The 144,179-nt window shown below is 37.7% G+C and overlaps 2 protein-coding genes and 1 pseudogene across 2 annotated transcripts; 2 read left to right on the plus strand and 1 right to left on the minus strand.

The window, feature by feature from the left end:
- Positions 1 to 60,865: 60,865 nt before the first annotated feature.
- Positions 60,866 to 87,610, minus strand: LOC149154976 (alpha-dioxygenase PIOX-like; annotated as a pseudogene).
- Positions 87,611 to 87,642: 32 nt separating this feature from the next.
- On the plus strand, positions 87,643 to 113,923 carry LOC149154977 (putative proline transporter 2). Its single transcript, XM_089444274.1, has 5 exons — positions 87,643 to 87,913; positions 88,046 to 88,140; positions 88,262 to 88,454; positions 88,595 to 88,725; positions 113,897 to 113,923. The coding sequence occupies exons 1-5, from the start codon at positions 87,643 to 87,645 to the stop codon at positions 113,921 to 113,923; spliced, it is 717 nt and encodes a 238-aa protein (XP_089300400.1).
- A 78-nt stretch (positions 113,924 to 114,001) lies between these two features.
- On the plus strand, positions 114,002 to 117,301 carry LOC149154978 (alpha-dioxygenase 1-like). The gene is made up of 8 exons (XM_089444276.1): positions 114,002 to 114,187; positions 115,019 to 115,144; positions 115,230 to 115,379; positions 115,748 to 115,881; positions 116,000 to 116,213; positions 116,415 to 116,560; positions 116,612 to 116,920; positions 117,031 to 117,301. The coding sequence occupies exons 1-8, from the start codon at positions 114,002 to 114,004 to the stop codon at positions 117,299 to 117,301; spliced, it is 1,536 nt and encodes a 511-aa protein (XP_089300402.1).
- Positions 117,302 to 144,179: the final 26,878 nt, after the last annotated feature.

The following is a 144,179-nucleotide window of genomic DNA, read 5'->3' on the forward strand; positions in this document are numbered from 1 at the left end:
CTTATGATTTACTTTATCTTTCAGATGTTGATTATTAATCTGTGTATCTGAGTGAAATAAATAGTAACCAAACCAGTAAAACAGAACAAAAGACAGTCACACACACAAGAACACAAGATATAAGGTGGAAACCCAATGTGGGTGAAAACCACCTGCTGCAATTCGTCTCTATCTTTCTTTAATTAGAAACTTCCTTTTACAATGTACTAGTGCAGTCTTTTACCAGTACGCAGGCTACAACCTGCAGAGAGCTACAACCCTATCTCGTTTTCCAGCTTCTCCTAGAAGGGACCTACAACCCCCTTAGCTCTTGTACTAGCCAAGATACTAGTACGTAGGTGTTGGCCTACTGAAGGCTACAACCTTATCTTTCTTCCAGGGACCACGTTTCATAAATTTTCAGACTGGATCCATGAACATCAGTCAATCATCAAGTTTTCTGCTTCAACCAATCTCCTTTCCACCAAACAAAACTAATTCACAATAAACACTTCTCTGACAGCTGTACCCTGACCACAGTAACAGTAACCATATACCAAATTCTGAACCCAGAACACTGCAGCAACAAACAGAGGCAGCTATATTTAAACAACCTGAAACATGCATGCATACGCTCCTATGTGTGGAGCAACCTGCGTATACGCAGTTTTACTTTACTGAACCTGTGTATACGCGTCTTCGCTTCACTGAACCTGCATACAGATCTATAAAGGAGAATTTACTCTTTCAAACAGTCAAATGCTAAATAACCTAGATTATCAGATTTATAGATCAAGCATGCACCACATATAATAGATCAAAATCATGTAAAGATATTATCATTCAAGCCAAAAGATTATGACCCATCAATATAACTTATCCTTCTTTGCGCTAAGGTTCCTCCTTCATTCAGATCCAGATCTGCACCATAACCCCAATCACCAATATTTCAGATCTCACACTTATTAGATATTCAATTAATTCATATGTCTTGCCAAATGATCTCCTTCATCTTTTATAGTCTTAGGCCTTTCACAATACCACTGTCCAAAACCATAATAACATAATACCATGGACCCAATACTTGGTATCAACACTTCTGACAAGATACCATGGTCCAAAACCATAGGTTCAAGTACCAAGGACTTACTACCACGGACCAAAGGTAAGTTTTCCAACATATACGTGCTTTTCCTTGCGTGAAAGTGCGTGTATACGCATACGCGCCTTTGTAACGTCTAACCCATGTGTATAAGCATCTTCGTCTAGATGAACCTGTGTATATGTCTTTTCTTTCATTCTGAAAGCCTGAACTGAGATCTGTTATCAAAGAGAGTTACCATCAAGGACAACACCTGTGCCATAGCTCCAAACCTATGCCATAATGCCAACATTCCCTGCAATCATGAACTATCCCTTGTTCCACTTGTATGTGAAACTAGCTTCCTACACCTGCAAGTCCCTGCTTCCACTTTCATCAACTTTCAAGCTTCTTCAACCCTAAATCAGCGTCAATACCATCGTCACGAGCAACCCTACTCTGATACCAACTGTCATGCCCCCAGGCCTACGGTAGTCTTCCATCCATACTTGGCAAGGTGCGGCACCACTGAACACTTTCTTTTCACCAATACTTATGTTCATGGACTACGCCTAACCATTAGTCTACTTAATTTTTGTTTCGCAACCAAGTATTATTATGTTTCCTTTATACCAATGAACACCCATATACATTCATTAACATCAGCAATTATACAAGAGAACACAATTGCACAGTATAAGGGAGGGGAAACTCCCTGAACAATGAATCTACCTGAATACAATATATTATAATGTTTACAATGCTTTTATGAGTATACTTGGAAACACCAAGTTTCATACTTCGCCAATTTTACATCAAGGTCACACCTTCGTGTGCCAACCAAGTTCCTTGCTCAAGTTGGGCAGGTGCGCCCACACACCAGACCGCCAACCGCACTCCTCAACCGAACTTTGTTCACCTTGCATGACGGGCGGGCGACCCACCTGAGTCACCCTTCGTTTACTTCTACACGGCGGGCGAGGGACCTCACCCGAGTCCCCATTCACCACCTCCGCATTTAGTCTTGCATGACGAGTAGGCGACTCACCCAAATCACCACCCACGCCTTCACCCGAACACCGGGCAGCTTCACCTGTCCCCTCAACCGAATGTTGGGCGCCTTCACCCGCGCCTTCGCCTTCCAACCAAGTCTTATGTGTTAACTTTGTGCGGTGCTGCCCAAGGTTGGGTGCATTAGAATTGTGGCTTCCCTTGTTGTGGCTAACACCTTCCTCCTTCGCACTTCCTTGTCTATGAAAGACTTGCTCGCATTGTTGACTTGCCAAATGAACCATCAACGTGTCTCATATATACGCTTCAACACATGGTTAACCATCTCTCGGCCGACTTGCGTTATGTTTCCAACCGACGCCCTTCTTTCTTATTTCGTTCAGTTGGCCCATCGGCCGACGCCCTCAACCAACAACCTTTGCCATCAGGTCACCAAGGATGAACGCCCTCGCTCGTTCATCGTATAACTATGTAACTCGCTCCTCCTCTATGCGCATTTTTACTTATCACCTCGTGCATTTGGTCCAAGCTCGCACTTTGCTTATGTTTTCCAACTCGCTTCTTTGCCAAACAAGTTGCACCTTATGCCGGAGGTCGTGGTAAGAACCACAGGTCCTTACACATGGGATCCCAAAGTATGCCTAGATGGGTGATGTCCCCTGCTAGTACCATAGGAATACAGTGGGGGTGTCAGATCGGATCCGCCGACTGTTGACTCGTGTAGTCCGAGTAGTTACATGCTATCATGAGCATCATGTTGTTTAGTGCATAGGTCTAGCATTCCACATTTTTTAGGCCTGTGAGCCACAGATGTATAAGGCCTACAAGCCACCGATGTATTTTGAACACACATATTATTTTTTGGGGTTTTTATGTATGGCAAACATTACCGGCACAGATGTATATATATGTTGTACTTCCTTGCTCACTATGGTACAAATGTTTTTTTTTTTTTTTTAGTTTTTACATGTTTCGCAAATGTCTATCCAACACATAATTAGCTAATGCATCTATTAATGTATTCATGTGTCTAGGAATATGATGATATGTATTGTAATAAAAATTTCTCTCTAGTAGATGAATACGTAGATACATTCTCAATATCTGAGGGTTTCTGATGGAATATTTCCTGTTGAGTTGAAGGACGACAAGCTGTGAATCAAGGTTGACAACAATTGCTGGATGCCAAGAGTGATAGCTTCTAACAATAATTCGATAACTTCGCTATACTCAGCGATGTTATTCGTTGTTCAACCTACAAAAATACCTTGAAGATCAATCAACTCATCATGGGGGTCATAAATGGCCCATGCCACGAATGATAAATTTCGGGTACTATGGAAGCACCATTAGCGAAACCGGTGTGAGGAGACACTAGCATCTGCAAAGCGAGAAAAACATAATAAGCAGGAAATCTACTTGCAAATTAACACACCAAACCACACTGTACAAAAATTAATAACACACTATTGTACAAAAGTAACCATGCAAGACAACCTAAGCATAGTACTTTTTGAGAGAGTCCATGCTTGGACTTGGGGAATCAATCAACATAGATGAAAACTGGAGTTTTACCATTAACATGACGAGTAAGCATTAACTCAGCCAAATAATGGAGTAGAACTCATATAAGGATGTGCCCCCATGCCTCCTAGGCGAGGGAGGGTTGTGGGTCAAAAGATGACAACCCCATTGCAATAATGGGAAATCAGTAAAAAATCAGGGAGGGGGGAAACCTGAATCCATGAAGAGATAAAGGTGCCCTCAGTTGCAAGATCTTGACAAAATCAGGAGAAATTGGCATGTCAATAGGTAGCAGAGAAGAGAACCTCTCAAGACATATAGACATGACTGTCGAGCCAGAACTAAGCCACGGGGAATGAGAAGACACGTCAAGAGATGAACTTGAAACAGGATGATCAGAGGATACCAAAGGAGGGAGAGGCAAAGAAGGACAGCTAGTTGACTGTGACTATCTTCCCTTGATGGGGAAAATGAATCATTCAGAAAAGGGAGGAGGCTACAGCATGCTTGTCATGGGTCTAGCTCCGTCCGAGTAGAAGATTGTAGTTGAGATTACCGTCAACGATCTCTACTTCGACATGTACCATATTTCCCTCAAATGTAATGGAAAGGTTGAGAAGGACATCGAATGGTCGCGAATCGTGCCCGTCAAAAGCTTCCAAAGTGTTAGGGGACTGGTTTAGAGTAGGAGAAACAATTGCCTTCCAACAAGCGACAGACATGACGCGGGTAGAAGCACTTTCATCGATGATGGTCCTATGAATTGTTTTCTCATTTATGATTACCTGAATGAGAAAGACAATCTGATGTGGTAAACGTTGAACGTGGTTTTCCAGGTCAAAGCAATTGAGATTAGAGGCAGCTGGATCAATACCCCCAACAGCCGTTGACAGTAACCATGGAAAATTTTAGGGAGGAATTTTCGCCCTTGGGCTAAATTAAGGGGTTTTATATTTTTATTGGGCGAATATTTTGTATCATAGTACATTTTTCGCCTCAAATTTATTTTATAAAAAAATTAGGTATGGAGGTTAGAGCACCTTGTTTTAAGGGAGAGGGTAAAAAAAGTAAATTTAGCCCTTGAAATTAGGAGTTACAATCTTCCTTTCACCCTATTTTCAAGAAAATGTATTTATGATAGTTATAAATAAAAATATAAATATAGTGGAGGTATGGTAAATAAATAAAAGCTCTTTTTATACTTACTCCAAAAGTATCGTAAATAAATAAAAATACAAATAAACTAGAGGTATGGTAAATAAATAAAACCTCTTTTTATATTTAGTCCATAACCCTCTTTCTATTTAAGAAGGCTCAAAAAAGAGGTTTCATTTAAGTGAATCCTATGGGCCAAATACCATATTTATAAAAGAGGTATGGTAAATTAATAAAAATATAAATAAACCAAAAGTATGGTAAATAAATAAAACATTTTTTTTATATTTACTCCATATGTCACCTTATATTTATGAACAGGGAAAAGTGTAAATAAATAAAAATATAAATAAAGTGGAGGTATGGTAAATAAATAAAACCTCTTATTATATTTAGTCCATAACCCTCTTTCTATTTAAGAAGGATAAAAAAAGAGGTTTAATTTAATTGAATCCTATGTGTAACGACCTGCAGTTCTGGGTGCGTGGGTGGACAGTGCGTGCGCGCGGGTAGGCTTGAACGAACGACGATTGGAGTTAAATGAGCAAGTACGACTGTGGTTTGGAAGAGTTCGAGCTCAGACTTGGTTATGCGAGTGTTGTGCGCATAATAAAAGGAGGGCAAGAGTGTATATATGCGTTGTGGCATGGTGGTAGACGTATGGAGGCCGACCTACATTGGATGAGGGGCCAACATGATGTTTGGAGACTTTGCAATGATGTGTGGAGTGTTGGGCGAGTTGGCTGGTCAGCCAGACTTCGCCCTACATTTGGTATAAGTTGCAAGTGCGTGGGAGCCATTTGACAAGGGTTCAACCATCGCTCAACAAAGTAACTCACTCATGAGGAACGCGCAAATCTAGTGCGTGGGTGCAGCAAGGAGTAAAGGCATAGAAGTTGGAGATTTGCCCGTTCTTGGGCAGGGCCACACGAAGATAGCGTGGTGTTGGGTGAAGGCGCGGGCAAGGTCGCCCGCCGGTTGGAGTGAGCCGTGCACGGGTGTGTGGCGCCCGGTTTGTGCAATGACTTGGCGCAGGTGTCTTGGCGACTCGGGTGAGCGCCCGCCCGGTGTGCAAGTGTGCATGGTGACTTGGTGAAGTGTTGAGATTGTGAACAGAGGTGTGTCTCGGACAGAGGCGCCTGTGTGTGGCGACTTGGAGGCGCGCCCAAGTTGGGCAAACAACATGATCGTGCGACAAGGTGAATGAAGCGTTGGTGAGTCGTGCGGCGACCGTGCAGAGGTGCCAACGAGCTGGGCAATCGAGTTTTGCCTTGGATTGTAAATTTGGCTAAGTATGAAACTTGGGGTTTCCAAGTATACTTGTAAAGCTTTGTAAACTGTTGTATAATATATTGATTCGGGCAGACTCATTGTTCAGGGAGTTGCCCCTCCCTTTATACTGTGCAATTGTGTTCATCATTTATAATTGTTGTTGATAATGAATGTGTATGGGTGTTCATTGGTATAAAGGATAACACAATAATACTTGGTTGCGAAACACAAACTAAGTAGGAATAAGTGGTTAGGCATAGTCCACGAACATAAGTATTGGTGAAAAGAAAGTGTTCGGTGGTGCCGCACCTCGCTAAGAGCGGTTGAAAGACTACCGCCGGCTTGGGGGCGTGACACTATGGGCCAAATACCATATTTATAAAAAATGTATGGTAAATTAATAAAAATATAAATAAATGAGAGGTATGGTAGATAAATAAAACATTTTTTATATTTACTCCATAAGCCACCTTATATTTACGTACACTCAAAAAATGTGTTATATTTAGGTGAAGCCTATGGGCCAAATACCATGGGCCAAATTATTATTAATATCATGCAAAGAAACATTATTAACCATAATATTAGTATTAATAAAAATAAAGATGGCACATGGTATTGACCCATGGTATTCACATGGAATGCAGCCTATTTAAAGGGGACAATTAAATTAGCATAGATCCATCTTTACTCTAGATCAAATATCGTGATATGCAAACTAACATAGAGTGAAAAAATATTTGATCCCTCTTGGGGCTTGGTAGATCAAGAGTAAAAATGGATCTTGTAATTTAATGTCACTTAAACATTTTAACTTGGTTAAAATAAAATTTAAAAAAAAAAAAAAAAAATCAATTATTAATTTTATTAATTTTTATAAATTACTAAAGTAGTTTTAAGCTCCAGGTTTATGATAACCCATGGTAATACCATGGTATTCATGTGAGCATAGACTATTTAAAGGGGAAACAAGGGGGGAATTAAACTAGCATAGATCCATCTTTACTCTGGATCAAATATCGATATGCAAACTAACATAGAGTGAAAAAAATATTTGATCCCTCTGGGGGCTTGGTAGATCAAGAGTAAAAATGGATCTTGTAATTTAATGTCACTTAAACATTTTAACTTGGTTAAAATAAAAAAATAAAATAAAAATCAATTATTAATTTTATTAATTTTTATAAATTACTAATAGTAGTTTTTAAGCTCCAAGTTTATGATAACCCATGGTAATAACATAGTATTCATGTGAGCATAGACTATTTAAAGGGGAAATTATATTAGCTTAGATCCAACTTAATTCCAGGTCTACCAAGTGCTGAGAGGGATAAATAGATTTCATCCCTCTAAGAGTGGTAGATGTGGAGTTAAGATGGATATAGGTTGGTTTTTATGATAATGAAGATATTAAATAGACTTAGGAAATTATATTGTAAAAAAAATCTTAATGTGAATGGTTAAAGCTACATTTAGTCACTTCACAAAATTTAGTAAAAAATACCGATATCTCCATTAATATTGGTTTTTCTATTTTAACCAAAAACAAAAATTCAAAACAATGAAATCTTAACTCTTTCCACATCACCCTAGCAAAAGAGAGATTGTCGTTGCCCAGATTTCCCACCATTTTTCAAACATTCTCAATATGATATCTTCATGAAAAAGTTAAGGTATTGATCTTGGATTAGTTGTTTGAAAAATATGTTGGTTTGTACAACCTTTCATCTTCTCTGCTATTCTTATTTTGTCATAATGATTTGTAGGGGTTGGGTCATTGCACCATATTGTCATAAAAGGTGGAGATTGTGCACCAAAAAGGAAATTAATCCACATGAGTTTGTCGTAATGATCTGTAGGGATTGGGTCACCGCACCATATTGTCCTAAAAGGTTGATATTGTGCACCAAAAAGGAAATTAATCCACCTGTTACAACGCTCTTAAAAATGGTATGAAGGTAGTGAATTATGCTAATAATAAATTTAGATTGGGAGAGACGTACTTAAATTTTATTTTTTAATTGAATATTTCCAATTAAAATAATAATAAATCTACATTTATATATTTATATATTGATTGGAAGGTTTCTGACAACAGTCACTTCTTTCCATTATATCCCCTTCAGGCCTTTGGGATACCTACTACTTCATTATATTATATAGTTGGGGCTTGGTACTTGTTCGCGTGTTGGGGTAAACAAACTTGATGTGTTTTTTTTTTATCTCACAATTGGAGTCTATGGAATAAGAAAGAAAGTTGATAGCTTGGCAAAAGTGGTAGCTTGACAAAAGTGGTAGAGAAAACATTAATCTCTCCTACCATGACAAACATGGTCACTAAAACTTGCAACATTGTTTGTAGGAAGTGGAAATTATGTTTTTTTTTCCAAACATGTATGTTAGTATATTACATTTTAATGAATTTGTTTTATTATTATCATATATGGTTTCATCCTTTAACAAAACATTCGCCAAGACTTCACAATGTTTTATTATTCAGTGAAAGATTTTCCAAGATCTTACAAGATTTTATAATTTAGTCAAATATTCGCCATGACTTTACAAGATAATATAATCTCGTGAGAGTTTCACCAAAAAAATATATATATACATATTATATTAGTGATAAAATCACCTCCCATTTTTCCTATGTATCATGGGGATTCACCCATTTATTATACATATAAATTCAGGGTGGTTCTTAAAATTTTCCCTGACAATAACGATTTCCGTTGAGAAGGACAACTTTGAAGGACCTCGAGAGAAAACATAGATGATGGTGATTGAGCCAAATCTAAAACAATGTTATAATGTTGACCACTCGAGCGTTGGGATTGTATGAGGACTTTCGAAGCACACCTCGAGAAGGTGGTCAAATGGCGGAATCAGGATTAGGTCACTCTATATGGAGAGGACCAGAACTGGACAGAGCAGAAGAAGAAGGGGTACCTACTTTCTCTTTCCCCACCGACGAGTAGGAGTTTGATAATATTTTGACCTGGTAGCCATGTTGATCAGGGTACTCATCATGAAAACTTGTGAACCTGAGGAAGTGGATGGCTAAGGTTGGTCTATCATTTGAGTTTGTTGGGATGGAAAGGGCTCTTTCAGGACAACTGGGGTTCCTTTGAGAAAACAACTAACTTCAAACCATCTCGGACAATCCTTAGTATAGTGATCCTCCTCATAGATGAGGCATGGATACTTGGGTTTCCGTTGGGAAACATCACCAGCAGATGATTTAGGAGGACCTTATTTTGGGGCATCAGGCTTCACCCTTGCCTTTGCCTTTCTTCTTACCTTTAGAGGATTAATCTGTTACAATAGACTGGACAACGTGAACCTCCAAGGTTTTACCAAGGCCGTGTGCATTGCGAGAGGAATCATTGGGAGTAGTGGTGGAGACCAACTTTTGTTTGGAAGAAGATTTTGCAGGGGTTTGAGTCACTAAACCAATTAATCCATCAACAGGAGGGGTATCCGAAGGGTTAGATGTCATCAGATCAGATGATGGTCTGGGTGCATCGGGTAGCACATCATATAACATGTCGGACTGTGAATAGACAAGGTCTAGATACTGGGCATGTGTGATGGATTGTTCCTCAGTGATGCATCCACCCATAGCAATGTCCTCAACAAATTTTTTGACAAATGACTTGGTGAACCACTCAGTAAACAACTAATTAGCAATTTCAAAGTTAATCAAACGGTGCTCGCATCTCCATTCATGGATGTGATCGGAGATGTGAGTTGCAATGTCTTGCTTGAGTGACCTTTTCAATGGGTGCCAGTTTCATAGCGAACTGGCAGTTGGAAATGTGTGAGAAATGTGATGGCAAGAGTGTTAAAGTCATGATAGGTATTCTGAGGTAGCTCGATATACCATTTGGTTGCAGCCCCTATAAGAGTTCGTTGGAAAAGGCAAAGGCAAATAGAATCATCAACGTAGGAATTCGAGGAGCACCAAAGGTGATATGTCATCACGTGGGCTAGAGGATCCTCTTTCGCTTTTCCTTCAAACTTCGAACAATCGCTTGGAATCTTGGACGGAACTGGAGGCTGGTATGGCGAATGAAGAATCAGGTCATTCGTGAATCTAGACACATCTGGTAATTCTAGCGTAGACAACAATGGCAATTGAGTAGTGAAAGGCATTTGAGGTCGATAAGGGGGCCCAACTAGCAGGGCCCATCCTTGTTTGTAAGGATTTTGTCCATAAGGCATTTAATTTTGTCCCCACTATAGGTTACATTACCTGTAGGGAGGATTCTAACCTTGAAAGCCTTGAAATTGTCCGGCCAGAGGCTGTTGATAAGCAACATACTGGCTAAAAGGTTGTTGAGCCTACTGACCTTAGACATATGGATTTTGCACATGATGTATATGAGCATAAGGGTTTTGGACCTACTTCCCCTGGACGAACAAGTTTTGGACCTGTTGCCCTTGGACGTAAGGATTATGCACTTGTTGTCCTTGTACATAAGGATTTTGGACATGCTATCCTTGGACAAAAGGAGGCTGAACTTGTTGCCCTTGGACATAAGGATTTTGCACCTGCTGCTGCAGGACTTGACCTTAGCCTTGCCCTTGCAAGGGTTGACCCTGTTGATATGAGTATAAGGGTTGCTGCTACCCGGGTTGACCTTGTGGCTGTAAGGGTTGAACTTGTGGCTGTAAAGGCTATCCTTGCGGCTGCAGAGGTTGACCTTACAAAGGCATAGGCTAGGAGGATTTCAGTGCATACTACATTTGCGGCTACATGGTTTGCTGCAACTGTTGCGAGGGTTTCCCCTACGGTTGTTGCAATTGTCCTTGCTGCAACATGATCTAGCCTTGTTGCTGCATGGATGGCCCTTGCTTCAACGAAGGTTTCCCTTACTGCTATAGGAGTTGTCCTTGCTGGTGGAAAGGTACTTGAACAATTCTCAGAATGACAACTTGAAAGTACTCGAACTATATCTAGCCATACCCACTGGGCGCGACGGATGGACCAGGCTGAGGGATGTATGATGGATTACCAATCCCTTTTGAACCATATTGAACATAATGAAGTTGGTACTGACCTTGAGCCATATTGGGCTGCTAGTACTGGATATGACTTGATCTAGACAGACCAACATTGGGTTGTTGGTACTCGACATGACTTAACCCAGACGGACCAACATTGGGATGTTGGTACTAGACATTACTTGATCTAGCAAGACCAACATGATTTGAAATGGAACCCGAAGATGGTTGGTTCATCCCAACCATGTGAGGTTGTGAGCCACTCACATTGGTTATGCCAGACATCATAAAAACATTTGAACTCTGCCCCCCAAGCAATGGAATAGCCTATCCACTTACTGGAGGGATCGAAGAACTGACAATGATATGACTCGAGATCACCGGTTGAACTAAACGGGTTACATGGATTGATGAAACAAGACGATTGGGAATGGTGGGTTGCACCGGTACTAAAGTAACTACATAAATCACTGTCTGTTGGGAGGTCAGGTTCTGAATGAATGGACCTGTGGTAGGCATAGTGCCAGATGCCCAAATAGGGTTGTGATACAATGATGAGGTAGTAAGCATGCCTGAAACCAACTAAGCTAAAGTCACGTAATTACACGGTAACTCAGGATGAACACTAGTCGGAATGCTTCTCGTGTAAGGGAAACCTTTAGGAGGGAAGGGATATTCTTTCTCCTCGACTGTGCATGGAGTGAAAACTCCGAGTGACCCGGAGAGGAGACTGGGATGTCACCTTCTGATTCCATGGGTGAAAACAAATGACGACGAAGGACTGAAGATGTTCAAGGGGATAATTCCAAAGGAATACACGGCTGATTGTACGGACTATATGGACACTGTGGTGATATCACAACAGGATCAAACAAAGGATTCAGAGGATAAACAATGAGTCCAAGCTAACCTTCAGAAGTTGGCAGACTCTCGGGAGTCTGGATAGGGTTATCCGGAGATTCCAGGCAAATGTCAAAAAGTGACCCAATAGCTGAAGGGGGAGGATGAGATGACAAAGGTTGAATACTCAGAACAATTCCAAGCTCAACACCTTGGTCCTCAAGCGAATGTGGCAATTTAGGAAAAGGCTCCTCAGACAATCTTTCAGACAGAGGAGAGGAAGAGGAACTAGGTGAACCAGTTGGTTTAGCCACAATGATTTTGTCTCAAATAACCAAAAGAGAGATTGATTTCAAGGGCTTTAAAATGTATTTAAATGTATACTCACGATGTGGTCTAAAAACTACTAACAAGGATGTTATAAGATCGTGGGCAAAAAAATTTAAGATGAAAAAACAAATTGGTGCTTTTTCATGTTTTAAGAGTTGAGAAAGAATCAATGGTGACTCTATCACTTTCGGTTTGAAACGAGCTCGAAAGAAAAAGCACATAGGTGATCTTTTATATTTAGGGCATCAAAAATATCAAAATGACTACTTAGGATGATCTAGGTAAAAGGAATTACCAGGTAATCGTGAACTATAGAATTCCTCCAGGCGAACCGAGAAGTACATGCAGGGAATCTCCATGAATGCTATGTTCAATGTATCACGTTTACAAGGTGGCAGACTCGGCTTCCTATGGATAAATGATTGCAGTCTAATGGGGTCTTCCTTTATGTACTCGACAGTACGAGGAGCACAAGTCCGTACTAGCATTTTTTAGTGCTGAAGCGAACAACAACTGTTAGGTTTTAAGATGCCAGAACACGTCTCTAGCCTAGACCTTCTAAGATGTGATCGTTAGATTTCAAATGCGCATTAGGTTAATTGAGTACATTTTAGAGTTTATTTTGAAATTATGTCTCGGTTTTTAGGCCTTATCAATGTGACTCAAAAACACCTATATGTAGCTAAATGAGACAAGACGCTTTCAATTCGATGAATTGTCTACACTAATGAGAGTAGAAAACACACTCAAATGCAACAAAAAAGGCAATTGAAAGCACAATGGCTTTTTCACTATTTCGTCTTTTGAAAACAAAATGATGGGAAAAAAAAAAACTCTTTCCAATTCCTAACTTTCCTATCAAATGCACTTCAAGTAGCCCTTTCACTAGTAAAGAGAATTCATTTCTTTTCCAATGCAAGTGACGATGCAACTCTAGCCTTCAATGATGCTAACTAATGTAACATATTGATTCAACAAACTATAATTATGTATTCTTCAATGAAATGACAGAATGAATCTTTCACAAAGACTTCAATGAAATATTCCCAATACAATCAATCACAAGCAAACACAAAGCACGAAAGAGAATTCCTTTCAAAACTAATGAAGCAAAGATTGAACCAAAAACAAGATGGGCAATGTGATCTATGCCCGAAAAGAGATGCTCAAACACTAACCGAAACTTTTCAAACTTGTTAAATGGAAATCAAAGCAACAAAAGGACTAATCAAACAAAATACAAGGAGCAAATGTGACTATCAACTTGACTTTCTAAGCAGGAAAACAAGTGAATGGGTGATGACCAAGATGCCCTAGAGTTATGCACCATCCAATAACTCAAGAAACCAATCGAGGAAAATGCAAATCAACCAATCATACAAACTAAGCTAAAAGATATTTCTAGCCAGGGAGAACATAGTCAAAACAAGCTGAGAGATAGAAATCAGAAGGGAAAGACACACTGGGTATGATTTACGGTAAACCCTGATCTTCACCTACAGTAATCAACGTAATGGACTAACTAACAACACGTGCAAAAAGGGGGTCGGCGTGACTTTTTTTGAGAAACTCACACTGATCGGTGCCATTGTCAGAAAAATAAACGCACTGACCGAGGATTGAAGGAAAAAAATATAAATTTTCAAAGGCTAAGACTAGACTTTCCATTGTAAATTTCAGGCTTAGAGAAGTAAACCAAGAAAATCAGAGAACACTAAAGGGAAATGGTGATACTATAAAATTTCACACAAAACCATAAAATGACAATCCATCAAAGAGAAGGATTGGCTCCTCTATATGGTCACTAATTTGTGGTGCAGGTAAATTCTAAGTGCGGACACAAACAATTCCTCTAGCCCGAGAGAGCGGGTCTAGCCACAAATAAACAATCTATGGAAAATATCCTTAAGCTAGAATCAATTAAGAGGGCCTACCTCTTAGAACACTATTCCGCTTGGTGATGATCCTGCTTCCTCACTCCAGCTATCTTTCGTTTCCTTCGTTCGAATACCTGAAATAAGAAAACAACAACAACAATAAACGTGATAGCATACAATATTGTATTCATCCTACTTAATAGGTCAAGTAACATTAAGCCATAAAGATGTAAAATGACACTTCATGTAGTAAATCAATCAATAGTTTCATTTATATAAATCAGAAAGAGATTACAATCGGTGTTGTGACTTTGCTGGTCTCCTCCGACGTATCCAGGTTCCCACACTTTTGCTAGCACTTCATGGATAACCCCAAAAATGAAATTTTTAAGGCCTATTTCCCTCTAGTCTCAAACAAAACCAAAATAACACTATTCTCCCTCAAACATACACTAGAAAGATACAAGCTATAGATGACTTGTTGGTTATTCAAACTTGCTCCAAAAATCCAACTAGCTTTTGCTTGGGAAAAACAAAGGTTTATATAGCTTGGATGGGTGGGAGATGGTTCATGTCATCATGGGAGAAGGTCTTATCTCTAAAGGTTGTTCCATCCTAATAGGGGAAAGGAGCTCAAACTGATTTCCGCAGCTCTATCCTGCCCAACAATCTACCAGATTTTTGTTACTAAGATTCTAGACATGGAAGCTTTGTCTCCTTATTTAAAAAACCTTCCAAAAGAGGTTCGATGTGATTGGAAAAGGGCTCAATCACTCTGATCAACATGAGGGCTAGTTTTAACCTCTATAAATCGGTGCGAGGAGAAAACTGGTTAGTAGCACCCATCTTGTAAACTAGGATAGAAGAAGGATTCTTATGAAATGGTGCAAAGGGGAATTATCCTGCTCATGAAGAGGGACATACTGGGGTTTTCATCACGATGGGAAAGCATGTCGGGTACACTATAGTGGTCCTCTAGGATCGTAGACAGGGAATACATGGAAAGTGACAAAATGATGTGTAACACTTTCTAGTTGCCTTCTTTCTCGAACTGATCTTATCACAGCTGGAGTTTGTAGTTCTTCATCTTCTGATTCCTCATCTGTTGTAGAGTCTAATTCTTCCTCCTTTAGCTCAAAATCTATCTTCTCAGGTTCCTTTGGTAGGACTTCATGTTTAATAACATTTTTCACCTCTCTAAACACAACATCTCGGTTTTACACAACCTTCCTTGTTTCTGGGCTCCAAATATTATAACCTTTTAAAACATCCTTATACCCAATAAAGATGCACCTTTTAGATTTACTATCCAACTTGGTTCTTTTCTCGCTTGGAACATGTACTACATATGCATCACAACCAAATACCCTCAAATGTGAAAGAGAGGGTTTCTTACCAATCCATAACTCATGTGAACTTTTATCCTCCAACATTGATGAAGGTGATATGTTGACCAGGTAGCATGTAGTCTCCATCACCTCTGCCAAGAATTATTGTCCTAACTAGACACCACTGAGCATGCTTCTTACCCTTTCCATCAACGTCATGTTCATTCTTTCTACAATTACATTTTGATGAGGTGTATATGGAGTAGCCTTCTACTATGATATACCACACTTATTACAAAAATCTTCAAATTCCTTCTTGTAGAACTCTCCACCGTTATCTATCCTTAACACCTTTATCTTCTTCTCTTTCTGGTTTTCCACCAGAGCCTTAAATTATTTAAACTTGTCAAAGACTTCAGATTTCTTCCTTAGGAAATATTTCCATGTATTCCTTGAGAAGTCATATATAAATGATACATAGTACACAGACTTACCCAATGATGGAACCGACACAGGTCCAAACACATCACTATGCATAACCTCTAATATCCCTTTCGCCCTCTTAGCAGCAGAGGGGAAACTCACCCGATTCTTTTCCCATATACACAATGTTCACATAAATTGAAATCCATAGAGAAATTAGACATACCTTATACCATACCATTACCATGAAATATTTGAAGGCCCTTTTCTCCAATATGTCCAAGACATTGATGTCATAGGATGGTATTTTCTCTAGAGCCCACTAGATTCTCTACTCCACTTTCAGGATCCACAAAATTGTTACACCCATTAATAACAGTGCTACCCAAAATATTTTACGGAGTTTCAATATGAACTCCCCGCATCAATACCAGTGCTCCCAAACCATCTTGCAAGTATCTTTCCCGAACATTATTTTTACACCTACGTCATCCATATTGCTTACATAAATCATATACTTGCCCAATGTAGGAAAATGTAGAACACCCATAAGTGTTGTAATCCTTCCACCTTGCAACTTTAGCTTCACTTTTCAGCATGTAATGATTCTTGCCTTCCTGTAATCCCCTAAGAAGACATCACCAACATCATATTTCTCAATTTCACAGAACCACTCCTTATGGGGAATGAACTGAAAGGATGCACCCGAGTCAGTCAACCATGCCTCATGATCTACATGTGTGCTTGAATAAGAATCCAAGTACACATCCCCACCTTCATCTGAGATGGTTTTCACCTCTGTAGAAGGAGCATCATCAGATCCTTTCATTTCTGAGGAGTTTTAGATCTACAGTCCTTTTTGAAGTGCCCTTCCTTTCCACATTTCCACCACACCTTTACAAGTTTTCCTAGAGATTTATATCTCCCTCTAGATTTTTATCTCCCACTCAAGGACTTATTTTTGTTTCTTTTCTGGGACCATCCTCATATAGACAAGGCATCACTATTCTCGCCCTCCATATTTTTCTATCTTATCTCCTCTAACAACAAGCATGAGACTATTTCATCAAACTGCAAGGTAGTTGTATTTCTACCTATTACAACAACCAAACTATCCCAAGAATCTAATAGAGAATACAACAAACTCATGCACTTATCTTCATCTGAAATTTTAATATCAACAGATAACAATTGGCTTACGACAGTATTAAAGGTATTCAAATGCTTTGTCACTGAGTCTCCATCCTTCATCCTCAAGTTATACAAATTTTTCCTCATGAACAATTTATTCACCGGAGACTTAGATTGGTACAAAGTCCCTAACTTTTCCCACAAAGCCTTTGCTGAAGCTTTCCCTGATACATTCAACAATACTCAATCTGACATACATAATCATATTATTCTCTTTGCTTTCTAAACCAAGTTCTTCAAGTCTTTATCGAACATTGTCGTTGGTTTAGTACCCAGATCTACCATGATCCACTGATCTTTATCAACCAACAGATCCTCCATATTGAGATTCCACAACTCAAAACTTTGACCATTAAATTTCTCAATCTCTATCTTTCATTTTCTCGCCATATTCTCTCATTGCAAGAATCAATCCCGCATATCTCTCACTGAACAAGGTCTACCACAGGCCCGAGAAAAAACCCCTCAACAGCAAAGACATCCCCTTGAAGCTGAAACCTAGCTCTGATACCAAATGTAGGTTTTAACCCTGTATAGAAATTACTTGCAAACGAATTCTTAAAAAACAAAAAATATACAATGGCAAGAAGCAAAAAACAAATACACAAAGATTTTCACCTAGATCTCAAAACTGGGACTACTAGATTGATTTTTCATTATATTCCTTTCAATGTTACAATACATATATACATGTCATAGCATCCATATACCCCAATTCATTAACCCGAGATTAGAACATAATCCTAGTTTCCTTGACCGGATCTACAAAATACCATTGGTAGAAAACCATCATGCCCAAAACCATGTCTGAAATCAATGCACAAAACAATAGGTAGGTCTGCCCACCTAATATAGGGTCCAAAACAAAATTCCCGGAGCGCTGCCCCATAACCCGTGCAGGGGGGCTACTGCCCCCCAGCTTCGCTCGTGGGGTTAGTGATGGAAAGAATATAACACACACCCAACAAGGTTTTTGTTGAGTCCATTGAGCAGATTTTTTATTGCTAAGATAGAGTTTTATGTGCTATTGTTGTTGAGTGGGTTTGATGAGCATATTTGTTTATGAGAGAATAGATTGATTGTGTGTTGCAAAAAGAGATTTGATTCAATGGTTTTTGTATTTAGGTTGAGTAGAGGATTAAGTTGGTCGAGCCTAAAAATTGGATGAAACATGCCCTACAATGTTTAAGAAAAGATAGTGGACCCTAGTTTGAAAATGTATGAATGTGGTGCACAAGAGCTTGAAGGTTGGGGCCTTCTGTGGGCAAGTGATGGTTTTTGGATTGAAAGAGTGGTGGCTTCCTTTGGGTTGTGGCCTGAGAAATTGGGAGAAATGGTTCCCATCTAATAGTGCTCGAAGAAACTATTGGAGGCAGGAGCCTACAGCAGGTAGTGCCCTGCATAGTTGAGGAAGTGGTGGTTTTCGTCAAGGAGTGGCATGGAGTGAGTGGTTGCTCATGTGCATCACAAATTAGAGGTTGCACATTGGTGGTGGCTAGTACATTATGTAATAAGAATATTTCTTAATAAAATAAGAAGAAGTAAATAAAGGACGATGATTTGTCTCCCAAAAAGGTTTTCACTTAATATCAAGTGTCTTCATGTGACGATGATGATTTATGTGTTGTTCTTATGTTTATGTGACTTCATGTTATATATGTTGCTCATAACATCTAGTTCATGCATATGTTATGTGTTGGCTAATTAATTGAATTATCAGTTATTTATAAAAAAGAATACAAAAAATATTAATTGTTGATTTATCGATACAACATGATTCATATCCCTATCCATGTTGAGTAAAATAAATTTATATAAACTTTAAAGAGAACTAAAATGATTAAAAGTAAAAATATCATAAAAATATGTACAATTCTTATACTTCTCATATATATATATATATATATATATATATATATATATATATATATATATATAACCCCAAGGGTTATCTCAACCGGTCAAATTAGTGCCTCGAGGATCGGGAGGTCACCGGGTCAATTCTCCCTGAAGCCCTTGGTGTTAGGCCTAGTTATTGGTCGCGGGGCTCGATTCCCTTCGGGGTTGATCAGCTTAGATATTTTCGTGGACATAGCGGCCACCCAATGACCAGGGTGTACGTGAATCACACCAATATATATATATATATATATATATATATAGATATAGATATAGATATAGATATAGATATAGATATAGATATAGATATAGATATATATATATATATATATATATATATATATATATATATATATATATATATATTTCTATATCTATATCTATATCTATATATATATAAACTATTTGAAAATCCATGTTAATTAATATATTTCAATATCAACTTCATTTATATATCTATAAAATATTAATAACAATAAAATATTTTAATATGGACACAGATAAAATATTTCAATGTGCATGTTTATTAAAATATTTCAATGTCAAATATGTATATATTTTCTTAATTAATATTTTTTATCGGATGGCCTAAATTGAAAGATTCCAGTATTTTCTCGTAGTCGTCATTAAATCAAAGAATGAAATTCACAACAGTAACTTTCTTGCATATCTAAATCATGTGATTAAACCATGTTTAAATTAAAAATTTACAAACCTTCATTAAAAATTTACCATACTATTTGTTAATCGCCACCTATTATGATTAAGATGAAGTGGAAAAATCAAAAAATGGTTGTGAAATGTACGAATTTCCATCACCATCAGTTTCAATTACGTTAGGAACACCAACAATTTCAATTCTCCTATACGAAACATGGCCAGAGGGATGTAAGACATTGATTTAGCGTGGCAATCACTAACAGTTTCAATATCATATAGCCATCACTTACTGTTTCAATTGGCCTCCTCCATGCAGATGTTTCAATTGGCCACCTTTATGCAAATAACCACACATTAGATGGAGCGACACATTAGATGAAGCTTCGCTCGAGGGATGTAACATAGTGTATGTGCCGAAAATGTAAGATAGTGTATGTCGGGAACTATGTCGGGAACTATTCTTTTGGAGGAGAAAATTTGGCAGAGGGATGGCATGGACACGAAGGAGCAACCTGCGAGATTGAAACACCTCAAGTCTCAAGTCACGGTAACTCATATCGTTCAATATTTTTACATTTTACGTTGTATATGTCTATACCAACTTCGATAAATAATAATATTGAGATTATTGCAAATCCATGGTACCAAGTCGACCTCGTTATGATAACATCACTCAACAGTGCATATGCATTGGGGTATTCAGGGATTGTCATGGTTCCCTTGGGATTGATAGCGACAGCCTTCATATCACTCTATGCAAACACCCTCCTAGTGCGTCTGCACGAAACTGGAGGCATCCAACATAGTCTATATAGAGACCTAGCTAGTCACATTTATGGTAAATTTCTTTTACACTCACCCATCCCATTTCTTGTAACTTTCATCAAATTAACATCTTCATACTTGCACATAATCACTTCTTCCTTTCATATCGATTGTGATTGTGAATTTTCCTGAGTAGGAAAATGTATTGCTTGACATGGACTCTACAATATATCAATAAATTCATGATCACCACTGGATTTATCATTCTGGCTAGACAAGCTTTGCAGGTAGCTCCCTACTCTTGTACTTAATTACCTCCTATCCCCAAGCCATGCTCCCCTACTTTTACATGCAACGATTCCTTATTAATTATCTATTTTTCATCTCTTTTGATTGACTATTGTGCAGGCAATATATACTTTACACAAGAATGAAGCTACCTTATTGCATTGCAATTACAGGAATCATTTGTAGCATTTTTCATTTGGAATTCCCCACTTATCGTCTCTGAGGTTATGGCTCGGTGTTTCAACATTCTTAAGATGCATCTATATCATTGCTTCTATTGGATTGTCTATACGTGATGGTATCTCTCTTTTCTTTTAACCAGGATACATCTTACTTGTGATTCTTACATATCTTCTGGTTCATGGTTCTTTTCAAGTTCGGTATTAAAACAATCGCTTGGAGCAAAATCTTAATTTTCTGCTTACTTTGGATATGTAGGTCTCAATAGCCCAGCAAGAGATTATGAGATTTCAAGTTCAGGTTCAAGTAAAAGAAGAATGTTTGGAACAATTGGTGTTGCAGCAAATCTCATTTTTGTATTTAATTCAAGTATGCTTCCAGAAATACAGGTATAACAAAAGTTTCACTTAATGACATGACTAGCGCGTAGAAAAAAGAAGGTTTTGGTCTTTTTTTTAAACGCTCTCCCAAAATTTATTCCTTCTCTGCCATTTATGTTGGGTCCCTATAATACTAGTGATTACCCCATTACTATTGTAGTTTTACCCCTTATTAATATTGTTGTGCCCCTATTATCCCCATATTGTTATTATTGTGCCCCATAGAATCCCTCTATTGTTATTTTTGTGGCTTTACATTATTATTGTTAGGTCGGCTGGGTTATATTGTGACTCCTTATACTCCTATATATAGAAAGGAGGTTTTGTCACTTGAATCATCCAAGAATTGTTCATTTATGTAATGTAAAGGAGGTTGCCCCCTCGAAGAGGCTGAATTCTAAGGCGTTGATCTATCTTTTCTATCTTTTTCTTTAGCTGGTTTCATAACATTTGGTATCAGAGCTTTGGATTCTAGGGTTTCACTGCTCCAAACAGGTCATCGTATCATTTTCACTAGAACTTTTTTCTACGATGTTTTAGAAGCTAAAAACAAAACCCATTTTAAAAGACATCGCGTTGAATCTCAAGTCTGAATTTCAGAGCTTTTCACGCTATATTTGCAGAGATATGATCTGAGGAAGTTGGTCTTTTTGCAGACTCTTGAATTACATTCCAAACAGGTGACCTGGGGAAAGTCGTCATAACTTTCTCTCTGAGCATTAGATTGAAATTTCGTAAGAAGCTACAGAAATAGGATGGACTTTAGTTTCTTGCATATCTTTTTTAGAGCCAAAGGTTGAAACAGGGACACGTGGCACGTCGTACAAGTTCGCTCTACTGAACTAGTCTATAATCAGGTCACTGTGGGAGATTTGAAATAGCTCTTCTTTGGAGAATCCAACTGGGATGAGACTGGTGGGATTGGAAAGAGGACACAGAGGGATACTACAAGTCACAATTTCAAAACTGGATGATTAGAAATTACAAAGATACATCAGAGGCAATATGGAGCTCCTACAAAGTGAAAAAAGGTGTGTAGTTTTTTTTTAATTTTGCTTAAGCTTGGTTTGAAAAATTATTTTGAAGGAATTCAAAGGGCATAGTAGAGAATTATTATCGGTAACTGATGCCCAGAGGAAAGAAAATTCAAACACCTAGTAAGCAACCTGAAAGCAATAGCATGACTCATGAAGAAGAGGAAGAAATGCTACATGATATATCAAAATTACAAGACCAAGTGCAACAAATTTCAGTCTCGCAAAAGCTAACATAAGCTAAGATAAATGGCATGGAATCTAAGATAAAGGGCGTGGAAGCTAAGATGAATGGCATGGAAGCTAAGATGGATGATTGAAAGACAGATTTGAAGACAGACATGGAAGAATTGAAGATAAATATGAATAAGTTGCTATAAGAAATGGTCCCTAATGGTGAAAGGGTAGTAAAGGAAACTCATGATGAGAACAAAAGGAATGTTAATCATGATTCCATAGACCCTAATGTTGGATCGAAGACCCACCATATTCCAAAAATCGATATGAGGAAGTTTGATGGCAAGTATCCCGCAACATGGATATTACAGATGGAGCAATTTTTTGATCTCAATAATGTGCAAAACACACAAAAGGTACGTATTGCAACTTTATATTTGGAACCAAATCATTTTGTATGGTATCAATGGCTTTGATCTCGTAAAAAAATTATCACTTGGGCAATTTTTATGGAAGAATTGACAACACATTATGAGAATACAAAAAGCAACACTTTTTTTAGCCAATTGATAAGTCTCAAACAAAAGGGTTCAATAATGGAGCACATTGAGGAGTTTCAAAAATTGAACATAAGGGTAAAAAATATTCCAAAGGAGCATAGGATTGATGTGTTCATAGGGACTTTAAAGGATAATATCCAACATGATGTTCGCCTTTGGGAACCTGATTCATCAAAGAAGGCATTCAGGTTAGCAAGAAAAATGGAAAGCAAAATTATGGCAACCAGGAAGCACACCACTCACAACTATAAAGATGGAAGTGTTGTTGCCCCTAGTTTTCCACAACCTATAAGGTTGACACCACAAAAATTGGAAGAAAAAAGAGCAAAAGGGCTTTGTTACAGCTGTGATAGCAAATACACTAAAGGTCATAAGTGTGCTAAGAAGAAATTATTCTACATAGATTGTGAAGAGGAAGAAGAAAAGGAGCAAGAAAGGTCAAAAGAAGAGGATATACTCCAGGAACAAAGCCTAGATAAAGAAGAAATGAATCCGACCATATCTTGTAATGCATTGGCAGGAATTACCACTCCTCAAACCATCAAGATAGAAGGACAAATCAAGAAGAAAAAGGTAATAGTGTTGATTGATTCAGGAAGTACCCACAATTTTATTCATTGTAAGGTAGCAAAAGAATTGAATTGCTTCTTATATCCAGCACTAGAGTGTCAAGTGATGGCTGCAAATGAAGGAACAATAAATTGCTCGGGAAAGTGCCATAATATCAAGCTATGCATGGGAGAATATGTATTGACTAGCCCAATGCTTTCCATTCCAATGGGAGGTGCTGATGTTGTACTAGGAGTCCAATGGCTACAATCCTTGGGTACAATATCTTTTAATTTTCAAGAACTTTTCATGAAATTTTCTATGGAAGGAAAGGAAGTTGAATTAAGGGGTATTGCAGGGAAACCGGAAAGATAATCAGCTCTAACGATATGACAAAGCTTCTAAAAAAGGAACAAAGAGGTGTAATTGCACAATTATGTTCGCTAGATGTTTCCACATTGGAATCATCTATTTCTCCAGATCTACAAAAAGTCTTAGACAATCATTCCAAGGTATTTGAGGCTCCCAAAGGTCTCCCACCTATTTGTGATCATGATCATGCTATTCATCTGATTCCAGGAAGTGTTCCTCCAAACATCAGGTCGTACAGATATCCCTATGCCCAAAAGAGTGAAATTGAACATATGGTTGCAGAAATGCTAGAGGCTGGTATAATTCAACCGAGTCAAAGTTCTTTCTTTGCTCCAGTAGTATTGGTGCACAAGAAGGATGGATCATGGTGCATGTGTCCGGATTATAGGGAGCTCAACAAGCTCACTATTAAATACAAGTTTCCCATTCCTGTCATTGATGAATTACTAGATGAATTACATGGATCAATTTACTTCACCAAGTTGGATCTTCCTTCAGGATATCATCAAATCAGAATGAAGACTGAAGACATTCCAAAAAAAACATTTAGAACTCATGAGGGTCATTATGAATTTTTGGTCATGCCTTTTGGCCTTACCAATGCACCTTCAACATTTCAAGGTTCGATGAATTCAATTTTCAAACCATTCCTTAGAAAATTTGTGTTAGTATTTTTTGATGATATACTAATCTACAACAAGTCTTGGAAGGATCATGTTGAACATGTTGACAGGGTGCTACAACTATTGGAGGAGAAACAATTATATGCAAAAAGATCCAAATGTTTCTTTGGAGTACAAGAGGTGGAATATCTGGGTCATATTGTATCTCATGAAGGAGTTAAGGTAGACCCTAGCAAAATTAAAGCCATTAAGGAATGGAAAATTCCCACATCCATAAAGCATCTGCGAGGATTTCTCTGGTTGACAGGGTATTATCGCAAGTTTGTTAAGAATTATGGGAGAATAGCAGCACCTCTAACAACATTATTGAAGAAAGATGCTTTTTCATGGACTCTAGAAGCAACAAAGGCATTCGAACATCTTAAAGAGGAAATGTGCCAAGCACCGATCTTAGCTACACCGGACTTCACAAAAACCTTTATTGTGGAATGTGATACTTCAGGAAATGGAATTGGTGTTGTTTTAATGCAAGATGAAAGACCCATTGCTTTTGAAAGTCGTCCAATCAAGGGAAAGTTTTTACACAAAGCTATTTATGAGAAGGAAATGTTGGCAATACTCCATGCACTTAAGAAATGGCAACCCTACCTAATGGGAAGACACTTCAAGGTAAAAACGGATCATGATAGCCTTAAATACTTTTTAGAACAAAGATTATCCTCTGAAGAGCAAAAAAAGTGGGTCACAAAGATGTTGGGTTATGACTTTGAAATCATCTACAAAAAAGGGAAGAAAAATGTGGTGGCAGATGCACTCTCAGGAAAGGATGAGGATGTGGAAGCATTGTTGTGCGCCATTTCTATTATCCAACCAGATTGGATAAACAAAGCAAGGGAGGAATGGAAGACTGACGAAGAAGTGTGGGCACTTATTCAAAAGCTACAACAAGATTCCAGTATGTCTAATACATTTAGCTGGTAAAATGATTCGTTATGGTACAAATATCGCTTATACCTCTATAAGAATTCCCAGCTAAAACAAAAGATTCTTATGGAATTGCACACTCCTCCCTTAGGAGGGCACTCAGGATTTTTAAAAACTTACCACAAGGTTAAGAAGGAATTTTTTTGGGATGGCCTTAAATCAGATATTCAAAATTTTGTGGCGGAATGTTTGGTTTTCCAACAAAATAAAGTTGAAACAATTAAGACACCGGGTCTATTACAACCTTTATCCATTCCAAGCCAACGTTTGGAGGAGGTTTCAATGGATTTTATCACAGGTTTACCAAAGTCTGAGGGAAAGAGTGTCATCATGGTGGTAGTTGACAGACTTACCAAGTATGCACACTTTTGTGCATTATCACATCCATTTAAAGCCAGTACAGTTTCTACTGCATTTATGGAAATAATTCAAAAGCTACATGGAAACCCAAAGATTATTATAAGTGACAGAGATCCCATTTTCACTGGAAATTTTTGGACTTAATTATTTTCTTGTCTTGGTACTCAGTTAGCTCATAGCTCATCTTATCATCCTCAATCTGATGGGAAAAATGAGATAGTAAACAAATGTTTGGACTGATATCTTCGTTGCTTTGTATCTGATAAACAGACACAATGGGTCAAATGGTTGCCTCTGGCTGAATGGTGGTCTAACACTTCCTTCCGTACAACAACAAAAATGATCCCATTTATGGCACTTTATGGGTATCAACCACCATCCATCACATCATATTTAAGAGAAAATTCTAAGGTTCAAGCAGTGGAACATCACATCGAACATCAACAACAAGTCCTCCAACTCTTAAAGGATAACCTCGTGTTGGCACATAATAGAATGAAAAAACAGGCAGATCAACATCGTACCGAAAGAAGTTTTGATGTAGGTGATTGGGTATTCCTACGGCTACAACCATATAAGCAAATGTCCCTCAAGCAAGCTAAGAAGGATAATAAATTATCACCAAAATATTATGGTCCATACAAGGTGTTACAAAAGATTGGTACTATGGCATACAAATTGGAGCTTCCTGCAACTTCTCAATTGCACCCAGTTTTCTATGTTTCATGTTTAAAGAAGGTTATAGGCGACAAGCTCCCAGTTCAAACAATATTGCCAGAACTTGACGAGGAAGGAAAAATTATATTGGAACCGAAAGCAGACACAGAAACAAGAACTCCACAGCTACGAAATCGATCAATTTCGGAGTATCTTATCAAGTGGAAGAACTTATCCGCTGAAGATTCCACATGGGAGGATGAGAATTTTATACAGAAGCATCCATAACTTCTCAAGCGTTGAGGACAACATGTTTTTGAAGGATAGGGGCATGTTGGGTCCCTATAATACTAGTGATTACCCCATTACTATTGTAGTTGTACCCCTTATTAATATTGTTGTGCCCCTATTATCCCCATATTGTTATTACTGTGCCCCATAGAATCCCTCTAATGTTATTTTTGTGGCTTTATATTATTATTGTTAGGTCGGCTGGGTTATATTGTGACTCCTTATACTCCTATATATAGAAAGGAGGTGTTGTCATTTGAATCATCCAAGAATTTTTCATTTATGTAATTGTTGTGGCTAGCAACAACCCCCCCCCCCCCCTTTTTCATTTAAGTGTTGTCCAAAATACTAAATGAATGGGGACCCTTAGTTAAAATTTAGGAAAAGAAAGAGTTTCCTTTCTTCAAAATAAGGTTACCATCGTAAACTTAGGAAGATCTTTTGAATATTTTAAAACCTAAGTCTATGATAAGGGAAAAATCTTTAAAGCCGCGTTGCAAAAAAAAGGATAGGAAGTGCCTCAATTTCGCTATAATATCGGTATGTACAAGACCCTCATGATAAGCAATATATCGCATCGCAATAAAGTAACACTCATAACGGAAAAACTTCAAGATTTACCGATCTGCGATAACGCCGATCGCAAGATCGCATATCGCAGTAAATGAGCTGACAAGATTTGGCAAGCATAAAACTTCTGCGATCTGCGATGTTGCGATCGCTGCGATGTTATATTCACAGTGTTTGCGCGATCTGCGATGGTGCGATTTGCGATGGCGCGATCTGCGATGTTACGTAAGCAAATCGTGAAATCACTTCATTACGAATCCTTCGGGCATGCTATTCAGGAAAAGCCACTTACCATAATCTGACTCAAGATCATGCGCTTTTAATGATAGTAAAGGGATTAGTTGTCAGCTATTAAATGAAATGTAGACGCGTGATTTTGTAAAGAATTACTTCACGTAAGGTGGCATATTTGATATATCTGCTGCATTTAAAACTCTCCCATCACCTTTCTTGATCAGTCATTTCCATTTCACTTGTGAGCTGCAGGAACGGAGAGCAAAAGACGATAAACAACCATACGTAGTAAGAAATGGGAAAGAAAAATAGAGCTCAAGGCTCTGAGGCGAAGGAAAAGACGAAGGAAATGGCACCTTTGTATACAGACATGGCCTGTAACAAAGACGCATGGATATCGACGTGGGAAAGCATGTACTGACTGCTTGAAGAGGAGAATCCCAGAATAATGAAGGTTACTGCTGTCGTGGGCTCACAACGCTCTTCTGAAGCGTCCTTAGAAGAGCTAGCATGCTCATTTCTTCATCGGATAGCAGCAAGGCCCAAAATTCTACCATATACGGATATGATCAAGTGGATACTTGACAATGCAGACATGAACGACAGACAATTCAAGATTCAAGGACAAGGGCTCATCGGATCATTCGTTGCACAAGATTTAAAGCTTATGTATCATCTTCCTAAACCGCAGGCGACTTACAATGCACAATTCGTTAAGAAATTTGTGGCGGAGAACCCAGACCTATCAGAGACCACCAAAGATTGGTCTAGAAAAGAGGAACCGCTCAAGAAAGACAAAAACGGTATGTACAGCACTAGTTCCCTCACCTCTCCGTATTGTTTTGCTCCGGCCATGCTTTGTAGATTATTTGGGATGCCAGATATCAATAAGTTTTCGTCTGAATGGTTACCATTAATAGATGCTGCCACAAATGCCGATATTATGGATTGGGCCAAGATCTTTTCTGATAATCTATACACGGCTATTATCAATTACCGGTCTAAGAGATCCTTGTCTTAAAGGATCTATCCTCCTTTTTATCTATCCGCATATGTTATGGATTCTATTTGTTATGTGTCTAAATTTCCCATTATGGGTTGGAAATGGACTACCCAAGACCCATTACCTGTCCATGTTTATCATAAGATACTGTGGGATTCTTAGTTCATCCCACATTTCTACCAAATTTGTCACGGGCTTATCTTACCCTTGTATAGAATGATGTATGATGAAGACCCCCCGAGGTGCTCACCTGAGGCACAGATAGATATCATCCCCATCACAAGATGGTTCGGGGAAGAATGGTTCACCTATATTAGAGTATTTGGAAGCACCGTCCCTCCTCATGTCCTGCCCTTGTATATTCCTGACAAACTGCTGGCTCGAGAAATTGCTTATCAAACCTGTTCAGAAGGCGGCCTAACTAAGGACCTAAAAGACAAAAAGAAGGCCATATGGCCTCAGTTTCCTATAGCTTGTGGGGCCTTTTCATTGTTCGATGTAGGTCACGCGTTCACCGAAGTGGAGAATGTGACGTGTCTACAATTATTTAAATTCCCAGCAAGGCCATTTGACCCTAATGAAGTTGCTCAAGATTTCACAACGAATGTCAAAATAAAGGTATTTGTTGGAAAGGAGGATTTATTTGATGATTTATTTCAGAATAAACGCTCACTCCAGGAAATTTTGCGGGAAGCTCAGTCAAAATTGTCTCCAGATGACCTCCAAAAATTCATGGTATACAGGGAAAGAAGATTGGCCAATGTTCCTTTAGAAAAGCTGCGACTGCCTGCCAGAGAACCGACTCCAAGCGTTAGCCTAAGTGGGAACTCAAGCATTTCCAGATCTAAATCTAACACTGCGCAAGGAGTACCTGAACATTCTAAAGGGTCTAGAAGCGACCAAGGCAAGAACGAAGAAACAACTAAGGACATGACTCAGTCAAGTGCAATGTCGCAACAGCATGTTATCGCCTCTCCGCCAAGAGATGTCCCCCCTCTCGTCATGGAAACGCCACCCGTCACGACAGAATTAGACAAAGAATGGGAAACCTTCAATGAGCTGATCAATCTTGAAGGGCAAGCCCCAAGAACGCCTGTGAGCAATACGCAGGTAGCATAGGAAGTGGTTTTGACCATAGTCAGCAGTGTCACGAAAAAGGAGCACATTCCTATCGCTCCACCTTCTGAGATTCTACTTAATGTAGAAGAAATTCCCCCACTGGACGTATTCTATAGTCCCCAACATAAAGGAGTTGTAAGAAGACAAAGAAAGAAAAGAAAACTAGAAAATACACTGTCACAAGATGCTGAACAATTGGACGTCTTATGGAAAGACCCCAACAATAACCCAACTGAAAATCTCACTAAGTTGTCTCAGATCGCAGGAGCATATGCTTCTGCAAATATTGACAAGGCATCAGAAGTTCAGCAACTATTGAAAGAACAAGAAGATCAAATACAGCTACTACAACGACAATTGCAACAAGCCAATGCTGATATTGAAGCTAACAAACAGCTCGAGAAGTTGCAGGAAGACTTTCAGCAGATGCAGATAGGCTATCAAAGAAGTCTAGACGAGAAAGGAAAACAATTACAAATTTTCCAAGAAATGCATAAAGATGAGCCTAAGCTTACAGAATTTATTTCAGAATCTATTGGCTTAAATGAACAACTACTACAGCGACAGGAAGAGTTGGGACGTAAGATATCACGGTGGAGTCATTATTGCGAACTGAGCGATAAAATCACCAATCAAGTGGTAGACTTGCGGAGTGACTATGATCAGAGTGACAAACGAGTGACGGAGTACTTGGCTTGGCAGGATGAAGATGAAGGGAAAAGAGCAAGTGCACCCAAAATAAACGAGAATCATAAAGAATTGCTCTTTGATAAATGGGACGATCAAATCAGGCAGGCGAAACAAGCAGCGGAGACAGCGGCCACGCAAGAAAGCATTCTAATCGACTGTGTAAATGAGAATTTGCACAGGGCCAATTTAATCGAAGAGACCACCCCGGGGTATTTACCAAATAAACTACGACTGGAAGCAGAATGGAAGCAGAAGGCGCGGGAAGAGGGAAAAGCGATCCAAGCATTAAACAGGTTAAATTGGGAGTGTTACTGGGCATACTTGGTCAAGCCGCATAGTCAATGGATGACTGTGAAATGCATCATAAACGCGGCTGAAAAAGTAGTGCCAGCTCTCATAGATTCCATTTTCGCAGCCCAGCTCAGAGCAGAAATCAGCCAGCCGACTCTCCTCAAGCCCATGATGAACACTTGCAGCTTTAAAGATCAGATTCAGAAATAGCCTTATTTAGAATGTTTTTTTTTTCTTTAAAATTAGATTAGAAAAAGGACGGTCATTTGAAAACCGCATCCTAAATTTTGTAAATAAACTATTATTAGAATTAGGAAGTAGTATTTTAACCCTTCTCATTGCATTTGGAGAGGGGTCCAGAAATTTGTCAAAAACTTGTCCTCAGAACATGCACTTCTGCACCCTCAGAGGAGGTTTTGATGAATGGATGGATCGAGGTTTATTAATGTTTGCATTTGATGTCTGCTACTGATGTTGCACTTTTGTACTCTTAGTAGATGTTAGAACAAGTAGAGATAAATCATTTTTGCTTGAAGCTTATAAGTAGGATCAGTCATAAATGGTACTTTTATCTCTTGGCCATTTCTGCTTATATTCTGAAAGTGATATACAGTTTTAGTTGTTTATATGTTGTTGCATGAATGTCTGAGTTACCATTTGGCACTTTTGTACGATGGAGTCATTTATTTATGTTTGATATATGAATAACTTATTATGCGATATGTTGTTCACAACTGTTTTGCCTAACTTTTTATGCAAAGTGGTTCATCTTAAATTGATTTCCATTCTTATGATAGATGAATGATCTTTATTACCAGTTATTGTTTGAAATCTCTTTGGATCGCATAATAGAAGAAATACAACCTGAATTAGCATAGATTAGATGTGTTGTTTTTCATTAGATTACAATAGCATAGATTTAGTTTAAAAGTTTGAATTAGATTAGCTTTAAGTATTCTTAGATCAGCAACATCCAACTCTGCACACCAACAGACACCCTTAGATTGGGAAACTGGTCCCATTATCCCCAGTCGGACCCGCTATACCAAATGGATAAGGAGCTGCCAACCAAGGTCCGGACCGGGTGGGTATCCGCCTTGTTGTCGACCCGATTTTCGGGGCTTCAACAGTAATGTAAATGAGGTTGCCCCCTCAAAGAGGTTGAATTCTAAGGCGTTGATCTATCTTTTCTATCTTTTTCTTGAGCTGGTTTCATAATAGTTTATCTTCTCCTGAAAGATCCAATGGTTCACGGTAGATTTCGGGTTGACAAGGCACACAGGGGTTAACCGCCCGATAAAGCAGTTTCCCCACACTCCTCTGCTGCTACGTGTCCTCTGGTTTGTGGAATCGGAGCCAAAACTCTCGATACCACTTACCACTACTTTGTCGCCTGAAATACCACTCCATGTTATAAACCCTAATGGAATGGTTGTAGATATGTGGAAGCCCCATGTACGAGTTTTTGGATGCAAAGTTCGGAAGGAGCAATGAAAGTGTGTATTCTGTTCGCAATTGGATAGTGAGGGTGCTAGCTTGAGAGACATATCTGACAGTGACCACACTTGTTGGGGCTCTGCTTCCATTTGTGGGTGATTTTATGAATATTACTGGCACAGTGAACGTGATACCATTAACATTTGTGTTGGCAAACCATATGTATATTAAAGTGAAGGGAAAGGATTTGAGTTCATTAAGGAAGACGTGGCATTGGACGAATGTATGTTTTTTCGCCTTGTTATCCGTGATAACAACTGTGGCAATGTTACGTTTCATGGTTAATGACTCCAGAGCATACCATGTCTTCATTGATCTGTGATCATACGTGTAACTATATAATTGTAGTTGCTATATTCATGCGTGCAGGATATTCATTCAATTCCAAATCTCACTGGAGGTATTCAACTAATTGCTGGTAACAATCATAAGAATCATTAAGTTTCTCACTAACTACTTGTTTCAGTGCAACAATCTCACATACTTTCATAAAATCCTTAAATAGAGTTTCATTAAGCATATAAAATCCCCCCAACTCAAATAAATATGACATAAATAGAATAAAATTCCCAAAAATCCACCATATACTTATGACATAAGTAGAACAAAAAGGCCAAAAATCCAAAATATAATCTTATAAATATAAAATGCTCACATACTTTCATAAAATCTTTAAATAGAATTTCATTAAGCATATAAAAACCCCACAACTCAAATAAACATGACATAAAATAGAATTAAAAGCCTAAAAAAGTAATATCTAATCTCATAAATATGAAATTCATGAAATAAGTGCCCGCAAATATGTGTTAAGAAAAAAAAATAGTAAAATCACTTGCAAGATAGAGATTTTTGTGATCGAAAGTCTATGGTATAGCATATCTCACCACCATGCATTCATAGTCTTGTAAATACTCTATACAACGAGACCTAAACTTTATGTAGAAGCTAAATTAATAAAAGTTGCTAATCAAACATGAATGCCAAGAAAACACTATGATTTTGTAGTGATAAAAATATTCGTCTCCACATTAAAAAATATAGTTTGATTCTAATACTCTATACAACAAGACCTAAACTTTATGTAGAAGCTAAATTAATAAAAGTTGCTAATCAAACATGAATGCGAAGAAAACACTATAATTTTGTAGTGATAAAAATATCCGTCTCCACATTAAAAAATATAGTTTGATTAGTAGAAACATTTCCAAGATTGTGAAGAACACAAATAACCAATATATACATGTATTAATCCATTTATGTATGACCTTTGGTTTCTAATTTTAACCAGATCCAATTTGTATTTCTTGATCAATATATATATATATGTATGTATGTATGTATGTATATGACCTAGGTACAAAAAATTAATAATATATACCATGTTTAAAATTAATTTAGATTCAATTTATATTTGTTGATAATAAATTTTTTAAAAGAAAAAAATGACATATTAAAATTTTCACACTTATTAATTTTCGCAAAATTTAACAATAATATTTACATTTTTTCCATAAGATTTTCATTTTAATTATATATGGCTTCATTACTTCACGCATGAATGTCTTCATATATAACTATTGTTGCAATTGGTATAAAGCTTATTATTTCAAAGATATTTTATCAATACTTATTTTCAAAAAACTTATATGGATTTTTCAATTAATGCATATAAATCTATATCATTCATGGTCAACCATGGTCCAATGTTGCATTGTGACAAAGATTGTCTCTATATGAAAATCAACTGTGGTCCAATGTTGCATTGTGACAAGGATTGTCTCTATATGAAAATCAACCATGGTCCTACGTCGCATTGTGACAAATATTGTCCCAATATGAAAATCAATCATGGCCAACCATGGTCCAACGTCGCATTGTGACAAAGATTATGGGAATATGAAAATCAACCATGGTCAACGATGGACAACCATGTTTATTTTAGGGTTTATAATATTTATTCAAATGTCACATCGTCACATAGATTGTATATAAAAATCAATCATGGTCAATTACACTCAACCATGGTTAATCATGGTCAACCATGGTTAATATGAAAATCAACCATCGTCAATCATGGTTAGCCATGGTCCAACATCACATTGTGACAGAATTGTCTCAACATGAAAATCAACCATGGTTGACCATTGTTGACCATGGTCAACCATGTTTCAACGTCGCATTTTGATGAAGATTGTCTCAATGTGAAAATCAACCATGGTCAATCATTGTCAACTATGGTCAACCATGGTCAATAATCATGTTCACATTGTGATGAAGATTGTCTCTTTGTCCAACGTCACATTGTGATAAAGATTGTCTCAATATGATAATCAACCATGCTCAATCATCGTCAACCATGGCCATTCATGGTCAAACATGGTCCAACATCACATTATAAGAATTATTGTCTCAATATGAAAATCAGTCATGTCAACCATCTTCAATCATGGTCTACCATGGTCAAATGCCACATTGTGACAAATATTGTCTCAAATGAAAATCAATCATGGTCAATCGTGGTCAACCATGGCGAATATGAAAATCAACCATGATCCAATGTCCCATTGTCACAAAGATGTATCAATGTGAAAATCAACCATTCTTAATCATGGTCAACCATGGTCAATAAGCATGGTCACATTGTGACGAAGATGGTCTCTTGGTCCAATGTCACGTTATTAAAACCATGGTCAAACATGGTACAATGTCACATTGGGACAAAGATTGTCTCAATATGAAAATCAACCATGGTCATCTATGGTCCAACATCACATTGAGACAAATATTTTCTCAATATGAAAATCAATCATGTTTAATCATGGTCCAACATCGCATTGACAAAGATTGTTTCAATATGAAAATCAACCGTTGTCAACGATAGTCGACCATGTTTATTTTAGGGTTTTTAATATTTATCTTACAGTTTATATACCTTGGGTTTAATATTATTCCCTTGGGTTATAATCCCTTTGGTTTTTAGTATTAATCCATTGTATTTATTAGTCCCTTAGGTTTTATAATATTAATCCTAAGGTTTTATATTATTAATCCGAAGGTTTATAATATTAATCTTAGGGTTTATATTCCTAGGGTTTAATATTAATTGTTGGGTCTAATGTTATTCCCTTCAGTTTATAATCCCTCAGGTTTTTAATATTAGTCCAATGCTTTTAGTAATCCCTTTGGTTTATAATATTGATCGTAGTGGTTTTAATATTAATCATAGGGTTTGTATTCCTAGAGTTTAATATTAGAACCTATGGTTTATAACATTAATCTTATGGTTTAATATTAATCTCTTTAGTTTATAATCCCCTTCGTTTATAATATTAATCCCTTAGGTTTATTAATATTAGGGTTTATGTTCCTAGGATTTAATATTAATCATAAGGTTTAATGTTATTCCCTTGGGTTTTTCATATTAATCGCTTGGGTTTATTAATCAGATAGGTCTCTTTGTCCAACGTCACATTGTGACAAAGATTGTATCAATATGAAAATAAACAATTTTCAACCATCATCAACCATGGCAATTCATATCTGTGGTCCAACATCACAAGATTTGAGAAATATTGTCTCAATATGAAAATCAACCATCGTCAACCATTTTAAACCACATTTAACAATGGTTGTATATGCAGTTTTGCTAATGGTCTACCATGGTCCAACATCTGATGCAAGGTTACCCCTGCTTTACCCACAGTATGCATGTAGACCTATGCATAAACTATTTTCCCAAGAATAGATATGACCTACCGGGTCAAAACTTCATTAACGGTAATGGTTAAGGCCCTTTCCATTATCTCTCATGTGGAAACATATTAATAGACTAACCCAAAGTCTAAATCCTCATTATCGGGACTTTAATCACCCCTTAAACTTCATTCCCTTTAATATTGGGACTCATACAACCCCTATAAGCCATTATTAAATCCTTATTTTGCACCATATACAAAACCCTCTTTTAAATTTCGGTTATAATTGTGCTTAACCTTAAAACCCTTCCATCGCGCTTCAATCCATTATAAACCCTTTATAATTGATAACACATAAAACCACATACATCATACCTTTTTCCGCCAATCCTCAGTCTCAGCACAATTCCCAAGAATCACCTTTATCGCAGTCTCTCATCGCTAGTTACCGTGGTCATACCACATACATACCTTTATCCCCCTCTGACTCTGATATGCGACTATCGGAACATTTGAATAACACTTTTGCATAAAAGCCCTCGGCACAACACTTTATAGAAATACAAAGGAAATACATTAAATTTCTGCTCTGAACCATATAAGCAGATCTCAAAATTTATACATCCGCATTTATAAATATCATCGGGTCCACTCATCGGCCTTTGCATTATCCTCCGCCGTTGATCTCCTCCCGCAGATCCAACGCTTTACATTGGTTTTGGGTTGCCAACATGCATGGGGTTTAACCGCCCGATAAAGCAGTTTCCCCACTCCGCTCACTGCTACGTGTCAAACACTAAGTGGAATCAGGTGCTCGCCCTCCAATACCACTTACCATTCTTCCTCCACCCGATAATCCCTTACACTGTTTAAAAGCCACTCTGACATGTATTACGGACCCGATGGGGTTCTAGGGTTCATTTGATAAGTTTTCGGTTCCGCTACATATCGCATGTCGTAATCGCTTCCTTCTTTTTCAAAGATTGCGACGCGATCCCGATGTTCCACTTTCTATGATTTAATTCCGACCATTGATCTGTGAGATCTGACAGTTGCTATTCAAAGATAACTTACTCCTCCACTACTCTTTTTACTTATGTTTTACGTTATTTCTTCAGCGTATCTGTGGTTTTGGGGTTTCTTCAGGTTTTGGTCCTTTGGCTAATTACTGCGCACTCGGCGTGCATCTATGATATGTAGAATACACTACTCGCTCATAATTCGCCATATATGCTTAACAACACACTTATATATTAATATTAATATTGATTAGTATGAATACCAACATTAATATTACATTTAATATTATATATTTATAAATGTTAATTTTAATATTAGTTATTAATATTTATAATTACTAATTATTAATATCCATAACATTTAATTAAAATTATTAAAATTATGATCAACCATGGTCAATCATGGTCAACCATGGTCAATATGAAAATCAACCATCGTCAATCACGGTCGGCCATGGTCCAACATCACATTGTGAAAGAACTGTCTCAATATGAAAATCAACCATGGTGAACCATGTTTCAATGTCAAATTTTGACGAAGATTGTCTCAATGTGAAAATCAACCATGGTCAATCATTGTCAGCTATGGTCAACCATGGTCAATAATCATGTTCACATTGTGACGAAGATTGTCTCTTTGTCCACTGCCAGGGTGCTCGGCAGAGCACGTAGGCTTCCTTTCACCTGCGCTGGGCGAGAATGAGCGAAATTCACATAGGGTTTGGGGAATATTCTTATCTTTTGGAGTCATATAGAAGGTTCCCTCACTTATCAACTCCTATGAGCTCGAAAATGGATGAGGAATAAGTTAGGGTGCATCCTATCCTCTCATCCCTTCCTCCATGGAACTAAATCTAAGTATGGAAGTCCATTCAATGCCACCATTTATGACAAAATCTCCTTCATCTTCCTATAAATTGACCACTAATATAAGTGATCAGGGGATGGATTATGTTGAATTGTAAGGAGATAATTCTGCTATGAGATTTGGCTTTGGAGCAAGTATTGTAATGCTACAAGTTTGTCATGATTTTGATGTGATGTGGATGGGATCCAAGCTGAAGGAATGGCTTTGAATCAGACACCAATGGTTGTAATTCCTTCTTCTATCTAATAAAGTGTTTGAACCTTTCTCCCATATGTTTGTATTTTTTCATAATGCTTATATGTGTGAATTGTATTTGATTCCTTTCACTTATATTCAATAGATCATGTGCTTTGATCGATTCTTTGTTTTCTGTTGCGTTTACAGGTACATCTCAAGTGTATTAAGCATGGGAAGGAGTGATAGATTGATACAAGGGAGACGAGAGGAAAGCAGAACTACAAGTAGGTCTTCTCATCTTCTCATCTTATCTATTGCTTATAGGAAAAGTCTAAAACACTTTAAATTGTTGTTCTAGATACAACTACTTATCTAGGGAATTAGTATTTATCCATAGATACCAAATTCTCCAAAACAAATTGGTGACTTCGCTAGGGAAAGATCACCTTTTCTATTAGCTTATCCACCTCCTAGGACACTCTTGTAGGCCCTACTTGTGTTCATTGATTGTATTTCAGCCCTTTTTCATTGAATTTTGGTCAAAATTTGAGGTTAGATGACTCTTGAGTGGCCTCTCAGGAATCAGCGCAGGCTTGGTCAGGGGACAGTGCTCTACAGAGCACCCTTGAGTGAGAGACAATGCTCTGCAGCACAATTAGGCCCTCTTTGAGCTGCGGTGATCCACCTTAGGTCAAATTCCCACCTTTGGATTGAGTTTTTGCCAAATTTCTTTTGTTTTATTTCTTGCTAATTAATCAATGAATGTCATGTCTCAGAGAACAAGTTTCTATCTCCTTGTCTAGCCCTACTTTGACTTGATTGATTAATGTTTCTTAAATGTTTTCTTTGTCATTATCATTCTATAGTCAAAGTTAGAATATCGTTTATTAATCTTTGTTCAAAAGAAAGTGTCGTAAAGTCTTCTTTTTCTTCAAAACAAAACTGTCGTAAAAGCCTTTGTTCTTATGCAAGATTGATCGATTGTATATGCATTAGTTTCCTTTTTGTTCATCAAAACATTAAGGGATTCGAAAAGAAAAACTTGCATCGTTCATATTGTAGTTTGTGAATGGTTGAAAGGAATAGCTAGGGAAATTGCATTAGATGTGCTCTTTTCTCTTTGTCAAAAATCTGATTGCTCTATCCCTACTAGCTAAGGATTTTCATTGTTAAAATGATTGAGAATAATGCTTATCATATTAGTTGCATTTTAGGAATTGCAAACGTACATCACGTGGTGAACCTTGAAAGGCAAATTCTAAAGAATATCAACTTAAAATTTATTTGAATTTACCTAATGGAGCATTGTCACTTAACGAAAAACATTTAGAGGTCTAGGCTAGAGACATGTTCCGGCATCGTAAAACAAAGCCGTTGTCACTAACTTGTCTGCAATACATCCCAAGTGTGATACCTCATTCCACGTATGTGAGTATATTGTAGCTCATCCAAGTACCTTCAGGTATATAGGGTGGTGTTACAATATGTAAAGTATATGGGAATGCTCTCATTATGCGGTTTTGCATTAGATAATGCTTATATGGATTGGGCCTCCATGTACTTTTGGGAATATATGGGAGGAAAAAAATAGGTTTCTATCCATCCATAGGTAATCGAGTCGGCCACCTTGTACACTGTGATACACCGAACATAGCTTTCGCATAGATTTCCTACCCGTACTTCTCGGTTCGCTGGGAGGTATTCTGCAGTTCACAATTGCTTGGCAAAACTTTTGCCTAGATTATCCCTCATTTTTTTGTTTTACTTTGATTAAAATTAATTTAATTGACCGTGGATAACATCCTCCACACTCGATCCTTAGATGATATTAGGTTGAAACATATGGTGACAAATCCGGAGTCCACCGATCAAGGAATTCCTTTGGATGGGAATGCAAGTCCTTTTCCTCCTTTTGGAAATATTGGCGCTCCATATATGGCTACATTGTCCCTTCCGGGATTTACCATTGGCTTGCCAGTATGGTTGTTTTCAACCTCCTTGGTTCAAAATGTCATGATTTCTCCGCAATCGAGTACTCCTCCAACTGGACAAAATCAACCTCCAGTTGATCCTGAAGTTGACCCTTTGCCCTTTTCCTCAGTTGTTTCTTCCTCCCCTTCTTCCTCTTCGCCTGGTTAAAGTATTGGTACTAGTAACCAAGTGGCTAAGAAGAAGAAGAAGAAGCAAATTCAGCAGAGGGGCAACGAGGCAACCATTGATTTCAATGCAACATTGATGAAAAATCGTTCTTCAAGCCTCACAAAGATATCCATGCAAACTTTGTACGAGAGATCATCTTCTTAGAAATTGCCCTGATATTCCTCAAATCTTAGAAGAATGGTCTTCTCATTCACATCATCCCGTGTCATCAATTTCTAGAGATCATGTTGGTGACACACCATCAACTAGTGGTAGTAAAGTTCATGGAAACAAGGGTAAAGTTAAGTTTCCCTGTAGGTTATGTGAAGGGAATCACCCCATTCACCTTTGTCCCTATCTGGATGAAGCCAAAAAAGTGTTGGATAACCATCCTGCTTCTCCGCAGCGACTTCCATCTAGTCACAGGAGACTCTCCCTTCGGTGTCCTTCTCAACCATTCCATTACATTGGATGGAAATATGGTACATGTCAAAGTAGAGATCATTGATGGTAATCTCAACTACAATCTTCTACTCGAATGAAGCCGGACCCATGACAAGCATGTCATAGCCTCCTCCCTTTTTCGTGTGATTTATTTTCCCCATCAAGTGAAGATAGTCATAGTCAACCAACTGTACTTCTTTGCCTCTCCCTCCTCGGATGGTAATGTTTTGTATGTCAAGCACACCAGTGCCCCTTATGAGAGTGTGCATGCAGGAATTTTCAAAGATCCTACCTTGATGGGCATATTTCCGCTCCCACCTCCTCATGTTGCCCCCGTCAACATGATTTCGGTTAAGTCTGATCCTTGGGTCATTCCTTCACCGGAACTTGTTGATAGATGGGGTGAGGTTATGCCGTTAATTCCTGCCAAAATTGATTATGTGGAAATTTTTTCGGCTTCACCTTCGGTATCCTCTAATCATCCTGTTTTTATTTCATCTCTCAACGTGTCTTCTCATTCCCCGTGGCTTAGCTCTGGCCTGGCAGTCATGTCTATGTGTCTTGAGAGGTTCTCTTCTCCATTGCCTATTGACATGCTAATTTCTCCTGATTTTTTCAAGATCTTACAACTGAGGGCACCTTTATCTCCTCATGGATTCAGGTTTTTCCCCCTCCCTGACTTTTTACCAATTGCCCATTATTGCAATGGGGTTCTCATCTTCTGACCCGCAACCCTCCCTGGCCCAGGAGGCATGGGGGCACATCCTTATATGAGTTCTACTCTATTATTTGGCTGATTCAATGCTTACTCATCATGTTAATGGTAAAACTCCAGTTTTGATCTTTGTTGATTGATTCCCCGAGTCCAAGCATGGACTCTCTCAAAAGGTACTATGCTTAGGTCATCTTGCATGGTTACTTTTGTACAATAGTGTGTTATTCATTTTTGTACAGTGTGGTTTGGTGTGTTATTTTTCAAGTAGCTTTCCTTCTTATTATGTTTTTCCTACTTTGCAGATGTTAGTGTCTCCTCACATCGGTTTCACTGATGGTGCTTCCATAGTACTCGAAATCTATCATTCGTGGCATGGGCCATTTATGACCCCCATGATGAGTTGATTGATCTTGAAGGTATTTTTCTAGGTCGAACAACGAATAACATTGCTGTGTGTAGTGCAGTTATTGAATTATTGTTAGAAGCTATCACTCTTAGCATCTGGCAATTGTTTTCAACCTTGATTCACAGCTTGTCGTCCTTCAAATCAACGGGAAATATTCCATCAGAAACCCTCAGATATTGAGAATGTATCTATGTATTCCTCTACTAGAGAGAAATTTTGATTACATTACATATCATCATATTCCTAGACACATGAATACATTAACAGATGCATTACCTAATTATGTGCTAGATCGACATTTGCAAAACATGTAAAAACTCAAAAAAAAAAAAAAAAAACATTTGTACCATAGTAAGCAAGGAAGTACAACATATATATACATCTGTGCCGGTAATGTTTGTCATACATCAAAATCCCAAAAAATAATATGTGTGTTCAAAATACATCAGTGGCTCATAGGCCTTATACATTTGTGCCTCGCAGGCCTAAAAAATGTGGAATGCTAGACCTATGCACTAAACAACATGATGCTCATGATAGCATGTAACTGCTCAGACTACGCGAGTCAGCAGTCAGCAGAACCGATCTGACACCCCCACCGTATGCCTTTAGTGCTGATGTGGGACATCACCCATCCAGGCATACTCTGGGATCCCATGAGTCAAACCCTCGAGATTTCACGCAATTGCCTCCTCATTGTCGCTTCCCTCGTGATAAGGAGAGACATAAAACTTCCAAGAGACGTGCCTAGAGATCAAGGACATCCAGGTAGGGCATTCTGGTCCAACATCTGCATTCATAAAATCAAAATGTCATGAAAACATATATCTCAAAAACAATGAAAAACATCAAAAAATAAAAAAAAAATTGTTTTTTACTTCCATCATAATAATCCTCCCCCTCTGGGAGAGGCATATCTGGATATTTGTGGAAGTCGGTACCACTGTAAGCCCAATGCTCCACTACAATCAACTGTCATCGTAGCGATGAGACAAAGGCAGGCTTATAGGACATATGTTGGCCCCCGGTAACCCTGGACATCAACTCACTCCAATGGACCATACATGGGTCTCGTGGCATCGGAGGTTCCACCTCAGTCAGCTGGTATTAGAACAGCGGAACCCTCTCCAGGAATAAGATCACTAGCATAGAGCTGAAGCAAAACTGCTTCAGGTTTCCTACCTTAGCTTTTGATAGCTGGCACTTCATGTTGACTTTCATATCTTTCAGCCAGTTAAAGATAATGGGCATCATGCAGTCGATAGCATACTGAAACTTTGACTTGTTGGCCTTCTACGGTGCTTGGGACCCAACCACTCTGTTGATGGTCAATAGTAACACTCTCAACACAAGATCTCGAATAGTCATAATCTCAATCTTGCCACTTTTTTATTTGAGAGCTTCTGGGCAATGTTCGGAAAGTATCATCGTCACAATTGCCCCAATCGGCCTTGACCCATATAGATTGACCAGTTCCCCTCTCCGAGACAGTCCTGTGATGAAATAAATGTCTGAAGTTTCCAATTCCATCTCTTGATCACCAATGATGAAAATTTCCTAATTCACGTCCCAGAGAATGATCAAGTACCCTAGCGACTCGGGTTGAACTCGTAGACCTGGTGTAAGAAATAATTTGAGGAGCCCATAGTTCCTCAAATCATCCAAGAAATTTTGGTCAGCTATTGCTTGAGTGTCAATATCCTCATGCTCGCGTTCCTTCCAATCCACCATTTTTCACGATTTTTTCATTGCAAAAACCATATAATCAAGTCAATGATCATCTTTGGCCAGAAAAATTTGGATTCAAACGGTCGAACTGAGCAAAAACATGAAAATTATTTTCTCACAATGTTGGTGCGAGTGTTTTAAAAATAGTGGCGCTCATGACACGGTTGGAAGTCTTAGCAACCTCCTATCAGTGTGATTCTGCGCCGGGAAATCTTGCCGACTAAGGGCGAAAAAGTTTTGCCAAAACCTCCTCTTGAAATCCAAAAAGTGGATAAAAAAAGGTGAAATAAATATGAAAATGGAGCATAAGGTCTTGCCTCTTACCTACAACTAGCAGCTTGGCGTATGACCTCCTAGATCTCTCGCAATCTGCTCTGGAAAAATTAGCGTGCAAGTGGGTAAAAAATAATTACTTTTGCCTCATTTTATTCATTTTTTCATGAAATATTACGGTTTTTGAGTATTTTTTTACCTATTTTACCTCATAACTTGATAATGCATTTACCTTTTTTGTGCAGCGACAGGTGACAGATTGTTGATGATGGTACTGGAGTCATGTTTCATCTCTTTTCTCAACTCATAAAACTCAAATGAAAATATCGCCAAGTATTTTTCCCTTTTTGACTCGTAAAAGAGAATAAAATGGGGGCTCTGCTTTCAAGCTCTTTTCCGACTCTTTAAACACGAAAAGATTGTCGAGCTCTTGTGGTTTTGAACTCATTAAAGGCTACGAAACATCATTCACCTAGTATACGTTTACCCCTTTTTGGGGATGGGATGCACTATTTACGAAAAAGGTACTCTTTGACTTAAATGGTCAAGTGATTCTCTCAAGTACCGTCTTCTACCTCTTTGGGCTCGAGAGACACAAATGTACGAAAATGGACCATGTGGAGTTTTATTTTCCCTGTCTTTTTCAAACTCTCTAAACATGAAAAATATAATGAATTACCCCTTTGTCGAACTCGTTAAAACATTAAATGACATTGGATTCGTCGCCATTATGAACATGAGCTTCTCCTTCCTAGGGCTCATTAAAATTACTAGGTCGGACTCGTATGAAGGATGAACTTACAAGTGCAAGCAAATTATATTCCCTTCAAGCATGCGATAAAAAATAATTGGGGTACCTACCAGAAATGGTGGGGGGAAATTAGAAATATTATTAGTCGTGTCAGCAGCTCACTCTTGAACATGACACTTTTTGCTTTGTGTCGGGTTGGGATATCCTCCTTTTCATCATTGACCTTCTTGGGTTGGGCCATTTCATTTTTTCCTTCCATTTGATCTCTGCCATGTCATCATGACCACAAATCCTATGGATCCAAAAACTGCCAAACTTCGGAGTTGTGTCACTGATATGTTTAAGAGTTAGTCCTTTTGCAGTTACACTTACTCCTGATTCTCTGTATCATCTAAAATCATTTGCATCCATTTTCCTTGTGTCGATGATGCAGGATACATCATGGCCGTCCTTTGACATTGTTGCTTCTTTTTGACTTCAACTCATTATCCAGGAAGTTGGTCGAGAGACTCCCTTCCAGCACCTTAAAGCTTGCATGCCCTAATGGAAAGTTATTCACACTTGACGCAAGTTCCATCATTGCTTTCGATCGGGTGATTTCACGGGTGTTCGACATCAGTTCCTTTATTCAAATTCCATGAACTGTGTTGCGAGTACCTTGAGAACCATTGTCATTATTGGTGGTTTCTCTAGCACTTGTTAACAGTTCACATCATTGACCGGTAATTAAGCGACTTCCTAGCATGTTCGATTTCAACACATTCATTCACATGTTAGGATTTGTACTTTGATCAGGTATTTTGGAGCGCAAGACCCTGGGATAAGATTACACAAGTTGAGGTTGTGAGGTGATGTGACATGGTCATGTTGATATACATGTCTCTTTCAGATGGATGGCTGAGACCATACCATGAGTTGTTATATGTGATCCTTCTCATTATTGGATGGTTGTGACCATACCTTGGTTCCATTATGATCCTTTCTATTGGATGGATGCCCCCATGCCTTGGATCCATTCACAGGATCATTCTCTCGACGGCTGTATCCATACCATGATTCATGTATCATTACTCAGAGTTTTCAGTGATGTATATGTATTTATGCTTGCTTGCAGATTTTCTGATGATGGAATTCAATTCCCCACGTCCACTTGTAAAGCATTTCACCCCTCACTCTAGTTCGGCCTTCACACTTTAAGGGGCATTTGTTACACAACATTTTGTCACTATCCTTGTACTCCCTGTCTACGATTCTGGAGGACCTCTACAGTATACCCAACATGCTTTACCATCATGAATAAACTCCCAACATGTCCCTCTTCATGAGCAGAATAATTCCCCTTTGCACCATTTCCCAAGAATCTTTCTTATATCCTAGTTTACAAGACCAAGGCTACTGACCAGTTCTCTCCTCGTGCCAATTTACAGAGGTTAAAACTAGCCCTCGCGCCGATTAGAATGACTGAGCCCTTTTCCAATCCTGTCGATCCTCTTTTGGAAGGTTTTTTAAATAAAGAGTTGAAGCTTCCATGTCTAGAAGCTTCGTAACGAAAGTTTGGTAGATGGTTGGGCTGGATAGAGCCGAGGAAATCAGTTTGCGCTCCTTTACCCTATTAGGATGGAACAACCTTAAGAGATAAGACGTTTTCCCATGATGAGAGGAACCATATCCCACCCATCCAAGCTATATAAACCTCTGTTTTTCCCAAGCAAAAGCTAGTTGGATTTTTGGAGCAAGTTTGAATAACCAACAAGTCATCTATAGCTTATAACTTTATAGTGTATGTTTGAGGGAGAATAGTGTGATTTTGGTTTGGCTTGAGACTAGAGGGAAAGAGGCCTTAAAACTTCCATTGTTGCGGCTATCCATGAAGTGCTAGCAAAAGTGTGGGAACCCGGATACGTCGAAGGAGACCAACAACGTTAAGGCACTAGTTGTAATCTCTTTCTGATTCATATAAATGAAACTATTGATTGATTTCCTACATGAAGTGTCATTTTAGGCTCAATGTTCCTTGACCTATTAAGTAGGTCGAATACAATATTGTATGCTGTCACATTTGTTGTTGTTGTTGTTTGATTGTTTCAGGCATTCGAAGGAAGGAAATAGAAGATAGTTGGAGTGAGGAAGCAGGATCATCACCAAGTGAAATAGCATTTTAAGAGGTATTCCCTCTTAACTGATTCTAGCTTAAGGATATTTTCCATAGATTGTTTGTTTGTGGCTAGACCCACTCTCTTGGGCTAAAGGAATTATATGTGTCCACACTGATAATTTACCTGCACCACAGAAAGGTATAATCCATCTACTTTCTGTTTAAATTTTTCTTTATCTATTACTGATGATGATCCCAAAATTGTCAGGGAGGCAGTAGATTTAGAGGATGGTAAGCTCTGGAAAGAAGCCATGGTTTATGAAATGGCACCTTAAAACAAAAATGAGGCTTGGGATCTGGTGGAGTTGTCGGTTGGAAGGAAACCCTTTGGAAGCAAATGGCAGTTTAAGAAGAAGATGAATGCAGAAGGCAAGGTGGAGAAATATACAGCTCAGATGGTAGCAAAAGGTTATTCCTAGGTGTTGGGAATTGATTTTGGTGATATTTTTTCTCTTGTTGCTAAGATAGCTTCTATTAGATTATTTTTATCTGTTCTATCTGCTTTTGATTTTGAGGTAGAACAGATGGATGTGAAGACAACATTTATTCACAGGGATCTGGAAGAAGAGATATACATGAAGTAACCTGAAGGCTATACAGTGAACGGAAAGAAATAAATGGTATACAGGTTAAAAAAGTATTTGTATGGATTAAAACAGTCACCGAGGATGTGGTATCATAAATTTAAAACATTTATATGGGGAATTGGCTTCACCAAAAGCAAAGCAGATCACTATGTGTATTTTACTAGGTGATGATTACAAGAAAGCCAAATGGCCACAATAAATAACACCTCTAGAAAATTGTGTTGTTGCTCCGAAATTACACTGCTTCCTGACTTCGCCCCCTGATTTTACCACTCTATATTGCCCAAAAAACTATAGGAATTTTGGATTGTGATCCTTGCCTAAATCCCAGAAAAACCCAGAAATAGTTTCCCTTGGTTCCCACCTTCAAAAATTGACCCTTCATAGCTTAGCCCTCCTCCAAATACAAATTTTGTTGTTGTGACTAATCCTGTCAACCTCTGCAATTGCAACTCTAGAAATCCTCCTCAAATTGCCCTACAAATGATCTCCCATCTCCCTAGCTCCAAAATCCTCGGGATAATGTTGCCCCAACAAATCTCACTCCAATCACTGTGTAGTGGTGGCTCCTGAGTTGTGTGTTATGCTCCAGAAATGTGTATGACCTACAAATGATCCTTCTTTCGGTCTTGGTGGTGAAGGAAGTCCTTCCTTAGGTGGCACTATAATTCCACTAAAAAAAGGGTGAGCTTCTCACCCTGGGATGCTCTTGTGCTAAACAACACAATGCTAGCTCAACTGAACAGTTAAGGTAATTTCGATTTTCAAATAGACAAAAGACCCCGCTTGCTCCCTCATTCCTTCCTTTTATAAGTGATGTCCATGCATTCCTTGTGGGTCCCTCCACAATTTCGATTTTGCCTTAAGGAATTTGAATTCCCTTCCTCCTAAGTGTGTATTTTGAGTGGGCCCCATATTCCACTAGCATGAAAATAAAGCATTCCTCCTATTTTCTCCACCAAAATTTGCCTTGAGCTAGTATTAACCAAAATTATCAAAATTAATTTTCCTAACATTAGGAAAATTTAGGAAGGAACATTACAAATCTATATTTCCACATTGAGAACTTTGGTAACATCATCAAATAACACTTAAAAATAGGTTTCTTATGCATAGATCTAGGATAGTGATTTATTTAAGTCAATGACATTTCTCTTGTATCTTGAGTGGGTGAATGAGTTTTACAAGATATTTCATTTCTGTCCTCCACACTTTTGCAATGAACTAACTCTCAAAAAATAACTTCTTTACTAATTCCTCTTTTCATTTTCATATGTGTCAAAGCGAGGGTCCATGGAATCCTTGTTTATGTAGATTGTCATGAGTAAAGATTTTGTTGTGAGCAATAATCCAAATGGATATATTGATATGTGGTGGTCAATATCTCCCTTCAACTAATCTCTAGATGAGGTAATGGGGTGATAGGTTTTTGTTAGTTAAATATTTCAAATATTCAATGCTCATAAATAGATTCCCCCTTGGAGGGGGGGGTTTGTGGTTGCATCCTCTTCAATATTTGGCTCATTTATTGAAGGGAGATGCACCCTTTAGTTGAGATAGATTCTAGTTCATCTTACAACATAACTCGTTAGGAGGATTTAAATACTTGCATCTAGTCCATTTCGAACCTGAAATTAATTAGAGTTGTCCCATTATTTATTTATTTTTTTGTGTGGTTCACGAACACTGGATATTGGTGGTCGTTACATCCACATAAAATGTTCAGGCATATCCACGTGAATGGATCACTTCCAAACAACTCAGTAGCAAAGCCTAACCCCAAGAACATCGAGGATAACCGATGATGTGACGTTCCATTACCGAGGTGCTTTAATGACGAGAACTCGAACAATTGAGCTAATCCTTGGGGCTATTAGAGTTTTCCAATTCAGAAAGATCAATGAGAAATTTGATACCCTGATTTAATATCTATACTCTTATATATTGAAGGAAAATCCCTAAAGAAAGGATGGAAACCCATTATATTTCCTTCCCATTCTTTGGTTTGTTTCATGATACCTAGAATCCATGTGAGATTCTTTTGGATGGAGGGATGAATGCTTTCTAGAGATACTAACTATGGAATCCAAAGATCATTCCACTTAATCATCCAATATGCTAATATGTTTTTCTCTAAATTATCTACGCTAGAGAGCTTCTTCCCACTATTTATATTTTACTTCTTGCATATCCCCATAAAGAGCTTGGCTCCCTTTGCTTGATTAGACAATATATGATCTCTTATTTCCAAATAACATCTATTTAAGGGACCATGAACTATTTTATAGTTGACTAGATGGAATTTGTTTTTCTTTTCTTTCTTTCGACATGACTATTTTAATCTCTAAATTCGTAAAGATCATGTGAACCGTATTGGGGCTAAAGCAATTGAATTGAGAAAAATGACTAGACTGGACATGATGATAAATTTTACAAGGATAATCCAATCAACTAGATTGTGCCACTAAGTTCCCAAATTGATCATCTTAATATTAAAATTTTAAAGCATGGGGGACTAATATGAGATTCTTGGATGGGTAAGCACTATAGGGATGCCCAAATATGAATGTCTTCCAATGAACTTGAACTAGGAATACCATCTCTCTTACAATATTATGGAGGGTAAACGTGGAGCTATTCCAACTGGATATGTTGCTTTTTTTGTTATTTATTTTCTTTGTCGGGGCCTATAATTATAATCTGATGCTAGTTTGAATCTTTTTTATATTTTCACTAAGGATTCATCAAGGAGGAGAATATCATGTATGAGTTGAGAGTGGTTTATAACTTTTGTTCCTGTAACGATTTCCACTCTAGGGAGAATTTCCATTTCTCTTTCTTCTTCAATCCTTCTACCAACCAATTTTTCCATTAATATGTACAAGAATGATTAAATAGGAAAACCTTCTTTTGGGAAGGTATGCAAACTAATATATAGGATTACGTAGCATCTTGTGATGCTTTCTAGAGAAGTAAGGGAGAGATGACGAAGATAATAGGGGAATTTCAACCTCAATCAATCCTAACATAGATCTAGATAGACATTTCAATGGATTTTATCACAGGACTATCCAAAGTGAGCAATAAATCAACACAATCAAGATTGATCATCCAAGTAGAGGAAGTTATAGTAACGTATTTAGATATACTTATTAGTCCTTCTAAGAGTTTCTTGACCACAGATACTCGCTTTATAGTAAGCGTCCAATAGGAACAATCAAATTTGACACACTACAAAGTAATAACATTCTTAAAAGCCTTGAACCATGAATTGAATATGAATTTGTGCTCACTGATCATCGACTTCCAATAGTATGGTATTATTTGTAGGTAACATAGTGCCTTCCTTAGAGAGCTTGTCCACTATTTGGTACCATTCCCTAAAGATACATAAAAATTCTATTTGAAGAAATAATCCAACAATATAATGAACATGGTTTGCAAATGGCCTTAAGTTGATATTGTGTTGTTGGACATTGCTAGATACATGGCTCATGGCAAGTCCAAAATCTCCATATACTCTAAGAGTACCAAATCATGGAAGAAGTGATAATTTTAAAACTAGGAAGAGAGAAATAAAATCATTGAAATTATTAGTACCCCTCCCTACATCTACTTTGAGTAGAAATAATTGGTAATCAGATAAATATAAAACTTTTATTTATATCAAGAATAGTTTGCCTAGATTCTTGCCCCCTACCAGTTGGTCAAGAGGATGAAGAACCAATGTCATTCAATCCATGAAATTAATAGGTCGAAAAATCCCACATACACCATATAACCCTATTTTAAAAAAAATTAGAAAAAGAAAAGACACCATAAGTCGATAAAACATAATTTAACATCTTCTCATTTCCTATCTGCATAAAGCAAAAAAAGCTTAAAGGCCCTACACATTTTTTATCTCTTAAATAAATTAATATTATTGTTAAAATAATATTATAATAATGATAAAATATCAATAATATTTTTTTTATATCGTATAATAATAATGCTAATATGATAATGAATTTAATCATTATCATATTATGATACATAGGATAACAAGAAATCTATTATTCAAAGGCTGAGCGAGGGTCATCACTGATTTCCAGGGTAGTACAATACTCTTCAAGTGAAGAGAGGAATCCATGAGCTCATTCTACTTCTATTAGGATACCTCAATGGTTCAATCAAACATTGATGGATTCTCATGAGCATGTTGAGAGTCCTAATAGCGGTTTTAGAGAGAACAATCCTTTAAAGAAGTTTCCAAACTATATGACATTGATGAGAAGCATTCTATATTCCAATTGTTCTAGTTTTCAAGAGGCAATAGAACAATATGTATGGCAACATGCCATGTGGAGGAGCACAGCTCCATCATGAAGAATGATTTTTGGGACGTAATACCAAGACCAAAAGGGAAGACAACTCTAAGTTCTTGGTGGCTCTACAAGATCGAGCATGTTGTATATGGTAGCATTGAGAAGTTCAAGATGAGGTTTGTGGTGAGAGGGTTCTTCAAGAGAAAGGGAGTCAACTGTTGGAAGAAATTTGCTCTAGTTGCCAAGTACACTGTCAGGCCAGGGTAACTCCAAAATAAGCAGAAGAAAAACTGATATATTATTTCATTAGAGAACTATTGTTTATATACAAGAAGGAGACGGAACAGTTCATCTTCTTGATGACTGTTCACGTTCCAGTTCACCCATCCGTTGAGGATTAGGTGTCAACGTTCCCCCCCTTAATCTAAAGGGATGTTGGTGAGTCCAAGCATCGTTCTGAATCTTTCAAGCTTTTCTCTTCCAAGCGCTTTGGTGAATATGTCTGCAATTTGCTCGTTTGTGGAACAATGACAGATATGGATTATTTTGGCCTCAACATGATGTCGGATCAGATGATATTTAGTATTGATGTGCTTAGTACGATCATGGAACTTTGGGTTCTTGGCCAACTTTATTGCAGAGGTGTTATCAATCATGAGTGGAGTTGATTGTATTTGTTTTACCTGCAAATCTTCAAGAATTTTCCTGAGCCACACAATTTCTTTCGTTGCTTCAGCTGCTGTCACGTATTCTGCTTCTGTTGAGGAATCTGCTGGTACTGATTGTTTGCGTGATCTCCAGGAGACAGCTCCTGATCCAAGACTCATAGCATATCCTGAAGTAGATACCCCAGTTTCTTTGTCTCCATCGAAGTCTGAATCAGAGTATCCAATCAAGTTGAAGTCGTCCACCTGTGTATACTTGATTCCAAGGTCTTGAGTTCCCTTCAAGTACCTTAGAACTCTTTTTGCAGCAGACCAATGTCCCTCACAAGGCTTTTGCATAAACCTGGAGAGGATTCCAACAACAAATGAAATGTCTGGTCTGGTAGTAGTGAGGTAGATGAGACTTCCTACAAGCTGTCTATACTTTGTTGCATCCTCAAATTCCTTTCCTTCAATAGATGTGAGCTTCAAGTTTTGTTCCATTGGAGTAGAAAGAGGATTGCACTCTGTCATGCCAAATCTGTTTAACAAATCTCCAATGTATTTCTTTTGAGAAAGAAATATGGATTTTGGATGTTGGGTTACTTCAATGCCAAGATAGTAATGAACATAGCCCAGATCAGTCATTTCAAAACTTTTTCCTAATTCTTTCTTTATGGATACAATATAGCTTTCATTGTTCCCTGTCATTAAAAGATCATCTACATATACCACAAGATATACAACTGTTTTGCCAACTTTCTTGACAAATAAAGTTGCATCATCAAGATCAAAATGTTTGAAGTTGAGTTTCAGAAGATGCTCAGTTAGTTTTTCATACCAGGCTCGTGGTGCTTGTTTGAGGCCATACAAGGACTTCACAAGTTTGCATACTTTGTGTTCATGTCCTTTCACAGCAAATCCTTCAGGCTGGGACATAAAAACATTCTCTTTTAGATCTCCATTCAAGAATGCAGTTTTCACATCCATTTGATGGACTTTCCAACCGTTCTGAGCAGCTAGTGCAAAGAGTGTTCGGATGGTGGCGCATTTTGCTGTGGGGGAAAAAGTTTCCTCATAATCGACCCCTTCCTTCTGTGCAAAACCTTTTGCCACAAGCCTAGCTTTGTGCTTGTCAAGTGAGCCATAAGCTTTGTACTTGTTCTTGTAGACCCACTTGCAGCCAATTGGTTTGGTTCCAAATGGAGGATCAACCAGCTTCCAAGTGCCATTCTTTATGAGGGCATCATACTCCTTCTGCATCGCTTCTTTCCATTCATCATGAGAAGTAGCTTCTTTGAAGGAAGTTGGTTCAAAATCCGTAGACAAGTTCAATTCACAATCATAAGTAACATCCATATCAACAGGTGAATTAGAGTTATCTACATCACCTCCATCTTGTCGGTTTGTATTTCTAGTTCCTGTTTTTCCAATTTCATCAGGATGAACACTTTCAAGTGTCTTTGTCAGCCACTTTGGGGGACCTTTCTGAGATGGTCCAGGCTGTTCTGTTGATTGAGTTGGGACTGAATCAAGATTGAGTCTCCCAATTCTATCAATTACATCACTTAAAGCATCATCCATTGTTGGAGTTTCATGCAGGGGAGATTGTTCTTCAGAAGAAGATTCCACATGTTGTTCTAGTATAGGAATCCCCCCTTCAAGATGTGGAATCTGATTATCAAATTCTTGAAATGATTTCGTTTTTGCGAATCTATCCAAGCGATCAAGTTGTCACTCAACAACACTGTCAGATTTGGATGATTCAAGAAAAATGACATCTCTAGATACAACAAACTTTGTATTTACTTCATCATAGAGACGGTATGATTTAGAGGTGTTTGAATACCCCAGGAAGATACACTTACGACTTCTAGCACCAAGTTTGTTTCTATGTACCTTTGGTATTAAAGCATAACAGGTGGAACCAAAAATCCTGAGATGTTTTACCGAAGGAACATGTCCATACCACAATTCATAAGGAGTCTTGTTTCTTATAGCACTAGATGGACATCTATTCTTTATATATGCAGCACATAGAACAGCATCAGCCCAAAACATTATCTTTACATTTTTGAAGAAAAGCATGGATCGTACCATATTCAAGATTGTTCTATTCATTCTTTCTGCTACACCATTCTGTTGGGGATTATAAGGTACAGTTGTTTGATGTTTGATCCCATGTTGGCGAAGAGAGTTTTCAAATTCATTTGATGTATATTCTTTTCCATTATCAGTGCGAATAGACCCAATATGAGATTGTGCATCATTTTCAATCCACTTATGAAAATTCTTGAATGTTTGAAAAGCATCAGATTTGTTCTTCAATAAATAAACCCAACACATTTTGGTGTAATCATCAATAAATGTCATGATATATTTATTTCCATTTGCAGAAGGAACAGGCATTGGACCACATAAATCTGAATGAATGAGTTCAAGCTTCCTATGTGCTCTTGAATGTGAATCATGAAAAGACTGTTTGCTATGCTTTCCTAGAATGCAAGCATCACATTGCTTATGTTTTCTAGGAATGGTAGGCAAACCAGCAACACCATTTTTCTTCAACAAGCGGAGACTATCATAGTTTAAATGTCCAAATCTAGCATGCCATAATAAACTTGACGGAAGTGTACCTTCTTCATGATGAGAAATATATGAGAAATGTTGTGCATGAGCAGAGGTTCCTTGCAGTTTAAGAAGTCTTTCTTCTTCTATACCCCTCATGACAAGTGAGTGGTCAGATGCCTTTCTTACCTCAAGCTTGCCATCAAACATATGAATGGAGTGACCTTGCTGGCGGATGTGGACCAGGGACAGCAAGTTTCTTTTGAGCTGTGGGAGATATAGAACATGATCCAGAAGAAAGTTTGGAAGACCAGGCAGTTTAAGCCTGATTGTGCCAAGCCCTGATGGCTTGATTTTTTACTGATCTGCAAAGTATACTGCTCCATCAACATTGTCAGTGAAATCTTCAAAAAAATCTTTCCTATGAGTCATATGACAGGTTGCTCCTGAATCAAGCAACCAATCATTTTTCGAAGAAGCAAGTGAAGCATTAAACAAATCTTCATTTACTCCAATGTTACATTGTGCCTCGATATAGTGAGCGGATTCAGGTGCTTTACCTTTGTCTGTGTCATCAGTTTTACCTTTTTGTTGGTTTCTTCTCTGCTCAATTTTGTCCCATGGTAGCTTGCATGTAGAAGCATCATGTGATCCATTTCGTTTGCAGCGAATGCAATGCAGATCTGCCTTTTCTCCTTGAGAATGTCTGCCCCCCCTGCCTCTAAAGTATCTTCCTCTTCCTCTTCGTCCACCTCTTCCTCTTGTAGAATCTTGAGCAGGATGCTTTTCTTTATGAGCAAGGAAAACAGTCTCTTCAGAAGATTCAGGGACTGTCTTCTTTCCAAAGGCTTTCTCTCTTTCAACAAACTTTTTCACAAGAGAGTCAAAGGTTATATCTTTAAGATTTCCATTTGCTTGTAATGACTCAAGATAATTGGAGTAGGTAGGATAGAGTGCTTTGAGAAAGGCAATAAGAGAGATATCCAGCTCAACCTTAGTGGATTTAATATCATGCATTATAGAATTTATTTCAGATGCAAGAGCAAGAGGATCATTATATTTCAGTTCAAGAGTGAAGAGTTTAATCATGAGCTGAACAACTTCAAGTGCAGAATGTGTATCATAGAGTTCTTTCAACTTTTGTAAAGCTTCAAAGGCAGTGGAATAGGATGAAATATGACGACTTACTTCTTCATTTACAGATGCTGCGATTAATGCATAGGCTTTGCTGTTCTTGTTTTCCCAAATGACAAGTTCTTTATCTGATGTAGGCTGCACATGGTCTTTGTCTTCTTCTCCGACACACACTCCTTTCCACAACTCATTGTAGATGAGGGTGTGTTTTACCATCCGAGACCATTCATAATAGTTCTCCTTGCCAGTGAGAACTATTCCGACCATAGAGATGATTGAATGCATTCTGTAAAAAAAATGTCTCTGCTGATAAAAAAAAACTTCTGTTGATAAAAAAACTTCTGCTGATATACAGTGAAGTAGTATTCAAAAAGGCAACAGATTTCAAATACTTTTATATCCTGTTTCTTCAAATCCCTCCGAGGATACTGTATCCACTATATTTCATATCTACAAACTCAGTTTATAACTCATTCAAATGAAGACCATAATATATATATATACTGGTTAATATAACCACAGCGCACATATATATATATATATATATATATATATATATATATATATATATATATATATATATATATATATATATATATATAGATATATATATATATATATATATATATATATATATATATATATACAGGATTCAACAGTGAAATAATTTTTTTTTTTTACTGCTAAACTCGATACCTCAATGATTAGCCAAGAGAAGTGAACTGCCTCAGCATGACGTTAATATTAACAGAAAACAATGGCTCTCGTATGTCGGAAAGGAAAAAATCCCCCCTCGATATGCTGATAGCTCAATGAATACGGCAAAGCCACAGAAACGCTAGTCAAATAAACCAACACAGAGCACCATTTGAGAAAGCATAAGAGACTTGGCAAAGAGGAGCACGGTTCATCAGCAAAGAGGAGCACGGTTTATCAGCAAAAAAACAGCGCATCAAAATCACATTATCTTAGCAAAGAGGAGCACGTTTTAAACTTTCACTGTTTCAGCACATTGCGTCTCATGCAAGATGCATTGGTATGAGATCATTTCATAACCAAGTCGCAAATCTCATAACAATCCTTTTGATAGAAGGGCTATACTGATTGCAAACATACGCTTCAGATGTAATATTAGATTGGAAAAAGGGTCTTTGCTTGTAACAAGTGCTACATCAAAAATTGTTTCCCAATGTCTGTGCTGCGCACTTGTCTTCTTGCTCTACACCGTAAAACAACTACCGCCACGCAGCATGGAACCTTCAGATTGTTTAATCGATCTCATGAAGACATCATTTATGTAATAATGCCAGAGCAAAATCAATGCTGTAAATTGTAAGTACCACAATTCCTGATCATGATGATGATGATGATGATGATGATGGTTAACGTCCACTCAGACCAAATTGGTCTATCGGACTTACAATTTTCTTAATTTTTACTTGTCTGGCTCCTCGTCTTTCTTGGCGAGATTGGTGTTGTAGCTTTCTTTCTTTTCTCTACGGTCTTCCAACTTCCTTTGTCTTGCATCTCCTTCATTTCTTCTGGTTCTTGGGACATTGGTGTCTTAGCTTCGCGATCTATTGTGTTCGTTCTTTTGAAAATAGTTGGAGAAGAAGTTTGGTTTAGGAGATCTGCTTTGCTGTTAAATGAAGATTTATTTTCTGCGGTATTCAAATCCTCATAACTGTTTATTTGTTGGAGCAGGCTTTCTCCTTGCTTGTTTTGAGAGTTGTTTCCTTCTTCCTTGATTTCTTGTGACTCATTTTCTCTAGAATATTCTTCTTCTTTGATAAACCCGAATTCAGAACGTAACTACAAGGATTCAAACTTAAATGAGGTTTTGATGCTCCCTTTAATCAGAAACGAAACCAAAGTCAGCCTCAAAGACAATATTTGTGTAAAATACTTAAGCCAGAGAGCAGTCGAAACGATTGCAGGGACAATGGATTGGAGATGAGATATCTAGTATAGTGTTTCAATACCTCCTGCTGCGTCTTCCATAGCAGCCGAAGCTCAACAGGTACACTTCTTGCGTTACATCGAAAAGCAGCTCGTAAAGCTCCAGCATCTGCTCGGGGCTTCCGTATTCAGTGCTTCCGTATTCAGGGTGAAATTCCAGAGAGCAGATTATGTCAGGACAGAGGCAGCGCTGGTGCGCCAGAGAGCGTTATGTCAGGACAGACAAACGTTCAGGCAGAGGCGCCAGGCAAACGTTCAGGCAGAGACGTTATGGCCAGAGGAGTTACAAGGAATCTGGGACCTGCGCTCTGATACCATGTCAGGCCAGGGTAACTCCAGAATAAGCAGAAGAAAAACTGATATATTATTTCATTAGAGAACTATTGTTTATATACAAGAAGGAGACGGAACAGTTCATCTTCTTGATGACTGTTCACGTTCCAGTTCACCCATCCATTGAGGATTAGGTGTCAACATACACTTCTATTAATAGTTGTTGCATCCTTGGTTTCATTTATGGTATGGAAAATACATTAGTTGGATGTGATGAAAACTTTCCTTAATGGGATCATTGGGTAAGAAGTGTACATAGAGCAACCTCAAGGCTTTGAGATAAATGGGATGGATGCCCATGTGTGTAGGCTAAATAATTCCTTATATGGACTCGAGTGGGCATCAAAAGCATGGTATTCTAGGATTGATGCATATTTACACATTATGGCTTCACCAAAAGTGAAACAGATTCTTAACTTATACTACATATTTGTTCATATCGAAATATTTACTTTAGTGTTGTATGTAGATGACTTTTTTTTTATAGGTGTAGAGAAGCTTATTACATGGTGCGAAACCAATGTGGTATCTGAATTTGAGATGAATGATACTAGGATGATGCATTAGTTCTTGGGGTTGGTGGTCTGGTAGAGACTATGGGAGGTCTTCCTTAGGTGGGATAACGATGCAATTCAAATTCTAAATATGTTTTAGATGGAGGATTGAAAACCAATGGCCACACCCATGATCACTAATTTGAAGAAAATGAAAAATTTAGATTCGGAGTTGGTGGATCCCATGATGTGCACATAACTATTAAGTTCCTTGATTTATTTGGTCAATGCTAGGCCAACATATGCTTTGTACTAGACACCTTGAGTTAGTTTGTGGTGGAGGTAAGACAAGAGCATCATGTAGCAACAAAATATGTGCTTAGATATTTGAGGAGCACATTGGAGTATGGTCTTAGATATCTTGGAGATGTTTAAGTGAAGTTGCATGGTTATTTCTCAGATTGGGCAGGCATTGTTGTAGAGAGGAAGAGCACCTTAGGGTGTTGCTTTAACATGGGATCAATTATGGTATTGTGGTTCAATAGGAAGCATACTTCATGAGATTTTCCACTATTTGGTTTTTCTCCCTAAAGATTACACCTTTCCTTAATGGGATCATTGGGGAAGAAGTGTCCATAGAGAAATCTGAGGGATTTGAGGTAAATGGGAGGGATTCCAATGCGTGTAGGCTTAATCACTCCTTATATGGACTCTAGTGGGCATTAAAAACATATTATTCTATGATTGATGCACGTTTACACATTATGGGCTTCACCAAAAGTGAAACAAACTCTTGACTTATATTACATATTTGTTCATACCTATTTATTTACCTTGGTGTTGTGTGTATATGAATTTCTTTTAATAGGTGTAGAGTAGCCCAACATGGCAATTGAATTCAAGATGAATGATACTAGGATGATGCATTAGTTCTTAGGGTTGGTGGTTTAGTAGAGACCATGGGAGTTTTTCTTAGGTGGGATAAGTATGCGAAGAGGTTTTAGATGGAGGGTTGAAAACCAATGGCCACACCCATGATTACTAATTTGAAGAAAATGACAAATTTAGATTCAGAGTTTGTGGATCCCACGATGTACACATAACTAGTTCTTTCATTTATCTAGTCAACACTAGGTGAATAGATGTTTTGCACTGAACACATTGAGTTGAGTTAGTTCGTGGTGGAGCTAAGCCAACTGCATAGGGTAACCACAAAATATGTGCAGACAACCACATAGGGTAACCACAAAATATGTGCTTAGATATTTGAGGAGCACACTAAAGTATAGTCTTAAATATCCTAGAGATGGTAAAGTGCAGTTGCATGGTTATTTCTGAGATTGGGTAGGCATAGAAAACCTTAAAAGGCTGCTTTAACATGGGATTAATTATGATATTGTGGTTCAAAAGGAAGTATACTTAGAGAACTTTTCCACTATTTGGTTTCTTTCCTTAAAAACATGTGAAAATTGTATTCTAACCAATAATCTAAATAATATAATGAATATGGTTTTCCAATGACCTTAAATTCATAATGTGTTGCCACACAGTATTGTTGGAAGTTGCGAGATACATGATAAAAGTGTCCAATCCTGGTAAAAGTAATAATTTTAAAGCTAAAAAAAGAGCCATAAAACTCTTCAAATTATTAATACCCCTGGCTAAATTTGCTTTGAGTGGAACTTTTAGTTATATCAAGCAATTACACATATCAGTTACTTTTCTCACCTGGGGAAACCACCCTAAAAATAATAAAAAACTGATAGTAAGTCCAAGAATCGTTGGAACTTAGCCGACATACACCATCCGACCGTATTATAAATAGTTTTACAAAAAAAAAAGTGCACTATAATTATGGAAAACATAAACCGTGCCCATATTGCAACACAATGTAAATATGTAACGTAGACAATATCAATGACGCGATGTAAATATGTAACGTCAACAATACCAATGATACGTAACGGACATAACATGCTGTTAGATGGAGAGAGTATTTTGTTGGTAACCAATATAAGTTTATTGCTCCGATTACACTCACCGAAACTTTTGCAATGTCTCCAAGAAAGGGGAGTACACTGCATTTCTTTATTCAAACACAGCACTTGCAACAAAAATGCAACACTAACACATCGCCTCTGGTAATTGGCGCTTAGGTAAAACACACACAATGAAAGAAAGAAAGAAAGAAAGAAACAGGGAATAAAGAGGTCTCATGCCCTCAGGAACCACGTCTCAGTAATATCACGCAGAGGTCTCATGCCCTCAGGAACCACGTCCCAGTAATATCACGCAGAGACACACAGTAACACCTAGAGAGAGACGAAGATAGAGGGGCGTGTTGTTCTTGGGTTCCGGGGACGCATTCCACACAGAAAATGCACTCGATGAATTCATCCATTTCTCTACCATCTCTGGATGGTGACGTTTCAGCACGTCTTTGAGGCCCTCTGTGTTGTTTATCCATGCCATCCCCTCCTCCGTATACACTTCTTTCTTGAAATCACTGGTGAAAAAGCGATCTGCCTCCAATCGACTGCAATCGACATATATTCACAAAACACATCTTACTAAATGAATGATAAATTTTGCGCTTTTCATTGAAGAATGGAATATTATAAAATGAGAAATGATTTATTTACCCACCGTGATGCCATGAGCAAAAAGATAAAGAAGGCCGTCTCGCTGATGGCAAAACCTTTAATCTTCTTCTCTGCCATGAGGCCGACCTGTAGATCTAGAAGTTCAACGTCGTTATCATAGACCTCTTTCAACATTTGGATGGCCTCCTTATCGTCTGTGAGGTCTTCCCATTTTGAGATGGGAATCATCAGCATATTCCGCCGGAATTCATTGTATCTTGCTATGCTCCTCTCCCTATCACGATAAACTGAAAAGGTACACTCTATCAAATCTGCTACTTCACATTTTAATTTAACAAATTTAAAATAGGATGAAATTAAAATAAAAAAAATTGCAACCAGTAACTAAAGTAATAAATTTCTTACTCTCCAGTGCGGGCATGTCTACAGGAAATGGTCTCTCATTTCCATCGGGGTCCTGAGCGACAATGTCTCTCATCCATAGAGGGTAGTTCCACAGATTAAGGGCCCCACAGGATTGATGCCCCATTGATACAATGTGACATTCCTTACCAATATCTCATAACGTTTCTTCTCCTGGAATTCCTATTAGTTCCTTCATGTCTATCCTGTGAGTCACATGAATGGATGACACCGGATATTTAACTACTATTTGCTTTTATCATAGTCTAAAGTTCAAAGTTCAAACTACTTCCAAAATAACCCGAATGTGAACAGAGTTCCAATCTAAGTGATGCTGTAAACTCAACTCACTCTTTGAGAATTGGAGGGGTTTTGTTGTCCACTGGAGTTCCATGAATGTCTCTGACGAGGATGCTGTCTGGCAACAGACTGTGCATTCGATAGACACCCACAAATTCCTCAGTGAGAGAGTATGGGACCCCATGATTCTGAGGCTTGGGCATTCCTATATAGCCGCTCAGAATAGAACTCCCAGTGTGACCAAAGATTTTCTTCACCTTCTTACCCAATAACCCATACCTGCACATAGTGAAAGCTTCGTTCATTAATAAGAAGAAAGCCCGTATTTAAACATTTTATAAAAAATACGAATTCCTTTATGTTTTAGGTCTGATATTTTAGCCCTTTGCCTTAAATTTCAAGATTGCAACCTATTTAAAACAATATGTAATTATATGTACCAATTGGCGTTCATTCCAGCAAGGAGGGTGTCCGTTTTGATGAGCTCCACCGTCCAGTCAATGGTGTGGATCTTGGCTATCACGGCTGAAGTCACTAATCTTGCATGGCGATACAAATCCTCGTCGCTCATACCAATATAGTGAAGCTGCATTTATAAATTAGTTGACCAAATTATATTAGTCTGCAATGAGATTGATCTTAGTGCTGAAATATTCTCTAGCATGAGGGTCCGGATGTGAATTTCAATGAAAAACTTTCATAATCAATGGTCATAGTCAAGTAACATCCATAGTATTCTATAAGTTAGATTGGATTACTGAGAGTTTCTGCAATAAAATATAATTAACTTCAACATGTCGCAAACGGAATTATGTTCTTGGATAAAGAGAGCCTGCATAACTGACACCCCTGCCCACGAATTACGATCATCTCCAGAGAGGGCAATTCCGTCGCTGTCGTGAAGAAGAAGGCCATCGTCCCCCAACTTCAACTTACCATCTGTGAATGTTCTTAGCTTTTTTGATTCACTCGCGTTGTTTCCATACACTACACTCCCATCCCTGTTTATTTATGTATGGCATGACAAGAGTATATACATTTATATATATATTGTGAGACACCTTCACAATTCAGAGGATTTATAGAGAGATAGAGCGTTTAGTCCAGGCAGGTTTTCTTACCACCAGGCGGTCCTCCTATTTCGTGATCCTGTTTTGATGTCACAGCTGCCAGTAGGCACTGCTTTGCCTTCCAAGAATTTGAATGCCTTTAGCGGACATTGCCGTGCAACGTTGGGTGGGGCGCTTAACTTTGCCTAAAAAATCATGAATTAAGGTTAATGTTATATAATTTCTCGTAAAATATATGGTGTTTTCTATTTGTCAGATGGGAAAAAACTGTGATCAAATCTGTTTAAACTAATGTTTTTTTAACTATATATAATTCCGGCACCCTGAAAAGCTTCAGAACAGTAAGATTGTAAAAAATGCACTCTTCAAATTTATGATTCTAATAGAATCACTACAAAATTCTAGGCAAATTATACCAGAAAATATACTGAAAGAAATTTAACAGAGAGCATACGCTCTAAATATATATTGAATAAGGTAAAGTTAATGTTATATAATTTCTGATATTTGCATTGAAAATTGTGATAATGTGATTGAAAACGTTGCGCTTACATATACTGTGTCTTCAACGTGATCGACCCAGTCATGAATCATGAACTGGATCCACGTGGCAGCAAGCATGTTAAATTGTTTGCCTGTATCGACCATTTTCCTCCGAGAGAGCAGCTTGGTAGCAACTACCATGGGATGTGGCTTTAGCAACTGTTTAGTAAATGCACATGTAATTTAGTTATCAGATTAATGACATGTGAAAAAGAAACAATGTTGGGTGGGATGGTTTAATGACCTTATCATGCTGGGGAGAAGGCAGCATGTTTCGCCCAAAGAATGCCCCTTGGCATCCTGTTTCGGGATAGAACGGGTCATCGTAACTTCCATCAGGTGTTCTATCCACTGCGTTATATCTTCCTCCCTGCACTGCCGTAGTTCCCACGTAGATAAGATTATAACGCTGGTGCAATGACCGCCTGATCTCCAGATATAGGAGTCCTAGGCAGACAGACAATCTATGCCACGCGTAGAATCGATCCACCAAATGTATAATCTGCACATTACGTAAAAAAGAGAAACATCAAAGTTCATAACCCCTCATTCATTCACTATTCTACATTTACAACATTTCATTTCATGGTGATACTTACTAGGAAGAGGAGCCTGTCTATGAAACTCAATCTTGAATATTGGGAGACGAGGTTCCGGTCAAGCAAACCCATGATCTCAAACAGAATACCACTGCAATTAATACGCAACATCGAAGAGGAGGGGAATGCTCTCTGCGCTGGAAGAAAGAACACTGGAGGCCTTTATATAGAGGGCTGAGACCAGAGTAGTCGAAACCTAGAACGGAGTCGTTCACAATTCACTTTTTTCTGTTAGGTAGCATGGAGTGACTTTATTTTCTCTGCTAACCACATATATCCACATTATAAATTTTATGTAGTGTGCAGGATCTTTATTTCACAGACAGTCTCCAAAATATTTTAAAATATTTTTTCTGCCATTAACCACGTAGTTATACACAGTACTATCCCTGCCATGTTCATAAATGAAAATAAAGCTCAGAGTAATCATGGTTCAACTCTTTTTCTTAAACGGTAAGTTGTATTAAACTAGTAATGTTATGTAACATACAATAAGCCAATTATATATTGAATATCATTTTATAATCGATTTATTACCTGCATTATGCATTATTCTTATATTTAAGATACAAAGCCACCTCCCACATGCATAAACTTACAAATGTGATCGTCAGCTCCTTCGCCCAATGTGAATTCCGCCAGCGACGCAGGCGGCTCCGCGTCGTTGCCATTGCACAGGAGCGAACCCCCCGGCATAAACTTACAAATGTGATCGTCAGCCTCATATCGTCACCTCCTTCGCCCAATGTGAATTCCGCCAGCGTCGCAGGGGGATCCGCGTTGTTGGCATTGCACAGGAGCGACCCCCCGCAGTCGCCGGTGACGCATTTCCATCTTCCGTCCTCATCGAATGTGCACAACGTGCCTCTCCACACGCGGCCCGACCATCCACTAGGAGCTTCAACTGTCATACTCTGCCCGCGCCAGCCTGGAATCCCGGCCATACCGTGTACTCGCAACTGTTTATTAGCGTAAACGACGACGCCCACGCCCCTGCCACATTCAATAACTACTTCACCTCAAAATTACGTTACTCATATTTCTAATCAACAACATAAGTTACTAGAGAAACATGCTTACAAACATTTAAGAAGGTAGTTTAGTTTAATTGGTTGTTTGATGTAAATAAACAAATAATCTACTGTCGGTCCCCAATAAATCCAAAAACAGAAAACGCAATATTGTAGTTTAGTTTGCCTGTTGTCCCAGAATAAGGTTTTCCTCTTTAATCATCCTGGTACATACTAACAATTGCTCCAAAAGGTGCAAAGATACATCTAAGTTTGGGAAGATCATCTTGTCAAAAATAGAACATTGATGCATGTTCATAACAAAATTTTAGAATTAGAAATCAGCTAAATAATATCAAAAATCCTCTTAATAACACACATACTCATAAATTTTTATTTCTAAAATACAAATAACTCAATACATTTAGTTACATTCAACTTAATGATAATGATGACAATATTCATTTTTAACACACAAAATTTGTAATAAAAAAACCTTTCCCTGTTTAATTATAAATATAGAACTTAAAAATAATAATCAAGCTTTTCATAATTTTACATACCAACATTTCCCCAAAATAACCATTTGCAATCCCTTACAAGCCTTCATTTTTATCATAAAGCTTAAACCATAAATTATTCATTCTAGTTTGATCTGGGAAACAAATATAGGTTGAACCTTATCTCTAATTTGATTTTACAACTCAACAAAAGAGACACATTGGAGTAAAAAATAGAGAAAGAATAATTGAATTTTATATTGAATGTAAAAAATTTTAAAAATTATATTTATATAAATTAATTAATTAATTTACTTATATAATTATCAAATTTATTAACAATTTCATAAAAATATAATACATACCTTTTATATAATTAAACTTCATTCATATGGGTACTCGGAGAGAGATCCATCTCAGGCCATTTTTCCTGATCTGGTATTATAATTAACGTATAATTTCACACACTGTTTCTTGAGCTATAAATTCCTACTCAACCAATTAGATCAAAGTCTTAACAAAGTAACAGAACATGAAGTATTACAGAAGAGACACTACATAACAACCCTGCTATTGACTACCAGCTTATAGATAAATACATATATTTATGCAGTTACACTATAATTTCTTTCTGATTTAGTACATCTCAATTTAATGAGATAATGTAGCTAGTATTAGAAGATGATATAAATGCATAAACCATTTATGACATATTTTATTAAACCACATTCTCATTTAGTGCAATTATGTTACAGAGTTTGCATGTAAAAAATACAAATCACTAGACTGTAATGATACCTACTTGGTTTCACCAAAATGATACTACCTGGTTTCACCAACCAGTTTTAGAACACTAAGTACAAAACACCTCATCATCATCTTTGCTAGTTGATCCCATGCCATTGCCAGTCACCCAAATCTTTCCACGAGATTTCTAATAAAAATCTTGCAATGCATGAGTTAGGCCGAGTTAGATTCTTGACTATTCTTAATGGAAACAATTAGCACTCATATATTATACTGCAAGTGCACAACAATTTCCAACCAGAAACAAATTTGGAAGTCTAAAACAAATACAGAGTTTTTTAATATCACACCGGCAATGCAGTTCACACAATATTTACGAATTTAGAGATTAAAATATTCACTTGGCAAGGAAGAAAAGAAAAATAAATTCCATCTAGTCAACTATAAAATAGTTCATGGTCCCTTAAATAGATGTTATTTGGAAATAATAGATCCTATATTGTCTAATCAAGCAAAGGGAGGCAAGCTCTTTATGGAGATATGTGACAAGTAAAATATAAATAATGGGAAGATGTTCATGGTCCATTAAATAGATGTTCTTTGGAAATAATAGATCCTATATTATCTAATTAAGCAAAGGGAGCCAAGTTCTTTATGGAGATATGTGACAAGTAAAATATAAATAGTGGGAAGAAGTTCTCTAGTGTAGATACCTTAGAGAAAAACATATTAGAACCTTGGATGATCAAGTGCCAATGATCTTTGGATTCCCTCTTTAGTATCTCCATAAAGCATTCATACCTGCACCCAAAAGCATTTCACGTGGATTCTAGGTATCATGAAACAAGCTAAAGTATGGGAAGACAATATAATGGGTTTCCATCCCTTTATTTAGGGATTTTCCTTCAACATATAAGAGTATAGATATTAAATAAAGGTATCAAATTTCTCTTTGTTCTTTCTGAATGGGAAAACTCTAATAGCCCCAAGGGTTAGCTCAATTGGTCGAGTTCTCATCATCAAAGCACCTCAGTAATGGAATGCCATGTGGTCAATTATCCTCAATGTTCTTGGGGTTAGGCTATGCTAATGAGTTGGTGGAAAGTGATCCCTTCGAGTGGATATAACTAGATAGTTTCTGTGGATGTAACAACCACATATCTCCAGTGCCTGTGAACCACACATAAAAATATATAAATAATGGGACAACTATAATGAATTTCAAGTTGGAAATGGATTAGATGCAAGTATTTAAATCCTCCTAATGAGTTACGCAATAAGATGAACTAGAATTTATCTCAACTAAAGTGTGCATCTCCCTTAAATATGCCTGGACAGTTTCTGTGGACATAATTACCACCGATCTCCAATGTTCGTGAACCACACATAAAAATAAATAAATAATGGGACAACTCTAATTAATTTCAGGTTCGAAATGGACCAGATGCAAGTATTTAAATCCTCCTAACGAGTTATGCAATAAGATAAACTAGCATTTATCTCAACTAAAGGGTGCATCTCCCTTGAATAAATGAGCCAAATATTGAAGAGGATGCACCCACCCCCCCCCAAGGGGGAATCTATTTATGAGCATCGAATATTTGAAATATTTAACTAACGAAAACCTATCACCCCATTACCTCATCTAGAAATTAGTTGAAGGGAGATATTAACTACCACATATCCATATATCCATTTGGATTCTTGCTCACAACAAAATCTTTACTCATGACAATCTACATAAACAAGGATTCCATGGACCCTTGCTTTGACACATATGAAAATGAAAAGAGGAATTAGTAAAGAAGTTATTTTTTGAGAGTTACTTCATTGCAAAAGTGTGGAGCACAGAAATGAAATATCTTGTAAAACTCATTCACCCACTCAAGATACAAGAGAAATGTTACCAAATTTTTCAATGTGGAAATATAGATATTGTAATGTTCCTTCCTAAATTTTCCTAATGTTAGGAAAATTAATTTTGACAATTTTGGTTAATACTAGCTCAAGGCAAATTTTGGTGGAGAAAATAGGAGGAATGCTTTATTTGCATGCTAGTGGAATATGGGGCCCACTCGAAATACAAACTTGGGAGGAAGGGAATTCAAATTCCTTAAGGCAAAATCGAAATTGTGGAGGGACCCACAAGGAATGCATGGACATCACTTATAAAAGGAAGGAATGAGGGAGCAAGAGGGGTCTTTTGTCTATTTGAAAATCGAAATTACCTTAACTGTTTAGCTGAGCCAACATTGTGTTGTTTAGCACAAGAGCTTCCCAGGGTGAGAAGCTCACCCTTTTTTCAGTTGACTTGTAGTGCCACCTAAGGATGTATTTCCTTCACCACCAAGACTGAAAGAAGGATTAGTTGCAAGTCATACACATTTCTGGAGCATAACACACAACTCAGGAGCCACCACTACATAGTGATTGGAGTGAGATTTGTTGGGGCAACATTATCCCAGGGATTTTGGAGCTGGGGAGATGGGAGATCATTTGGAGGGCCATTTGAGGAGGATTGCTAGAGTTGGGAGTGCAGAGATTGACAGGATTAGTCACAACAACAAAATTTGTATTTGGAGGAGGGCTAAGCTATGAAGTGTCAATTTTTGAAGGTGGGAACCAAGGGAAACTCTTTCTGGGTTTTTATAGGATTTGGCAAGGATCACAATCCCAAATTCCTATAGTTTTTTGGGCAATCTAGAGTGGGAAAATTAGGAGGCGAAGTCAAGAAGTAGTGCAATTTTGTAGCAACAACACAATTTTCTGGAGGTGTTGATTATTGCAACCATTTGGATTTATTGTAATCATCACCTGGTAAAATACACATAGTGATCTGCTTTGCTTCTGGTGAAGCCAAGTCCCCATATAAATGTTTTAAATTTCTGATACCACATCCTTAGTGATTGTTTTATTCCATACAAATACTTTTTTAACCTGCATACTAGTTATTTCTTTCCCTTCACTGCAAAGTCTTCAAGTTACTTCATGTATATCTCTTCTTCCAGATCCCTGTGAAGAAATGTTGTCTTCACATCCATCTGTTCTACCTCAAAATCAAAAGCAGCTAGAACAAATAAAAGTAATCCGATAGAAGCTACCTTAGCAACAAGAGAAAAAATATCACCAAAATCAATTCCCGACACCTCGGAATAACCTTTTGCTACAAACCGAGCTTTATATTTCTCCACCTTGCCTTTTGCATTCATCTTCTTCTTAAACCCCCATTTGGTTCCAAATAGTTTCCTTCCAACCGACAACTACACCAAATCCCAAGCCTCATTTTTGTTTTAAGGTGCCATTTCATCAACCATGGCCTCTTTCCAGAGCTTACCATCCTTTAAATATACTGCCTCCCTGACAATTTTGGGATCATCATCAGTAATAGATAAAGAAAAATTTAAACAGAAAGTAGATGGACTATACCTTTCTATGGTGCAAGTAAATTCTCAGTGCGGACACAAACAATTCCTCTAGCCCGAGAGAGTAGGTCTAGCCACAAACAAACAATCTATGGAAAATATCCTTAAGCTAGAATCAATTAAGAGGGAATACCTCTTAAAATTTTATTTCGCTTGGTGATGATCCTACTTCCCCACTTCAGCTATATTCTGTTTCCTTCCTTCGAATGCCTGAAACAAGAAAACAACAATAATAACAAATTTGATAGCATACAATATTATATTCGGCCTACTTAATAGGTCAAGGAACATTAAGCCATAAAGATGTAAAATGACACTTCATGTAGGAAATCAATCAATAGTTTCATTTATATGAATCAGAAAGAGATTACAACCGGTGCCTTGACGTTGTTGGTCTCCTCCGACATATCTGGGTTCCCACACTTCTGCTAGCACTTCATGGATAGCCCCAACAATGGAAGTCTTAAGGCCTCTTTCCCTCTAGTCTCAAACCAAACCAAAATAACACTATTATCCCTCAAACATACACTAGAAAGTTATAATTTATAGATGACTTGTTGGTTATTCAAACTTGCTCCAAAAATCCAACTAGCTTTTGCTTGGGAAAAACAGAGGTTTGTATAGCTTGGATGGGTAGGAGATGGTTCCTCTCATCATGGGAAAAGGTCTTATCTCTTAAGGTTGTTCCATCCTAATAGGGTAAAGGAGCCCAAATTGATTTCCTTGGCTCTATCTAGGCCAATCAACTACTAGACTTCCACTACGAAGCTTCTAGACATGGAAGCTTCAACTCCTTATTTAAAAAACCTTCCAAAATAGGACCGACATGATTGGAAAAGGGCTCATGTGCTCTGATCAGTGCGAGGGCTAGTTTTAACCTTTGTAAATCAGCGTGAGGAGAAAACTAGTCAGTATCCCTAGTCTTGTAAACTAGGATAGAAGAAAGATTCTTGGGAAATGGTGCAAAGGGGAATTATTCTGCTCATGAAGAGGGACATATTAGGAGTTTCTTCATGATGGGAAAGCATGTTGGGTACACTGTAGAGGTCCTCCAGAATTATAGACAGGGAGTACAGGGACAGTGAAAAAATGTTGTGTAACAGATGCCCCCTAAAGTGTGAAGGTTGAACTAGAGTGAGGGGTGAAATGCTTTACAAGTGGACGCGAGGAACCAAATTCCATCATCAGAAAATCTGCAAGCAAGCATAGATACATATACATCACTGAAAACTCTAAATAATGATACATTAATCGTGGTATGGACGCAACCATCCATAGAATGATCATGTGAATGGATCCAAGCCATGGGTGCATCCATCAAATAGAAAGGATCATAACGAAATAAAGGTATGGTCGCAACCATCCAATAATGAGAAGGATCACATATAACAACTCATGGTATGGTCTCAGCCATCCATCTGAAAGAGCCATGTATATCAACATGACCATGTCACATCGCCTCACAACCTCGACTTGTGTAATCTTAGCTCAAGGTCTTCCGGTCCAAACAAGTTGATCAAAGTACAAATCCTAACACGTGAATGAATGTGTTGAAGTTGAACATGCTAGGAAGTCACTTAATTACCAGTCAATGATGTGAACCATTAACAAGTGCTAGATAAACCACCAATAATGACAATGGCTCTCAAGGTACTCGCAACACAGTTCACGAAATGTGAATAAAGGAACTAATGTCAAACACCCATGAAATCACCCGAGCAAAAGCCAATGATGGAACTTATGTCAAGTGCGAAGAACTTTCCATTAGGGCATGCAAGCTCTAAGGTGATAGAAGGGAGTCTCTCAGCTAGCTTCCTGGATAATGAGTTGAAGTCGACAAGAAGCAACCATGTCAAAGGAGGCCCATGATGTATCTCGCATCATCGACACAAGACAAATGGATGCAAATGATTTCAGATGATACAAAGAATCAAGAGTAAGTGTAACTGCAGAAGGAATAACTCTTAAACATATCGGCGACACGACTCCGGAGTTTGGTAGTTTTTGAATCCATAGGATTGGTGGTCATGATGACATAACAGAGATCAAATGGAAGGAAAAAATGAAACGGCCCAACCCAGGAAGGTCATTGATGAAAAGGAGGATATCCCAACCCAACACAAAGCAAAAAGTGTCATGTTCAAGAGTGAGCTACTAACATGACTGATAATATTTCTAATTTCCCCCCACCATTTCTGGCAGGTACCCCAATTATTTTTTATCGCAAGCTTGAAGGGGATAGAATTTGCTTGCACCTATAAGTTCATCCTTCATACGAGTCCGACCTAGTAAGTTTAATTAGCCCTAGGAAGGAGAATCTCACGTCCATCATGGCGATGAATCCAATGTCATTTAATGTTTTAATGAGTCTGACAAAGGGGTAACTCAATATATTTTTTATGTTTAGAGAGTTTGAGAAAGACATGGAAAATGAAACTCCACATGGTCCATTTTCATACATTTGTGTCTCTTGAGCCCGAAAAGGTAAAAAACGATACTTGAGAGAACCGCTTGACCATTTAAGTCAAGGAGTACCTTTTTCGAAAATAGTGCATCCCATCCCGAAAAGGGATAAACGTATATTGGGTGAACTACATTTCGTAGCCTTTAATGAGTTCAAAACCACAAGAGCTCGGTAATATTTTCGTGTTTAAAGAGTCAGAAAATAGCTTGAAAGCAGACCCCCCATTTTATTCTCTTTTACGAGTCAAAAAAGGAAAAATACTCGGTGACCTTTTCATTTGAGTTTTACGAGTTGAGAAAAGAGATGAAACGCAACTCCAGTACCATCATCGGAAATCTGTCACCTGTCGCTACACAAAAAAGGTAAATGCCTTATCCAATTCTGAGGTTAAATAGGTTAAAAAATACTCAAAAACCCTAATATTTCATGAAAAAATGAATAAAATGAGGCAAAAGTAATTATTTTTTACCATTTACCATTTTACCTTTATGTGAAGATCTTTTTACCCACTTGTGCCCTAATTTTTCCAGAGCAGATTGCGGGAGATCTGGGAGGTCATTCACCAAGCCGCCAGTTGCAAGTAAGAGGCAAGACCTTAAGCTCCATTTTCATACTTATTTCACCTATTTTTATCCACTTTTTGGATTTCATGAGGAGGTTTTGGCAAAACATTTTCACCCTCGGTCGGCAAGATTTCCAGGCACGGAATCACGCCGATCGGGGGTTGCTAAGACTGCCAACCGCATCGTCGGCGCCACTATTTTTAAAACAGCCACACTAACACTATGAGAAAATATTTTTCATGTTTTTTCTCAGTTCGACCATTTGAATCCAAATTTTTCTGGCCAAATATGATTATTGACTTGATTATATGGTTTTTGCAGGGAAAAAATCGTGAAAAATGGTGGATTGGAAGGAATGCGAGCATGAGGATATTGACACTCAAGCAATAGCTGACCCAAATTGCTTGGATGCTTTGAGGAACTGTGGGCTCCTAAAATTATTTCTTACACTAGGTCTACGGGCTCAACCCGAGTTGCTAGGGTACCTAATCAGTCTCTGGGACATGAATTAGGAAATTTTCATCATTGGTATTCAAGAGATGGAATTGCAAACTTCAAACATTTATTTCATCACAGGACTGTCTCGTAGAGGGGAACTAGTCAATCTATATGGGTCAAGGCTGATTGGGACAAGTGTGACCATGCTACTTGCTGAACATTGCCCAAAAGCTCTCAAATAAAAAAGTGGCAAGATCGAGATTATGACTATTCGAGATCTTGTGTTGAGAGTGTTATTGTTGACTATCAACAGGAGTGGTTGGGCCCCAAGCACTGCATGAGACCAACAAGTCAAAGTTTCAGTATGTTATCGACTGCACGACGCCCATTACCTTTAACTGGCCGAAATCTATGAAAGTCAACATGAAGTGCCAACTATCAAAATCTAAGGCAGGAAACCTAAAGCAGTTTTGTTTCGGCTCTATGCTAGTGATCTTATTCCTGGAGAGGGTTCCACTGTTCTAATACCAGCTGACTGAGGTGGAACCGCCTGTGCCACGAGACCCACGTATGGTCCATTGGAGTGAGTTGAAGTCCAGGGTTACCGAGGGCCAACAGATGTCCTATAAGCCTGCCTTTTTCTCGTCGCTATGATGACAGTTGATCGTAGTGGAGGATTGGCCTTACAACGGTACCGACTTCCACAAAGATCCAAATATGCCTCTCCTAGAGGGGGAGGATTATGATGATGGAGGTAAAAAACAAACAATTTTTAATTTTTTGATGTTTTTTATTGTTTTTGAGATATATGTGTTCATGACATTTTGATTTTATGAATGCAGATGTTGGACCAGAATGCCCTACTAGGATGTCCTTGATCTCTAGGCACATCTCTTGGAAGTTTGATGTCTCTCCTTATCATGAGGGAAGCGACAACGAGGAGGCAATTGCGCAAAAGCTCGAGGGTTTGACCCATGGGATCCCAGAGTATGCCTGGATGGGTGATGTCCCACGCCAGTACCAGAGGCATACAGTGGGGGTGTCAGATCGGATCCAGCCGACTGCTGACTCACATAGTCCGAGCAGTTACATGCTATCATGAGCATCATGTTGTTTAGTGCATAGGTCTAGAATTCCACATTTTTTAGGCCTGCGAGCCATAGATGTATAAGGCCTACGAGCCACCGATGTATTTTGAACACACATATTATTTTTTGGGGTTTTGATGTATGACAAACATTACCGGCACAGATGTATATATATGTTGTACTTCCTTGCTTACTATGGTACAAATGTTTTTTTTTTGAGTTTTTACATGTTTCGCAAATGTCTATCCAACACATAATTAGCTAATGCATCTGTTAATGTATTCATGTGTCTAGGAATATGATGATATGTAATGTAATCAAAATTTATCTCTAGTAGATGAATACGTAGATACATTCTCAATATCTGAGGGTTTCAGACAGAATATTTCTTGTTGAGTTGAAGGACAACAAGCTGTGAATCAATGTTGACAACAATTGCCGGATGCTAAGAGTGATAGCTTCTAACAATAATTCAATAACTGTGCTATACTTAGGGATTTTATTCGTTGTTCGACCTAGAGAAATACCTTGAAGATCAATCAACTCATAATGGGGGTCATAAATGGCCCACGCCACGAATGATAGATTCCGAGTACTACGGAAGCACCATCAGTGAAACCGATGTGAGGAGACACTGACATCTGCAAAGCAGGCAAAACATAATAAGCAGGAAAGATACTTGAAAAATAACACACCAAACCACATTGTACAAAAATGAATAACACACTATTGTACAAAAGTAACCATGCAAGATGACCTAAGCATAGCACTTTTTGAGAGAGTCCATGCTTGGACTTGGGGAATTAATCAACACAGATGAAAACTGGAGTTTTACCATTAACATGACAAGTAAGCATCGACTCAGCCAAATAATGGAGTAGAACTCATATAAGGATGTGCCCCCATGCCTCTTGGGCCAGGGAGGGTTGCGGGTCAGAAGATGACAACCCCATTGCAATAATGGGCAATTGGTAAAAACTCGGGGAGGGGGGAAAACCTGAATGCATGAAGAGATAAAGGTGCCCTCAGTTGCAAGATCTTGACAAAATCAGGAGAAACTAGCATGTCAATAGGCAGCGGAGAAGAGTACCTCTCAAGACACATAGACATGACCGTCGGGCCAGAACTAAGCCATGGGGAATGAGAAGACATGTCGAGAGATGAACTCGAAACAAGATGATCAGAGGATACCGAAGGTGAAGTCAAATTTTTTTTCACATAATCAATTTTGGCGGCAATTAACTGCATAACCTCACCCCATGTATCAACAAGATCCGGCAAAGGAATGACCCAAGGATCAGACTTAACCGAAATCATGTTGACAGGGGCAACATGAGGAGATGCGAGTGGAAATACGCCCATCAAGGTAGGGTCTTTGAAAATTCCTACATGCACACTCTTATAATGGGCACCAGTGTGCTTGACATATGGAACATTGCCATTCGAGGAGGGAGAGGCAAAGAAGTACAGTTGGTTGACTGTGACTATCTTCCCTTAATGGGGTCAATGAATCACGTGAAAAAGGGAGGAGGCTACAACATGCTTTTCATGGGTCTAGCTCCATCCAAGTAGAAGATTGTAGTTGAGATTACCGTCAACGATCTCTACTTCGGGATGTACCATATTGCCCTCCAATGTAATTGAAAGGTTGAGAAGGACACCGAATGGTCACGAATTGCAACCGTCAAAAGCTTCCAAAGTGTTAGGGGACTAGTTCTGAGTAGGATAACCAATTGCCTTCCAACAAGCGACAAACATGATGCAGGTAGAAGCACCTTCATCGATGATGGTCCTATGAATTGTTTTCTCATTTATGATTACCTGAATGAGAAAGACAATTTGATGAGGTAAATGTTGAATGTGGTTTTCTAGGTCAAAACAAATGATATTAGAGGCAGCTAGATCAATACCCCCAATAGTCGACAGTAATGATTTCTGTTGAGAAGGACAACTTTGAAGGACCTCAAGAGAAAACATAGTTGATGGCGCTTGAACCAAATCTAGAACAATGTTATAATGTTGAGCGCTCGTGCATTGGGATTGTATGAGGACTTTCGAAGCATACCTCAAGAAGGTGGTTAAATGGCGGAATCAGGATTAGGTCGCCCTATATGGAGAGGACCAGCACTAGACAGAGCAGAAGAAGAAGGGGTACCTTCTTTCCCTTTCCCCACCGATGGGGTAGGAGTTTGATAATATTTTGACCTGGTAGCTAGGTTGATCGGGGTACTCATCATGAACACTTCTGAACCCAAGGAAGCGGATGACTGAGGCTGGTCTACCATTTGAGTCTGTTGGGATGGAAAGGGCTCTTTCAGGACAATTAGGGTTCCTTTGAGAAAACAACTAACTTCAGACCATCTTAGGCAATCCTTAGTATAATGATCCTCCTCATAGATGAGGCATCGATACTTGGGTTTCCGTTGGGAAACATCACCAACAGATGATTTAGGAGGACCCTGTTTTGGGGCATCTGGCTTTACGCTTGCCATTTCCTTTCTTCTTACCTTTAGAGGATTAATCTATTACAATAGACTGGACAACGTGAACCTTTGAGGTTTTACCAAGGCCAGATGCATTGCGAGAGGAATCATTGGGAACAATGGTGGAGACCGACTTCTATTTGGAAGAAGATTTTGCAGGGGTCTGAGTCACTGAACCAATTACTCCATCAACAGGAGGGGTAGTCAGAGAGTTAGATGTCATTAGATCAAACAATGGTCTGGGCACATCGGGTAGCACATCATATAACATGCCAGACTGTGAAAAGACAAGGTATAGATACCAGGCATGCGCGATGGATTGTTCCTCAATGACGCATCCACCCATAGCAATGTCCTCAGCAAATTTGTTGACAAATGACTTGGTGAACCACTTGATCAACAACTGATCAGCAATTACAAACTTAATTAGACGGCACCTGCATTTCCATTCATGGATGTGATCGAAGATGTGAGTCACTGTGTCTTGCTTGAGTGACGTTAACAGATGGGTGTTAGTTTCATAGCGAACCGACAGCTAGAAATGTGTGAGAAAGGTCATGGAAAGAGCGTTAAAGTCATGATAGGTATTCTGAGGTAGCTCGATATACCATTTGGTTGCAGCTCCTGTAAGATTTCTTTGGAAAAGGCAAAGACGAATAGAATCATCAACGTAGGAATTCAAGGAGCACCAGAGGTGATATGTCATCACGTGGGCTTGAGGATCCTCTTTCGCTTTTCCTTCAAACTTTGGACAATCGCTTGGAATCTTGGAGGGAACTAGAGGCCAGTATGGCGAATGGATAATCAGCTCATTGGTGAGTCTAAACACATCTGGTAATTCCAGTGTAGACAAAAATGGAAATTGAGTATTGAAAGGCATTGGGGGCCCAACTAGTGGGGCCCATCCTTGTTGGTAAGTATTTTGTCCACAAGGCATTTGATTTTGTCCCCAATCTAGGTTACCTTACCCATAGGGAGGATTTTGACCTTGAAAGCCTTGAAACTGTCTGGCCAGAGACTGCTGATAAGCAACATACTAGCTAAAAGGCTGTTGAGCCTGCTAACCTTGGACATATGGATTTTGCACATGATGTATCTAAGCATAAGGGTTTTGGACCTGTTGCCCCTAGATGAACAGGTTTTGGACCTGTTGCCCTTAGAAATAAGGATTATGCACTTGTTTTCCTTGGACATAAGGATTTTGGACTTGCTGTCCTTGGACAAAAGGAGGTTGAACTTGTTGCCCTTGGACATAAGGATTTTGCGCCTGCTACTACAGGACTTGACCTTGACCTTGCCCTTGCAAGGGTTGACCCTGTTGATATGAGTATAAGGGTTTCTGCTGCCCAGGTTGACCTTGTGGCTGCAAGGGTTAAACTTGCGGTTGTAAAGGCTGTCCCTGTAGCTGCAAAGGTTGACCTTGCAAAGCCATAGGCTGGGAGGATTTTGGTGCATACTGCATTTGCGGCTGCATGGTTTGCTGCAATTGTTGTGAGGGTTGCACCTACGGTTGTTGCAATTGTACTTACTGCGGCATGATCTAGCCTTGTTGCTACATGGATGGCCCTTGCTGCAACAAAGGTTGCCCTTACTGCCGCAAGAGTTGTCCTTGCTGGTGCAAAGGTACTTGAACAGTTCTCGGAATGATAACTTGAAAGTTCCCGAACTGTATCTGGCCATACCCACTAGGCGTAGAGGATGGACCAAGCTAGACATAAGGTCTAGGATGAGGGATGTATGATGGATTAGCAATCGCTTGTGAACCATATTGAACATAAGGAATTTGGTACTGACCTTGAGCCATATTGGGCTGCTAGTACTGGATGTGACTTGATCGAGACAAACCAACATTGGGCTATTGGTACTCGACATGACTTGACCCAGATGGACCAACATTGGGCTGTTGGTACTAGAAATTACTTGATCCAGTAGGTCCAATAGGATTTGAAATGGCACCCAAAGAGGGTTGGTTCATCCCAACCAGGTGAGGTTGTGAGCCACTCACATTGGTTGTGCCAGACATCATAGAAACATTCGGACTCTAACCCCCAGGCAATGGAATAGCCTATCCACTTACTGGAGGGATCGAAGAACTAACAATGACATGACTCGAGATCATCGGTTGAACTGGATGGGTTACATGGATTGACGAAACAACAGGATTGGGAATGGTGGGTTGCACCGGTACTGAAGTAACTACATAAATCACCGTCTGTTGGGAGGTCGGGTTCTGAATGAATAGACCTGTGGTAGGCATAGCACCAGATGCCAAAATAGGGTTGTGATATAATGATGAGGTAGTAGGCATGCCTGAAACCAACTGAGCTAAAGTGACATAATTATGTGGTAACTCAGGATGAACACTAGTCAGAATGCTTCCCATGTAAGGGAAACCTTCAGGAAGGAAGGGATATTCCTACTCCTTGACTGTGTGTGGAATGGAAAACTCCGAGTGACCCAGAGAGGAGACTAGGATGTCACCTTCTGATTCCATGGGTGAAAACAGACGATGACGAACTACCGAAGATGTTCGAGGGGATAATTCCAAAGGAATACACTGCTGATCGTCCAAACTATATGGACACTGTGGTGATATCACAACAGGATCAAACAAAGGATTAGAAGGATAAACAATCAATCCAAGCTGATCTTCAGAAGTTGGCGGACTCTCGGTAGTCTGGATAGGGTTATCCAAAGATTCCGGGCCAATGTCATAAAGTGACCCAATATTTGAAGGGGGAGGACGAGATGACAGAGGTCGAATACTCAGAACAATTCCAAACTCAACACCTTGGTCCTCAAGCGACTGTGGCAATTCAGGAAAAGGCTCCTCAGACAATCATTTAGACAGAGGAGAGGAAGAGGAACTAGGCGAACCAGTTGGTTCAACCACAATGATTTTGTATCAAATAACCAAAAGAGAGATTGATTTCAAGGGATTTAAAATGTATTTAAATGTATACTCACAATGTGGTCTAAAAAATACTAACAAGGATGTTATAAGATCATGGGCAACAATTTTTTAAGACGCAAAAACAAACTAGTGCTATTTCATGTTTTAAGAGTTGAGAAAGAAGCAAAGGTGACTCTATCACTTTCGATTTGAAATGAGCTCGAAAGGACAAGCACTTAGGTGATCTTTTATATTTAGGGCATCAAAAATATCAAATTGACTACTCAGGATGATCTACGTAAAAAAAATTACCAGGTAACTGTGAACTGTAGAATACCTCCAGGAGAACCGAGAAGTACAGGCAGGCAATATCCCTGAATGCTATGTTCGATGTATCACATTTACAAGGCAGTAGACTCAGCTTCTTATGGATAAATCATTGCAACCTAATGGGGTCTCCCTTTATATACTCAACGGTATAGGGAGCACAAGTCCTTACTAGCGTTGTCTAGTGCCAAAGCAAACGACAACTGCTAGGTTTTAATACGCCAGAACATGTCTCTAGCCTAGACCTTCTAAGATGTGATCGTTAGATTTCAAATGCACATTAAGTTAAAAGAGTACATTTTAGAGTTTATTTTGAAATTATGTCTCGATTTTCAGCCTTATCGATGTGACTCAAAAACACCTATATGTAGCTAAATGAGACAAGACCCTTTCAATTTTGATGAATTGTCTACACTAATGAGAGTAGAAAACACACTCAAATGCAACAAAAAAAGAAATTGAAAGAACAATGGATTTTTCACTATTTCACCTTTTGAAAAAAAAATGATGGAAAAAAAAAAAAAAAAACTCTTTCCAATTCCTAACTTTCCTATCAAATGCACTTCAAGTAGCCCTTTCACTAGTAAAGAGAATTCATTTCTTTTCCAATGCAAGTGATGATGCAACTCTAGCCTTCAATGATGCTAACTAACGTAACATATTGATTCAACAAACTATAATTATGTATTCTTCAGTGAAATGACAGAATGAATCTTTCACAAACACTTCAAATAAATATTCTCAATACAATCAATCACAAGCAACACAAAGCACAAAATAGAATTCCTTTCAAAACTAATGAAGCAAAGACTGAACCAAAAACAAGATGGGCAATGTGATCTATGCCCAAAAAGAGATGCTCAAACACTAAATGAAACTTTTCAAACTTGTTAAATGGAAATCAAAGCAACAAAAGGACTAATCAAACGAAATGCAAGGAGAAAATGTGACTATCAACTTGACTTTCTGAGCAGGAAAACAAGTGAATGGGTGATGACATAGATACCCTAGAGTTATACACCATCCAATAACTCAAGAAACAAAGCAAAGAAAATGAAAATCAACCAATCATACAAACTAAGCTAAAAGAGATTTTCAGCCAGGGAGAACATAGTCAAAACAAGCTGAGAGACAGAAATCAGAAGGGAAAGACACACTGGGTATGATTTAGGGTAAACAGTGATGTTCACCTACAGGAATCGACATGATGGACTAACTAACAACACGTGCAAAAAGGTGGTCAATGCGACTATTTTTGAGAAACCCACGCTGATCGGCACCACTGTCAAAAAAATAAATGCATTGACCGAGGATTCGAGGAAAAAAATAAAAATTTTCAAAGGCTAAGACCAGACTTGCCACTGTAAATTTCAGGCTTAGAGAAGTAAACCAGGAAAATCATAGAACACTAAAGGGAAATGGTGATACTAGAAAATTTCACACAAAACCATAAAATGACAATTCGTTAAATAGAAGGATTTTCTCCTCAGTATGGTCGCCAATTTGTGGTGCAAGTAAATTCTCAGTGCGGACACAAACAATTCCTCTAGCTCGAGAGAGCGGGTCTAGCCACAAACAAACAATCTATGGAAAATATCCTTAAGCTAGAATCAATTAAGAGGAATTGCCTCTTAGAACATTATTCCAGTTGGTGATGATCCTGCTTCCTCACTCCAACTATCTTCCGTTTCCTTCGTTCGAATACCTGAAATAAGAAAACAACAACAACAACAAACGTGATAGCATACAATATTGTATTCATCCTACTTAATAGGTCAAGGAACATTAAGCCATAAATATGTAAATTGACACTTGATGTAGGAAATAAATTAATAGTTGCATTTATATAAATCAGAAAGAGATTACAACCGGTGTCGTGGCATTGTTGGTCTCGTCCGACATATTCAGGTTCCCACACTTCTGCTAGAACTTCATGGATAACCCCAAAAATGGAATTTTTAAGGCCTATTTCCCTCTAGTCTCAAACAAAACCAAAATAACAATATTCTCCCTCAAACATACACTAGAAAGCTACAAGCTAGATGACTTGTTGGTTATTCAAACTTGCTCCAAAAATCCAACTAACTTTTGCTTGGGAAAAACAAAGGTTTATATGGCTTGGATGGGTGGGAGATGGTTCATCTCATCATGGGAGAAGGCCTTATCTCTTAAGTTTGTTCCATCCTAATAGGGGAAAGGAGCCCAAACTGATTTTTGCGGTTCTATCTGGCCCAACCATCTACCAGACTTCTATTACTAGGCTTCTAGACATGGAAGCTTCGTCTCCTTATTTAAAAAAACCTTCCAAAAGAGGTTTGATGCGACTGGAAAGGGGTTCAGTCACTCTGATCAATGCGAGGGCTAGTTTTAACCTCTATAAATCGGTGAGAGCAGAAAACTAGTTAGTAGCACCAATCTTGTAAACTGGGATAGAAGAATGGTTCTTGGGAAGTGGTGCAAAGGGGAATTATCCTGCTCATGAAGACGGACATACTGGGGTTTTCTTCACGATGGGAAAGCATGTTAGGTACACTGTAGAGGTCCTCCAGGATCGTAGACAGGGAATACAGGGACAATGACAAAATGATGTGTAACACTTTCTAGTTTCCTTCTTTCTCAAACTGATCTTCTCACAGCTGGAGTTTGTGGCTCTTCATCTTTTGATTCCTCTTCTGTTGTAGAGTCTAATTCTTCCTCCTTTAGCTCAAACTCTATCTTCTCAGGTTCCTTTGGTAGGACATCATGTTTAATAACAATTTTCACCTCTCTAAACACAACATCTCGGTTTTACACAACCTTCCTTATTTCTGGGTTCCAAATATTATAACCTTTTAAACCATCCTTATACCCAATAAAGATGCACCTTTCATATTTACTATCCAACTTGGTTCTTTTCTCGCTTGGAACATGTACTACATATGCATCACAACCAAATACACTCAAATGTGAAAAAAAGGGTTTCTTACCTGTCCATACCTCATGTGAACTTTTATCCTCCAACATTGATGAAGGTGATATGTTGACCAGGTAGCATGTAGTCTCCATCACCTTTGCCAAGAATTCTTGTCCTAACCCAACACCACTGAGCATGCTTCTTAACTTTTCCATCAATGTCATGCTCATTCTTTCTGCAACTCCATTTTGCTGAGATGTATATGGAGTAGTCTTCTACTATGATATACCTCACTTCTTACAAAAATCTTCAAATTCCTTCTTGCGGAACTCTCCACCATTATCTATCCTCAACACCTTTATCTTCTTCTATTTCTGGTTTTCCATCAGAGCCTTAAATTATTTAAACTTGTCAAAGACTTCAGATTTCTTCCTGAGGAAATATATCCATGTATTCCTTTAGAAGTCATATATAAATGATACATAGTACACACACTTACCCAATGATGGAACCAACACAGGTCCAAACAAATCACTGTGCACAAGCTCTAATATCCCTTTCACCCTCTTAGTAGCAGAGGGGAAACTCACCTAATTCTTTTCCCATATACAAAATGTTCACATAAATCGAAATCCAAAGAGAAATTAGACATACCTTCTACCATACCATTACCATGAAATATTTGAAGGCCCTTCTCTCCAATATCTCCAAGCCATTGATGTCATAGGATGGTCTTTTCTGTAAAGACCACTAGATTTTCTACTCCACTTTCAAGATCCATGGAATTGTTGCAACCATCAATAACAGTGCTACCCAAAATCTTTTAAAGAGTTCCAATATGAACTCCCCGCATCAATACCAGTGCTCCCTGAACCATCTTGTAGGTATCTTTCCCGAACAATATTTTTACACCTGCATCATCCATCTTACGTATAGAAATCATATACCTGCCCAATGAAAGAAAATGTAGAACACCCATAAGTGTTATAATCCTTCCACCTTACAACTTTAGCTTCACTTTTCAGCATCTAATGATTCATGCCTTCCTGTCATCCCCTAAGAAGACCTCACCAACATCATATTTCTCAATTTCGCAGAACCACTCCTTATGGGGAATGAAGCAAAAGCATGCATCCAAGTCAGTCAACCATGCCTCATGATCTACATGTGTGCTTGAATAAGAATCCAAGTACACATCCCCACCTTCATCTGAGATGGTTTTCATCTCTGCAAAAGGAGCATCATCAGATCCCTTTCATTTCTTAGGATTTTTAGATCTACAGTCATTTTTCAAGTGCCCTTCCTTTCCACATTTCCACCACACCTTTACAAGTTTTCCTAGAGATTTATATCTCCCTCTAGATTTTGATCTCCCACTCGAGGACTTATTTTTGTTTCTTTTCTGGGACCATCCTTGTACAGACAAGGCAGCACTATTCTCACCCTCAATATTTTTCTGTCTCATCTCCTCTGACAACAAGGATGAGACTATTTCATGAAACTACAAGGTAGTTGTATTTCCACCTATTACAACAACCAAACTATCCCAAGAATCTAGTAGAGAATACAACAAACTGATGCACTTATCTTCATCTGAAATTTTAATATCAATAGATAACAATTGGCTTACGACAATATTAAAGGCATTTAGATGCTCTGTCACCAAGTCTCCATCCTTCATCCTCAAGTTATACAAATTTTTCCTCATGAACAATTTATTCACTAGAGACTTAGATTGGTACAAAGTCCCTAACTTTTCCCACAAAGCCTTTGCTGAAGCTTTCCCTGATACATTCAACAATACTCAATCTGAGATGCATAATCATATTATTCTCTTTGCTTTCTGACACAAGTTCTTCAAGTCTTTATCGAACATTGTCGTTGGTTTAGTACCCAGATCTACCATGATCCACTGATTTTTATCCACCAGCAGATCCTCCATATTGAGTTTCCACAACTCAAAACTTTGACCATTAAATTTCTTAATCTCTATCTTTCATTTGTTTTCCATCTTCTCTCATTGCAAGAATCAATCCCGCATATCTCCTACTAAACAAGGTCTACCACAGGCTCGAGAAAAAACCCCTCAATAGCAAAGACATCCCCTTGAAGCTGAAACTTGGATATGATACCAAATGTAGGTTTTAACCCTATATAGAAATTACCTGCAAACAAATTCTTAAAAAACAAAAAATATACAATGGCGAGAAACAAAAAACAAATACACAAATATCTTTACCTAGATCTCAAAACTGGGACTACTAGATTGATTTTTCATTATATTCCTTTCAATGTTACAATACATATATACGTGTCGTAGCATCCATATACCCCAATTCATTAACCCTGGATTAGAACATAATCATAGTTCCCTTGACTGGATCTACAAAATACCATTAGCAAAAAACCATCATGCCCAAAACCATGTCTAAAATCAATGCACAAAACAATAGGAAGGTCTACCCATCTAATATAGGGTCCAAAACAAAATTCCCAAGGCACTGCCCCATAACCCATGCAGGAGGGCTACCACCCCCCAGCTTCGCACGTGTGGCTAGTGATGGAAGGAATATAACACACACCCAACAAGCTTATTGTTGAGTGCATTGAGCAGATTTTGTATTGCTAAGATAGAGTTATATGTGATATTGTTGTTGAGTGGGTTTGATAAGCATATTTGTTTATGAGAGAAAAGATTGATCGTGTGTTGCAAAAAGAGACTTGATTCAATGGTTTTTGTATTTAGGTTGAGTAGAGGATTAAGTGGGTTGAGTTTAAAAATTGGGTTAAACATTCCCTACAATGTTTGAGCATAGATAGTGGGCCCTAGTTTGAAAATTTATGAATGTGGTCCACAAGAGCTTGAAGGTTGGGGCCTTCTATGGGCAAGTGATGGTTTTTGGATTCAAAGAGTAGTGGCTTCCTTCGAGTTGTGTCTTGAGAAATTGGGAGAAATGGATCCCCTCTAATGGTGCCCAAAGAAACTATTGGAGGTAGGAGCCTGCAGCAAGTAGTGCCCTGCATAGTTGAGGAAGTGGTGTTTTTCGTCAGGTAGTGGCATGGAGTGAGTGGTTGCTCATGTGAATCACAAATCAGAGGTTGCACACTGGTGGTGGCTAGTACATTATGTAATAAGAATATTTCTTAAGAAAATAAGAAGAAGCAAATAAAGGACGATGATTTGTCTCCCAAAAAGGTTTTCACTTAATATCAAGTGTCTTCATGTGACGATGATGATTTATGTGTTGTTCTTATGTTTATGTGACTTCATGTTATATATGTTACTCATAACACCTAGTACATGCATATGTTATGTGTTGTCTAATTAATTGAATTATCATTTATTTGTAAAAAAATACAAAAAATATTAATTGTTGATTTATCAATACAACATGATTCATATCCCTATCCATGTTAAGTAAAATAAATTTATATAAACTTTAAAGAGAATTAAAATGATTAAAAGTAAAAATATCATAAAAAGATGTACAATTCTTATACTTCTCATATATATATAAACTATAGCCCCAAGGGTTATCTCAACTGGTCAAATCAGTGCCTTATCGATCAGGAGGTCACAGGGTCAATTCTCCCTGAATCCCTTGGGGTTAGGCCTAGTTATTGGCTGACGGGCTTGATTCCCTTCGGGGTTGATCAGCTCAAATATTTTCGTGGACGTAGTGGCCACCCAATGACCAGGGTGTCCGTGTATATATATATATATATATATATATATATATATATATATATATATATATATATATATATAGATATAGATATAGATATAGATATATATATAGATATATATATATATATATATATATATATATATATAGATATAGATATAGATATAGATATAGATATATATATAGATATATATATAGATATATATATCTATATATATATATATATATATATATATATATATATATATATATATATACATATACATATACATATATTTACGCCGATAGGCATCCCTCCTATTAGAGTTGGGCACTTTAATCATTTTCTTAATTAATCTTTTTTATCGGATGGCCTAAATTGAAAGATGCCAATATATTTTCGTAGTCATCATTAAATCAATGAATGAAATTCGCAACAGTAACTTTCTTGAATATCTAATCATGTGATTAAACCATGTTTAAATTAAAAATTTACAAAGCTTCATTAAAAATTTACCATACCATTTGTTAATCGCCACCTATTATGATTAAGATGAAGTGGAAAGATTAAAAATGGTTGTGAAACATATGAATCTCCATCACCATCCATTTCAATTACGTTAGGAACACCAACAGTTTCAATTCTCCTATATGAAACATGGCCAGAGGGATGTAAGACATTGATTTAGCGTGGCAATCACTAACAGTTTCAATTTCATATAGCCATCACTTACCGTTTCAATTGCCCTCCTCCATGCAGATGTTTCAATTGGCCTCTTCCATGGAGATAACCACACATTAGATGGAGCGACACATTAGATGAAGCTTCGCTCGAGGGATGTAACATAGTGTATCTGCCAAAAATGTAAGATAGTGTATGTCAGGAACTACATCGGGAACTATTCTTTTGGAGGAGAAAATTTGGCAGATGGATGACATGGACATGAAGGAGTAACTTGCAAGATTGAAACACCTCAAGTCTCAAGTCACGGTAAGTCATATCGTTCAATATTTTTACACTGTACGTTGTATATGTCTATACCAACTTTGATAAATAATAATATTGAGATTATTGCAGATCCATGGTACCAAGTTGGCCTCATTCTGATAACATCACTCAACAGTGCGTATGCATTGGGGTATTCAGGGATCGTCATGGTTCCCTTGGGATGGGTAGGGGGCACCTTGGGATTGATAGCAGCAACCTTCATATCACTCTATGCAAACACCCTCCTAGCGTGTCTCCACGAAACTGGAGGCATCCGACATAGTCGATACAGAGACCTAGCTGGTCACATTTATGGTAAATTTCTTTTACACTCACCCATCCCATTCAATATAATACTTGCTTTTTACTTTCATCAAATCAACATATTCATACTTGTACATAATCACTTCTTCCTTCAATATCAATTGTGATTGTGAATTTTCCCAGGTAGTAAAATGTATTACTTGACATGGACTCTACAATATATCAATCTATTCATGATCACCATTGGATTTATCATTCTGGCTAGACAAGATTTGCAGGTAGCTCCCTACTCTTATACTTAATTACCTCCTATCCCCAATCCATGCTCCCCTACTTTGACATGCAACAATTCCTTATTAATTATCTATTTTTCATCTCTTTTGATTGACTATTGTGCAGGCAATATATACTTTACACAAGAATGAAGCTACCACGCTGAAGCTACCTTACTACATCACAATTACAGGAATCATTTGTAGCATTTTTTCATTTGGCATTCCCCACTTATCGTCTCTGAGGTTGTGGCTCGGTGTTTCAACATTCTTAAGTTGCATCTATATCATTGCTACTATTGGATTATATATACGCAATGGTATCTCTGTTTTCTTTTAACCAGGATACATCTTACTTGTGAAGCTTACATATCTTCTAGTTCATGGTCCTTGTCAAGTTGGGTATTAAAACAACTGCTTGGAGCAAAATCTTAATTTTCTGCTTACTTTGGATATGTAGGTCTCAATAGCCCAACTAGGGATTATGAGATTTCAAGTTCAGGTTCAAGTAAAAGAAGAATGTTTAGAACAATTGGTGCTATAGCAAATCTCATTTTTGCATTTAATTCGGGCATGCTTCTAGAAATACAGGTATAGCAAAAGTTTTGTTTAATGATATGACTAGCGCATAGAAAAAAAAAAGGTTCTGGTCTTTTTTTTAAACGCTCTCCCAAAATTTATTACTTCTCTGCCATTTATCTTCTCCCGAAAGATCCAATGGTTCATGGTAGATTTCAGGTTGACAAGGCACATGGGGGTTAACCGCCTGATAAAGCGGTTTCCCCACACTCCTTCGCTGCTACATGTCCTCTGATTTGTGGAATCAGAGCCAAAACTCTCGATACCGCTTACCACTGCTTTTCCGCCTGAAATATCACTCTAGGTTATAAACCCTAATGGAATGGTTGTAGATATGTGGAAGCCCCATGTACGAGTTTCTGGATACAAAGTTCGGAAGGAGCAACGAAAGTGTGTATTCTGTTCGCAATTGGATAGTGAGGGTGCTGGCTTGAGGGACATATCTGACAGTGACCACACTTGTTGGGGCTCTGCTTCCATTTGTGGGTGATTTTATGAATATTACTGGTGCAATGAGTGTGATACCATTAACATTTGTGTTGCCAAACCATATGTATATTAAAGTGAAGGGAAAGGATTTGAGTTCATTAGGGAAGATCTGGCATTGGGCGAACGTATGTTTTTTTGCCTTGTTATCCGTGATAGCAACTGTGGCAGCATTCTGGTTCATGGTTATTGACTCCAGAGCATACCATGTCTTCACTGATCTGTGATCATACATGTAACTATATAATTGTAGTTGCTATATTCATGCATGCAAGATATTCATTCAATTCCAAATCTCACTGGAGGTATTCAACTAATTGCTAGTAACAATCATAAGAATCATTAAGTTGCTCACTAACAACTTATTTCAATGCAACAATCTCACATACTTTCATAAAATCCTTAAATAGAGTTTCATTAAGCATATAAAATCCCCCCAACTCAAATAAATATGACATAAATAGAATAAAAGGCCCAAAAATCCAACATATATTTATGACATAACTAGAACAAAAAGCCCAAAAATCCAACATATAATCTTATAAATATAAAATGCTCACATACTTTCATAAAATCTTTAAATAGAATTTCATTAAGCATATAAAAACCCCACAACTCAAATAAACATGACATAAAACAGAATTAAAAGCCTAAAAAATTAATATCTAATCTCATAAATATGAAATTCATGAAATAAGTACCCACAAATATGTGTTAAGGAAAAAATATAGAAAATCACTTGCAAGCTAGAGATTTTGTTATCGAAAGTCTATGGTATATCATATCTCACCACCATGCATTCATAGTCTTGTAAATACTCTATACAACAAGACCTAAACTTTATGTAGAAGCTAAATTAATAAAAGTTGCTAATCAATTATGAATGCCAAAAAAACACTATAATTTTGTAGTGATAAAAATATTCGTCTCCACATTAAAAAATATAATTTGATTCTAATACTATGTACAACAAGACCTAAACTTTATGTAGAAGCTAAATTAACAAAAGTTGCTAATCAAACATGAATGCAAAGAAAACACTATCATTTTGTAGTGATAAAAATATTTGTCTCCACATTAAAAAATATAGTTTGATTAGTAGAATCATTTCCAAGATTGTGAAGAACACAAATAACCAATATATACATGTATTAATCCATTTATGTATGACCTTTGGTTTCTAATTTTAACCAGATCCAATTTGTATTTCTTGATCAATAATTTTTTTAATATATATATGACCTAGCTACAAAAAAATTAATAATATATACCATGTTTAAAATTAATTTAGATTCAATTTATATTTGTTGATAATAATTTTTTTAAAAGAAAAAATGACATATTAAAATTTTCACACTTATTAATTTTCGCAAAAGTTAACAATAATATTTACATTTTTTCCATAAGATTTTCATTTTAATTATATATGGTTTCATTACTTAATGCATGAGTGTCTTCATATATAACTATCATTGCAATTGGTATAAAGCTTATTATTTCAATGATATTTTATCAATAGTTATTTTCAAAAAACTTATATGGATTTGTCACATTAATAATTAATGCATACAAATCTATATCATTCATGGTCAACCATGGTCCAATGTTGCATTGTGACAAAGATTGTCTCTATATGAAAATCAACCATGGTCCTACATCACATTGTGACAAATATTGTCTCAATATGAAAATCAACCATGGCCAACCATGGTCCAACGTCGCATTGTGACAAAGATTATGGGAATATGAAAATCAACCACAGTCAATGATGGACAACCATGTTTATTTTAGGGTTTATAATATTTATTCAAATGTCACATTGTCATATAGATTGTATATAAAAATCAATCATGGTCAATTATGTTCAACCATGGTCAATCAAGGTCAACCATGGTCAATATGAAAGTCAACCATCGTCAAACATTGTTAGCCATGGTCCAACATCACATTGTGAAAGAACTATCTCAACATGAAAATCAACCATGGTATACCATTGTCGACCATGGTCAACCATGTTTCAATGTCGCATTTTGATGAAGATTGTCTCAATGTGAAAATCAACCATGGTCAATCATTGTCAACTATGGTCAACCATGGTCAATCATCGTCAACCATGGTCAAACATGGTCCAACATCACATTATAAGAATTATTGTCTCAATATGAAAATCAGCCATGTCAACCATCTTCAATCATGGTCTACCATGGTCAAATGCTGCATTGTGACAAATATTGTCTCAAATGAAAATCAATCATGGTCAATCGTGGCCAACCATGGCCAATATGAAAATCAACCATGGTCCAACGTCCCATTGTCACAAAGATGTCTCAATGTGAAAATAAACCATTCTTAATCATGGTCAACCATGGTCAATAATCATGGTCACATTTTGATAAAGATGGTCTCTTGGTCCAATGTCACATTATGAAAACCATGGTCATCCATGGTCAAACATGGTACAACATCACATTGGGACAAAGATTGTCTCAATATGAAAATCAACCATGGTCATCCATGGTCCAACATCACATTGTGACAAATATTTTCTCAATATGAAAATCAATCATGGTCTAACATCACATTGACAAAGATTGTGTCAATATGAAAATCAACCATTGTCAACGATAGTCAACCATGTTTATTTTAGGGTTTTTAATATTTATCTTAGGGTTTATATACCTTGGGTTTAATATTATTCCCTTGGGTTTTTAGTATTAATCCATTGTATTTATTAGTCCCTTAGGTTTATAATATTAATCCTAAGGTTTTATAATATTAATCCTAAGGTTTATAATATTAATCTTAGGGTTTATATTCCTAGGGTTTAATATTAATCGTTGGGTCTAATGTTATTCCCTTTAGTTTATAATCCCTCAGGTTTTTAATATTAGTCCAATGCTTTTAGTAATCGCTTTGGTTTATAATATTGATCCTAGGGTTTTAATATTAATCATAGGGTTTGTATTCCTAGGGTTTAATATTAAACCTATGGTTTATAACATTAATCTTATGGTTTAATATTAATCTCTTTAGTTTATAATCCCCTTCATTTATAATATTAATCCCTTAGGTTTATTAATATTAGGGTTTATGTTCCTAGGATTTAATATTAATCATAAGGTTTAATGTTATTCCCTTGCGTTTTTCATATTAGTCGCTCGGGTTTATTAATTAGATAGGTCTCTTTGTCCAACGTTGCATTGTGACAAAGGTTGTATCAATATGAAAATAAACAATTTTCAACAATAATCAACCATGGCAATTCATATCCGTTGTCCAACATCACAAGATTTGAGAAATATTGTCTCAATATGAAAATCAACCATGGTCAACCATGTTAAACCACATTTAACAATGGTTGTATATGCAGTTTTATTAATGGTCTACCATGGTCCAACATCTAACATAGGGTTACCCCTACTTTACCCACAGTATGCATGTAGACCTGTGCATAGACCATTTTCCCAGGAATAGATATGACCTACCAGGTCAAAACTTCATTAATAGTAATGGTTAAGGCCCTTTCCATTATCTCTCATGTGGAAACATATTAATAGACTAACCCATAATCTAAATCCTCATTATCATGACTTTAATCACCCCTTAACCTTCATTCCCTTTAATATCGGGACTCATACAACCCTTCTAAGCCATTATTAAATCCTTGTTCCGCACCATATAGAAAACCCTCTTTTAACTTTGGGTTATAATTGTGCTTAACCTTAAAACCCTTCTATCATGCTTCAATCCATTATAAACCCTTTATAATTGATAACACATAAAACCACATACATCATACCTTTTTTCGCCAATCCTCGTTCTTTGCACAATTCCCGAGAATCACCTTTATCGCAGTCGCTCATTACCAGTTACCGTGGTCATACCACATACATACCTTTATCCCCCTCTGACTCCGATATGCGACTATCAAAACGTTTGAATAACACTTTTGCATAAAAGCCCTTGGCACAACACTTTATAGAAATACAAAGGAAATACATTAAATTTCCGCTCCGAACCATATAAGCGGATCTCAAAATTTATACATCCGCATTTATAATTATCGTTGAGTCCACTCATCAGCTTCCGCATTATCCTTTGCCGTTGATCTCCTCCTGCATATCCAATGCTTTACATTGGTTTCGGGTTGCCAACACGCACGGGGTTTAACCGCCCGATAAAGTGGTTTCCCCACTCCGCTCGCTGCTACGTGTCAAACACTAAGTGGAATCGGGTGCTCGCTCTCCGATACCACTTACCATTCTTCCTCCACCCGATAATCTGCTTACACTGTTTAACAACCACTCTGACATGTATTACAGACTTGATGGGGTTCTAGGGTTCATTTGATAAGTTTTTGGTTCCACTACATATCGCATGTCGCAATCGCTTCCTCCTTTTTCAAAGATTGTGATGCGATCCCGATGTTCCACTTTCTGTGATTTGATTCCAGTCATTGATCTGTGAGATCTAACGTTGTTCAACGATAATTTACTCCACCACTACTATGTTTACTTATGTTTTACGTTATTTCTTCAACGTATCTGTGGTTTTGGGGTTTCTTCAGGTTTTGGTCCTTCAGCTAATTACTATGCACTCCGCCTACATCTATGATATGCAGAATACACTACTCACTCATAATTCGCCATCGATGCTTAACAACACACTTATATATTAATATTAATATTGATTAATATGAATACAAACATTAATATTACTTTAATTATTAATATTTATAAATGTTAATTTTAATATTAGTTATTAATATTTATAATTACTAATTATTAATATTCATAACATTTAATTAAAAATATTAAAATTATGCTCAACCATGGTCAATATGAAAGTCAACCATTGTCAATCATGGCCAGCCATGGTCCAACATCACATTGTGAAAGCACTGTCTCAACATGAAAATCAACCATGGTCAACCATGTTTCAACATTGCATTTTGATGAAGATTGTCTCAATGTGAAAATCAACCATGGTTAATCATTGTCAACTATGGTCAACCATGGTCAATAATCATGTTCACATTGTGATGAAGATTGTCTCTTTGTCCAACGTCACTTTGTGATAAAGATTGTCTCAATATGATAATCAACCATGGTCAATCATCATCAACCATGGCCATTCATGGTCAAACATGGTCCAACATAACATTATACGAATTATTGTCTCAATATGAAAATCAGCCATGTCAACCATCTTCAATCATGGTCTACCATGGTCAAATGCCGCATTTTTGCAAATATTGTCTCAAATGAAAATCAATCATGGTCAATCATGGTCAACCATGGTCAATATGAAAATAAACCATGGTCCAACGTCCCATTGTCACAAAGATGTCTCAATGTGAAAATAAACCATTCTTAATCATGGTCAACCATGGTCAATAATCATGGTCACATTGTGACGAAGATGGTCTCTTGGTCCAATGTCACATTATGAAAACCATGGTCATCCATGGTCAAACATGGTACAATGTCACATTAGGAAAAAGATTGTCTCAATATGAAAATCAACCATGGTCATCCATGGTCCAACATCACATTGCGACAAATATTTCCTCCATATGAAAATCAATCATGTTCAATCATAGTCCAACATTGCATTGACAAAGATTGTGTCAATATGAAAATCATAATATTAACAATCCCTATGGTTTATTGATCCATTAGGTTTACAATATTCATAGTCACCTGGGTTGATCAATCCGTTGGGTTTAAAAAATTAATTCCTATTAATCCCTTGCCATTTTTTATCCCTTTGGTTTCTAATATTTTCCCCTTACGTTTATTAATTCCCAATGGTTTATAATATCAAATTATTGGTTTTCTTCGTTCTTCAACTTTTTAATATTAATAATTCCTTGGGTTCATAATCCCTTGAGGTTTTAGTGTTAATCCCTTGGGTTATTCCTTTGGGTTTATTATATCAATCCCTTGGGTTCATTATTCCCTTGGGTTTATATTAGTAGTCCCTTTTGTTTAATAATATTGCCTTAGGTTCATAATCCCTTGGGGTTTTAGTATTAATCCCTTGGGTTTATAATATCAATTGCTTGGGTCTATTATTCCAGAGTAAAACATGGTTTATTATAATTTCGACCATGGTCCAACATGGAATTGTGATAGGACTTGTCTCAATATGTAAATCAATGATGGTCAATCATGTTTATTTTAATGTTTATAATATTTTTCTTAGGGTTTATATACGTTTGGTTTATAATATTAGTCCCTTGGATTTAATATTATTCCATTGGGTTCATAATCCCTTGGGGTCTTAGTATTAATCCCTTCATTTTATTATTCCTTTGGATTTCTCATATTAATCCCTTGGGTTTATTATTCCCTTAGGTTTATAATATTGATCATGGTAAACCATTGTCAATCATAGCCAACCATGCTTGAATGTCACATTGTGACAAGGATTGTCTCACCATGAAAATAAATAATAATCCCTTGGGTTTATTGTTCCTTTGGGTTAATTATATCAATCTCTTGGGTTTATTATTCCCTTGGGTTTATATTATTAGTCCCTTTTGTTTAATAGTATTCCCTTTGGTTCATAATCCCTTAGGGTTTTAGTATTAATCCCCTGGGTTTATAATATCAGTCACTTGGGTTTATTATTCCTTAGTCAAACATGGTTTATTATGATGTCGACCATGGTCCAACATGGAATTGTGATAAGGATTGTCTCAATATGAACATCAATGATGGTCGATCATGTTTATTTCAATGTTTGTAATATTTGTCTTAGGGTTTATATACGTTGGGTTTATAATATTAGTCCCTTGGGTTTAATATTGTTCCCCTAGGTTCATAATCCCTTGGGGTTTTAGTATTAATCCCTTAGGTTTACTATTCCCTTAGGTTTATAATATCAATCATGGTCAACCATTGTCAATCATAGCCAACCATGGTCAACCATGTTTGAATGTTGCATTGTGACAAGGGTTGTCTCACAATCAAAATAAACCATGTTTATTTTTGTGTTTGTAGTATTTATATTTGGGTTTATCAATATTGGGTTTATAATATTAGTCCCTTGGTCTTAATATTATTCCCTTGGGTTCATAATCCCTTAGGGTTTTAGTATTAATCCCATGTGCTTAATATTATTCCCTTAGGTTAATAATCCCTAGGGGTTTTAGTATTAATCCCTTGGGGTTTTAGTATTAATGAAAATAAGTTGGGTTTACTATTCCCTTAGGTTTATAATTTATGAAAATCAATGATGGTCGATCATGTTTATTTTAATGTTTATAATATTTGTCTTGGGGTTTATATATGTTGGGTTTATAATATTAATCCCTTGGATTTAATATTATTCCCTTGGGTTCATAGCCCCTTGGGGTTTTAGTACTAATCCCTTCGTTTTATTATTCCTTTTGGTTTCTCATATTAATCCCTTGGGTTTATTATTTCCTTAGGTTTATAATATCGATCATGGTAAACCATTGTCAATCATAGCCAACCATGGTCAACCATGCTTGAATGTCACATTGTCACAAGAGTTTTCTAACCATGAAAATAAATGATATTTATTTTAGTGTTTGTAATATTTATATTTGGGTTTACGAATGTTGGGTTTATAATATTAGTCCCTTGGGTTTAATATTATTCCCTTGGGTTCATAATCCCTTGGGGTTTTAGTATTAATCCCTTGGGTTTATTATTCATTTGGGTTTATAATATCAATCCCTTGGGTTTATTATTACCTCATGTTTATAATATCAATCATGGTCAACCATGGTTGAATGTCACATTGTCACAAGGATTGTCTCACCATGAATAAATCATGTTTATTTTAGTCTTTGTAATATTTATATTTGGGTTTATAATATTAGTCCCTTGGGCTTAATATTATTCCCTTGGGTTCATAATCCCTTGGGGTTTTAGTATTAATCCATTGGGTTTATTATTCGTTTGGGTTTATAATGTAAATAAGTTGGGTTTACTATTCCCTTAGGTTTATAATATCAGTCATGGTAAACCATTGTCAATCATAGCCAACCATGGTCAACCATGTTTGAATGTTGCATTGTGACAAGGATTGTCTCACCATCAAAATAAACCATGTTTATTTTAGTCTTCATAGTATTTATATTTGGGTTTATAATATTAGTCCCATGGGTTTAATATTATTCCCTTCGGTTCATAATCCCTTGGGGTTTTAGTATTAATCCCTTAGTTTTATTATTCCCTTCAGTTTATAATATCAATCCCTTGGGTTTATTATTCCCTTAGGTTTATAATATCAATCATGGTCAACCATGGTTGATTCTCGCATTATGACAAGGATTGTGTCACCGTCAAAATAAATCATGTTTATTTTAGTGTTTGTAGTATTTATATTTGGGTTTACCAAATTTGGGTTTATAATATTAGTCCCATGGTTGAATGTCGCATTTTGACAAAGATTGTCTGACCATGAAAATAAACCATGTTTATTTTAGTGTTTGTAATATTTATATTTGGGTTTACCATATTAGTCCCGTGGTTGAATGTCCCATTTTGACAAATATTGTCTCACCATGAAAATAAATCATGTTTATTTTGGTCTTTGTAATATTTACATTTGGGTTTATGATTGTTGGGTCTATAGTATTAGGCCCTTGGGTTTAATATTATTCCATTGGGTTCATAATCCCTTGGGGTTTTAGTATTAATCCCTTGGGTTTATTGTTCATTGGGGTTTTAGTATTAATCCCTTAGGTTTATTGTTCATTTGGGTTTATAATATCAATCCCTTGGGTTTATTATTCCCTTTGGTTTATAATATCAATCATTGTAAACCATTGTCAATCATAGCCAAACATGGTCAATCATGGTTGAATGTCACATTGTGACAAGAATTGTCTCACCATCAAAATAAACCATGTTTATTTTAGTGTTTGTAGTATTTATATTTGGGTTGATATAAATAATCCTAAATACCCATAATAATTATTAATGTGGTTGATATAAGCCTATCAGTGTATATCAACCACATTGGAAAATGTGGTTGTATATATGTTTCATATACGCCTATCGGCATTTATCAATCAAATGTGGTTGTGCTAGTATATAAAAGAATTGGATGTCAAATATTTCAAGTAGTCTTATTATTATATAATTTGATCCTTCTTCAAGTTGATTAATAATGTTTGAAAATCTAGAAAAAAATTGTTGGAATTATAGTTTAAGCTATATAGTTTACACGATTCAGTTCAAGTGACCAAGGGAATTTTCAAGGCATTTAAGCTATTTATGCATTTAAATATACATATATACATATAAAAATAATCGGTATAGATCCATCTTAACGGTATATTTATATCAACCATTAAAAATGATCAAATCTCTTGAAGTGTAAACCTCTGCTAGATTGTATCCCTCTCAAGGCTTGTTAGATCTAAAACCATTCTTAAGATGGATCTATACTGGTAACGTATATGATTTCTTCAACCATGAAGCAAAATATAAATATATATGGTTAAGATAGATCATAACATATCTAATTGCTTCAACGATGAAGCAACATATATATATATATATATATATATATATATATATATATATATAAGATGGATCTATGCTGGTAACATATTTGATTTATTCAATGATGAAGTAACATATCTCATAATGAAGCAACATATATTTATAAATATATAGTTTATAATAAAGACACCTTTTCAAAAATTATAGATGTAAGATTATAGATAGAACTCCCATGAGTAAAGTTCCTTGTCTTGGGTCAACCTCATTAAAAAATGAAACCAAGGATCTTAGGATAGTTCCTTGTCTTGTGTCAACCTTGTTAAAAAATGAAACCAAGGATATGAGGAGAGTTCTTTTACTATGTCAACCTCTTTAAAAAAAGAAATAGGTCTATGAGCATAGTTCCTTGTCTTGTGTCAAGATTGTTAAAAAATGAAACAAGGAGTATGAGCATAGTTCCTTGTCTTGTGTCAAGCTCGTTAAAAAATGAAACAAGGAAGCTGAGCAGAGTTCCTTGACTTGTGTCAAGCTCATTAAAAAATGAAACAAGGTCCCCTGGAGTAAAGTTCCAATTCGAGTCTTTGATTAGATCTCGTAAAATCCCAATAGAGTCTTTCACTTGATCTCATAAATGAACCTTCATTCCATCCACCTGATAGCCACAAGTAGTCTACTTAGGTGAATGTAATGAAGCTTGGGGGCCATGCACCTAGCCATAAAGTTAAGTGTCCCTATAGTTTATGTGAAGGGAATCACCCCATTCACCTTTGTCCCTATCTGGACGAAGCCGAAAATGTGTTGGATAATCGTCCCACTTCATCGCAGTGACTTCCATCTGGTTATAGGAGACTCTCCCTTTTATCATGTTTGGGGCATGTAAACCAACAGCAAGCATAGTTCTTCGTTTCAAGCTTGTGTAAAAATGAAATTGAATTCAAGCATGGTTCTTCATTTCAAGCTTGTGTAAAAATGAAATTGAATCCAAGCATAGTTTGTAGTTTCAAGCTTATGTAAACATGAAACTGAATCCAAGCATAGTTTCCCATGGTTCAAGATTTTGTAAAAATGAACCCATCTCCATTTTAACCCTCGTGATTCTCATTCTATCAGCCTCTTCCATCAGATGAGCCTTGGTTTTTCTCCTTCCATCGTCACTATCTTCATGGCCAATCATACGCTTTCACTTGGTTGTTTTACTCTTTTTGAGGAACAGTTGCAATGAGTGGTCTTGTTAGCTAGCCTCTTCACTTAAATAAACATGTTTTGAGAAGTTCCAACATCACTGGAACCAGTTTCTACCCTAGACACCACTCATTCCTCAAAATGGATTCCTCTTTAAGCTCTTTTCAGACTCTCGAAATATGAAAAGATTGTCGAGTGCTTGTCCTTTTCAACTCGTTAACAAATTGGAAATGATATCTCTCTTGTATTATTTTACGTTTTTTTGAGCTCGAGAGATTAATTTACAAAAAAGAACTTGTGGAGTTTTATTTTTGTCCCCTTTCAAACTCTCTAGACATGAAAATGACTGAGTTATCTTTGTCGTTAAACTCGTTAAAACATCAAATAGCGAAACACTTGTCCATCTAGACAAGACTGAGTTTCACCTTCACTAGACTCGTTAAAAAATCAAATAGTGATGGATTCACCCGAAGGGTGGAATTATACAACAAGCATATTTTATCCTCCTCAAGCTTGATAAAAAATAAAGAGGTACTGGTCAGCAATGACTGGGGAAAATGGAGAAAGGGGAAAACCACTTTATGGTAGCAGGTCGCTCTTGAACATGACACTTTCACTCCATCATCATGACTATCTGGGATGGGTTATTAGCTTGATAGTTATCATACCATTGGTCTATCATACCATCTATCATTTTATTTTGGGTCAATGCTACCAATTCATTTCAGTGTTGTTGATATGTTCAAGAGAAGTCATTCAGTCAAAATTCATCCTTTGCAATACCATAAACCTTCATTTTCATGACCGCCATTCCTAAACCTTGTATCGTCAGTCAAATTCCATCTCTAAAATCAATACACTCATTTCGTGTCATTGACGTGGGATACATGAAGGCCCTCCTGCGATGAGTCACTTCTTGTCGACATCAACACATTATCTAAGAAGTTGACTTAGAAACACCCTTCCAGTACCTTGAGGCTTGCATGCATCAATGGCAAGTTTCTCGCTTTTGGCGATAGGTTAACATCAATGGCCTTCGATCGAAAGACCTTGTATGTTATTCGACATCAAATCATCCATTCACACCATGCAAAATGTACTGCAGTACCTTGAGGATCATTATCATTATCGGTGATTTCTCTCGCATCTGTTAACAACTTACATCATTGGCTAGTAATCAGATGGTGTCTTTGTTAGGTCCCTATAATACTAGTGATTACCCCATTACTATTGTAGTTATATCCCTTATTAATATTGTTGTGCCCCTATTGTTCCCATATTGTTATTACTGTGCCCCATAGAATCCCTCTATTGTTATTTTTGTGCCTTTATATTATTATTGTTAGGTCGGCTGGGTTATATTGTGACTCCTTAGACTCCTATATATAGAAAGGAGGTTTTTTCATTTGAATCATCAAAGAATCATTCATTTGTGTAATGTAAAGGAGGTTGCCCCCTCGAAGAGGCTGAATTCTAAGGTGTTCATCTATCTTTTCTATCTTTTTGTGAGCTAGTTTCATAACATTTGGTATCAGAGCTTTGGATTCTAGGGTTTCGCTACTCCAAATAGGTCATCGTGGAATTTTCGCTATAACGTTTTTTTTATGATGTTTCAGAAGTGATAAAAAAACCCATTTGAGATGAAATCGCACTAAACCTTGGGTCTGAATTTCAGAGCTTTTCGCACTAGATTTGCGGAGATATGATCTGAGGAGTTTGGTCTTTTTACAGACTCCTGAATTACATTCCAAACAGGTGACCTGGGAAAAATCATCATAACTTTCTCTCTGAACATCAAATTGAAGTTTTGCAAGAAGGTACAGAAAGAGGATAGACTGTAGTTTCTTGTATATATTTTTTAGTGCCAAAGGTTGAAACAGGGACACATGGCATGTCATACAAGTTCGCTCTACTGAACTAGTCTATAATCAGGTCACTGTTGGAGATTTGGCATAACTCTTCCTTGGAGAATCCAATTTGGATCAGACTAGTGGCACTGTAAAGAGGACACGGAGGGCTACTACAGGTCACAATTTCAAAACTAGATGATCCGAAATTACAAAGATACATCAGAGGCAATATCGAGCTCCTACAAAGTGAAAAAAGGTGTGTAGATTTTTTTTAAATTTTTGCTTAAGCTTGGTTTGAAAAATTATTTTGAAGGAATTCAAAGGGAATCATAGAGCATTATTATTTGTAACTGATGCCTCGAGGAAAGAAAATGCAAACACCTAGTAAGCAACCTAAAATCTCTAGCATAAATCATGAAGAAGAGGAAGAAATGCTACATGATATATCAAAATTACAAGACCAAGTGCAACAAATGTCACTCTCAAAAAAGCTAACAGAAGCTAAGATAAATGGCGTGGAATCTAAGATAAAGGGTGTGGAAGCCAAGATGGATGATTTGAAGATAGATTTGAAGACAAATTTGAAGAGATACATGGCAAATTTGAAGACAAATTTGACAAATTTTCTACAAGAAATACTTACAAATGGTGAAAGAGTAGTAAAGGAAACTCATAATGCAAACAAAAGAAATTTTAATCATGATTTCATAGACTCTAATGTTGGATCGAAGACCCACCATATTCCAAAAATCGATATGAGGAAGTTTGATGGCAAGGATCCCGCAACATGGATATTACAGATGGAGCAATTTTTTGATCTCAATAATGTGCAAAACACACAAAAGGTATGTATTGCAACTTTATATTTGGAACCAAATCAGTTTGTATGGTATCAATGGCTTTGCTCTCATAAACAAATTATCACTTGGGCAATTTTTACAGAAGAATTGACAGCACATTATGAGGATACAAAAAGCAACACTTTTTTTAGCCAATTGATAAGTCTCAAACAAAAGGGTTCAATAATGGAGCACATTGAAGAGTTCCAAAAATTGAACATAAGGGTAAAAAATATTCCATAGGAGCATAGGATTGATGTGTTCATATGGACTTTAAAGGATAATATCCAACATGATGTTCACCTTTGAGAACCTGATTCATTAGAGAAGGCATTCAGGTTAGAAAGAAAAATGGAAAGCAAAATTATGGCAACCAGGAAGCATACCACTCACAACTATAAAGATGGAAGTGTTGTTGCCCCTAGTCTTCCACAACCTATAAGGTTGATACCACAACAAGTGGATATCAGCCACCATCCATCACATCATATTTAAGAGAAAATTTTAAGGTTCAAGAAGTGGAACATCACATCGAGCATCAACAACAAGTCCTCCAACTCTTAAAGGGCAACCTCGTGTTGGCGCGGAATAGAATGAAACAATAGGAAAATCAACATCGTAGCAAAAGAAGTTTTGATGTAGGTGATTGGGTATTCCTATGGCTACAACCATATAAACAAATGTCCCTCAAGCAAGCTAAGAAGGATAATAAATTATCACCAAAGTATTATGGTCCATACAAGGTGTTGCAAAAGATTGGTACTATGGCATACAAATTGGAGCTTCCTGCAGCTTCTCGAGTGCACCCAGTTTTCCATGTTTCATGTTTAAAGAAGGTTATAGGCGACAAGCTTCCAGTTCAAACAATATTGTCAGAACTTGACGAGGAAGGAAAAAATATATTGGAACCGGAAGTAGTCACAGAAACAAGAACTCGCCAGCTATGAAATCGATCAATTTTGGAGTATCTCATTAAGTGGAAGAACTTATTCGTTGAAGATTCCACATGGGAGGATGAGAATTTTATACAGAAGCATCCAGAACTACTCAAGCATTGAGGACAACACTTTTTTGAAGGAGAGGGGATGTTAGGTCCCTATAATACTAGTGATTACCCCATTACTATTGTAATTATATCCCTTATTAATATTGTTGTGCCCCTATTGTCCCCATATTGTTATTACTGTGCCCCATAGAATCCCTCTATTGTTATTTTTGTGCCTTTATATTATTATTGTTAGGTCTACAAGGTTATATTGTGACTCCTTAGACTCCTATATATAGAAAGGAGGTTTTTTCATTTGAATCATCAAAGAATCATTCATTTGTGTAATGTAAAGGAGGTTTCCCCCTCGAAGAGGCTAAATTCTAAGGCGTTCATCTATCTTTTCTATCTTTTTGTGAGTTGGTTTCATAACAATCTTCCCATGTTTGATTTCAAATCCGATATTCATATGGTTAGACTTGTACTTGAGCAAATGATTGAATGAGATAGAAGACCCCGGATCTAGTTTCATCCATATGGGCTACAATTTCAGGAATACTAAATCATATGTACAATGGCTTTACATTGATATTCATTCTGATCATGGTTCTATATTTGTAGACAACTATTTATGTACATGTAATGAAAGTTTATAAGTTGAGCATGGGTATGTCTTCCCTCAGCAATTCATGTAAAATCAAATATCATGATATGTGTATTGTAATTGATGCAGGTCACCTTCCACTTCAATACCTCCTCATCACATCGTAAAGCATTTCATTCGACATTGGCATTTTTCCAACTTCATGCTTTAGGGGGCAGCTGTTACAGATCCATTTGGGCATAGCAATCCTATCATCCAGGTCAGTGTTTTAGGGCTCATCAAACCCCAGTTTTAGTTGCTACATGCCCTAAACAAGTCACCCCTTTGAATGCTTCCTTCCTAGACAGTTTCATGACTTGAAGACATCCAGTAACAACATCTAGAGGGACCAACGCAGGTAAGCCCTTCTAAAGGTGTGCTGCAGAGCAGTTGAGTCCACTGCCAAGGTGCTCTGCAGAGCACTTAGGCTTCCTTTCACCTGCGTTGGGCGAGAATGAGTGAAATTCACATAGGGTTTGGGGAATATTCTTATCTTTTGGATTCATCTAGAAGGTTCCCTCACTTATCAACTCTTATGAGCTCGAAAATGGATGAGGAATGAGTTAGGGTGCATCCTATCCTCTCATCTGATGCAGGAGCATCCAAACACCTTAGTGGAAAAAAATTAGACAAAGAAGACACGTGGACAACCACATCGACAACCAGGCCAACCATGAACTGAATTCAGTTAATGAACAAATTTCAGTTAAAAAATCAGTTAACATTGAATGTATGTATAACAAGATATTAAGAATTCATTAGTGAATCAAGGAACAAGAGAAAAAACCTGTGCGTGTGAGAGAGGGTAAAATGTAGTTGCTGGAGAATTCTTGATTAACGTTGAGATGCCTTAAATTGTAACCAAGTTTGTAAATAAGGAAAATGCATCTTTGTGAATTTATAAGGAAATGCGTCTTTGTGAATTTATGTTTGTGTATTTTTTTGTTTGAATTGTTTGCCAGCGATTTAGATTCTCTGCAGCCATCGCTGAAATGAGGAAAGCTCAAAGCTCCAGGAGACAAAGGCTCCCATCTTCACTACGATAAGGACAGTTGCAAACTGGAGAAATCGGCTGAAAGGGCCACGAGCAGTTGGGGCTTTGCGTCGCCAGGTCCTGCTTCGAATTCGTTAGAGCATATTTTAGATTTTATATCTGGTTCATTCTTGAGGATAGTTTTGATCACCACGACTATCATTCCTAGAAAACTACAATGAGAAGATCAAACAGCGTAATTTATGTTGGCAAGCTTCCTGGTGACATACGTGGGAGTGAGATTGAAGATCTATTTTACAAGTATGGATGAGGATCACTGCAGGAAGGATGAAATCGCCGCTCTTGGAGGTAAAGGCGTGAGCAGGTAGAACATCTTCAGTGCATTTTATGTTCATCTGAAAGAGATTCGAGAGTATCATAGACGCCATCCTATTGCTGGTGTTGTTGAATATGAAGATCTTGTTATTGAAAAATCGTATTATTTACGTTTCTAAGTTATGCAGATACTTAGTCATAGATGTCTGGACAAAGTCACATGTACTATGTTTGATCTTCAAACGAAAAGCTATCTGAAGTTGCAGTTAATATCAAGGGCGGCTATTCAAGATTTAATTGGCAGAAATCTGAATGCGTGAAGTATGTTGAAGAATGAGCGTCAACAAGAATCCGCAGCTGAAGCAACAGCTGCAAAGAACCCCAAAAAGAAAGCGCATGTGTGGATGAAGAAAGATGAGAATGTCATCATGCATTACCATCCTTGCTTGTTCTGGCGAGGGCCTTCAGTAATTCCAAATAAGGCAAGTGAGATCATGAGAAGCGTTGTGGATAGCCTTTGTGGGCCCATAACCCATAGGCCTCAAGAACTATTTATAGGGGAAATGGGATTTTGGTTCACCCCAAAATCTTGCCCCCATCATCTTCCCTTCCTCCATGGAACTAATTCTAAGTATGGAAGGCCATTCAATGCCACCATTTATGACAAAACCTCCTTCATCTTCCTATAAATTGACCACTCATCTAAGTGATCACGGATTGGATTATGTTGAATTGTAAGGAGATAATGCTGCTATGAGATTTGGCTTTAGAGCAAGTACTGTAATGCTACAAGTTTGTCATGCTTTTGATGTGATGTGGATGGGATCCAAGATGAAGGAATGGCTTTGAATCAGACACCAATGGTTGTAATTCCATCTTCTATCTAATAAAGTGTTTGAACCTGTCTCCCACATGTTTGTATTGTTTCATTATGCTTATATGTGTGAATTGTATCTGGTTCCTTTCACTTATATTCAATAGATCGTGTGCTTTGATCGATTCTTTGTTTTTTGTTGTGTTTATAGGTACTTCTCAAGCATATTAAGTATGGGAAGGAGCGACAAGATCGATACAAGGGAGACGAGAGGAAAGTGAAACTACAAGTAGGTCTTCTCATCTTCTCATCTTATCTATTGCTTATAGGAAAAGTCTAAAACACTTTAAACTGTTGTTCTAGATACAACTACTTATCTAGGGAATTAGTATTTATTCGTAGATACCAAATTCTCCAAAACACACATTTTGAAGGCGGATTTTATTATTCGTTTTGACTTCAATGTTATTTAAAATTAGAAAACACACATGGGTACAAACTTTTAGAAATTATTGGAAATAATATCATTGTATATAAAAATTAATTTAAAATTAACATAAAATGATATAATTTCACAAAGAATGGAAGTGTCAACAATGATAATTATAAAAAATGTATTGCATAATATATTTCACATTACAAAAAAATACTAAGTCATAAATCTATTTAAAAATAATTAATATATAAGTTAAATATATATACATTTATAAATAAAAAAACATGCAATAAAATTCTTAATTATGGAGATGTATTCCCACTTTATCATGAAGTTTTTTAACATTTAAAAAAAATTGCTACAATTTAGTGGTTTATTATTAGTGCATGCCCAAAAAACCATAGCTTATTTTTTAATTAATTAATTTAATTAAAAGAATAAAAAAATATAACTACTTTAGATAACTATTAGTTTGTGTATATTGCTATAAATATTCTAAAATATTCCATGAAAATTAAATCCTATCACTTATCTAATAATTATTAATTAAATTAAAATTATAAAAATTCTAAATAGACACTATCAAACTTAATAATATCTGTCATAACATCGTTTCCCATTAAAAAAAATTACAACGTTGAGTGGCTCTAATCACTCTGGCGGACTTGGGTATTGGTCTCATCTCACTCTGGATGACCCTATGGATGTTGTCAATAAGTTAACTGATGGAAAATAAAAACATCATGCCTTCTCCTCCTCATATTGGCTTCCATGCTAACTGCAAATATGTTTTGTTGTGGAGAGAATCGTACACAAATTTAGGCGTATTTGCAATCTTGTGACCAATTTAGCAGAGAAGTTGTACAAGGAGAAGAAAGAAGAACTAAAGGCTGACTAGTTGGAAAGAACTTTCATAAGGTTTTGCATCCAAATTATGTAGAGATGATGAAATATATTGTAGCTGACAGATTTGTCTAGAATGTTATTAAAATTTGACAGATATGCGTTCGCCCAATGTGAATTCTGCCAGTGTCGCAGGGGGCTCCACGTTGTTGTTGTTGCACTGGAGTAACCCCCCGCAGGGGCCGGTGGCACATTTCCTTCTTTCGTCCTTGTCAAATGCGCATAACATGCATCCCCACACGTGGCTCGACCATCCACTGGGAGATTCAACTGTCATACTCTGCCCAGGCCTCACCTCGAAACTTGTGCTGAATAGCTCCTATGTACCTGCGCCCACCTAGATTCTTGGCCATATAGTGTAATCGCAACTGTTTACTGGTGTAAATGACGATGCCCACACCCCTGCCACATTCAATAACCACATCACCTCGATATTACATTACTCATATTTCTAATTAACAACTTAAGTTACTAGAGGAACAAGCTTACAAACATTTAAGAAGGTAGTTTAGTTTAATTGGTTGTTTGATTTAAATAAACAAATAATCCACTGTCGATCCCCAATAAATCCATAAAACAAAAAATGCAATACTGAATAGAAAGATAATTGCAACATATTGCATTTGCATTGTCTACTTCCAATATTATTGTATTTTGCATATTTGCCTACTTACTTCTTCTTCTTCATCTCATCTGGAGGGTGCCTCTTATGGCCAACGCTTACTTTCCGGGATATCTGGTTGCACTCACTTTTTTAAACAAAATTTCCACCCTCCCACCCAACTCAATTTAAACTCATACTGGACCCCTAAAACTTAGGGATAACATATACATGACTTCAGAAAGACTTCCAACTTGAAATTCCTAAGCTAATTAAGTTAATTAAACTTAATTAACTATTTACAAGTTGTTATGAGAATAGAATTCAATTTTAATTCTTCGTTTAATTCAATTACAAATTAAACTGGAATTTCTTGTTGTCATTTCTCAATAATTGTGTTGCATGAGTGGGCCTAGGAATCTTGCTGGTGAATGGAAGGATATACGATAAAGCCAAGAGGTGGTTTGATCTTTGTTGGGCCTAGTAATCGCAGGTTTGGGATATGAGATAATGCATGGAGAGTAGGCCTCCGTTTAGGGCATAGTAATCCAGCTTTGGATTGCGGTAAAGCCTAAGATATTGCAGTAAAGCAGTAAAATTCCTCATGGTGTAGGTGGAGAAATATAGTGGTATCCATGTTTGTTTTTGCCTAGTGATCTGGTGGAGATCATGGTAAAGCTTGTTATTACATGTTCATTATGTTGCCTAATGATCCGGGATGGATTACGATAAAGCCTGGTTTCTATTGATGAGGGTGAGGATGTTTAGCCTCGGTATGCCCCAGTTGGTTCTTTCAATTTGAGTCCCACATTCATGCTTGGAATATGGCACGAGGGTGAATGGCTAAAGAGAGATTTGGCTCATCCATTCTATGGTCAGGTGGAACATGGTAGTCCCATCCCAAGTTTGGATTTTGCATCATTAATCAAAGGTTATTTCTCTTTGTATTTCTATGAGTATTATATTGGTTTATATGTGGATCATATGGTTGTGATTTCATTATTATTTTTGCTACTATTATGTTGGTTATATATGTGTTTTATGACAGTGGCTATTTATGGCTCTCATCAACTTTTTACTTGTAAATGAATGGAAAATGTATCTATGACCTACTAGATGATAATACAACAATTTCTAAGAGGGAATAATGTTTCTTAGAAATTCTAAGAAAAGTATGAGATCCCTATGCTTAAATATGTTGTTTACACCTGTAGATTACATATTTGTGATATGTTTGACGAAATGCTTGTCATGGCTAGCAGGGGTATGGTTAAGAGCTTGTTCAATGATTTGCTTTTGCATCATTGTTTCCCTTTTATTTTATTGTTATGAAGATTTCATTCAATTCTGTGCGGTGAACTAGGATCTGGGCCTGAAAAAGTGGCTTAAATCCGGGGAACATTGGCACATAACTAGAAAAAATAGTCCCTGGACGATGGCATGCCTATAACATGAGAGCATCCAAAGCCCCCTGGACACTGGCACACCTATAGCAAGAGAGCGTCCAGAGGTCAAGTGATCAAAAACTTCAGTGGGACCCAAGGGCTAGCTTCCTGAAGTGTTGGGATGGTTCTCAAGGGTCTTGTAGCTGATGTGGAAGGTTTGTATGTTGTGTTTCTGTCGATTCCACTTCCTTAAGGTCACCTAGGAGGTTGAATCATATCATAGTAGCCTCTCGTCAAATGTTTACCTAAGTTGGCCGGTTACTTGGGTAGATGTGGGAAGAGGGAGTTAAATTTCAAAGGGAACTTAGAGAAAAGTAATTTTTATAGCAAGATTTTTTTTTCTACCTTTAGATTGAACAAATTTTTTGGATCAATTCATTGGATATCATTGCTAGGGATGTTGGGCACCTATTTAGATATGTATATATTACAAGATATCTATATTTTCACATTAACAACTCAAGTAACATCATCAAATAACTCTTAAAAAGAGGTTTCTTATGCACAAAACTAGGATAGTGATGTATTTAAGTCAATGACATTTCTCTTGTCTCTTGCATGGGTGAATGAATTTTACAAGATATTTAATATCTTTCCTCCACACTTTTTCAATGAACTAACTCTCGAAAAATAACATCTTTACTAATTCTCTTTTCATTTGCATATGTATCAAAGAGAGGGTCCATGGAATCCTCATTTATGTAGCTTGTCATGAGTAAAGATTTTGTTGTGAGCAAGAATCCAAATGGATATATGGATATGTGGTGATCAATATCCCCCTTCAACTAATTTCTAGATGAGGGAATGTGGTGATAGGTTTTGGTTAGCTAAATATTTCAAATATTCAAAGCTCTTAAATAGATTCCCCCTTGGGGGCGTGCGGGGCATCCTCTTCAATATTTGGCTCATTTATTTAAGGGAGATGCACACTTTAGTTGAGATAAATGCTAGTTCATCTTATTGTGTAACTCATTAGGAGGATTTAAATACTTGCATCTAATCCATTTCCAACTTGAAATTCATTATAGTTGTCCCATTATTTATATATTTTTATGTGTGGTTCACAGGCACTGGAGATATGTGGTTGTTACATCCACAGAAACTATCTAGTTATATCCACTCGAAGGGATCACTTCCCACCAACTCATTAGCATAGCCTAACCCCAAGAACATTGAGGATAATTGGCCACATGGCATTCCATTACTGAGGTGCTTTGATGATGAGAACTCGACCAATTGAGCTAACCCTTGGGGCTATTAGAGTTTCCCCGTTCAGAAAGAACAAAGAGAAAATTGATACCTTTATTTAATATCTATACTCTTATATGTTGAAGGAAAATCCCTAAATAAAGGGATGGAAACCCATTATATTGTCTTCCCATACTTTAGCTTGTTTCATGATACCTAGAATCCACGTGAAATGCTTTTGGGTGCAGGTATGAATGCTTTATGAAGATACTAAAGAGGGAATCCAAAGATCATTGGCACTTGATCATCCAAGGTTCTAATATGTTTTTCTCTAAGGTATCTACACTAGAGAACTTCTTCCCACTATTTATATTTTACTTGTCACATATCTCCATAAAGAACTTGGCTCCCTTTGCTTAATTAGATAATATAGGATCTATTATTTCCAAAGAACATCTATTTAATGGACCATGAACTTCTTCCCATTATTTATATTTTACTTGTCACATATCTCCATAAAAAACTTGCCTCCCTTTGCTTGATTAGACAATATAGGATCTATTATTTCCAAATAACATCTATTTAAGGGACCATGAACTATTTTATAGTTGACTAGATGGAATTTATTTTTCTTTTCTTCCTTGCCACATGAATATTTTAATCTCTAAATTCGTAAATATTGTGTGAACTGCATTGCCGGTGTGATATTAAAAAACTCTGTATTTGTTTTAGACTTCCAAATTTGTTTCTGGTTGGAAAAAAATTGTTGTGCACTTGCAGTATAATATATGAGTGCTAATTGTTTCCATTAAGAATAGTCAAGAATCTAACTCAGCCTAACTCATGCATTGCAAGATTTTTATTAGAAATCTCGTGGAAAGATTTGGGTGACTGGCAATGGCATGCGATCAACTAGCAAAGATGATGATGAGGTGTTTTGTACTTAGTGTCCTAAAGCTGGTTGGTGAAACCAGGTAGTATCATTTTGGTGAAACCAAGTAGGTATCATTACAGTCTAGTGATTTGTATTTTTTACATGCAAACTCTGTAACATAATTGCACTAAATGAGAATGTGGTTTAATAAAATATGTCATAAATGGTTTATGCATTTATATCATCTTCTAATACTAGCTACATTATCTCATTAAATTGAGATGTACTAAATCAGAAAGAAATTATAGTGTAACTGCATAAATATATGTATTTATCTATAAGCTGGTAGTCAATAGCAGGGTTGTTATGTAGTGTCTCTTCTGTAATACTTCATGTTCTGTTACTTTGTTAAGACTTTGATCTAATTGGTTGAGTAGGAATTTATAGCTCAAGAAACAGTGTGTGAAATTATACGTTAATTATAATACCAGATCAGGAAAAATGGCTGAGATGGATCTCTCTTCGAGTACCCATATGAATGAAGTTTAATTATATAAAAGGTATGTATTCTATTTTTATGAAATTGTTAATAAATTTGATAATTATATAAGTAAATTAATTAATTAATTTATATAAATATAATTTTTAAAATTTTTTACATTCAATATAAAATTCAATTATTCTTTCTCTATTTTTTAAAATCTATTTAAGAACAATTTTGATTCAATAAGTTCACTTTTATATATTATCTATATCAGATAAGTCACAAATTAATTCATAAATATGACTTCATAATTTTTTCCTCTAAATGAAAAAGTAAAATGTTATGTTATTTCTTTATATGTTGGTTGTAATTTTGAAATGAAAGTTTCTTTGCACTAAAGAAGAATTGTATGGAACCTAATTGACTTGATCAGGCACCTGTTTTACACTTCAGCAAAATCCGTTGTGCTTTGTCCTTGGTGAGAGTTCACCATAATCCCCTGATTTCATTTAATTGGTGCATGATCGATTCTCAATTTACCCAATAATGGTCGTACTTAAAAAAAAAAAGATACAAAGCAATATGCTCATAAAAGGACGCCTTCCAATTGTAAAAATAGGTGGTTTCTAGAAAAACAACCTCCAGACAAACCCTCCACCCAACACTTTTGCTCTGCATTACCCTCCACCCAACCCTTTTGCTCTACATTTCTTTTCATGAGCATGAAATTTTTCTTATCAATGTTTCCAATGTAATGTCTGAAATTATTTTTCAGCATGGAATTTTTCTTATCACTGTTTCCAATGTAATATTAGAAATTGTTTTTCTTATTGGATTTAATTGTACTAGAGAAACATCATTTCTTTTTCTACATAATTAATTTAAATTTGTTGTGTTTTTGAAAACAATTGACTCCAATGTGTCTCTTTTGTTGAGTTGTAGAATCAAATTAGAGATAAGGTTCAACCTATATTTGTTTCCCAGATCAAACTAGAATGAATAATTTATGGTTTAAGCTTTATGATAAAAATGAAGGCTTGTAAGGGATTGCAAATGGTTATTTTGGGGAAATGTTGGTATGTAAAATTATGAAAAGCTTGATTATTATTTTTAAGTTCTATATTTATAATTAAACAGGGAAAGGTTTTTTTATTACAAATTTTGTGTGTTAAAAATGAATATTGTCATCATTATCATTAAGTTGAATGTAACTAAATGTATTGAGTTATTTGTATTTTAGAAATAAAAATTTATGAGTATGTGTGTTATTAAGAGGATTTTTGATATTATGTAGCTGATTTCTAATTCTAAAATTTTGTTATGAGCATACATCAATGTTCTCTTCTTGACAAGATGATCTTTCCAAACTTCGATATATCTTTGCACCTTTTTGGCCAATTGCTAGTATGTACAAAAATGATTAAAGAAGAAAACCTTATTCCGGGACAGCATGCAAACTAAAGTACAATATTGCGTTTTCTGTTTTATGGATTTATTGGGGACCGACAGTAGATTATTTGTTTATTTACATCAAACAACCAATTAAACTAAACTACCTTTTAAATGTTTGTAAGCATGTTCCTCTAGTAACTTATATGGTTGATTAGAAATATGAGTAACGTAATTTTGAGGTGAAGTAATTATTGAATGTGGCAGGGGCGTGGGCGTCGTCGTTTACGCTAATAAACAGTTGCGAGTACACTGTATGGCCGGGATTCCAGGCTGGCGCGGGCAGAGTATGACAGTTGAAGCTCCTAGTGGATGGTCGGGCCGCGTGTGGAGAGGCACGTTGTGCACATTCGATCAGGACAGGAAGATGGAAATGCGTCACCGGCGACTGCGGGCGGGTCGCTCCTGTGCAATGGCAACAACGCGGATCCCCCTGCGACGCTGGCGGAATTCACATTGAGCGAAGGAGGTGACGATATGAGGCTGACGATCACATTTGTAAGTTTATGCATGTGGGAGGTGGCTTTGTATCTTAAATATAAGAATAATGCATAATGCAGGTAATAAATCGATTATAAAATGATATTCAATATATAATTGGCTTATTGTATGTTACATAATATTACTAGTTTAATACAACTTAGCGTTTAAGAAAAAGAGTTGAACCATGATCTACTCTGAGCTTTATTTTCATTTATGAACATGGCAGGGATAGTACTGTGTATAACTACGTGGTTAATGGCAGAAAAGATATTTTAAAATATTTTGGAGACTGTCTGTGAAATAAAGATCCTGCACACTACATAAAATTTATAATGTGGATATATGTGGTTAGCCAATCATAAAATTCAAACGGGTCAGGTCGATTAAAATACGTTCACCCAGAGAAAATAAAGTCACTCCATTCTACCTAACAGAAAAAAGTGAATTGTGAACGACTGCCTCCAGTGTTCTTTCTTCCAGCGCAGAGAGCATTCCCGTCCTCTTCGATCTTGCGTATTAATTGCAGTGGTATTCTGTTTGAGATCATGGGTTTGCTTGACCGGAACCTCGTCTCCCAATATTCAAGATTGAGTTTCATAGACAGGCTCCTCTTCCTAGTAAGTATCACCATGAAATGAAATGTTGTAAATGTAGAATAGTGAATGAATGAGGGGTTATGAACTTTGATGTTTCTCTTTTTTACGTAATGTGCATATTATACATTTGGTGGATCGATTCTACGCGTGGCATAGATTGCCTGTCTGCCTAGGACTCCTATATCTGGAGATCAGGCGGTCATTGCACCAGCGTTATAATCTTATCTACGTGGGAACTACGGCAGTGCAGGGAGGAAGATATAATGCAGTGGATAGAACACCTGATGGAAGTTACGATGACCCGTTCTATCCCGAAACAGGATGCCAAGGGGCATTCTTTGGGCGAAACATGCTGCCTTCTCCCCAGCATGATAAGGTCATTAAACCATGCCACCCAACATTGTTTCTTTTTCACATGTCATTAATCTGATAACTAAATTACATGTGCATTTACTAAACAGTTGCTAAAGCCACATCCCATGGTAGTTGCTACCAAGCTGCTCTCTCGGAGGAAAATGGTCGATACAGGCAAACAATTTAACATGCTTGCTGCCACGTGGATCCAGTTCATGATTCATGACTGGGTCGATCACGTTGAAGACACAGTATATGTAAGCGCAACGTTTTCAATCACAATTATCACAATTTTCAATGCAAATATCAGAAATTATATAACATTAACTTTACCTTATTCAATATATATTTAGAGCGTATGCTCTCTGTTAAATTTCTTTCAGTATATTTTCTGGTATAATTTGCCTAGCATTTTGTAGTGATTCCATTAGAATCATAAATTTGAAGAGTGCATTTTTTACAATCTTACTGTTCTGAAGCTTTTCAGGGTGCCGGAATTATATATAGTTAAAAAAACATTAGTTTAAACAGATTTTATCACAGTTTTTTCCCATCTGACAAATAGAAAACACCATATATTTTACGAGAAATTATATAACATTAACCTTAATTCATGAATTTTTAGGCAAAGTTAAGCGCCCCACCCAACGTTGCACGGCAATGTCCGCTAAAGGCATTCAAAATCTTGGAAGGCAAAGCAGTGTCTACTGGCAGCTGTGACATCAAAACAGGATCACGAAATAGGAGGACCGCCTGGTGGTAAGAAAACCTGCCTGGACTAAACGCTCTATCTCTCTATAAATCCTCTGAATTGTGAAGGTGTCTCACAATATATATAAATGTATATACTCTTGTCATGCCATACATAAATAAACAGGGATGGGAGTGTAGTGTATGGAAACAACGCGAGTGAATCAAAAAAGCTAAGAACATTCAAAGATGGTAAGTTGAAGTTGGGGGACGATGGCCTTCTTCTTCACGACAGCGACGGAATTGCCCTCTCTGGAGATGATCGTAATTCGTGGGCAGGGGTGTCAGTTATGCAGGCTCTCTTTATCCAAGAACATAATTCCGTTTGCGACATGTTGAAGGTAATTATATTTTATTGCAGAAACTCTCAGTAATCCAATCTAACTTATAGAATACTATGGATGTTACTTGACTATGACCATTGATTATGAAAGTTTTTCATTGAAATTCACATCCGGACCCTCATGCTAGAGAATATTTCAGCACTAAGATCAATCTCATTGCAGACTAATATAATTTGGTCAACTAATTTATAAATGCAGCTTCACTATATTGGTATGAGCGACGAGGATTTGTATCGCCATGCAAGATTAGTGACTTCAGCCGTGATAGCCAAGATCCACACCATTGACTGGACGGTGGAGCTCATCAAAACGGACACCCTCCTTGCTGGAATGAACGCCAATTGGTACATATAATTACATATTGTTTTAAATAGGTTGCAATCTTGAAATTTAAGGCAAAGGGCTAAAATATCAGACCTAAAATGTGAAGTAGCAGATTTGATAGAGTGTACCTTTTCAGTTTATCGTGATAGGGAGAGGAGCATAGCAAGATACAATGAATTCCGGCGGAATATGCTGATGATTCCCATCTCAAAATGGGAAGACCTCACAGACGATAAGGAGGCCATCCAAATGTTGAAAGAGGTCTATGATAACGACGTTGAACTTCTAGATCTACAGGTCGGCCTCATGGCAGAGAAGAAGATTAAAGGTTTTGCCATCAGCGAGACGGCCTTCTTTATCTTTTTGCTCATGGCATCACGGTGGGTAAATAAATCATTTCTCATTTTATAATACTCCATTCTTCAATAAAAAGCGCAAAATTTATTATTCATTTAGTAAGATGTGTTTTGTGAATATATGTCGATTGCAGTCGATTGGAGGCAGATAGCTTTTTCACCAGTGATTTCAAGAAAGAAGTGTATACGGAGGAGGGGATGGCATGGATAAACAACACAGAGGGCCTCAAAGACGTGCTGAAACGTCACCATCCAGAGTTGGTAGAGAAATGGATGAATTCATCGAGTGCATTTTCTGTGTGGAATGCGTCCCCGGAACCCAAGAACAACACGCCCCTCTATCTTCGTCTCTCTCTAGGTGTTGCTGTGTGTCTCTGCGTGATATTACTGAGACGTGGTTCCTGAGGGCATGCGACCTCTTTATTCCTGAGGGCATGTTTCTTTCTTTCTTTCTTTCATTGTGTGTGTTTTACCTAAGCGCCAATTACCAGAGGCGATGTGTTAGTGTTGCATTTTTGTTGCAAGTGCTGTGTTTGAATAAAGAAATGTAGTGTACTCCCCTTTCTCGGAGACATTGCAAAAGTTTCGGTGAGTGTAATCGGAGCAATAAACTTATATTGGTTACCAACAAAATACTCTCTCCAACAGCATGTTATGTCCGTTACGTATCATTGGTATTGTTGACGTTACATATTTACATCGCGTCATTGATATTGTCTACGTTACATATTTACATCGTGTTGCAATATGGGCACGGTCTATGTTTTCCATAATTATAGTGCACTTTTTTTCTGTAAAACTATTTATAATACGGTCGGATGGTGTATGTCGGTTAAGTTCCAACGATTTTTGGACTTACTATCAGTTTTTTATTATTTTTAGGGTGGTTTCCCCAGGTTAGAAAAGTAACTGATATGTGTAATTGCTTGATATAACTAAAAGTTCCACTCAAAGCAAATTTAGCGAGGGGTATTAATAATTTGAAGAGTTTTATGGCTCTTTTTTTAGCTTTAAAAGTATTACTTTTACCAGGATTGGACACTTTTATCATGTATCTCGCAACTTCCAACAACACTGTGTGGCAACACATTATGAATTTAAGGTCATTGGAAAACCCTATTCATTATATTATTTAGATTATTTGTTATTTAGATTATTGGTTAGAATACAATTTTCACATGTTTTTAAGGAAAAAAACCAAATAATGGAAAAGTTCTCGAAGTATACTTCCGATTGAACCACAATACCATAATTAATCCCATGTTAAAGCAGCACTTTAAGGTTTTTTATGCCTACCCAATCTGAGAAATAACCATCCAACTGCACTTTACCATCTTTAGGATATTTAAGACTATACTTTAGTGTGCTCCTCAAATATCTAAGCACATATTTTGTGGTTACCCTATGCAGTTGGCTTAGCTCCACTACGAACTAACTCAACTCAATGTGTCTAGTACAAAACATCTATTCACCTAGTGTTGACTAGATAAATGAAAGAACTAGTTATGTGTACATTGTGGGATCCACTAACTCTGAATCTAAATTTTTCATTTTCTTCAAATTAGTAATCATGGGTGTGGCCATTGGTTTTCAACCCTCCATCTAAAACCTCTTTGCATACTTATCCCACCTAGGAAAAACTCCCATGGTCTCTACCAAACCACCAACCCTAAGAACTAATGCATCATCCTAGTATCATTCATCTTGAATTCAATTTCCATGTTGGGCTACTCTACACCTACTAAAAGAAATTCATATACACACAACACCAAGGTAAATAGATAGGTATGAACAAATATGTAATATAATTTAAGAGTTTGTTTCACTTTTGGTGAAGCCCATAATGTGTAAACATGCATCAATCATAGAATAATATGTTTTTAATGCCCACTAGAGTCCATATAAGGAGTGATTAAGCCTACACGCATTGGAATCCCTCCCATTTACCTCAAATCCCTCACATTTCTCTATGGGCACTTCTTCCCCAATGATCCCATTAAGGAAAGGTGTCATCTTTAGGGATAAAAACCAAATAGTGGAAAATCTCATGAAGTATGCTTCCTATTGAACCACAATACCATAACTGATCCCATGTTAAAGCAACACCCTAAGGTGCTCTTCCTCTCTACAACAATGCCTACCCAATCTGAGAAATAACCATGCGACTTCACTTAAACATATCCAAGATATCTAAGACCATACTCCAGTGTGATCCTCAAATATCTAAGCACATATTTTGTTGCTACAAGATGCTCCTGTCTTACCTCCACCACAAACTAACTCAAGGTGTCTAGTACAAAACATATGTCGGCCTAGCGTTGACCAAATAAATCAAGGAACTTAATAGTTGTGTGCACATCATGGGATCCACCAACTCTGAATCTAAAGTTTCCATTTTCTTCAAATCAGTGATCATGGGTGTGGCCATTGGTTTTCAATCCTCCATCTAAAACATATTTCGAATTTGAATTGCATTGTTATCCCACCTAAGGAAGACCTCCCATAGTCTCTACCAAACCACCAACCCCAAGAACTAATGCATCATCCTAGTATCATTCATCTGTTAGATAAACTTGACTCAAGATAGAGTCAAAGTTGACCAGGTTAAATAGTGATGGTTTTGGGGCACATGGTATTGTGCACCCATAGTATTCTGCCCGTGGTATTATATGTAATGGAACTTATAAAAGGCTATAAGGACTTCATTGTAATGCAAGACTTGGAGGTGAACGGTGAAGGTTCACATGGCCGGATTGGCCAAGGTTTTGGCCAAGGATAATGAAATTTCATTATGATTGGGATTTTCCCCGGATTTGGGGTTTTCCTGGTTAAACATGTGTATTTATGTGTTTATGGTTATTGCTGGTTAATTTTATATTTATTCCTCTCTGTATTTATTTATGTTATGCAGTAAATTTCTTAACAATTGGTATCGGAGCCGAAGGTCTATTTGGCTGATAAACTCGCAGGAAAGAAGGGTTCCTGGTTCGAGTGAGAGCAATGGCAGAAGATGGTAAGTTTAGGGTCGAGAAATTTAACGACCAAAACTTCTCGCCATGGAAGATGCAGATGGAAGATTATCTGTATCAGAAAGATCTATACCTACCATTGGGCGGAAAAACAAAGATGCCGACGGGTATGAAAGACGAAGAATGGAACCATCTCGATAGAAAGGAACTCGGGACAATACGGTTGTGCCTTGCTGCGTCAGTCACCTTCAACATTTCGAAGGAAACCACGACAGAGGGTTTGATGTAGACGTTGTCGAAACTATATGAAAAACCCTCGGCCTCAAACAAGGTATTTCTTATGAAACGGTTATTTAATATGAATATGTCGGAAGGTGGATTTGTTGCAAACCATTTAAATGATTTTAATACAGTTACAAGTCAGTTAAGTTCTGTAGGGGTAAACTTTGATGATGAAGTTAGAGCTCTGTTATTCTTGTGCTCATTACCAGAAAGTTGGAATGGTTTGGTAATGGCCATTAGTAACTCCGTTTCTGGATCTAGTACTTTAAAGTTTGATGATGCTGTCGGTGCTATCCTTAGCGAGGAAATGCGACAGCAAAGCTCCGGTGAGGCATCGGGAAATGCTTTGAGTGCAGAGTCTAGAGGAAGAAAAATGGAAAGAGGAAAGAGCTCAGGATATCGCAGTAAATCAAGGAAAGGCAGATCCAAGTCCAGATCGGGGATAGTGTGCTGGAAATGTGGAAAGAAATGACACCTAAAGAAAGACTGTAGATCTCGGAAGGGAAAAGAAGGAGATGCACAACAAGAAAACAATCATGAAGCAAATGTGATAGGTGAGGTGTTACAAGATGCTTTGATTCTTTCTTTCGAAAATATTATTGATTCCTGGGTGGTAGATTCATGGGCTTCATTCCATGCCACACCTGATAAGAAATACTTTCATGACTATGTTCAAGGAGATTTTGGACAAGTTCGTCTGGGTGATGATAAACCCTGTAAAATCGTTGGAATGGGTAAGGTTCTTGTAAGACAGCAGAATGGAAACCAATGGCTATTAAAGGAGGTAAGGCATGTTCCAGATCTAAAGAAAAATCTGATTTCAACAGGGCAGTTAGGCGGTGAAGGTTGTGTAACAAATTTCATAGATAAAGCTTGGAAGGTCACCAAAGGAGCCCTGGTAATAGCAAAAGGCGAAAAGGTTGGTACATTGTATTTATGCAATGGTATTTCTAACTCTGTTAATGCTTTAACTTCTAAAGGAGCAGATGCAGCATTATGGCATCATAGGCTCGGACACATGAGTGAAAAGGGGATGAATATTCTTCACTCAAGGAATTTGTTGCCGGGTTTGAAGAATGTTGATTTGGACTTCTGTGAGAATTGCATTTATGGAAACAGAAGAGAGTTAGATTTCTCAAAGTTGGGAAAGAAAAGAAGAATGAAAAATTAGAGCTTGTGCATACAGATGTATGGGGACCTGCTCAGGTATCATCTCTCGGTGGCTCTCGTTATTATGTTACTTTTATTGATGATGCAACTAGAAAAACTTGGATTTATTATATTAAGAATAAATCTGATGTATTTGATACTTTCAAGAAATGGAAAGCTTTGGTTGAGATTGAGATAGGAAAGAAATTGAAGTGTCTTAGATCAGACAATGGAGGTGAATATTGCAGCAAAGAGTTTGATAGGTATTGTTCAGAGCATGGAATTCGCAGAGAGAAGACAGTTCCAAGAACACCACAAGAAAATGGTGTGTCAGAAACGATGAACAGAACAATCATGGAGCATGCAAGGTGCATGAGATTGCATGCAGGATTGCCTTTACAGTTTTGGGCAGATGCTGTAGATACTGTTGTTTATCTAATAAACAGAGGGCCTTCAAGTTCCTTGGATGTTGGTGTTCCAGAGGAAGCATGGACAGGTAAAAAGGTAAACTACTCTATTTTAAAGCCTTTTGGTTGTGAGGCCTTTGTCCATATTGATAAAGAAAATAGAACAAAGCTTGAGGCAAAGTCAAAGAAATGTACCTTTATTGGATATGGTGTTAATGATTTTGGTTATCGCTTATATGATTATGAAAATCACAAAATCATTAGGAGCAGAGATGTAATATTCAATGAAAAGGTCTTGTATAAGAATCAGTTGCAGGAAAAGAAACAGGAAAAGGAAAACAAGGAATACGCAGTTCTTGATGAAATCACTGAAAAAGTAAAGGTGCCTGAAAATAATAATAATCAACAACCACAACAACAACAACAGGCACCCCAAACACCTGAAAGTGGTGTTAGAAGATCTACTAGGATAAGTAGACCCCCTGAACGATACTCTCCTTCATTATATTATTTATTGTTGACTGATTCCGGTGAACCCGAATGTTATGAAGAAGCAATGCAGGTTGAAAGTAGGAAGAAGTGGGAGGTAGCCATGGAAGAAGAGATGGACTCCTTAATGCATAACCAGACTTGGGATTTAGTCAGGTTGCCTGTAGGAAAAACTAAATTGAAGAATAAATGGGTTTACAGGCTGAAGGAAGAAGATGGAGGAAAACAGAGGTATAAAGCTAGACTTGTGGTGAAGGGGTTTGCACAGAAGAAAGGTATTGATTTTGATGAAATATTTTCTCCTGTTGTTAAAATGACTTCAATCAGAACTATTTTAAGTCTTGTAGCAGCTGAAGATTTGCATCTTGAGCAGTTAGATGTAAAGACATCCTTTCTCCATGGGGATTTGGAGGAAGATATATATATATATATATATATATATATATATATATATATATATATATATATATATATGCAACAGCCACAAGGATATGAGGTGAAAGGGAAGGAGAAACTAGTGTGCAGGTTGAAGAAGAGCTTGTATGGCTTAAAACAGGCCCCAAGGCAGTGGTATCTAAAATTTGACAAGTTTATGTCTGAAAAAGGTTATACTAGATGTCACTCTGATCATTGTGTTTATTTGAAAAAGCAAAATGATGGCAGCTATATTATATTGTTATTGTATGTAGACGACATGCTTGTTGCAGGATCTAACATGCAGGAAATAAATGTGCTCAAAAGAAAATTGGCAAATTCATTTGCAATGAAGGATTTGGGAGCTGCAAAACAAATCCTTGGTATGAGAATAACTAGAGACAGGAAAAATCGTAAATTAACATTGTCTCAGAATGATTACATACAAAAGGTGTTGAAAAGATTTAACATGCACAATGCAAAACCAGTTAGTACACCTTTTGCTAGCCATTTCAAACTTAGCAAGGAAATGTGCCCAAAGACCCAAGAAGACATGGATTATATGTCTAAAGTTCCATATGCATCAACAGTTGGAAGCTTAATGTATGCAATGGTCTGCACAAGTCCTGATATTGCACATGCAGTGGGAGTTGTAAGCAGGTACATGAACAATCCAGGAAAGGAACATTGGATGGCAGTGAAATGGATTCTCAGATATTTGAAAGGTACCACAAACCAAGCATTATGCTTTGGTGGTTCAAACATCTCCCTACAAGGATATGTTGATGCAGATATGGCAGGTGACAGAGATAACAGGAGGAGCACTACAGGATATGTATTTACTGTTGGAGGAACAACTGTCAGTTGGGTTTCAAAAATCCAAAGTGTTGTTGCACTTTCAACAACAGAAACAGAGTATTGTTCCTATGTGGCGATACCTTTGAATATAGAAGATAATCAGGCTCCACACCCAACATCATCTCCAATTCAGCTACCACATTGGTTTCGCACCATGTAATAAGCTTCTCTGCACCTATAAAAAAAAAGTCATCTACATACAACACTAAAGTAAATATTTCAATATGAACAAATATGTAGTATAAGTTAAGAATCTGTTTCACTTTTGGTGAAACCATAATCTGTAAATATGCATCAATCCTAGAATACCATGCTTTTGATGCCCACTCGAGTCCATATAAGGAATTATTTGGCCTACACACATGGGCATCCATCCCATTTACCTCAAAGCCTTGAGGTTGCTCTATGTACACTTCTTACCCAATGATCCCATTAAGGAAAGTGGTCATCACATCCAACTAATGTATTTTCCATACCATAAATGAAACCAAGGATGCAACCACTATAATAGAAGTGTACTTGGCAACTAGAGAAAATTTCTTCCCATAGTTGAGTCCCTTTCTCTCGAAGAACCCTCTACCACAAACCTCACCTTGAACTTCTCAATCCTACCATATACAACATGCTCGATCTTGTAGAGCCACCAAGAACTTAGAGTTGTCTTCCCTTTTGGTCTTGGTATTATGTCCCAAAAATCATTCTTCATGATGGAGTTTTGCTCCTCCACATGGCATGTTGCCATACATATTGTTCTATTGCCTCTTTAAAACTAGAACAAGTGGAATATAGAATGCTTCTCATCAATGTCATATAGTTTGGAAACTTCTTTAAAGGATTGTTCTCTCTAAATCGCTGTTAGGACTCTCAACATGCTCATGAGATTCCATCAATGTTTGATTGAACCATCGAGGTATCCTAATAGAAGTAGAATGAGCTCGTGGATTCCTCTCTTCACTTGAAGACTATTGTACTACCCTAGAAATCAGTGATGACCCTCGCTCAACCTTTGAATAATAGATTTCTTGTTATCCTATATCTCATAATATGATAATGATTAAATTCATTATCACTTTAGCATTATTATTATACGATATAACAAAAATATTATTGATATTTTATCATTATTATAATATTACTTTAACAATAATATTAATTTATTTAAGAGATAAAAAATGTGTAGGGCCTTTAAGCTTTGTTTGCTTTATGCAGATACGAAATGAGAAGATGTTAATTTATGTTTTATCGACTTATGGTGTCTTTACTTTTTCTAATTTTAAAAAAAATAGGGTTATATGGTGTATGTGGGATTTTTTTCACCTATTAATATCATGGATTGAAGGCCATTGGTTCTTCATCCTCTTGACCAACTAATAGGGGGGCAAGAATCTAGGAAAACTATTTTTGATATAAATAAAATTTTTATATTTATCTGATTACCAATTATTTCTACTCAAAGTAAATGTAGGGAGGGGTAGTAATAATTTCAATGATTTTATTTCTCTCTTCCTAGTTTTAAAATTATCACTTCTTCCATGATTTGGTACTCTTAGAGTATATGGAGATTTTGGACTTGTCATGAACCATGTATCTAGCAATGTCCAACAACACAATATCAACTTGAGGCCATTTGCAAACAATATTCATTATATTGTTGGATTATTTCTTCAAATAGAATTTTCATGTATCTTTAGGGAATGGAACCAAATAGTGGACAAGCTCTCTAAGGAAGGCACTATGTTACCTACAAATAATACCATACTACCGGAATTTGATGATCAGTGAGCACAAATCCATAGTCAATTCATGGTTCAAGACTTTTAAGAATGTTATTTCTTTGTAGTATGCCAAATTTGATTGTTCTCTTTGGACGCTTACTATAAAGCGGGTATCTGTAATCAAGAAACTCTTAAAAGCACTAATAAGTATATCTAAATACATTACTATAACTTCCTCTACTTGGATGATCAATCTTGATTGTGTTGATTTATTGCTCTCTTTTGGATAGTCATGTGATAAAATCCATTGAAATGTCTATCTAGATCTATGTTAGGATTGATTGAGGTTGAAATGCCCCTATTATCTTAATCATCTCTCCCTTCCTTCTCTAGAAAGCATCACAAGATGCTATGCAATCCTATATATTAGTTTGCATACCTTCCCCAAAGAAGGTTTTCCCATTTAATCATTCTTGTACATATGGAAAAATTGGTTGGTAGAAGGATTGAAGAAAAAAGAGAAATGAAAATTCTCCCTAGAGTGGAAATCATTACAAGAACAAAAGTGATAAACCACTCTCAACTCGTACATGATATTCTCCTCCTTGATGAATCCTTAGTGAAAATATCTCAAAGATTCAAATTAGCATTATATTATAATTAGAGGCCTTGACAAAGAAAATAAATAACAACAAAAGCAACATATCTAGTTGGAATAGCTCCACGTTTACGCTCCATAATATTGTAAGAGAGATGGTATTCCTAGTTCAAGTTCATTGGAAGACATTCATATTTGGGCATCACTATAGTGCTTACCCATCCAAGAATCTCATATTAGTCCCCCATGCTTTACAATTTTAAGATTAAGATGATCAATTTCGAAACTTAGTGGCACAATCTAGTTGATTGGATTATCCTTGTAAAATTTATCATCATGTCCAATCTAGTCATTTTTCTCAATTCAACTGCTCTAACCCCAATACAGTTCACACGATATTTACAAATTTAGAGATTAAAATATTCATGTTGAAAGAAAGAAAAGAAAAAGAAATTCCATCTAGTCAACTATAAAATAGTTCATGGTACCTTGAATAGATGTTATTTGGAAATAAGAGATCCTATATTGTCTAATCAAGCAAAGGGAGCCAAGCTCTTTATGGGGATATGCAAGAAGTAAAATATAAATAGTGGGAAGAAGTTCTCTAGCGTAGATAATTTAGAAAAAAACATATTAGCATATTGGATGATCAAGTGGAATGATCTTTGGATTCCATATTTAGTATCTCTAGAAAGCATTCATCCCTCCATCCAAAAGAATCTCACATGGATTCTAGGTATCATGAAACAGACCTAAGTATGGGAAGACAATATAATGGGTTTCCATCCCTTTCTTTAGGGATTTTCCTTCAATATCTAAGAGTATAGATATTAAATCAGGGTATCAAATTTCTCATTGATCTTTCTAAATGTGAAAACTCTAATAGCCCCAAGGATAAGCTCAATTGTTCGAGTTCTCATCATTAAAGCACCTCGGTAATGGAATGTCACATCATCGGTTATCCTCGATGTTCTTGGAGTTAGGCTCTGCTACTGAGTCGGTGGGAAGTGATCCCTTCAAGTGGATATGCCTGAATATTTTATGTGGATGTAACGACCACCGATCTCTAGTGTTCGTGAACCACACATAAAAATAAAAAATTAATGGGACAACTCTAATTAATTTTAGGTTCGAAATGGACCAGATGCAAGTATTTAAATCCTCCTAATGAGTTATGCAATAGGATGAAATAGCATCTATCTCAACTAAAGGGTGCATCTCCCTTGAATAAATGAGCCAAATATTGAAGAGGATGCAACCCCCCCCAAGGGGGAATCTATTTATGAGCATCGAATATTTGAAATATTTAACTAATGAAAACCTATCACCCCATTACCTCATCTAGAAATTAGTTGAAGGGAGATATTGACTACTACATATCCATATATCCATTTGGATTCTTGCTCACAAAACATCTTTACTCATGACAATCTACATAAACAAGGATTCCATGGACCCTCGCTTTGACACATATGATAATGAAAAAAGGAATTAGTAAAGAAGTTATTTTTGGAGAGTTAGTTCATTGCAAAAGTGTGGAGGACAGAAATGAAATATCTTGTAAAACTCATTAACCCACTCACGATACAAGAGAAATTTCATTGACTTAAATAAATCACTATCCTAGTTCTATGCATAAGAAACCTATTTTTAAGTGTTATTTGATGATGTTACCGAAGTCCTCAATGTGGAAATATAGATATTGTAATGTTCCTTCCTAAATTTTCCTAATGTTAGGAAAATTAATTTTGACAATATTGGTTAATACTAGCTTAAGGCAAATTTTGGTGGAGAAAATAGGAGGAATGCTTTATTTGCATGCTAGTGGAATATGGGGCTCACTCGAAATACACACTTGGGAGGAGGGGAATTCAAATTCCTTAAGGCAAAATCGAAATTGTGGAGCGACCCACAAGGAATGCATGGCCATCACTTATAAAAGGAAGGAATGAGGGAGCAAGCGGGGTATTTTGTCTATTTGAAAATCGAAATTACCGTAATTGTTCAGCTGAGCCAACGTTGTGTTGTTTAGCACAAGAGCTTCCCAAGGTGAGAAGCTCAACCTTCTTTCAGAGGACTTATAGTGCCACCTAAGGAAGAATTTCCTTCACCACCGAGACCAAAAGAGGATTAGTTGCAAGTCATACACATTTCTGGAGCATAACACACAACTTAGGAGCCACCACTACACAGTGATTGGAGTGAGATTTGTTGTGGCAACATTATCCCGAGGATTTTGGAGCTAGGGAGATGGGAGATCATTTGGAGGGCCATTTGAGGAGGATTGCTAGAGTTGGGAGTGCAGAGATTGATAGGATTAGTCACAACAAAAAAATTCGTATTTGGAGGAGGGCTAAGCTATGAAGGGTAAATTTTTGAAGGTGGGAACCAAGGGAAATTTTTTCTGGATTTTTATGGGATTTGTGCAAGGATCAAAATCCCAAATTCATATAGTTTTTTGGGCAATCTAGACTGGGAAATTCAAGGGGCGAAGTCAGGAAGCAGTGCAATTTTGGAGCAACAACACAATTTTCTGGAGGTGTTGATTATTGTAGCCATTTGGCTTTCTTGTAATCATCCCCTAGTAAAATACACATAGTGATCTGCTTTGTTTCTGGTGAAGCCAAGTTCCCATATAAATGTTTTAAATTTCTGATACCACATCCTTGGTGACTGTTTTAATCCATACAAATACTTTTTTAACTTGCATACTAGTTATTTCTTTCCCTTCACTACAAAGTCTTCAGGTTACTTCATGTATATCTCTTCTTCCAGATCCCTGTGAAGAAATGTTGTCTTCACATCCATCTATTCTACCTCAAAATCAAAAGCAGCTACAACAGATAGAAGTAATCTAATAGAAGCTACCTTAGCAACAAGAGAAAAAAATATCACCAAAATCAATTCCCGACACCTAGGAATAACCTTTTGCTACCAACCGAGCTTTATATTTCTCCACCTTGCCTTTTGCATTCATATTCTTCTTAAACCCCCATTTGCTTCCAAAGGGTTTCCTTCCAACCAACAGCTCCACCACATCCCAAGCCTCATTTTTGTTTTAAGGTGCCATTTCATCAACCATGGCCTCTTTCTAGAGCTTACCATCCTCTAAATCTACTGCCTCCCTGACAATTTTAGGATCATCATCAGTAATAGATAAAGAAAAATTCAAAAAGAAAGTAGATGGACTATACCTTTCTGTGGTGCAGGTAATTTCTCAGTGCGGACACAAACAATTCCTCTAGCCCAAGAGAGCGGGTCTAGCCACAAACAAACAATCTATGGAAAATATCCTTAAGCTAGAATCAATTAAGAGGGCATACCTCTTAAAGTTCTATTCCGCTTGGTGATGATCTTACTTCCTCACTCCAGCTATCTTTCGTTTCCTTCCTTCAAATGCTTGAAACAAGCAAACAACAACAACAACAAATGTGATAGCATACAATATTGTATTCAGCCTACTTAATAGGTCAAGGAACATTAAGCCATAAAGATGTAAAATGACACTTCATGTAGTAAATCAATCAATAGTTTCATTTATATGAATCAAAAGGAGATTACAATCGGTGCCTTGACGTTGTTGGTCTCCTTTGATGTATCCGAGTTCCCACACTTCTGCTAGCACTTCATGGATAGCCCCAACAATGGAAGTTTTAAGACCTCTTTCCCTCTAGTCTCAAACCAAACCAAAATCACACTACTCTCCCTCAAACATACGCTAGAAAGTTATAAGCTATAGATGACTTGTTGGTTATTCAAACTTGATCCAAAAATCCAACTACCTTTTGCTTAGGAAAAACAGAGGTTTATATAGCTTGGATGGGTGGGAGATGGTTCCTCTAATCATGGGAGAAGGTCTTATCTCTTAAGGTTGTTCCATCCTAATACGGTAAAGGATCCCAAATTGATTTCCTCGGCTCTATCTGGCCCAACCATCTACCAGACTTCCGTTACAAAGCTTCTAGACGTGGAAGCTTCAACTCCCTATTTAAAAAACCTTCCAAAAGAGGACCGATGTGATCTGAAAAAGGCTCAGTCGCTCTACTCAGTGCAAGGGCTAGTTTTAACCTCTATAAATTGGCACGAGGAGAAAACTAGTCAGTAGCCCTGGTCTTGTAAACTGGGATAAAAGAAAGATTCTTGGGAAATGGTGCAAAGGGGAATTATTCTGCTCATGAAGAGGGACATATTGGGAGTTTCTTCATGATGGGAAAGCATGTTGGGTACACTGTAGAGGTCCTCCAAGATCATAAACGGGGAATACAGGGACAGTGACAAAATGTTGTGTAACATATGCCCCCTAAAGCGTGAAGGCCAAACTAGAGTGAGGGGTGAAATGCTTTACCAGTGGACGCGGGGAAAAAAATTCCATCATCAGAAAATCTGCAAGCAAGCATAGATACATGTACATCATTGAAAACTCTGAATAATGATACGTGAATCGTGGTATGAACGCAACCATCTAGAGAATGATCATGTGAATGGATCCAAGGCATGGGAACTTCCATCCAATAGAAAGGATCATAACGAAACCAAGGTATGGTCGAAATCATCCAATAATGAGAAGGATCACATATAACAACTCATGGTATGGTCTCAGCCATCCATCTGAAAGAGACATTTATATCAACATGACCATGTCACATCACCTCACAACCTCGACTTGCGTAATCTTAGCCCAGGGTCTTGCGCTCCAAACAACCTGATCAAAGTACAAATCCTAGGATGTGAATGAATGTGTTGAAGTCGAACATGCTAGGAAGTCGCTTAATTACTGGTCAATGATGTGAACCATTAACAAATATGAGAGAAACCACCAGTAATGACGATGGCTCTCAAGGTAGTGGCAACACATTTCATAGAATGTGAATAAAGGAACTGATGTCGAACACCCATGAAATCACTCGATCGAAAGTCAATGATGGAACTTGCATTGAGTGCGAAGAACTTTCCATTAGGGCATGCAAGCTCTAAGGTGTTGGAAGGGAGTCTCTCGGCCAACTTCCTGGATAATGAGTTGAAGTCGACAAGAAGCAACGATGTCGAAGGAGGGCCATGATGTATCCCACATCATTGACACAAGACAAATGGATGCAAATTATTTCGGATGATACAGAGAATCAAGAGTAAGTGTAACTACAGAAGGACTAACTCTTGAACATATCAGTGACATGACTCTAGAGTTTGGCAGTTTTTGGATCCATAGGATTGGTGGTCATGATGACATGGCAGAGATCAAATTGAAGGAAAAAAATGAAATGGCCCAACCTAGGAAGGACAATGATGAAAAGGAGGATATCCTAACCCGACACGGAGCAAAAAGTGTCATGTTCAAGAGTGAGCTGCCGACACGAATGATAAGATTTCCAATTTCCCCCCACCATTTCTCGCAGGTACCCTGGTTATTTTTTATCGCAAACTTGAAGGGAATAGAATTTTATTTCACCTGTACATTCATCCTTCGTATGAATCTGACCTAGTAATTTTAATGAGCACTAGGAAGGAGAAGTTCATGTTCATCATGGCGACGAATCCAATGTCATTTAATGTTTTAACAAGTCTGACAAAGGGGTAACTCGGTGTATTTTTCATGTTTAGAGAGTTTGAAAAAGACACGAAAAATAAAGCTCCACATGGTCCATTTTCGTACATTTGTGTATCTCGAGCCCAAAAAGGTAGAAAACGATACTTGAGAGAACCGCTTGACCATTTCAGTCAAGGAGTACCTTTTTCGTAAATAGTGCATCCCATCTCGAAAAAGGAGTAAATGTATTTTAGGTGAACAATGTTTAGTAGCCTTTAATGAGTTCAAAACAAGAGCTCAGCAATCTTTTCGTGTTTAAAGAATTGGAAAAGAGCTTGAAAGCAGACCCCCCATTTTATTCTCTTTTATGAGTTAAAAAGGGAAAAATACTTGGCGATATTTTCATGTGAGTTTTACGAGTCGAGAAAAGAGATGAAACACAACTCCAGTACCATCATCGACAATCTGTCACCTGTCATTGCGCAAAAAAGGTAAATGCGTTATCCAGTTCTTAGGTAAAATAGGTAAAAAAATACTCAAAAACCCTAATATTTCACGAAAAATGAATAATATGAGGCAAAACTAATTATGCTTTACCATTTACCATTTTACCTTTGTGTGAAGATCTTTTTACCCACTTGTGCCCTAATTTTTCTAGAGTAGATTGCGGGAAATCTGGGAGGTCATTCGCCAAGCCGTGAGTTGCAGGTAAGAGGCAAGACCTTAAGCTCCATTTTCATACTTATTTCACCTATTTTTATCCACTTTTTGGATTTCATGAGAAGGTTTTGGCAAAAAAAAATTCACCCTCGGTCGACAAGATTTCTGGGCATGAAATCATGCTAATCGGGGGCTACTAAGACTACCAACCACGCCATCGGCGCCACTATTTTTAAAACAGTCGCACCGATGCCATGAGAAAAGAATTTTCATGTTTTTTCTCAATTCGACCATTTGAATCCAAATATTTCTGGCCAAAGACTACCATTGACTTGATTATATGGTTTTTGCAAGGAAAAAATCGTGAAAAATGGTGTATTGGAAGGAACGCGAGCATGAGGATATTGACACTCAAGCAATAGCTAACCCAAATTTCTTGGATGCTTTGAGGAACTATGGGCTCCTCAAACTATTTCTTACACCAGGTCTATAGGCTCAACCCGAGTTTCTAGGGTACCTGATTAGTCTCTCAGAAGTGAATCAGGAAATTTTCATCATTGGTGATCAAGAGATGGAATTGGAAACTTCGGACATTTATTTCATCACAGGACTGTCTCAGAGAGTGGAATTAGTCAATCTATATGGGTCAAGGCCGATTGGTGCAAGTGTGACCATGCTACTTCCCGAACATTGCCCAGAAGCTCTCAAATAAAAAAGTGGCAAGATTAAGATTATGACTATTCGAGATCTTGTGTTGAGAGTGTTACTATTGACCATCAACAGAGTGGTTGGGTCCCAAGCACCACATGAGACCAACAAGTCAAAGTTTCAGTATGCTATCGACTGCATGACACCCATTATCTTTAACTAGTCGAAAGCTAAGTGCCACGTATCAAAAGCTAAGGCAAGAAACCTAAAGCAATTTTCCTTCAGCTCTGTGCTAGTGATCTTATTCCTAGAGAGGATTCTGTTGTTCCAATACCAGATGACTGAGGTGGAACCACCGATGCCACGAGACCCACGTATGGTCCATTGGAGTGAGTTGATGTCCAGGGTTACCAGGGGCCAACAGATGTCCTATAAGCCCGCCTTTTTCTCGTCGCTACGATGACAGTTGATCGTAGTGGAGGATTGGCCTTACAGTGGTTCCGACTTCCACAAAGATCCAGATATGCCTCTCCTAGAGGGGGAGGATTATGATGATGGAGGTAAAAAACAAACAATTTTTAATTTTTTGATGTTCTTTATTGTTTTTCAGATATATGTGTTCATGACATTTTGATTTTATGAATGTAGATGTTGGACCAGAACACCCTACCAGGATGTCCTTGATCTCTAGGCACATCGCTTGGTAGTTTGATGTCTCTCCTTATCACGAGGGAAGCGACAACAAGGAGGAGATTGTGTGAAATCTCGAGGGTTTGATCCATGGTGTCATGCCCCAGGCCTACGGTAGTCTTTCAATCATACTTGGCAAGGTGCGGCACCACTAAAAACTTTCTTTTCACCAACACTTATGTTCATGGACTACGCCTAACCATTAGTCTACTTAGTTTGTGTTTTGCAATCAAGTATTATTATGTTTCCTTTATACCAATGAACACCCATATACATTCATTAACATCAACAATTATACAAGATAACAAAATTGCACAGTATAAAGGGAGGGGCAACTCCTTGAACAATGAGTCTGCCCGAAGACAATATATTATAATGTTTACAATGCTTTTACAAGCATATTTGGAAACACCAAGTTTCATACTTAACCAATTTTACATCAAGGTCACACCTTCGTGTGCCAACCAAGTTCCTTGCCCGAGTTGGGTGGGCGCGCCCTCACACCGGACTGCCAACTGCACTCCTCAACCGAACTTTGTTCACCTTGCATGATGAGTGGGTGACCCACCTGAGTCACCCTTCACTTACTTCTACATGGCGGGCGGGGGACCTCACCTGAGTCCCCATTCACCACCTCCGCATTTAGTCTTGCATGACGGGAGGGCGACTCACCCGAGTCACCACTCACACCTTCACCCAAACACTAGGCAGCTTCACCCGTCCCCTCAACCGAACATTGGGCGCCTTCACCTGCGTCTTCGCCTTCCAACCTGTCACACCCCCAAGCTGGCGGTAGTCTTTCAACTACTCTTAGCGAGGTTCGGCACCACCGAACACTTTCTTTTCACCAATACTTATGTTCGTGGGCTACGCCTAACCACTTGTCCTAGTTAGTTTGTGTTTCGCAACCAAGTATTATTAATGTTTCCTTTATACTAATGAACACCCATACACATTCATTAACATTAGCAATTATACATGAAGAAAACAATTGCACAGTATAAAGGGAGGGGCAACTCTTTGAACAATGAGTCTGCCCAAATAATATATTATACAGTTTTTTGTAGAAATTTCTCATTTCCCACCCCGGTTTTCAGTTTCTCCTTATTTCTTCCATATAGTTAAATGCTCTTTCCCATAACCATACATTTAACAAGCTGAAAAAAATAAATTTGCTGAAAACACAAATTCTGGAAATTTTACAGAATGCTGGAAATTGCAGAAATAAAAGTCAGCAATAATAAACAGCCATTAAAACACATTTAAACACTGATATTTTTGGTCAATGTGACCCTGGAAAAACCCCCTACAACTCTTGGGAAAAACCAGTTTGAGAGCTCTTCTTTATTTCTGAAAATTGTCTTCTACAGTGAGAGATTTTCAGCAAAAAAATCAGCAAGCAAATTTACAACTTATCTCTTTTCCCATGCTTTACAGCAAAATGGAAATTACAGCAAACAGGACAGCAATAAATGTTGTACGGTCTCCTCGATTTTCGTGCCCACTTTCAGCATTAAATGCTGCTATATGGCCCTCGTTTTGCATGCAGAAAAAAACCAGCAAACTGCTCCTCGATTTTTGTGTAAACCTCTCCTCGAAAATCGTGCCAAAATATGCATTTCACTGTGTGCTGAATCAGCTGTACAAATCTGCTCAACTGCTGCCTTGGAATGTGTGCCAAGCTGTTGTCTCCTTCTCCTCCCTGCTCAGAAATCTCTCTTGCTCTCCTTCTCCCAATCTGCTCATGAAAGAATTGAATCGAATGTGATCTTTTCCTCTTTTTCCTCCCTTTATATAACTCCAAATGACTTTTGGGTGACCCAAGTGACTTTTGGGTGATCTCTAAATCCAATGGCTGAAATAGATTTAGATCAATGGCTGAGATTAAATGCTCATTTGAATCTCACTTTTTATTTTTTAATTCACCCCACTTTAATAAAGACCCACTTAGTCATTTATTTCCAAAGTCACTTTTCCTTTCTAATTTTTCATTGACTTTATAAAAGTCATTTTAAAATTAGACTTAGTAACTTTATCACTTAAAGTCACTTTTAAATTAGATTTAACTTTATAAAATTCTAAAGTCACTTTAGGAGAAAAATTAAATTCTTTTGGACACTTTTCCCTAGGCCAAAGATCAAAGCCTAAGGGAACCACCTGTCCTCCGGTACCAAATTTCAACACTCCCTCTTACCGAGGAAGGTGTTCCTCACCACACCCATCTTGTCTCTGAAGTAGACATGCTTGCCCCGTGGTAAGGCTTTGGTAAGGATATCTGCAACCTGCTCATCAGTGGAAATATACTCAAGCTTCACAACTCCCTTCTGAACATAGTCTCTGATGAAATGATATCTGATCCCAATATGCTTTGACTTGTCATGAAATACTGGATTCTCTGTGAATTTAATGCAACTTTGATTATCACAGTAAATCACTGAAGGTCTCAACGGCTTACCAAATAAGCCAAACAACATCTTGTGAAGCCAGATAGCCTCACAACTAGCTAGACTGGTTGCCATATACTCTGCTTCCACTGAACTCAGTGCTACTGACTGCTGCTTCCGGCTGAACCATGACACTACTGCTGAACCCAACCCAAAACAGCACCCTGAAGTTCTCTTCCTATCAGAAGCACAACCTGCCCAATCAGAATCAGTGTATCTTGCCAATCTCACTCCATCTCCCTGCCTGTAGTCCAAACCATAATCCACTGTCCCCTGCAAGTACCGAAAAATGTGTTTTGCAGCCACCTAGTGAACCTTCCTAGGCTCACACATAAACTGACTCATTGTGTTGACTGCAAAACAGATATCTGGTCTAGTGTTGACCAAATACATCAAGGAACCAATCAGCTGCCTGTACAATGTGGGATCCACCAACTTGGAATCCGAAGCATGAAGCTTCTTCCAGTTGGTGATCATCGATGTCGACATGGGTCTACAATCCTCCATGTGGAATCTACTAAGGATGTCCACAATATACTTCCCCTGCCTCAGGAAGAAATTCCCCTCCTCCTGCCACACCTCCAAACCCAAAAAGTAATGCATCAAGCCGATGTCCTTCATCTCAAACTCCGTCGCAAGATCTCTCTTGCAGTGCTCTATGAGTCTCTCTGCACCTGTAATGATCAAGTCATCCACATACAGCACTAGAATGAGAGGCTCCTCACCAATCACAATAAAGTAAAGGTTCGGATCTGCCTCACTCTTTGTGAAACCCATCCCCTGCAAATATGTATCTATCCTGGAGTACCAAGCTCTGGGAGCTTGCTTCAGGCCATAAAGGGCCTTCTTCAGTCTGCACACATGAGACTCCTTCCCATGCACCTCAAAGCCCTGTGGCTGCTCAATGTACACCTCCTCCTGTATGAAGCCATTGAGAAATGCGGTCTTCACATCCATCTGGTGGATCTTCCAGCCCATCTCTGCTACTATCAATATAATGGAGCGGATCGAAGTATATCGAGCCAAGGGAGCGAAGGTCTCCTCATAATCAACTCCCTCTACCTGGGAGAACCCTCTAGCCACAAACCTCGCTTTGAATTTCTCAACGCTGCCATCTGCAACATGCTTTACCTTGTAAAGCCATCTGGAAGTAACCACGGATTTGCCCTCAGGCCTCAGCACCACCTCCCAAACATCATTCTTCATGATAGAAGAATACTCCTCCTACATGGCCTCTCTCCAGACCTGCTGGCTAGCTGCCTCCTCATAGCTAGAAGGCTCAGAGTCAAGGATGCTGGTAACCATCGCCATATAGCTACAAAACCTCTCAGGTGGTCTACTCTCTCTGACCGGCCTCTTCGGCTCAGCAACAGATGTGACATCTCTCAAGGTGTCCTGAAGCCACTTGGGCTTTCTCTTCCCTGAGCATGCTTCTCCCATAGGAGAATGAAACTCCTCCTCCTCATCACCATCAGTAGCTTGAACTCCTGACTGTCTGTTTGCTGTCCTCTTGCTTGCACCTGAACCTGTAGAAGCTGAGGCAGCATGTGAACTGTCCATCAATGGACTCCCTAGTGAACTGCTCTGCATGCTGCCTGGAGCACCACCCCTCTGGTTCGGCGAGCCACTGCTCACTGACGGACCTGACATCCTCATAGATGTACCTCCGGATCCTACTGATCCCTGCCCATTGGATCCCTGCGACTGACTCAACTGCTACTGAGGGTCTGGCTGATCCAGATACTCTAACTCCCGTGACCTCCTAAAGGCCTTGTCCTCCTCGAACTTCACATCTCGTCTGACAACAACTCTCCTCTGTGTAGGAATGTAAATCCGAAAGGCCTTTGAGGTCTCACTGTAGCCCACAAAGACACCCTTCTCTCCGGTGGGCTCTAGTTTGGTCCTCTTCTCCTTGGGTATATAGGAGTATGTAATGCATCCAAAGATATGAAGATGACCAATATCAGGATTCTTCCCAGAGAAAGCCTCCTCCGGAGTCATGTGCCCCAAGGCACGATGCGGACTCCTGTTCTGCAAGTAAACAGTTGTGTTGCAGGCCTCTGCCCACAAGAACAATGGCAACCCCTGATCATGTAACATGGCTTTGGAAGCCCCTATGATGGATCTGTTCTTCCTCTCCGCAACCCCGTTCTACTGGGGGTTGTAAGGAACAGTGAACTCCCTCCTAATGCCTGCCTCCGCACAATAGTCAACAAACTCTCCAAGGGTGTACTCTCCTCCATTGTCCGACCTCAAGGACTTGATCTTTCGACCTGTCTAAGTCTCCACAAGAGCTCTGAACTCCTGAAACCGCTTGAAGACCTCACTCTTGGTCTTCAAAAAATAAATCCAGGTCCTCCTGGAGTGATCATCAATGAATAAAACATAGTACTCATATCCACTCAAGGAAACATGAGACATCCGACCGCTCACATCAGAATGAATCAAATCTTGTATCCCCGTCGCTCTGCTGTCACTGCTGGGAAAAGGAGATTTGGCAAACTTGCCCATCGCACAACCTCTGCAAGTATCAAAGTGATCAGTACTGAAATCTGGCACACCTGTAGTGATCTCCCGCAATGTCCTCAAGGCTCCATGATACATATGTCCCATCCTGCGGTGCCAAATCTCACACAGCTCAGAACTACTAGCTCTACTGTCGGTACTACTGCTCAATGCCAAAAGGGGCTGGAATGCAAACTTGTACACCTTTGCATGGCGTACACCTATCACTCTAGCTGAATCAGCTGGAGTGCCCCTGGGATACATCAACACCTGTCCTCCCCTGAACAGTACCTCATGTCCTCTGTCCTCCAAAGCTAAGACGGATATGAGGTTCTTCCTCATCCCTGGCACATAAAGAACCTCTGACACCTTCAAGGGAGGTTTGGACTCCCTCTGAAATGTCACTGTCCCCACCCCAACTGCTCTAACAACTCTGTCATCACCGAGTACTACCTCAATATTAGTGCCACTCTCTGAAAGCTCTGAGAAGTACTCACGGACTCCTGTCATATGACGTGAAGCCCCACTGTCCACATACCAGATACCTGAAGATGCTCCGCTAATCGAGGGAAAAGCATGCTCCCTCTGAACCTGTGTGACAGGTGATCCTGCACTAGAGGACTCACACGTAGTGAACGCAAACTCTCGGTCAAAATGACCAGCAAAGTCCTCAATCTCTGTTGAAGCTGCCATGTCCTGGTTCTTCCCCTTCTTCTTCTTCTTCTTCTCCAGACACACAACTACATAGTGTCCCATCTTTTGACAATTCCAACAGTTCACCTTGGAATAGTCGTTCTGTGTGTTCCCCTGTTTACCTCTACCTTTGCCTTTGCCCCCACCACTGCTTGTGGAAGCCTGTTTCTTCCCTTTGCCTTTCTTGCCTCCTGCCACCAGTGCTACATCCTCATCCTGCTCAACTGGCTTGGCTGCCCCAAGCTGACCTTTCTTGATCTCTGTCTGAATGCAATCATCCCAAAACCTCTCCCATGTGGGAAGGGTCTCACGTGCACAAACCCCATCAGCAAAGTTCAAACATGAACGGGGGAGGCCATTCACTGCAATCTGCACCAACTCAGTGGGTGGAATGGCCTCTCCAATCGCTGCCAACTCATCTCTCACATTAGTAATCTTTGTGAGATATCCAGCTACACTATCATTACCCATCTTAATGTTCTTCAGCTTCTCCTTCAGGACCATCTTCCGGTTCTCATTGGTACTCTGGTAGAGATTGGACAATGTTGTCCACATCTCATGGGCATTGCTCTTTCCTCTCAGATGAGGAATGCAATGGTCTTTGATTCCGTCTAGAATCAGCCTCTTACCCTTGTTGTTCTTTTTATTATAAGCTACCAACTGAGTAGCATCAGTAGGCACAACAACAGGGTTCTGTGTGGTATGCACCATGATATCCCAGACTTCTGCCTCCTCAAAGATACTCTGCATTCTCTCCTTCCAAACGCTGTAATTTATATGCCCATCCAGCCTATCCTCCACCCTCAATCCCAATGACATCCTGCTGTCCTAAAACTAAAAAATAGCACTGCTGTAGAAAAGATAAAACTGTTGTTTATGAAAAAATCAGCTTGCTGGAATTTTCAGAGTGAAAAATCAGCAACTGTAATTTTTCCTTTTGCTGTCCCAAACTGCCCTTCAGCACTCAAGCTCTGATACCATGTAGAAATTTCTCATTTCTCACCCTGGTTTTCAGTTTCTCCTTATTTCTCCCATATAGTTAAATGCCCTTTCCCATAACCATACATTTAACAAGCTGAAAAAAATAAATTTGCTGAAAACACAAATTCTGAAAATTTTACAGAATGCTGGAAATTGCAGAAATAAAAATCAGCAATAATAAACAGCCATTAAAACACATTTAAACACTGAGATTTTTGGTCAATGTGACCCTGGAAAAACCCCCTACAACTCTTGGGGAAAACCAGTTTGAGAGCTCTTCTTTATTTCTGAAAATTGCCTTTTACAGTGAGAAATTTTCAGCAAAAAAATCAGCAAGCAAATTTACAACTTATCTCTTTTCCCATGCTTCACAGGAAACTGGAAATTACAGCAAACAGGACAGCAATAAATGTTGTACGGTCTCCTCGATTTTCGTGCCCACTTTCAACATTAAATGCTACTGTATGGCCCTCGTTTTGCATGCAGAAAAAAACCAGCAAACTGCTCCTCGATTTTTGTGCAAACCTCTCCTCAAAAATCGTGCCAAAATCTGCCTTTCACTGTGTGCTGAATCAGCTGTAGAAATCTTCTCAACTGTTGCCTTCGAATGTGTGCCAAGTTGCTGTCTCCTTCTCCTCCCTACTCAGAAATCTCTCTTGCTCTCTTGCTCTCCTTCTCCCAATCTACTCATGAAAGAATTGAATCGAATGTGATATTTTCCTCCTTTTCCTCCCTTAATATAACTCCAAATGACTTTTGGGTGACCCAAGTGACTTTTGGGCGATCTCTAAATCCAATGGCTGAAATAGATTTAGATCAATGGCTGAGATTAAATGCTCATTTAAATCTCACTTTTTATTTTTTAATTCACCCCACTTTAATAAAGACCCACTTAGTCATTTATTTCCAAAGTCACTTTTCCTTTCTAATTTTTCATTGACTTTATAAAAGTCACTTTAAAATTAGACTTAGTAACTTTATCACTTAAAGTCACTTTTAAATTAGATTTAACTTTATAAAATTATAAATTCACTTTAGGAGAAAAATTAAATTCTTTTGGACACTTTTCCCTAAGCCAAAGATCAAAGCCTAAGGGAACCACCTGTCCTCCGGTACCAAATTTCAACATCTTTCAATATTAAAAAGCTTTACAAGTATACTTGGAAACTCCAAGTTTCATACTTAGCCAAATTTACAATCTTCGGCAAACTCGGTTGCCTAGCTCATCGGTGCCTCCACACAGTCGCTGCACGACTCACCAACCCTTCGTTCACCTCTTTGCACAATCTTGTCGTTTTCCAACTTGGGCGCGCCTCCAAGTCGCCACACACGGGCGCCTCTACCAAAGACACAACTTTGTTCACAATCTCAACACTTCACCAAAAGTCACACCGTGCACACTTGCATGACGGGCGGGCACTCGCCCAAGTCGCCCAAGAACCCGTGCCAAGTCGTCCGACAAACCAGGTGATGAGCCCCAAATTTGGTAACATTTTGGGCTCATTTGGCCTACTTACCCTTTCTCAACCCTTCATTTTTCATCACTTATGCATCATTTTTAGTATATTCATGTTATTTGTACGAAGGAGGGCAGTCACTATTCCTAGGTGGCTAACACATGTTTATTTCAGGTTTTTTCACATTTAATGGAGCAAAACCATGCAGATGAAGGCTAGGAGACAGCCAAGATGGGATTGCGGTTTTGTAGGAAGGTTGTCCACAGCCTTGAATGGCCTTCCTCGTGATCTCCACCCCAACTCCGAGCTCCAACCACCACCGAGCTAGAAGGCAGCCAAACGGATTGAAAGGAAACATCATATTACTCTTAGTTTGGACAGCCAAACCCCACTAATTTAGGAGGCCAGCTTGGCCCTTGTAATGTATAAATGATGAGGCTGTAGCCTTCAATGGGGACTTTTGAAACTTTGTTGTTTATTCTGGACTACGAGCTGATAGCTCTGTTTTGCTCTTTGTAAGCCATTTTTGACATGTTGTTAGACTTATGACTATTATCTTTTAATAAAAGGGAGGCAGATTTGAGTTCAGTTCTGAGTTCTTAGAGGAGCTATAGCTCTCGGGGTTGGGCCCAACCTGAGAGCAATAGACCTCCTTTCTTTGTATTGTTACTTTTCTTTCAGCATTGTATTTCTTTCCCTTTACATGTATTTGGAAACACAGTTTGCTGAGTTGAATTTCTTGATGTGATCAAGTAGGTTAGTTTTATGGATAAAGTTGCTTCCAGTAGCTTAGATTATAGTAAGGAGATTAGAGTTAATCAGAGCTCCAAAAAGGGTTGATTGCACACTCACTTCCACCTCTGTTTAGAGATTGGGATTGCAGCCCGTGCCACCCACCAAAAACACAGCTTTACATGTTCATGCAAGCCTTGATGCAATATTCTCGGTTGTAGCAACATCCATGCATTCAGATCTTGTGGAATGAATCTTTGTTTCAGTACCATGCAAGAGTTTCCTTACAAAATCACGTTATTGTTCTGTGGTTTTATAAAAACAGTTAGAATAGGTTGATGAAATCTCGGTTTTGTGCAAGACACGGATGAGTTGTTTCATTTACACTATGCAGTATCACTCTCTCACGCCCTTACCCTCCTAAGCCATGCCTAGGCCATCCACTCTTCCCTCAGTTAGACCACTTACCTCCAAAACTCTTCTATCACCCACGTGGTTCCACCTTTTCGGCCTTCCATCTCCTCTAACCTCCTCCGGACCAACCAGCTTTGCACACCCCCTCTCCATCTCATCTCTCTGTCCATAAGTCATCACAAGCTCCCCTCCTACCTCCCTGTCCATCCACATAGCCTCTTCCACTCATCCCTCACCCAAAAATCCTATTGCAGAACATCCTGTAGAAATTAGCAGACTTCCTGTAGAAATTCTGAACATCCTGTAGAACCCCTGCAGAATTCATGTAGAAGCTTGTAAACTCGGTTGCCAAGCATCTGAACTTTATGAACTTCTCTGAAAGGATGCTAGGGATCCCTTAGACCCTCTCTGAGCCTTCCTGACCTCTTCCAAGCATTTCCCTCCTTGATGTATCCCTGCACAGTCAAAGACCCAGATAGAAGCACACACATAATAATTCCAACAACTTGAACAAAAACACAAAAATACGTTTTATTTAGATCAAAGTAGTCTAGACACATGCATCTCACCTTCCTAGAAGTAATGGCACCTCTTTCAGTAGTTTTCATTCCCACCTTTGCATCAGTAGGACTAGCTGGTAGAATTAGGGTTTGCTAGGGTTTTCATTCCTTGTTGGCTTTCAGTTTCTTCCTGCAGTAGGTTAATTTCCTTTGAGATAGCTTTCATTCATCAGTTAAAAAGCTTCTTTTGAGAACTCATAGAAGTTGGCTTGAGCCCTAGCGGACTTGTGCCAGCTGACCTAGTGACAGCTGCGACAAGAGCTAGTACTTGTGCATAGAGCACCGTCGCTTCCAAGTTTGTTACGAACTACCGGGTTGATAAAATTAGAGAAGGAAGCTCCAAGAGTTGTAGCATTATTGCTACAACACTGGAGCCCACCATATTTTTGGCGCCGTTGCCGGGGAAGCGTCAGAGTATTAGTAATTGTTTCTTTTCTTCTATTTTCCTACTCTCGCCTTCTGCCAAGTAGTTTACTTCATTTCCATTCTGCAAAAGTAGCATAGACATTTCCTGCTTTCATAGATTAACATTTCAATTCTGCAATTTCATTTTTGCAAGCATAGATTAGCATTTCCATTCCTGCAATTTCATTTGAGCAAAGTAGATTAGTTCTTTCCTGCTTTCATTTCAATTCTGCATTTTCATTTCAGCAAGATAGTTAGTTGTAGATCAATCTGTTTCAGTTTTTGCAGGTACCAGAGAAAAAAAAACAAAAGCAATCAAAAGTCTTTCCATTTCATGCCTCGTAGGAATCGAGATAAAACAGGAAAATTCTTACCCAACACCCCCACTACATCACTGAGTCAGCCTTCTCTCTTCTTCGGTGACAGTGATCCAGAAGAACCTATAGGTGAACCTCCTGAGATATACGAAGATCCTATAGCAGAAGAATAATTAGAGACCATTCCATTTGAAGCTATGGCTGACAATAGAGGAGAAGATGAGAGAATAGAAGGTGCCTTTCCCATCCGAGAGACCAATGGAGACATGAAAATGAAGAACATTAGCCCCTCCGCTTTACCTCACTTCCAGGGACTGACTACTGAAGATCCTGATACCTTCCTGTTTGACTTTGTTGTCCTTTGTCGAACCT

The sequence above is a fragment of the Pinus tabuliformis genome, chromosome 9, assembly GCF_031772625.1.
Source record: "Pinus tabuliformis cultivar Carrire ecotype Pingquan chromosome 9, CPIR1, whole genome shotgun sequence".
Taxonomy (NCBI): domain Eukaryota; kingdom Viridiplantae; phylum Streptophyta; class Pinopsida; order Pinales; family Pinaceae; genus Pinus; species Pinus tabuliformis.

What these genes read in the sequence shown, in the direction of transcription:
- LOC149154978 (XM_089444276.1), top strand. Translation starts at nt 114,002, where the DNA reads ATGGTCGGGCCGCGTGTGGAGAGGCACGTTGTGCACATTCGATCAGGA. An exon ending in ACGTTGAAGACACAGTATAT is followed by an intron (nt 115,380 to 115,747) that starts GTAAGCGCAACG and finishes ATGAATTTTTAG; the next exon opens with GCAAAGTTAAGCGCCCCACC. An exon ending in AATAGGAGGACCGCCTGGTG is followed by an intron (nt 115,882 to 115,999) that starts GTAAGAAAACCT and finishes ATAAATAAACAG; the next exon opens with GGATGGGAGTGTAGTGTATG.
- LOC149154977 (XM_089444274.1), top strand. Translation starts at nt 87,643, where the DNA reads ATGTCTATACCAACTTTGATAAATAATAATATTGAGATTATTGCAGAT. An exon ending in TGGCTAGACAAGATTTGCAG is followed by an intron (nt 88,141 to 88,261) that starts GTAGCTCCCTAC and finishes ACTATTGTGCAG; the next exon opens with GCAATATATACTTTACACAA. An exon ending in GCATGCTTCTAGAAATACAG is followed by an intron (nt 88,726 to 113,896) that starts GTATAGCAAAAG and finishes TGAATGTGGCAG; the next exon opens with GGGCGTGGGCGTCGTCGTTT.